Source organism: Carcharodon carcharias, chromosome 26 (genome assembly GCF_017639515.1).
Source record: "Carcharodon carcharias isolate sCarCar2 chromosome 26, sCarCar2.pri, whole genome shotgun sequence".
In the NCBI taxonomy this organism is placed as follows: Eukaryota; Metazoa; Chordata; class Chondrichthyes; order Lamniformes; family Lamnidae; genus Carcharodon; species Carcharodon carcharias.
The window spans coordinates 4243406-4387584 of NC_054492.1; the positions used below are offsets into that span (position 1 = coordinate 4243406).

General features: G+C 47.3%; 1 protein-coding gene across 5 annotated transcripts; it reads right to left on the bottom strand.

Moving 5' to 3' along the window:
* Nucleotides 1–14671: 14671 nt before the first annotated feature.
* Nucleotides 14672–90337, bottom strand: asb7 (ankyrin repeat and SOCS box containing 7). 5 transcript variants are annotated; one of them, XM_041175373.1, is made up of 6 exons: nucleotides 90023–90337; nucleotides 56739–56834; nucleotides 55968–56088; nucleotides 48013–48283; nucleotides 32638–33243; nucleotides 14672–17103 (listed from the first exon to the last, which is right to left on the bottom strand). In XM_041175373.1, the coding sequence occupies exons 4-6, from the start codon at nucleotides 48221–48223 to the stop codon at nucleotides 16964–16966; spliced, it is 957 nt and encodes a 318-aa protein (XP_041031307.1). In that variant the 5' UTR covers nucleotides 48224–48283; nucleotides 55968–56088; nucleotides 56739–56834; nucleotides 90023–90337; the 3' UTR covers nucleotides 14672–16963. The 5 variants fall into 5 exon arrangements, with proteins under 5 accessions (XP_041031307.1, XP_041031306.1, XP_041031304.1 ...); XM_041175372.1 differs by having other exon boundaries at nucleotides 55968–56144; XM_041175370.1 differs by lacking the exons at nucleotides 55968–56088; nucleotides 56739–56834 and having other exon boundaries at nucleotides 48013–48203.
* Between the last annotated feature and the right edge of the window lie 53842 nt (nucleotides 90338–144179).

Consider the following 144179-nt stretch of genomic DNA (forward strand, 5'->3'; position numbering starts at 1 on the left):
TAAAAACAGAAAGTGCTGGAAAAGCTCAACCCTCAAGACTGATTCGACCTCCATCTCATTGGCTTCAGTCATTCAGCCACTTCAATTATTTCTGGTTATGAAGGCACATTTCTGGAGTCTCCGTGAGTGACCACTTAAAGGTGTGGTCATTGATTACATTAACTATTCTATGTTCATCTTCCATTTTGATCCCATCATATCCTTTTATATTTAGCACCTACAACGTTCTAATTTCTGATTCATAGGTGCCTTTCTAACACAAAGTTAGGGGTCCTTTGGGACTGATGATCCACTAATGTTCAACAACTGTAAAGTGAGGTCACCCCCAAGCCTTTGTACCATTGGGCGGGACTTTCCCCTTGTCGGCTGGGCCTGGTGGGCGGGTCCAGGAACAGCCGCGAGGTGGACCGCCGCCCACGATGGGGCTGCAACTGCGATGTCATACTGGCTGGCCAATTAACAGCCAGCCAGCGTGAAACAAGCGCTAAGAGCCTCAGCACTGCCGGGATGGGGGTGGGAGGATCGTGAGCACTGAAGTCTGCTCATGTGCAGGGGAACGGACACTGAAAACTCCCTGAAGGCAGAGAGCTGCAGCAGGGAGCTGAAGAATTTTAAAACGAAAAATAAACATTTTACAAATGATATAAACATGTCCCCACATGTGACTCAGTCACATGAAGAGGGACATGTTAAAAATGATGGTAAAAAATATTATTGCTCTTTTTAGTAACTGCTGGAAACCTCATCCCACCTGGGAATGAGGTTTTGTGAAAAATGTAAAGTCCATCTGGCCTATTCGCCCGTCCGCCAACCGAATGGTTGAACAGGTATCGAAAAATACAAATTAATTACTTGTTTAAGGGCCTTAATAGGCCTCTTAATTGTCGGCAAGTGCACTAACACCTCTCATGCACGCCCGCCTAATGAACGATCTCTAGAGTGCGCGATGATGTCAGGGTGCTCGCCCGACATCACTGGGCGCTATTTCACTCCTGTTCGGGTCGGGCACAAAAGGTTCTGCACATTATTTTTGCTGCACTTAAAGATTTATTGGAGAAAATAAAACTAAGTACAAGGCTGTATGAAGAACTCCCATTCTCGACACAGAGGCAACAATTCCAAGCATTTTTTCTTCATACCAGATTTTTCAGACTTTTGAGCAATTGTGATACAACTGAGTGGCTTGCTAGGCTATTTCAGAGTCAACCACAGGTCTGGAGTCTCATGTAGGCCAGACAAGGTAAGGACAGCAGGTTTCCTTCCTTGAAGGGCATTAGTGAAACAAATGGGTTTTTATAACAATCTCTTGGTCATCATTAGATGTTTATTTAATTCAAATCTTACCATCTACAATGGTGGGATTTGAACCCATATCTCTGGATTACTAGCCCAGTGACAATACCACTACACCACCTGCCTGCCCCACATCCAGAAGGACAAGGGCATCAGACATATAGGAACATCATCGCCTGCAAGTTCTCCTCCAAGCCACTCACCATCCTGACTTGGAAATATATCACCGTTCCTTCAGTGTCGTTGGGTCAAAATCCTGGAACTCCCTCCCTAACAGCACCAGAAGTGTATTTACACCACATGGACTGCAGCGGTTCAGGAAGGCAGCTCATCACCACCTTCCCAAAGGCAATTAGGGATGGGCAATAAATGCTGGCCCAGCCAGCGAAGCCCAATTCTCTTGAATGAATAAAAAAAGATTCCTCACAGTCATTGTCAAGTTTGTGTGGCAACAACAAATCATGTTTATATAGCAACTTTAATGTATTAAATCATCCCAAGGTGTTTCACAAGAGCAGTATAAAACAAAATATGATGTTGAGCCACATAAGGAGATATAAGATTAAATAATCAGAGAACCAGAACTGGAATGGCTTAAAGGAGGAAAGTGAAGTAGTGAAGTGGAGAGGTATAGTAAGGGTATTCATAACTTGGGGCCTAGACAACGGAAAGCATGGTCACCAACAATGGACTGATTAAGATCAGGAATGCTCAAGAGGCCAGAATTAGAGAAGCGCAGATATCTTGAAGGGTTGTGGGGCTGGAGGACATCACAGAGTTAATGGTGGGAGGAGGGTTGGGGGCAGTAAGGGAATGAGGCCATGGAGGGATTTGTAAACATGGATTAGAATTTTAAAATCAAGACATTGCTGGACAGGGAGTCAATATAGGTCCAAGAGGTCAGTAAACATAGAGGTGAAAGGGGACCAGAACTGGGGTGGAGTAAGACATTGGCAGTAGAATTTTGCATGGTCTCAAGCTTATGAGGGTAGAATGTGGGACACCAGCCAGGAGGGTGTTGGAATAGTCATTTCTAGAGATAATAAATGTATGAATGAGGGTTTGAGCAGCAGATGAGCTGAGGCAGAGGCGAATTCAGGTGATGTTATGGAGGAACTACAAATATGGTTAATGGCAACTTGGATGGTTTCAGTAAATTAGCATGTGCTGGCTATTGATTACCCTGGCATACCTCCTTTCATAAAATCATAGAATAGAATCATAGGACTGGTACAGCACAGAGAGTGGCCATTCAGCCCATCATGTCCATACTGACTCTCCTAAGGAGCAATTCACGTACTGCCACTCGCCCGCCCTCTCCCCACACTCTTTTCACATTTTTTTTAGATAATTAGAAAATGTAGAAAAAATTACGGCACAGGAGGATACTCTGCACATCATGGCTGTGCCAGCCTAATCCCACTTTCCAGCATTTGGTCCATAGCCCTGCAGGTTACAGCCCCTCAGGTACATATCCAGACACCTTTTACATGAGTTGAAAGTTTCTGCCGCTACTATCCTTTCAGATAGTGAGTTCCAAACCTCTACAACCCTCCAGGTGAAAAACAATCCTCATCTTCCCTCTAATCCTTTTACTGATCACTTTAATTCTATGCCCCCGAGTCACTGGTTGTTCTGCTAAAGTAAACAGGCCCTCCCCAAGCACTCTATCCACGGCCCTTACAATTTTGTACATCTCAATCAAACCCTCAGCCTCCTCTGTTCCAAGGAGAACGGCCCCAGCCTATCCAACCTTTCCTCATAGCTGCAATTTTCCAGTCCTGGCAACATCCTCATCAATCTCCTCTGTACCCTCTCCAGTGCAATCACATCCTTACTGTAATGAGGTGACCAAAACTGCACACAGTACTCAAGTTGTGGCCTCACTAATGCTTTATACAGTTCTAGCATAAGCTCCCTGCTCTTATATTCTATACCTTAGCTAATAAAGGAAAGAATTAGCAATGCCTTTTTAATCACCTTATCAACCTATCCTGCTACCTTCAGGTATCTGTAGACATTCACTCCAAGGATCCTCATTCCTCTACACCTCTCAGTGTCCTCCCATTTATTGTGTATAGCTTTGCATTGTTTGACCTCCCCAAAAGCATCACTTCACATTTGTCTGGGTTGAATTCCATTTGCCACTTTTCTGCCCACCTGACCAGCCCATTGTTATTTTTCTGCAGCCTACAGCGACGCACTTCACTATCAACCATGTGGACAATTTTTGTGTCGCCTGCAAAGTTCTCGATTGTTTCCCCTACACTTATATCCAAATCATTAATATAAATCACAAAAAGCTGGGAATCTAGCATTGAGCCCTGGAGAACACCATTGAAAACAGCCTTCCAGTCACAGAAAACATCCATCAATAATGACCCTTTGTTTCCTGCCACTGAGCCAATTGTGTTTCCAGCTTACTACAATCGCCTAGATCCCAGGAGCTTTTATTTTTTTTGACTGCCATGTAGGAACTTGCTAAAATCCAAATAGATGGCATCAACTGCACACTCTTATCAATCCTCCTTGTTACATCTTCCCAAAATTCAATCAAGTTAGCCAGACATGATTTTCCCCTTAACAAATCCACGCTGACTGTCTTCAATTACTTCAACTCTTTTCTTCTCAGCCGATGCTGCCAGACCTGCTGAGTTTTTCCAGGTAATTCTGTTTTTGTTTTCAATTACTTCATGTCTTTCTAAGTGACAAGTTTATCCTGTTGCTCAGAGTGTTGATTCCAATAATTTTCCCACAGCTGAGGTTAGACTGATTGACGTAACGGAGTAACACAAAGTAAGGACACACTGTGATTGATGCCTCTGAGAATATATCAAGTGTTGGGACTGGATAGTTTGGATAGTAGCTTTATGCTTCTTGCCGGACCCTAACTGACTAGTGTTTTACTGCTTTCTCAGATTATGCCTTCCATATGTTGTTTGGTGTAGAGTTAATTGTTAGAGCTGGACTATTCAAACCCATACGTAGCAGAAAATAGAGAACATAATTTTGATTCACCTGAGACGGGAACTGCTTTTGGAAATCTCTGAACACTGGGATGTTGTGGGGAAACATGAGCTGGACTCATATCAAAGGACAAGGTGTGCATAATGTATTAGTTTAATTTGAACGGACTGATAGGACAAACATAGATCATACAGTGAAAGCTACTCAGTTTATTTTACAGATAATATATGGACAAACAAATTTGTTGGTTTACAGTATCGAGTACTCATCTTATTAATATACTATTACTTAAATAATTACTGGGGAGTAAAAGTACATGACTGATCATAGGAACTACTAGGTCTGTTTGAAGCGAGAGAGCCAAGGCAACATATGGTGAAAGAAAGACTGACTTGCATTTATTTAGTGCGTTTTAAAAAGTCAGGATGTCTCAAAGTGCTTTACAGCCAATGAAGTACATTGAAGTGTCGTCACTGTTGCAAATAAGCAAACATGGCATTCAATTTGCACACAATCAAGCTCCCACATAGCGCAATGTGGTAAGCCACAAGATAATCTGTTTTAGTGATGTTGGTTGAGGGATAAATATTGGCTAAGACACTGGGGATAATTTTAATTTTCCAAAATTCACTAGATTCGATGAAGGTTCCATTAGATGGAAAATAGCTAATGTAACTCTTATTCAAAAAGGGAGACAAAAAGCAGGAAAATAAAGGCCAGTTAGCTTAACATCTGTCATAGGGAAGATGTTAGAAGCTATTATTAAAGACATAACAGGGCACTTAGATAAATTCGAGGTAATCAGGCAGGATCAACATGGCTTTGTGAAATAGAAATCATGTTTATTGGAGTTAGAAACATAGAAAGTAGCAAGGGTAGGGCATTCAGCCTTTCGAGTCTGCTCCGCCATTCAATGTGATTTTGGCTGATCCTCAATCACAATGCCATATTCCCACACTCTCCTCATACTCCTTGATACCTTTAGAGTCCAGAAATCTATCTAGATGGTATGGTTGTGAAATTTGCTATTGACACAGAGATAGGTGGGAAAGTAAGTTGTGAAGAGGATGTAAGGAGTCTACAAAAGGATATAGATAGGTTAGGTGAGTGGGCAAAGATCTGGCAAATGGAGTATAATGTAGGAAAATGTGAGATCCATTTTGACAGGATGACTGAAAAAGTCATATTATCTAAATGGTGAGAGATTGCAGAGCTCTGCAATGCAGAGGGATCTGGGTGTCCTAGTGCATCAATCACAAAAGGTTAGTATGCAGGTACAGCAAATAATTAGCCAAGCTAATAGAATGTTATCATTTATTGTGAGGGGAATTGAATACAAAAGTGGGGAGGTTATGCTTCAGTTATACAGGACACTGGTGAGACCACATCTGCAATACTGTATTGGTCTCTTTATTTAAGGAAAGTTGTAAATGCATTAGCAGTTCAGAGAAGGTTTACTAGAATACTATCTGAAATAGACAGGCTCAGCTTGTATCCACTGGAGTTTAGAAGAGTAAGATGCAACTTGATTGAAACATAAAAGATCCTGAGGGGACTTGATTTGTGAATGCGAAAAGAATATTTCCTCTTGTGGGAGAATCTAGAGCTCAGGGTCACTGTTTCAAAATAGGGGGTCGCCCATTTAGGACAGAGATGAGGAAACTTCTTTCTCTCAAAGGGTCGTGAGTCTTTGGCATTCTCTTCCTCAAAAGGTGATTGAGGCAGAGTCCTTGAATATCTTTAAGGCAGAGGTAGATAGATTCTTGATAAGTGGAGGAGGGGTGGTGGTGGTGAAAGGTTATCAGGGATAGGCAGAAAAAGGAGATTAAAATCAGATCAGCCATGATCTTATTGAATGGTGGAGCAGACTTGAGGGGCTGAGTGGCCTACACCTGGTCCTAATTGGTATGTTTGTATGGATAACTCCCCTTGCATCTGCCGAAGAGGGCGCACAGTTCGTTGGTTTAACATCTAATCCGAAAGACAACATGTCTGAGTGTGGTACTTCCTTAGCACTGCACTGGAATGTCAGCCTAGATTTTGTGCTTGCAATCTGTAACACTTCTTTTGGCTTGAAATCACTTTTATGAAATTGTTTTCAGGAGATGCAGCAGAACATTCAGCCATGCAACCCAAGAGGGCACGTCCTGCCTAATACATTCAGTCATGTTCATAATTAAGTGATGTGGACTGGGGATTTTAAAGTGTTTCACTAGATCTCTCCTGTTTGATTTCACCATATCAATATCTAAAATATCCTGCTTGTATCATAGACTCTCAGCCAACATTTCAAATCAGTAAAGCTGCCATTCAGAGAAAGGAGGGTGAAGTATTACACACAGATGGTTGCAACTGCTTTTATCTCTAATGTGGGTCAATCAAGTTCTCTCTGCCTCAAATGAGCAGCTCCACCAGCTGTGAAATTCCTTCCTTCCTGCTTGTGAAACATTAAAGGGAATCACTTCACAAATTGATCGTTAGAACCCAGCTCCTGTTGATTAACAGAGCGGAAACACAAATATTAAAGAGAAAAGGTTTTGGGAAGTGAGATTTGCTTGGTAAAGTTGTCTGTGCACTATAAACAATGATGAAAGTGAATTCCACTGTATTCCTTCAGTTCTCAATGGAGAGATCAGTGATTGACCAAATGACCATCCACTAACCCCACACTGCCCCCACCCCCCCCAACTCCAGTACTTATTCTACATCAGTGTTGCCCAATAGAAATCACTAACTAGGAAGTGTGGCTACTACAACATTTCATCACAAAATCCATTTACACATAATCAGGATATTGAAAAATTGCAGAAAGAAAATTTATAAAGATATGGACAATTGAAAGAATGGAACAATCAGCACAGATGGAACAGGCTGTGCCTTTTTCTATTGGCAAACAGACGACCAGATGGATGGTTTGATAGGCTGAATATGGAGAAACTATTTCCACTTGTGGGTGAGTTCACAACAAGGGAGCATAAATATAAGACAGTCACAAACTCATCAAAAAAGAATATAAGGATGTAGGGCTTAGTGGGTGTAGGTAATTACAGTGGCCGGAGCATGAACACTGGCATAAACCAGTTGGGCTGAATGGTCTATTTCTGTGTTCTAGATTCTAATTTCTGATCATCCTAATTTATATGGATTAGTGTAGGATCAAAGGTGTTGCCCTATTTGTCAGGAACAATAGTTTATGACTAAGAGCTCCAACTCCATGCACCCTAACAAGCTTCCATTGCTAACTCCTTTTCCCCAAGAACAATTAAAGACTGAAACAATATTCCACAAACCTTAAATCGAAATGCCTTCTAAGGATTCATTTAAGGAAAATCTGTTGAATTTTTTATATGCAAGAGTACCAAATTTCAAACGATCACAACAATTTATACTAAAGAGACGGTTGCTGAGTGGTTGGCAAATTGACTCTGGTTGGCTGAGGCATTGTCATGGAGAAAGCAACAGGGAAGTATAGGTTCCCCAAGCTCCAGCTGCAAGGCTTGAACATATTCCTGTTTGCAGAGAACAGGTCACTGCATATTGTTATGTTGCTTCTAGCAAGCATAAATAAGCTTGACAGATTGTCTTAAATTGGTTGTTAGTGCAGTTTTTACTTCAAGCCTCGCACCTTTTGCGTATCCAGGAGTCTATAGCTCCCTACTGCTTTTTCCGTAGCAATGTCTCAGCCAAAGTCAACTTGCCAACTAATCAGCACACTGTTCTCCTGCGGTATAAATTGTGATTGTTTGAAAGTTGGCATTCTTGCATTTGTCCTGATGAATGCAGGAAGAAAAGCTTCAGCAAAATGTCAGCAACAAGATTCAAGTTCTGATCTGCCAAGTGACTGTATCCAAAATAGTTAGTAGTGGCAAACTCTTTAAATAAGGAGCGAGAAACCAAGTAACTATAGATCTATCAACTTAGCATCAGTTTTGAGGAAGTTATTGAAATCTATCATCAGGGGCAGGCTAACAGCTTTTGAACAGGTACCAGCTCATCAAAAAGAGTAAGTATGGGTTGTGAAGGATAGGTCATGTCTGACTAAAGTACTTGAAATTTTTGAGGGAGTCACTGGCATGGTTGATAGGAGCATCTCTACAAATTCTTGTTTGGACTTCCCAAAGGCATTTGATAAGGTTCCACACAGGAAATTGTTGGCAAAAAATGAAACTTCATGGAAATGGGAGCTACTGGAAAGGGTGGTGTAATCAAGTTTTATAGAAACATTTAAAAGGCAATTGTGCATGAACTTAGAGATAATGAATTTGCAGGGTTATGAGGAAAAATAGGGTATGGGACAAAATTGGGCAGTTCTTCCAAAGAGCTAGGACTGGTGGGCTGAGTGGCCTCCTTCACACTGTATGATTCTTACGATCTGATTAAATACTGAAACATGCTCAAAGGGTTTAATTGCCTACTCCTGTTTCTAACATTCCTAATAATTGCAGTTCCCAGTAAAGAATGTCATTCTTTTTTTGGACGGTTGCTTGTCCTTTTGACATTTGCCTGTTGGATAACAGATTGTGGCAGCTCACCACTACCCACCCCCATCTGACCCTCCCACCACCCTCCCAAAACGGTTGTCACACCAGTTGGGCAGAAGTGACCGAATAACCGAGGTGTTACAACCTTTTTAGTTCACTATTACTGGTAACCAGGTGATGAATCTGGGTACATTACATTGCTGTTGCTAAGCAGGAGATAAATTCTAATCAATTTAAATGAATGTAGTAAATGATAAATGAATGTAAAACAGTTTGCAATGAGTTGAATACTTCAAATTGATCAAAATAAATGTGAAGCAATGAGCTTCAACAGAACTAAACAGGAAGAACATCAGCTCAGCCTCATTTCCCTGGCTGCATTTCCAATTCTGTAATTGTAGTCAATACTCAATCTCCCATTCCCAGTCAACACTGATCTACCTCGCTTTGAATACCTTGCTAAAATCTCTACAATAACATGCCTGTGCACTAAGTGTCCTGTATGCTGGAACCCAAGGGTTATGATCAGTATTTCATAAATTTATTCATCAGTTCAACCAGTAATTAATAACCAGTAATTAAACCCTTCCCTAATTGCCCTGAGAAGGTGGTGAGCCACCTTCTAGAGTGGAACTGAATTTCAGAGGGCAGTTAAAAGCCAGCCATATTGCAGTGGTTCTAGCCTCCTTGACTCACACACAGTCCAGACTCAGTAAAGGTAACAGATTTCCTTCCCAGAAACTCATTACTGAATCAGTTGGGTTTTTATAACAATCAAGTAGTTTAATTGTCACCATTACTGACAGCAACTGTTTATTCTAGATTTATTAGATCGTCTGAGTTTAAATTCCTCAGCTGTGGTGGGATTTGAACTCTATCAAATGATAAATCTAAGCCTTGGGCCACTGCTCCAGTAACATAACTACAATGCTACCATACCCCAAATAAAAAATACAATCTTTGCCAATAGCACAAAACATGGCCATGACCATGATATCAAATGTTATTGTAAGTTTTCTTTGGAGGTGGTGGCCGCCTTCCATCTCATATGATAATTTGCACCATGGTGGTTAACCATTGAGTATTGCCTGGTAGGGCTCAGGAGACCCACTCTCCCATGGCAATCTCTTACACTTGCTGGAGAGGAAGACTGTAGGCTAAGAAGGTGCATGATTCGCTGGCCTCTGTATTCTCTGGGCCCTCTTTAACATGGGCTTTTTGTTTCTGCTCACCTTTTCCAATGTCCTTCCAAACAGTCAACCTCTGGATAAATTTCATTGATGGAGTATACAGCAAGGCAAGGAACTAGTGTCCATACTGAAAGGATAAACTAATGTAAGCCCACGTGCAGTGAAAGTTTTTGATTAGCCTGAAGACGCTAACCATATTCACTGTGCAAGAACCACATTAAAGTTGCTCCTCCTGCTGCTCATCTCCAGAGTTCTCATTCCCAGTGAGCATTCAGGAGGGGAAGTTGTGAGCAGGGGGCTCGATGACAAGATGGGTTAGGGAGTGGGGCAGGCCACAAGTTAGAGGGTCAGCAGCAAAACGGTGGGTTAAGGAGCAGGAAAGGCCATGAACCAGAGGGTCAATGAAAGCAAGTTTCCACAGCAACCAGGAGGGTCAGAGAGTGGGATGTGGGGCTACCAGGAGGTTCAGGAAGCAGGATTGGCAGTGAGTGGAAGACAAGTAGAAAGTTTCCATACTGTATTTCTTTTATATTTTTAATAATTTATTTTAAAAGTTATCGCATTTACCAATTTAGGAATTTAGCAAAGTATTTCAACTTACAAGGTATAATGTTTTTTTCTGATGAGAAAGATCCTACAGAACCTAATTACAGCTTTTACATTGGTTTTAATGGGAAAATGAGTTGTTTAAAGTTGTTTCACTCGAACACAACAAAACTTTAAGTGAGGACTCCCTGTACACTCTGCCACTGAGTGTTGTGGAAGCCTCAATTTATCAGGACCTCAGATCACTTTCATTTTCTCTGCACATCAATTTCTTTCCACTTAATCATTTCCTGGATTTTTTGTCACCATATGAAGCTTTTTGCATTTCTCTGCATTAAATTTCATCTGTCACCTGCCTGTTCAATTCCCAAGCACATTCATTCAAATTCTCCTATTGCTTATTCTATTCAGCTTTGCAGTTGGCCACCTTTGTTAGCTTAGCATCATCTGTAAAAGTAGCCAATGTGCTGGTAACTGCTCGCTCCAGATCATTTATGAAGATATTAAACAAAAGGAAGTCTCAAGATGGACCCTGGGGAGACCTCACTGGTAACATTCTCTCAGGCTGATAACCATCTCCTTCCCTCCACCCTCTGGGTTTAGTTGGTCAAACAATTATGCACCTGTGGTGAAATCTTTTCACCGATTCTTGCTTTCTTTATTTTCAATACCAGCCTTTCCAAAGGGTCTCTGCCTAAAGCCTAACGGAAATCCATGAACAACACATCTATTGACTGACCACATCAGAGAAAATATCCCAAGCAGGCACAAATTTTGTGCATCCAGTGCAAAATCCCTATAATCGTTAAACCTTTTTCTTCCAAGTATTTGGTGTACACTCTCGTCCAAGTCAGAAGATTGGAGGTTCAAGACCCACTCCAGGGGCTAGAGCACAAAGTCTAGGCTGACACTCCAGTGCAATACTGAGGGGAGTGCTGCATTTTAAGTGGTGCTGTCTTTCAGATGAGATGTTAAATCATCTGTCCTGGGTGTAAGAGATCCCATGGCATTATTTTCAAGAAAAGCAGGGGAGTTATCCCTCAAGCTTGTGGGAGCTTATGTGCACAAATTGGCTGCCATGTTTCTTATCTTACAAAATTCCACTAATTGGCTGTAAAGCACTCTGGGGACACCCTGTGGTAATGAAAGGCATTATTTAAATGTAGGTCTTCTTTTCCCTGGATAGTAATAGCTCAAAGCCCCATCAGCTACGTGCACAAAAATCTTTGAATTAAGCTTTCAATTGATTTCTGAGGTTTTTGGGGCGGGTTGATCAGTTAACAGGTTGTGCCTTGAATTTGAAGACATTTCCTTTTTGTTTTCTTACCAAAAATGAGGCCTTGAGATATGTGGACATCAGTTGCATAATGGCAGGACAGACAGTGAAGAGCCTGGGTAATGACAATGTGGTTATTAACAAATGAATACACTACACAGAATAATCACAATATTCCACAGCACATACTGCAAGCTTTAAATTTAGTGAAAACTGTTTCATACTTATTCAGACTTTAATAATGTTAAAGTTTCACAATTATATGATGTACTCCTTGAAATTCGTTACAGCAGTTAACATTTGGCCGTATGTTGTGCATTCACAAATACGATCGATGGATTTTACTGTTAGAATAATGCAACATTGTTTGGTGATTATGGAAAACTGCTATTTGGAACCAGCCAATAAGTAGTGCCTCGTTTCTGAGCTGTACTTTTTCCCTTTTGATTTTTTTTCGGTTAGTGATGCCAAAAGTAAAAATTTGAAAAAAAATCTTGGAAAAGCCCAGTAAACAAAAAACGGACTTTATCAGTCCCTGTTTCTCCATTGGATTGGTTGATAAGTTGTGACGAATGAGTTTGTGGATGGCCTATAAGAAGATTCACTTGGAGTGTAGGAAATCACTCAAGCAGAAATTAATAAAAGAAAGCACTTTCTCAAATGTACCTTGGGGATCAGGTCACCATGCTTTAGTGTGAAATGTAACCTATATAGACAACACAAGCATGTACAAAGTATCTGAACACAAACAATATAACATGAGTAACACTTAGGAAATATTTTATTGAATTGTGGCATTTAAATAACTCTAAAAATGTATTAATCTGTTTACATTTAGAACACAAAACATTTACAAAAATCAGTGGTCCATTTCATCAAACATTAAATAGTTCAGTTGATACATTACCAGTTTATAAAACTGTACAAAAAAATTCATCCAACGAATTCTTTAAGATCTTAGTTTCTCTTTGGTATTTCAAGTTAAGATGAAAAATGTACAAAAAAAAACACTTAAAAAAATCTATGACCCCTATGCATCATAGCTTACTAGATTTTTTTTAAAAAATGTATCTGTTTTATATACTTCGGTATTTACTAAAGGATTGGATCCCAACCCATCAAGTCTAGAAATGAGGCAAGATGTTTGGTCTTCAAAGCTGTTCAACTCCAACAGGTCTGCCATTTTGCACTCAAAAGGCCACTTACTAAATTTCCTTGTGGTTGACGCATTAAGAGCTAAGTAGTTCTCCAAAAGTTTAAATAAGTGCCTCAATACATCTTGGTTGTACAGTGGGCTTTACTACAACATGCTATTCAGGACAAGCTAAACGCCCTATGCAACAGGAAATGCATCATAGCTTCAATGGGCATTGTTATAAATTCTAGGGTCGGCTAGTGAATAGACTGCGATGGGCAGAAAACAGGAGGTTTTAGTGCCAAGGCAAAATACAGGTTAGCCACCAAGAACATTGACTTAAGTGCTCTGACTACTTGCATTCCTATCAAATACATTAGTGTTACCTGAAAGAAACGGTCAGAAACAATTTAAGCTTTAAATTATATTTTATTATTTCTTTAAAAAGACGAGTAAAACAAGATTATGACTGCTACAGTGCTGAGGCTCCAAGACTTGTTCTCTTATTTGTTCCTTTTGTTTGCTGTCAGTGTGGAGAGGGATACTCAAGTGTCAGACCAGGGATAGATGTGTAAGGCATTTTGTATTTGCAAGGCAGACACTAATGTCTTGTGTAACATTAACGTCAGGGATCCAATGTACAGACGTCTCAATTATGGTTTTATTTGTCATTGCTTTTTGCAAAGGCAACATGCAGAGGAATACTCAACTCTGAGTCAGTCACCAGGGACTGCTAACTGTGATAGTGCAGCATGTGACAGTTATCATCATGGGTATGAAAACAAGTGTTGAGGGCTGTAAATAAATTAAATTATTTATATCTGTAAATAATGTGACTGAATAGGATTTGTAAACATGCAGCACTACCTCTGGTCATATTTTCACCTGAGCAAGAAAGGAGAGAGCAGACCATAGGCGGTAAGACTGCAACACTACTACAAATTGAACAGGAATACTTTACCTAACCCCAAAACACACACACAACCCACACAAAACTGGCAAATAAAAAGTATAAAGTGTCTCTTACATCTTAGTGGCTAAAGCATATTCTTACCTTAGCTTACAACTTTTGAAACCTACACTGTTGAGTCATAGCAATCTTTTCAACAAGTTTGAAACAGTAAGAGGATCCCATTGCATACTGCATTTTATTTTGCTGGGGACAGAGAAAGAAAAAGGACAGAGGGGAAGTCGGAAGAAGTGCATCAATAACCTCGAGTCTTACACACTTTAAATAGCGGCCTGCTTCCTTATGTCTGATTTGAACATTAATGCACAGTTGAAAAACATTTCTTAAGCAGAACAGAACTGTGCACTCAAGTCTAGAGTAAACAGGATCATTCTCTCCATAGCAATAACTGTAATAGTTTATCTCCTTTAATATCCTGGTAGAACCAAATAGGAATTCTTATTATGTGTATTCTCACCAAGCTTGACCTTAACACAAAAGCCTAGGCTGGTCAGGAGATAAAAACAAAAAAACTGCGGATGCTGGAAATCCAAAACAAAAACAGAATTACCTGGAAAAACTCAGCAGGTCTGGCAGCATCGGCGGAGAAGAAAAGAGTTGACGTTTCGAGTCCTCATGACCCTTCGACAGAACTTGAGTTCGAGTCCAAGAAAGAGTTGAAATATAAGCTGGTTATATTTGTGTGATAAACCAGCTTATATTTCAACTCTTTCTTGGACTCGAGCTCAAGTTCTGTCGAAGGGTCATGAGGACTCGAAACGTCAACTCTTTTCTTCTCCGCCGATGCTGCCAGACCTGCTGAGTTTTTCCAGGTAATTCTGTTTTTGTTTTAGGCTGGTCAGGATTTCTGCTACATGTTTACCAACCCACATTTTCCTGAGCATTAAATTGAACAGAGGGAAAATTATGGCTGTGAATACACAAGCAGAAAGCCTGGGCCATCCAGCAGATCCTCATTTTTAACTGACTGCAATTTCTTAGCTTCAACCACTCCGTTCTAGCTGATCATTCCAGACCCCTGTCCTGAGTCCTGACCTACCGACCCAGTGTTCTTCAAGTATTGCCCCTGGTTTTGTTTCTCTGTCCTGGACTTTATATACCTCTATAAAATTACAGGATAAACTAGAAGTAAAGACTGCATTTAAAAAAAGAAATCATAACTTTTTAACCTTAGGGTTATTAATATTTGATTGCCTTTCTAAAGTTTGTAATTTAGTTAGGAAATGTAATTGTCAGCATATCTAGGCCCTGTTCAGAATATAGTGAGAAATACTAAACGTTCTGCTTAGAATTTGATTCAAGTGGAAAATCTGATAGTGTCTAACTTGGGCTGAATGCAACATTCATTAGAAGGTTGTATAGTTTTTAGGAAACTTCTACTTTTTCTGAAACACCTCACACAAAGACAAAGACCACTGGGCACAGAGAAGAATGACTCACTGGCACCTGCCCGCCTTCAGTGTTGTTACAACTTATTCTGGTTTTATGTTTGAAAAACAAAAGGAACAACGAACTGGCTGCATACATCACACCACAGCATAGTGGTCAGTTTACAATATAGGTCAAGTTAATGAGTCTCTGGTATAGACAGAATGGAAAATGTCAATTCCAGAGCAAAACAGGTTGAGGACAAGGTAACAGAGGTACACTAGTAAATAGCACAAATTGATGAGAGGGACCAAGGACAGAACAAGGCTGAGTGAAGAGAGATATTTATTATATGAAAATCTGATGATATACATGCTGGTTAGCTTTTCCTCCATCTTCCAATCAATATATCCAAATTCAAAGCATCTACTGTATCTTGGCATGTCGCCTGCATTGCCAAAGCACCACAGATATCATAACAGAGTATTACAGTGAAGGGCAATACAAGCAGTTTTGGGAGGAGTGGAAAAGAGAAGACAGAAGTACAGGAAATACTGCAATAAAAGCCCAAATCACAATGGCACCTTTAAATTTTGTTTCTCACTATAACACAATAGCCTGGACGTGGCAGACACCACACCACGACACTGAGCTCTTACCATGTTTCAGAACAGAGAAACAAAAAAATGGATAAATATATTAATAGGATTAGTAAAAGGGGAGGGGAGGGAAAGGAGAAAAGCACCACAGGAACGTTTGTTGGATGATATTACGGATCATCTCAGTCAAATAATCTCACATAAACTGTTCCTTAAATTTCCTGGCCGCCTTAGTTATTCTCACACCCTTCTGCAAACAGTATTATCTTTCACTTGACTAGATTGATCTGATACACAACTCATTCATTCCACTATCACTTCTCCACAGTCTGCTGGGCTGTTTGTTGTTTCCCTCTCCATCCCACACCTTTCCTGATATTAATATGTGGTCTGACTCTTGTTTTTCCCTTTTTGCTTCCCGTTCCCCTGCCTCAATACTTGCTTAAAACCTGTTACATCTTTTTCCAGTTTTGATAAGGGGTCATCGATCTGAAACAGTAACTGTTTATCTCTCCACCTCTGCTGCCTGACCTGCTGTGCATCTCCAGGATTTTATTTTTATTACTTATTTTTCAATTCTCATGAAGGGTATGAGGGCAAAATGCCAACTCTCCGTTTCTTTCACAGATGCTAAATGACCTGCTATGCGTTTTCAGCTTCTTAGCTTTTGCTTCAATTTCAAACATTTAAGTTGTATCTGTCTTGATACAAAGTAATTTTTTAGCTGCATCAAATACATTTATGGATATTTTCAAACAGAATTTCTTTGTAGCTTGTTCACTCTTGTACTGTAACTTCCATCATTCAAATGACACCTGTTCCATTTCAGTGAATTTTACAGTCACTAAGTTAAAGTAATTGAACGTTATGTTGGAACAGAAGTCAAGTTGAAGAGAAGAAGTAATAAAAGTTTTTGAACTTCGCCAACTCAAAGTTAGGTATATCAGCTTGGAACAAATTTTGGGAGTGAACATAGGTCTTCCTGGAGCAGGCCAGTTATGCCAAATTAGACATAGTTGTTAAACTCGGAGAGGTAATGATACCCGTAGTGACTAAATTTCAAATCGGGAATTGCATAGGATGTACTTGGGGCAAGGCAGCACCTACTTCAAACCCTCAAGACTTGAACTTTCAACATTCAAATGTCATCAAACTTGTGCTTCAAATAGTCTTTCATGACTTTTGCAAGGGGAAGTTCATCCAGTCCTTTCAAATTTTGAAGGCCGATACATTGTCGAATCCTAATTCGGCACAGATCCTGTAAATTTCTAGGCTGTCCTAGAAAGGGTAAAAGAAATGAAAGAAGCATTAGTGTCTCATGACTGCCTTAATAAATCCGATTAATACGAAAAACCACTTACATTGCCTTAGAAAAATAAATTATACCGTCAAAGAAAATCTAACACATATTAAAGACCAGTTGATCAAATGCAATAAGACCTGGATGACATTCAGGATTGGGCTGACAAGTGGCAAATAACATTCACACCACATAAGTGCCAGGCAATGACCATCTGCAACAAGAGAGAATTTAACCATCGTCCTTTGACATTCAATGGCATTACCATCACTGAATCCCCCACTATCAATACCTTGGGGGTTACCATTGACCAGAAACTGAACTGGACTTACCAAACAAATACTTTGGCTACAAGAGCAGGTCAGAGGCTAGGAATCCTGCGATGAGTAACTCACCTCCGGACTCCGTAAAGCCTGTCCACCATCCACAAGGCACAAGTCAGGAGTGTGATACAATACTCTCCACTTGCCTGGATGGGTGCAGCTCCAGCAACTCTCAAGAAGCTTGACACCAAGACAAAGCAGCCGGCTTGATTGGCACCCCATCCACAAACATTCACTCCTCCAGCACAGTGACAGCAGTGTGTACCATCCACAAGATACACTGCAGGAACTCATTAAGGCTCCTTAGACAGCACCTTCTAAACCCATGACCGCTACCATCTAGAAGGGCAAAGGCAGCACACACGTGGGAACATCACCACCTGCAAGCTCCCCTCCAAGTTACTCACCATCCTGACTTAGAAAAATATTGTCGTTCCTTCACTGTCACTGGGTCCAGGTGCTGGAACTCCCTCCCTAACAGCATTGTAGGTGCACCTACACCACATAGGTTGCAGCGGTTCAAGGCAGCAGCTCACCACCACTTTCTGATAGGAAATTAGGGATGGGCAATAAATGCTGGCCTAGCCAGCAACACCCACTTCCCTTGAATGAACTAAAAAAACTGCATTTTTCCAAATTAAACGAGATTATATTATAAAACAAAAACAGAACTACCTAGAAAAACTCAGCAGGTCTGGCAGCATCGGCGGAGAAGAAAAGAGTTGATGTTTCGAGTCCTCATGACCCTTCGACAGAACTAGGTGAATCCCAGGGAGGGTTGATATATAAGCTGGTTTAAGGTGGTGGTGGTGGGGGGTGGAGGGGGCGCTGTTGGGTGGGGGGAGAGAAGTGGAGGGGGGTGGTGTGGTTGTAGGCAAAAGCAGTGATAGAAGCAGATCATCAAAAGATGTCACAGACAGCAGGACAAAAGAACACATAGGTGTCGAAGTTGGTGATATTATCTAAACAAATGTGCTAATTAAGAATGGATGGTAGGGCACTCAAGGTATAGCTCTAGTGGGGGTGGGGGAGCATAAAAGATTTAAAAATATTTTAAAATAATGGAAATAGGTGGGAAAAAGAAAAATCTATATAATTTATTGGAAAAAACAAAAGGAAGGGAGAAGAAACAGAAAGGGCGGGTGGGGATGGAGGGGGGAGGTCAAGACCTAAGTTGTTGAATTCAATATTCAGTCCGGAAGGCTGTAAAGTGCCTAGTCGGAAGATGAGGTGTTGTTCCTCCAGTTTGCGTTGGGCTTCACTGGAACAATGAAGCAAGCCAAGGACAGACATGTGGGCAAGAGAGCAGGGTGGAGTGTTGAAATGGCAAGCGACAGGGAGGTTTGGGTCATTCTTGCGCACAGACCGCAGGTGTTCTGCAAAGCGGTCGCCCAGTTTACGTTTGGTCTCTCCAATGTAGAGGAGACCGCATTGGGAGCAACGAATGCAGTAGACTAAGTTGGGGGAAATGCAAGTGAAATGTTGCTTCACTTGAAAGGAGTGTTTGGGCCCTTGGACGGTGAGGAGAGAGGAAGTGAAGGGACAGGTGTTACATCTTTTGCGTGGGCATGGGGTAGTGCCATAGGTGGGGGTTGGGGAGTAGGGGGTGATGGAGGAGTGGACCAGGGTGTCCCGGAGGGAACGATCCCTACGGAATGCCGACAGTGGGGGTGAAGGGAAGATGTATTTGGTGGTGGCATCATGCTGGAGTTGGCAGAAATGGCGAGGGATGATCCTTTGAATGCGGAGGTTGGTGGGGTGATAACTGAGGACAAAGGGGACCCTATCATGTTTCTGGGAGTGAGGAGAAGGCGTGAGGGCGGATGCGCGGGAGATGGGCCGGACACGATTGAGGGCCCTGTCAACGACCGTGGGTGGAAAACCTCGGTTAAGGAAGAAGGAGGACATGTCAGAGGAACTGTTTTTGAAGGTAGCATCATCAGAACAGATGCGACGGAGGCGAAGGAACTGAGAGAATGGGATGGAGTCCTTCCTTGACCTCGCTGTCTCAATCTCTGGTGATAGACTGTCCACCAATATCCATTACAAGCCTACCGACTCCCACAGCTACCTTGACTACAGCTCCTCACACCCCGCTTCCTGTAAGGACTCCATCCCATTCTCTCAGTTCCTTCGCCTCCGTCGCATCTGTTCTGATGATGCTACCTTCAAAAACAGTTCCTCTGACATGTCCTCCTTCTTCCTTAACCAAGGTTTTCCACCCACGGTCGTTGACAGGGCCCTCAACCGTGTCCAGCCCATCTCCCGCGCATCCACCCTCACGCCTTCTCCTCCCTCCCAGAAACATGATAGGGTCCCCCTTGTCCTCACTTATCACCCCACCAGCCTCCGCATTCAAAGGATCATCCCCCGCCATTTCCGCCAATTCCAGCATGATGCCACCACCAAATACATCTTCCCTTCACCCCCACTGTCGGCATTCCGTAGGGATCGTTCCCTCCGGGACACCCTGGTCCACTCCTCCAACACCCCCTACTCCCCAACCCCCACCTATGGCACCACCCCATGCCCACGCAAAAGATGTAACACCTGTCCCTTCACTTCCTCTCTCCTCACCGTCCAAGGGCCCAAACACTCCTTTCAAGTGAAGCAACATTTCACTTGCATTTCCCCCAACTTAGTCTACTGCATTCGTTGCTCCCAATGCGGTCTCCTCTACATTGGAGAGACCAAACGTAAACTGGGCGACCGCTTTGCAGAACACCTGCGGTCTGTGTGCAAGAATGACCCAAACCTCCCTGTCGCTTGCCATTTCAACACTCCACCCTGCTCTCTTGCCCACATGTCTGTCCTTGGCTTGCTGCATTGGTCCAGTGAAGCCCAACGCAAACTGGAGGAACAGCACCTCATCTTCCGACTAGGCACTTTACAGCCTTCCGGACTGAATATTGAATTCAACAACTTTAGGTCTTGACCTCCCCCCTCCATCCCCACCCGCCCTTTCTGTTTCTTCCCCCTTCCTTTTGTTTTTTCCAATAAATTATATAGATTTTTCTTTTTCCCACCTATTTCCATTATTTTAAAATATTTTTAAATCTTTTATGCTCCCCCACCCCCACTAGAGCTATACCTTGAGTGCCCTACCATCCATTCTTAATTAGCACATTTGTTTAGATAATATCACCAACTTCGACAACTATGTGTTCTTTTGTCCTGCTGTCTGTGACATCTTTTGATGATCTGCTTCTATCACTGCTTTTGCCTACAATTACACCACCCCCTTCCACTTCTCTCCCCCCACCCAACACCCCCCCCAACCCCTCACCCCCCACCACCCCCACCTTAAACCAGCTTATATTTCAACCCTCCCTGGGATTCACCTAGTTCTGTCGAAGGGTCATGAGGACTCGAAACGTCAACTCTTCTCCGCCAATGCTGCCAGACCTGCTGAGTTTTTCCAGGTAATTCTGTTTTCGTTTTGTATTTCCAGCATCCGCAGTTTTTTGTTTTTTGTTTTTATCTCTTTTGAGACTATATTACATCTCGGTTTATGAGCAATTTAGGAACAAACCAAATATAAATTTCACTTTTAACTGCATCCTTGCAAACTTTAAAGGTTCCATTTTTCATTGCAAATTTACAGTTAGTTGAAGGTGTCATTGTTCCTTCACTTGTTTCAATCCCATGTTGGAACTGAGAGACACAATTTGACAGAAGGACAGGTGTATGTGTTTTGAAAGCAGCGATGGTCCTTTAATCTATTTTATTACATTGCTAAATTATTAAAAGCAGATGTATTCTATTCTCCGAAACAGTTTCCTCAGGGAAATATCAGAGCATGCGCAAGTGCTTGAATGTCAGCTCTGGCACCCATTACAGATGCGGTGACAATTCACTGGCGTAAAGGTCAACCCAGATTGGATTAAAAAGAAAAAGATTAATGCATTTTAAATTATTAGGCAATTTGAAATTGTTTGTATAAATTGCATTTCTGTGGCAAGCTACACATGCAGCTTTGTTTCAAAAGTTTTTTGACAACTCTAAGTTTTATAATGCTGTAATCCAAGAAATGAGAGAGCAACAGCTCACTTGCAGACATCAGATTCGACATGCCAACCAATCAGCACTCCCATATTGCTGTAGAATAAATTGAGATCGTTTGAAGTTTGGCATTCTTGCATTAGTCCTGATGGGGGCAAGACAGAAAGCTTTGGCAACATGTCCCTCCTATCAGCAATAAAGAAGTTTCTCCTCATCGCCCTAAATCTGCGTCCTCTGTTCTCATCCCTTCTGCTAATGGGAACTGTTTCTCCCTATCTACTCTGTCCAGATCCCTCATGATTTTCGACACTTTTATCAAATCTCCTCTCAACTTTCTTTCCTCAAAGGAGAACCGCCCCAGCTTCTCCAATGTATTCACATCACTGAAAGCTCTCATCCCTGGTACCATACTTGTAAATCTTTTCCGCAACTTCTCTACATCCTTCTTAAAGTGTGATGCCCAGAATTGGGTACAATGCTCTAGTTCAGGTCAAATCAGTTTAATGAAGGTTCATCATAACTTGCTTTTGTACTCTATGCTCCATTAACAAAGCCTATGATATGTATGCCTTTTTAAACTACTTCTTGAGCCTGTCCTGCCACTTTCAACAATATGTGCATATACATCCCCCAGGTGTCTCTGCTTGTGCCTCTTTATTTTATGTTGCCTCTCCTTGTTTTTCTTACTAAAATGTATCACTTCATATTTCTCTGCATTAAATTTTATTTGCCACGTGATTGCCAATTCCACCAATTTGTCATTGCATGGTGGCCTACGTGATGGCAAAAGCTTTGTTTTCTTTGGTGCAATGTCCCTTTAAGAACAAAGTGAACTGGGGAGTATGTTGGAAGAGGATTAATTGGTTTCCCGATTATTGCATCATTAGGTTCTAAGCAGTGCCTATGTGACCTGGACTTGCCATGCAGTTGACAGCAAAGAAGCAGGGGGTAAATAGAAAGCTAACTGCAGTAGGGGTTGGATTTCAACCGTTTTTTTTCTCGATAGCAGTTTAGATGACAGAATTCATGCAGGCAGAAAACAAACAAGGCTCCCTCAAAATGTAAGTGTTTTCTGTTTGGCAGACTTCAGACAGTTCCTGAAGTTGAAGCAGGTCTATGAGAACAGAGCAGAGTCTCTATTACTGTGCATTATACAGTTGGAAAGGACAGACACTGAAGACAGAAAGAACAAGAGATTGTGGAGTGGAGAAAATTGGAGAATACCCATTGCTGCTGTTGAAGTGGTGCCAGGGACCACCAGATCATTTAAAGCGGTAGGAAGAGGAAGTCCTTAGGGATTTTGTGCCATCAGGACTTCTGTGACCCAAGTGAGAGAGAGAATTTGTAGACATTTGCCTTGTCCTCGGTAAACGTGTCTGTGAACTTCAGATAAAATATGGCTGTGGGTGAATGTGACTCAACGGCTGAAACGATTGGATGGGAAGTGAAAAATTATACAAATTAGAAGCCAAGGTGGAAAGACTGAGTTAAATGCGATTCCACATTTGCGTAGGAAGTCGTTACAAGGCACACATCATAGTGCAAGTGTTTTGTTGTATTGACTATTTGAAGCAAAATTATTTTTTTATTTGAAATATCATTCGTCTGTTAATTAATGTTTGAGTTATGTTGATTTTAGTTGGTTTGTTACAGCAGAAGTTTTCAATAGTGAAATCCTGCCCAGCGATTTTTTTTCCATTGGCATTGTGGGGAGTCCTTTCTTTTTAAAAAAATCATCAGTTTCAGTGTTTGTAACGCTATATCTGTCCCCCTCACAGTTTACAATATTTCCAAGTCTAGCGTCATCTGCAAATTTTGAAATTCTGTCCTTTACACGCAGGTCTAAGTCATTAATATAGATCAAGGACAGCAGTGGTCCCCAAGACCAATTTATGAGGAATCCTTCCTCCAATCCGAAAAACACCCGAGAGAATCATAGTCACAATGGCGCAGGAAGCAGCCATATGGTCCGAGTCAATGCCGAAGAGCAATCCAGACCATTCCATTCCCCTGTTCTATCTCTGCAGCCCTGAAAGTTATTTCCCTCATGGTGCATATTCAATTTCCTTTGGAGGTTTTTGATTGCCTCCACTTCCACCACCCAAGTAGGTAGCGTGTTCCATTCGCAGCGTAAAAAAATTCCTCCTCACCTCATTTCTGTATCTCTTCCCAAAATCTTAAATGTATCCTCTAAGCCTTATACTGGAACCATTCCAGTAAACATCCTCTGCACCCTCTCAAGGACCTTCACGTAATTTTTGAAATGTGACCAGAACCAGACCCAATACTCCAGTTGTAGTCTAGCCAGAGCTTTATACAGATTCGGCATAATTCCCTGCATTTTTTACTTAGTAGCTCTATTTAAGACACCCAAGATCCCACATGCTTTGCTAATTACTCTCTCAATATCTTGTTACCTTCAAAAATCTAGGTACATGAACCCTCAGGTCCCTCTGACCCTCGGAACTCTTTACGGCAGAGGAACAGGAGTTCGCCATTCACCCTGTCAGGCCTGCCCTGCCATTCAATTAGATCATGGCTGATCATCTACCTCAATGCCACTTTCCCTACACCGTTTCCAAAACCCTTGATGCCATTAGTCTCCAGAAATCTTTCGATTTCTGTCTTGAACATGTTGAATGATTGAGCTTCCACAGCCCTCTGAGGTAGGGACTTTCAAAGATTCACCACCCTCTGTGAAGAAGTGAAGAAATTCCTCGTCATCTTAGCCTTAAGTAGCACACCCCTTATCCTGAGATTATGTTCCCTGGTTTTAGACTCACCAGCCAGAGGAAACATCTTATCTACATTTTAACTAGAACTGTGCCATTAAGTTTTATATTACCTCTCCCTATCCCTTCTGCCAAAATGCACTAACTCACATTTCTCTCTATTAAATTCTATCCACCACTTATCCGTCCATTCTGCTAGCCAATGCCCCCTTGCAGTCGATTCTGTTTTTCCACACCTCTAACTTTGGTATCAACTGCAAATTTTGAAATTTTACTTAATATTTCAATGCCCAAATCATTTACATATATCAAAAAAAAAGCCATGGTCCTAGCACTAACCCTTGGGGAACACCATGGTCTACCATCCTCCAGTCTGAGCAACAACCAATTATTACAACTCATTGTTTTCTGCTCTTAAGCCAATGCTTTTAACCAAATTGATACTATTCCATGAGACTCTATTTGGTTAACAGCCTTTTATTTGGTACTCTGTCAGTCTTTTATTTACAATCATTTTATTTATAATTAGGGAAGAGTAACTTTTGTTTTAAAGTAGACAAAATTTAAAATCCGAGCTACTTACTAAGAGAATAAAGCCTCACGATTCCACAGTTTTAAACAAGTAAGAATTTTCACTGTACAAGAGTCAACAAAGCAAACAATCACTATAGTCTATCCCATACTCTAACATCCAGAAGTAAAGAGGTAAACATGGATTAACAGGCAAACTCTGGCTGAACACACCACTTTAAATGGTAGAACTCAACCAAGGCAGCTCCCACGAATTCCTCAGCAGCCCATCCAAATGTCAGTGATCACAAAAATTCTTAAAACCCTGCCTTCCTCACAAGGGATTTCAGCTCTTCTCCTTTGATGATAGATTTCCCTCAACAGTAGCTCCAACTCAGCCCGGAAGCCCTCTTGGTTCTTCTGCCAGCAATGAGTGGTCAGGAAACTGGATTCCAACTCAGGCGGCCCCAACGAGTGCTCACTTTGCAGCCGCTCAATCACTTCATCCCAAGACTGTGCCCCAGGGCATTTCCCAGGCTGCACTACAGAGTCCATAGTCAGACAGTTCCAGCTGCCCTGCTGCGCTGCTGTCAAACTCCTTCTCCCAGGTTTCTCTAAGCCTCGATCTTCCTACCTGCATGGAGATATCAACTTCCATAGCTTACCCAAATCTTTTTCTCATGGGCTAGTTTTTGCGCTGCTCTCTTTAGTCACCTGGACAACTTTTCACGCCATCTCCCCAGGTCTCGTGGTTGGGTTCTTCATGCCATCTCCAAGCAGCCGTTAAATAGAACCCAGCTTGCATGCCTCATCCCTTTGCTGTACTCTGAGCTTGTCCCAGAGGCCTGGAAATACTGGGGGTTGTAGTTCTCAGACCCAAAAGCACATGGCGCAAACCCAAGAATACAGGTTCTCCCGCACTTTAAAATTCAGATAAACAACATCTACTCTATTCCAGTCATCCACTTTCTCTGTTACCGCATCAAAAAATATTAGGTTAGTCAATCACAATAGGCCTTTTACAAATCCATGCTGGCCTTCCTCAATTAACTGAAACCTCTCAAGTGCTGTTAGTTTTTTCTCAGATTGTTTCTAACACCCTTACCCACCACTCATGTTAAATTGCCCTGTAGTTAATAGGAATGCCCTTGCACCCTTTCTTTAACACAGGTGTCAATCTTGCCACTTTCCAATCCATTGGCACCCCTCCACCCCAAAATATCTAGGGAAGATTATGGCAAGCCCGTTTGTTATCTCCTCCCCCACATCCTTTAGCAATCTGGGATGCAAACCATCCAAAGCATAGCCAGAGTACATGATGCCCAATTTGCACTCCACCTCTGCTTCTACTGACGTGGTATTGTCGTCACTGGATTAGTAATCCAGAGAACCAGGGTAATCCTCTGGGGGGGCCTGGGTTCAAATCCCACCAGATGGTAAAATTTGAATTCAATAAAAATCTGGAATTTAAAGTCTAATGATGACCATGAAATCATTGGTGATTGTCGTAAAAACCCATCTGGTTCACTAATGAAGTAAATCTGCCGTCCTCACCTGATCTGACTCCAGGTTGGCAGTAATGTGGTTGGCTCTTAAATGCCCTCTGAAATGGCATAGCAAGCCACTCAGTGGTATCAAACCACTGAAAAGTCAATAAAAAGGAATGAAACTGGATGGACCACCCAGCATCGACCTAAGAACCGGACACAACGGCAAACCTAGCCCTGTCCTCCTTACTAACATCTGGGGGCTCGTGCCAAAATTGGGAGAGTTGTCTCACAGGCTAGTCAAGCAACAATCTGACATAGTCATACTCACAGCATCATACATTACAGATAATGTCCCAGACACCATCACTGGGTATGTCCTGTCCCAACGGCAGGACAGACCTAGCATAGGTGGCGGCACAGTGGTATACAGTTGGGAGGGAGTTGTCCTGGGAATCCTCAACATCATCTCTGGACCCCATGAAGTCTCATGGCATCAGGTCAAACATGGGCAAGAAAACTTCCTGCTAATTACCACATATTGCACTCAGCTGATGAATCAGTGCTCCTCCATGTTGAACACCATTTGGAGGAAGCACCGAGGGTGGCAAGGGCACACAATGTACCCTGGGTGTCCCTTCAATGTCCATCACCAAGAGTGGCTTGCTGGCACCAGACCAAGCTGACCAAGTCATAAAAGGACACTGAGGCAGGTAGTGAGGGAATAAGATGGAAAAGCATACTTAATCTCATCCTCACCAATCTGCCTGCTTCAGATGCATCTGTCCGTGACAGAATCAAGCAGGAGTGACCTTGTGCACAGTCCTTGTGGAGACGAAGTCCATACCCTCCATCGTGTTGTGTGGCACAACCACTGTGCTAAGTGGGATAGACCTCAAACAGATCTAGCAACTCAAGATTGGACATCCAAGAGGTGCTGTGGGCCATCAGCAAGACTGTATTCAACCACAATCTGTAACCTCATGGCCCGGTATGCCCTGCACTCTACTATTACAACCAAGCCAGCGGATCAACTCTGGTTCAATAAGGAGTGCAGAAGGCATGCAGGAGCAGTACCAGGCATACCTAAAAATGAAATATCAACCTGGTGAAGCTATAACACAGGACTACTTGCGTGCCAAACAACATAAGCAGCAAGTGATAGCCATGGCTAAGCAATTCCCCAACCAACGGATCAGATCTAAGTTCTGCAGTCCTGCCACATCCAGCTGTGAATGGTGGTGGACAATTAAACAGCTCATTGGAGGAGGAGGCTCCACAAATATCCCCATCCTCAAAGATGGAGAAGCCAAGCGCATCAGTGCAAAAGATAAGGCTGAAGCATTCAGAACAACTATTAGCCAGAAGTGCCGAGTGGATGATCCTTTTCCTTAGTAAATATTGATACAAAGTACTTACCAAGTACTTTAACCTTTCCCTGCAGTTCTAAGCATAGATCACAGTCTTAGTGCCTTATATGCCCCACCTCATTTCTTACTACCCACTTACTATTTACATGCTAGATGATGATTTGAATTCACTTTCATGTCAGCTGCCGTTCTATTCTCATATTCGCTTTAGAAGTCTTAATTTCCTGAAGTTTATTGTATTCAGCTTGGCTTCGGCTAGAAGCATTCATCTGACACGCATCATACATCCTCTTCCTGTTTCATCAGCTTCTTTATCTACCTTGTCATCCAAGGAGCTCTGACTTTGGTCCCCCTGCCTTCACATCTTGTTAAGATGAACCAAGCCTGTAACTAGAGCATTTCCTCCATTACCTATTATTCCAAAAAAGAGATTTCCTTTGTTGAGGCTTTTTGTCTTGCACTCATCAGGACAATTTGCAAGAATACCAAATGCAAAGGAACAACAATTTATCCTATATGAGAAGATTGTGATTGGCTAGCAAGTGGGCTTTGATTGGTAGAGGCATTGCCGTATAGAATGCACCAGTTAATGGTGGCCAACAGTTAACTGCCAAGCATAGTTTGTAATTTAAACCAAGCAGCTTGACTCTGGTCAAAGCAATGCCCCGAGGAATGAACCAGTGGCTGCCTGTCACTTACATTGTTTAGCTGTAACAGGTGCAATGTGTACACATCTTTGCCTGAAAAGAGCAGGGCCCTGTGAATTAATATATGTAGCTTCCAGTAGACGCAAATGCGCCACACTGTGAGCCAACTGACAATCTTAAATTAGTTGTCAGTGTAATTCTTAGCACACTGAGGATTATTTAGCAAATGTTGTCAAATCGCAGAATCACATCTAATGTTGGACACTGTTTTGAGTTTTGCAAGCAAGGGCTGGTTGGGTAGTCTTTACCTTGTCCCTTCCACCATTTGTAACAGGCATACTATTTGATACGATCAGCCAGTCTTTGGGACATACGGCCTATATACCTAGCATCACACTGGCACTGAAATTCTTTTAACACACTACTCATTTGTGTGCTAGACTGAGTGTCTTTTTGGCTTGACGACAGTGTCCTGTTAGTGGCAAATAGCACTCGTGTTGCTACTGCATAGTAGCAATGTGAAACAGCTAGCTTCACCTCTTGCTCAAATTTTGGGATCCTTTGCCCCTTCCAGGGTAATCTAAGGTAGACGAGGCATTTTTCAGAGCCGTAAGTGACGGCCTTAGGCCTGTTCGTGTGTTTGCGCAATATACACTCAGGGGACTCCTGCACTACCTGCCAGCTCCTTTGACCGTCTGGTGGTCACCTATTCCCTCTCTGCTTGCACACTTAAAGCTATGGGGTGACCACCTCTAGAAACATGTTAGCCATGAAACTCTGTCTCATGAATCACTGAATGACTCTAGCTGCCACAACTGCTCTCAAACCTCAAGCTTAAGGCTCTCTGGCTGACTGTTGAAGAGGAGCATGGGAGTTCTCACTACTGACCTGGCCTATATCTATCCTTCAATCAACATGACAAGAACAAATGATCTGGCCAATCACACGCAATTTTTGTTACTAACTCTGCAACAGCCACCAACAGCATTCTGTTCTCACAAAGTAGCAACTGTCAAACAACAATTTTGCCTGAAGATGACTTTCTCACTTCACATTCCAGGCACACTCTCCATTGATCATCTCCTCATCCTACTTTCATCTTACTCTTTTCTCCCTCTCAATGTACACTATATCTAGAAGCCCTAAACCGGCACAATGAGCCAAATGCCTCCACCTCAATGCTGTATAATTTCTTTGATATTCAAATTTTTTTTTTTAAACAGCCATTCATAAATACTCTCCCTTCCTTTCTGCAGAACAAAATAGCTTGAATGCTTGGGAGGGGAGAAAGACCAGGAAAGCAGACCCTCATACAGATGGAGTAATATGGCTATCAAGAGAAAAAGAGTTTGGGAGGTAGCAAAGCTGATGAGGATATTAAGCAGGGTGTACGCATATTTCTTTTAATAGAAATCACAGAAAACTTACAACACAGGTGGCCATTGAGTCCATCGTGGCCATACTGGTCAACGAAAAGCTACCCAACCGAATCCCATTTTCTTGCACAAGATCTGTAGCCCTGTAGATCATGGCTCTTCAAGTAGACATCCAAATATTTTTTAAATGTGGTGAGAGTTTCTGCCACCATCACTCTTTCATGTAGTGAGTTCCAAGTCTCAAACACCCTCTGGGTAAAAAATTTTTCCTCATTTCCCATTTATTCCTTCTGCCAATTATTTGAAACCTATGCCCCCTGGTTTCTAGCCAGGTTTTCAATTGCCTGCCCCAATACCTCATCATGTGGCTTGTGAGAGATGCTATCAGATAGTCCTTCTGCAAAGCATCTGGATGTTTTACTACTTTAAAGGGGCTATATGGTAAAAAAAAATTGTCCAGGTATGCCCTGTACACAAAAAATAGGACAAATACAACCTGGCCAATTATCACCCCATCGGTCTACTCTCGCTCATCAGTAAAGTTAAGGATGGGGTCATCAACAGTGCTGTCAAGTGGCAGTTGCTTAGCAATAACCTGCTCACTGACGCCCGGTTTGTGTTCCGCCAGGGCCACTCAGCTCCTGACCTCATTACAGCCTTGGTTCAGACAGGGACAAAAGAGCTGAACTCCAGAGGTGAGGTGAGAGTGTGACTGCCCTTGACATCAAGGCTGCATTTGACCGAGTGTGGCATCATGGAGCCCTCGCAAAACTGGGGTCAATGGGAATCGAAGGAAACTGTCTGCTGGTTGGAGTCATGACTAGCACAAAGGAAGATGGTTATGGTTGTTGGAGGTCAATCATCTCACCTCCAGGACATCACTGCAGCAGTCTCTCAGGATAGTGTCCTAGGCTCAATCGTCTTCAGCTGCTTCATCAATGACCCTTCCTGCCATCATAAGGTCAGAAGTGGGGATGTTCGCTGATGATTGCACAATGTTCAGCACTAATGGCATGATAATAGGAAGCTCTGAGGAACAAAGGGACCTTGCCGTGTGTCCACAGATTTCTGAAGGCAGAGGGGCATGTTAGTGGGGTGGTGAAAAAGGCATATCGGTCACTTCCCTTTATCAATCGAGGCATAGATTACAAAAGTAGGGAGGTCATGTTGGAGTTGTATAGAACCTTAGTGAGGTCACAGCTGGAGTACTGTGTGCAGTTCTGGTCGGCACATTATAGGAAGGATGTGATTGTGCTGGAGGGGGTGCAGGGCAGATTCACCAGGATATTGCCTGGGATGAAACATTTAAATTATTAAGAGAGGTTGGATAGACGTGGGTTGTTTTCGTTGGAGCAGAGAAGACTGAGGGGTGACCCGATTGAGGTGTAAAAGATTATTAGGGGCATGGACAGGATGGATAGGGAGCAGCTGCTCTCCTTAGTTGAAGGGTCAGTCACAAGGGGGCATAAATTCAAGGTGGGGGGGTTTGCGGGGGGGGGGGAGGTGTTGGTGAGGAAAAAAACTTTTTTACCCAGAGGGTGGTGACGGTCTGGAATGCACTGCCTGGGAGGGTGGTGGAGGCGGGTTGCCTCTCATCCTTTAAAAAGTATCTGGATGAGAACTTGGCACATCATAAAATTCAAGGCTATGGGCCAAGTGCTGGTAAATGAGATTAGGTAGGTAGGTCAGCTGTTTCTCACCTGTCGGTGCAGAGTTGATGGGCCGCGATTCTGTGATATTTGCGACTCCTCAGATACTGAAGCAGTCCATATCCAAATGCAGAAAGACTAGGACAATATCCAGGCTTGGGCTGACAAGCGGCAAGTAACATCTGCGCCACACAAGTGCCGGGCAATGGCAACCTCCAACGAGACAGAATCTAACCATCACCTCTTGACATTTAATGACATTACCATCGCTGAATCCCTCACTATTAACACTCTGGGGGTTACTCACACTAAGTGCTTGTGGTGGAAGAATGAATCAAAAGCTTTTCTTTTTCCTTCAAGCTGGTTTATTCTCAGTGGTACAGATTTCCTAGTAGCTTCCACCCAGAGTGTTCCCGCTGTATCTAGTTATGCTGTTTAGATGGGAGAAGCAATGCCCATCATCTGTTTTAACTAGCAATTGTCTTTAACAAAGTAATTGCCATGTAATGTGCTCACTGAAATATCGACACTGCGGTTTATCATTGGCCAGAAACTGAACTAGACTAGCCAGATAAATACCGTGGCTACAAGAGCAGGTCAGAGGATAGGAATCCTGTGGCGAGTAACTCACCTCCTGATTTCCTAAAGCCTGGTCCACCATCTGCAAGATACAAGTCAGGAGTGTAATAGAATACTCTCCACTTGCCTGGATGAGTGCAGCTCAAGAATCTTGACACTGTCCAGGACAAAGCAGCTCACTTGATCGGCACCACATCCACAAACAATTCACTCCCTCCACCACCAACACACAGTGGCAGCAGTGTGTACCATCCACAAGGCACACTGCAGAAACTCACCAATGTTCTTTAGGCAGAATCTTCCAAAACTATGACCACTTCCATCTAGAAGGACAAGGGTAGCAGATACATGGGAACACTGCCATCTGGAAGTTCCCCTCTAAGCCACTCAGCATCCCAACTTGGAAATATATGGCCATTCCTTCCCTGTCGCTGGATCAAAATCCTGGAACTCACTCCCTAGCAGCATTGTGGATGTCTCTACACCACAGGGGCTGCAGAGGTTCAAGAAGGCAGCTCACCACCACCTTCAAGGGCAGCAAGGGATGGGAAATAAATGTTGGCCTAGCCAGAGATGCCCACATTCTATAAATGAATTTTAAAAATGACTATGATCCTAAACTAGTGTAAGTTCTTTCTTCTTTGTTTTGCACTGTAACTTGTGAAATGGTTTTGTTTTTAAATTTAATGGAAAACTCTAAGCAGCATTTTTTTAAAAACTTGGTATTTCTTGCTAATTTATCCATGCAATCTACCTTAAATATAATAGAATAGGGCACTGGTGGTTTGTTTCCCGATTTAATTTTTCAAATCTAAAATGTAAAAAGGAATGACTTACTTGTAACTTCCTGTAAGAAATCCAAGCAGGGTCTGCTGGTTCCAGATAGACTTACAGAGACAGCCAGAGGGGTCTGTCCTTCATAGTTCCTTGTGTTACAGTCTGCACCATAGTTATGTAACATCCGTGCACAAAGCACATCGTCCTTTAGTGCAGACAAGTGTAATGGGGTTTGTCCATCCTCCAATCTGCCGAGGTTTGTGTCTGCACCTCTTTGAAGAAACATTCGACAATATGAGTGGTTGCTTTTGATCACTGCATATCGTAGCAGGAAGCCATTTTGAATGTCAATGTTGGCATTGTGATCCAAAAGAATTTTCACACAGCTGGACCGCTCTCTGATAATGGCCAGCTGAAGTGGTGTGGTGCCTTTATCGCTGAGCGGGTCGACCTCAGCTTTAAACTCCAACAGCAGTCTGACAAATGAGTCTCTGCCATAATGGGCAGCCACATGGAGAGGAGTCCATCCATCATTGCTTTTAGCATTAATTATATCAGGTCTGTGTTCTGATTCCAACATCAATCTTGCAATCCGTGCTCGGCCATGCATGGCTGCATAATGCAAAGCAGTAAAACCTCCAATTAAGTCTTTAACGGTGGGATCGGCTGGAAAAATCAAAAACAATTAAAAGGAGATAGTTTCAGGACATAACTATTTTTAAAAAAAAGACAAGAAACACCATCTCAATACTTAATTAATTGGATAGACAATGTTGTAAAACTATAATTTTTTAAACTTTAAGAAAGGCTTGAGGTTATGATGTCCAAGAGATAGGAAACAACTTTCAAGAATTTTTCAGTAATCTGACCTCTGGCAGTCATTTTGTTCTCTGCAGCCACCTTATTAAACAGCTGATCAATCCTTACTTGGGATTTTACTCATTCAATGCATTATTTTGAAATACCCTTCTTTTTGCTAGTTTCACATTCAAACTGCACTCGTTAGTAATATCGTACCTACGATGATAAAACAAGTTTTTCAAAAGACAATACTCCATTATTTAATCCATACAGACTGAGCTAACATACCCTATACAGTAACAACTTCATATGATAATAGACACAAGTGTGGAGCAATAGGTGATTCACATGTTCAGCTGTAGTTCAATAGTACCACTCTTGCCTCTGAATTAGAAGATCATGGGTTCAATCCTCAATCGGGAAACTGGGGTGCAACGTCTATAATGACATGTCAGTAACACAGCAAGGGAGTGCTGCACTGTTGGAAGCGCTGTCTTTTGGATGAGATGTTAAAAAGTGACCTGTCTGCCTCTTAGGAGTACTTAAAAGATCTCACAGTGCTAGCTGATGAGTAGGGAATGTCTAATAGACAACATTTTTCCTTCAACCAACATCTAAAACAGATGATCTGATTATTTATTTCATTGCTGTTTGTGGGTGCTTGACGTATTTGAATTGACTACAAGTTTTCTTACATCAACACTAACTACAAAAGTGCTTATAAAGTGCTTTGGGATGTTGAGGTCATGACAGGTGCTACATAACTGCATACCATTCATTCTTCTTAAATAACAACCTCAAGAGCAAAGCTACAGAATAACACTAAGGCACACAATCTAGGCTTATACTATTCATCGTGCAATAAGGAGCCTACGAAACACTAAGCTTGATTTTGCCAGGCGATGGTTGATTTCGTTATCCAGCATCGTATCATTGGAGAGGGTACTGAAGATAGCAAGCTTCTGTACTGAACAGAAGGGTGTGCTGTTGATAGTGACTGCGGGATCTTGGAGAATGTGGCCATTGGCAGGTTGATACAAGATCTTCTTCGGGCTTGTCATGTCAAACCAGCTAGTTTCTGACCATCTAGGAGTTCAATGGCCACCATCACCAACACTAGCTTTTTGTTCCAAATTTATTTAATTAACTGAATTTAAATTCCCAGTTGTGTAGCGGGATTATGAATTTAAATCTTTAATTCAAGCCTCTACATATTATTCCAACAACATTGCTATCCACGTACCAGAGCTTAGGGCCTTAACAGCTGAAGGCATAGCGCCCAATAGAGTAAGTCGGGGGTGCTCAAGAGGCCAGAATTAGAAAATAACTGATACCTCTGAGCACTGTGGGACTGGAAGAGATTAGAGAGATAGAGAAGTCAAAGCTACAGAGGGATTTGAAATAAAAACTAGAATTTTAAAACCGAGGTGTTGCTTCTCTAAGTGCAAATATAGGGCAGCAAGCAATGGGTGATATGAGTGACAGGACTTGATGGGAGTAAGGATACGGACAGTGTTTTGGATGCCCTCAAGTTTACAAAGGGTTGTGGGAAGCTGGCCAAGAGTATGTTGGAATAGTCAAGTCTGGAGCTACCAGAGACATGGTTACAACTGCAGAAGAAGCTGAGGCATGAATAGAGATGGGTGATCTGAGGGATGTGGAAATAGACAATTATACCGATAGCACAGATATGTGGTGAGAAGCACATTTCAGAGTCAAATGTGACACCAAGGTTGCTGACAGCCTGGTTCAGCCTCAGACAGCTGCTAGAGAGGTATAGAATCAGTAATAAAGTAACAGAACTTCTCATGGCAACAGAGGAAAATGGTTTCGGTCTTCCTAATATTCAGTTGCAGAAAATTTCTGCTCATCCAGTACCGGATGTTGGACAAACGATGTGATAAAATTTAGTGACCGTGGAACAGTAAAAAGAGCTGGTGGTAAGGTAAAGTTGAGTGTTGTCAATGAACTAATTGTGTTTTCAAATGATGTCAAAATAAGAGGCAGCCAGAGTCCTGAGTGCATGAGGGGCAAGAGATGCCATTGCAGATGAGACTCTGATAGCTAAGAATGAGAACAGGTGAGTGCAGTCCCAAGCACCTCGACCAAGGCAGAGAGACTTTGAAGAGAGAGTGGTGTGATCAGTGTGTCAAAAACTACAGGCAGGATGGGAAGGATGAGGAGGGGTAGTTTACTTTTGCTACAGTCACACTGTGATCTTGATCAGAAATGGGGACCTTGGCAAATTTCCTCACCCCCCTCCAACCTAATGTGCAATTACAATTGCCAAACAAGCTATTGGCTAATTCAGTGCAGACCAGGAATCAAACGGAGTACCTTCTAGTCTCAGGACAGAAATAAGTCCAAAGTCTTAAAACATCTTATTAAAAATTTGTAAGACAATGCCTAATTAATGTGGTTAATTGAAAATAGCATGGTTCCAGAGATAGAGTTCAGATACACATTGTGCTCGTTTTAAAATCAAGTTTTAACTGCAAATTTCCAACGTAGTATAAAAAATTGTATAATTATAATTACGCTAAAAATTTTAAATTGATATGGTGCTGGTATTGGATATCTGTACTTTAAGTGAATAATTCACTTGGACCGGATAAAATGTACCCAAGGATTCTGAGGGAAGTGAGAGTGGAAATTGCGGAGGCATTGGTTATAATTTTCCAGTCTTCTTCAGACCCAGGGGTGGTGGCAAAGGACTGGAAAATTGCAAACGTTACACCCTTGTTCAAAAAAAGGGTGTAATGGAAAGCCCAGCAACTACAGGCCAGACAGTCTAACTTTGGTTAACAATAATTCGGGACAAAATTAGTCACATGGACAAATTTGAGTGAAGGAAAGGATTTGTTAAGGGAAAATTGTGCTTGACTAACTTGCCAGTTTTTTTGAGGAGGTAACAGAGAAGGTTCATGAGGGTAATGTTGTGGTGTACACGGATTTCCAGAAGTTATAGTTCATGGAATAAAAGGGATGATAGCAACACGGATATGAAACTGAATAAGTGACAAGAAACAGAGTCATGGTTAATGGATGTTTTTCAGACTGGAAAAAGGTTTGCTGTGAAGTTTCCCAGGGGTTAGTGTTGGGACCCTTGCTCGTCCTGATAATTGGTAAAAGAAGCAAAGGTGGCATGAGGCAAAACTTGTGTTACGCAGTGAGTGGTTAAGGTCTGGAATGCACTGCCTGAGCGCATAAGAGGCAGGTTCAATAGAGGCATCCAAAAGAGAATTAGACTGTTATTTGAAAAGGAAGAACGTGCAGGGTTACGAGAAGGTGATGGTGGAATGGCACCGAGTGAGTTGCTCATTCTGTAACAATTTTTTGATTGTGAAAAGGGGGCACAATAGCCTAGCAGTTATGGTACTCCAATCCAAAGATCAAGAATCAAATTGCAAATTGTGAAATTGAGTTCGATGCATCTGATAATTTGTGGGCTGTTATCAGAAAACATCCATGAAACTTGGATTGTCATAAACACCCAACAATTCACTAACATCCTTCAGGGTTACTACCCTACCCAGTCTAGCCTACCTTTTACTCTAATACCACATTTATGGCTAATGCTTAATACTCTCAGGGCAACACTGCCACTCTTCCCACAGCTGATACACAAAACAACCTTGGCACCACTAGCGTTAAAACTGGTGGTCATGTTTTGGGGTGCATGCAATTCTTCAGCAATGTTGTCTGTGAAATCCAGGTCTGTCAATTTGTGGCACTGCCATGGGATGTCAAAGTCTGCACCCACCATCGCCTTCAACAATGATAACTAGATAGCAATCAGGCCCTCCCATCACCATCAGACAAGAGAATATCGACCACCTTCCCTACCAAGGAAGCAGCATTCCCAGGGAGGGTGATGTAGAGACTGACAAACACACATGAATCAGCAAAACAGCATCAGTCTTCCAGCAGCTCCACATGGTCTCAGCATCCAACACCATCAACACTGCCATGAAGCTGCGACTCTACATGTCCATAGTAGTACCACCTGAAATCTTTGCCGGTGAGAATTGGAAGAGAAGAGCAAAGGTGTCACATGAGTTGAATGTCTTTCACCAGTGCTGCCTACATAAGATCCTGGGCATCACATGGAGAGACAACATCATCAAGGAAGAAGTGCTACAGGGAACCGGTCAGAGGCACCTGCAGGACATGACAGAGACACAAATGAGGCTGGCACAACACATGTTTTGCCTTCTAGACACACGCCCAGCCAGAGGGGCAATAGAATGGACACCACCAAACGGATGAAGATGACAGGGCCAGCCCAAGTAGTTCTGACAAAGTACATTCCAGGAGAATCTCCAAGAACTGGGCACTGCCTGGGTTGCAGCAAAAGAGATTGTGATGGACTGGGGCTGGTGGTGGAGTCTTGCTGTCCATTGTCCCTTGTCCCACAGGGGACCAGAGGAACTAAGTCTAAGTACATAAGCTGGGACCTGACTTTTGTTTCTCTCATGAAAGTGTTGAACTCTCTACGTAATGCACTGAAGCATCAACCTAGGCCATGGGCTTTTATTCTAGAGCGAGGTTCAAATCCACAAACATTTGACGTGGAGGCTTCCAATTAACTAAAGCTGGTACTAGACAAGGTTTCTGTCTAGACAGATGCAGAATACAAGTTACAACAATTTTATTTTTAAACATAAATACGGTAAAAACAAGTTGGTTTAGTGCAGTCTATAGTGAGCTCACTCCTGCACTAAGGTCACGTGGACCATGTTTTTTGGAATATAATTGATTGGCTCCTATACTCAAAAGCTGGTGTGAGTCATTCACTTTTTTTTTTAAATTCACTCACGGGATGTGGGCTTCACTGGCTGGGCCAGCATTTATTGCCTATCCCTAGTTGCCCTTGAGAAAGTGACGGTGAGCTGCCTTCTTGAACCGCTGCAGTCCAAGTGGTGTAAATGCACCCACAGTGCTGTTAGGGAGGGAGTTCCAGGATTTTGATCCAGCAATAGTGAAGGAATATTGGATAAGGAATATGGCAATATATTTCCAAGTCAGGATGGTAAGTGATTTGGAGGGGAACTTCCAGGTGGTGGTGTTCCCATATGCTTGGTTTTGTGGGTTTGGAAGATACTGTTGAAGTTGAGCCTTGGTGAATCCCTGCAGTGCATCTTGTGGATGGTACACACTGCTGGTACTGTACGTCATTGGTGGAGGGACTGAATGTTTGTGGATGTGGTGCCAATCAAGCGAGCTGCTTTGTCATGAATGGCATCAAGCTTCTTGTGTGCTATGGGAGCTGCACTCAACCAGGCAAGCGGGAAGTATTCCATCATATTCCTGACTTGTGAATTGTAGATAGACCACAGGCTTTGGGGAGTTAGGAGGTAAGTTACTCATCGCAAGATTCCTAGCCTCTGATCTGCTCTTGGAGCCACAGTATTTATATGGCTAGTCCAGTTCAGTTTCTGGTCAATGGTAACCCCCAGGGTGTTGACAGTGGGGGATTCAGTGATGGTAATGCCATTGAACATCAAAGGGCAATGGTTGGATTCTCTCTTGTTTGAGGTGGTCATTGCCTGACATTTGTGTAGCGCAAATGTTACTTGCCACTTGTCAGCCCAAGCCTGGATATTGTTCAGGTCTGGCTGCATTTGGGCATGGACTGCTTCAGTATCTGAGGAGTTGCGAATGGTGAACATTATGCAAACGTCAGCGAACATCCCCACTTCTGACTTTATGATGGAAAGAAAGTCACTGATGAAGCAGCTGAAGATGGTTCAGCCGAGGACACTAGCCTGAGGAACTCCTGCAGTGATGTCCTGATGCTGAGATGATTGACCTCCAACAACCACAAACATCTTCCTTTGTGTTAGGTATGACTCCAAACAGTGGAGAGTTTCCCCCCGATTCCCACTGACTCCAGTTTTGCTAGGGTTCCTTGATGCCACACTCAGTCAAATGCTGCCTTGATGTGAAGGGCAGTCACTCTCACCTCTTAATCACTACGCTTCAAATTATTTGAAATTAAAGCTAATATGCACACAGCATCTAAGTTGCATGTGTTATTGGTCTCAACTTTTAAATGCAAGGAAAGATCTTGCACACTAGAAAAATACTGGGTATATTCTTAAAAAATATCAAACATAGCAACACATTATGCAGACTAAGTGTAGGATTACTTGATTCTCATAGGAACCTAGGAATGATTTCATTTCTTCAATGACTAACACTGCCACCTACTGAGTTGTAGAAACACAGACAAGAGAAAGTTCCAAGTAAAGAAGCAATGATTAGTGATCAATACCAGATGATGTGACAAATTGGTTGAAAACTGCAGGAAATAACAGTAAATTAAATATGACTTGCTCTTTTTTCATTTGCGAGGATCACAGAGCTGGGCCCGGTTACAGAGCACGACCGACAGGAGCAAGGTTTGCAGACTAAAGGAGCAAAGCCATTAACCATGTAGGAGCGTAATTACCATTATATGGGTTGACTGTCAATTAAATTTATCAGTGGTATGATTATCCACATTTGAGACAAATGTGTGCAAGAAACAAAGGAAGCACTGCATGTCCACATCTATTTTTTTTAAAAAATTAAATGAACAAGAGTCTTATAATGGAGATTTCTGTAATTGGAAGGGATAAAACAAAAGATAATACATTCTACCATATAGAGTGAAGACAGGGTGAACATTTTGAGCTGATGTGGGGCTCAGGGGAGGATATACAGTATAAGTGTCTGTTGTGAGGTTGAGTGGTGTAGAAACATCAGGATGGTGGTGGAGTACCCTATCCCTCAGACACTTGTACAAGTGTTGGGACTGGGGAGTAGATTACAAGCGTCTGTAGGGTTCAGTACAAGGATGGAGACTGTTGCAGTGCTGTTGCCTTCTACACCCAACCTACCACTGCACTATAATTCCCTTGCGGTTCTCTACTCCCACCACTTGACTTTGGGTATTGGGCTCCCCAACACAACTCCTGCTGTGCTGCTTTCTCAAACTTTGCTCCTGGCCTAGAAGGCAACCATGCTAAAGATCATAACTGTGTTCCAAATTTCAGACCAACAATAAACAATGTGGAAGTTCAGGTAAAATGAGCCTGAAACCGTGGCTATCATTAAATAGCAGAAAAAGCTGGACAGGCTAGTTAGAGTTAATCAAAACCAGGCAAAAGGATCTTCAGTTGAAGCTGAGCTGAGTAGGTAAAAGTAGATGACAATATTAGAATTTGAGCAGTTAATGTTCCAAAATTAGTTAATAAATTAATCCAATATTAACCAGGAATGGAATACAGCAACATATTACAAACAGGCAAACATGGTGCAAGGAACTTGACACACTGCATCATCAAGACAAACTCACATCTAGACTTGGTTCTTATAAGGGTGACAACGACACTTGAGAAATAATAGGAACATCTGGATCAGAGGTGATGTGGCAAACAGCAAGCACCAGCACAGGACGATGGGATTTCAGAAAATCAAATTTCATTGGGGTGAGGAATCCAATACTTATAGGGAGAAATGATCAGCAGAAAAAAAATTGGAAAAACATTTCAAACTATGGGATATTAAATATACAAGATCAATATATACAATATATATTGCCAAACAAGCAGTCTCCGAAACAGGTGAGCAAAGAAACTAAAAATTTTAAAAGAATCCAAGAAAACAATAAATCAGTTTTAAAAAGGCATCAGGTGCACAGAACGAACCAGGGAGAAATCTAAAAAAGACTGTTAAGCAGAATGAAATGGTAAAAAAATATTGGATAAGGAGAATTAAGAGCAAATTTTGCTGGTTAGTTACTGGCATAGTTGGGCAGGCAGAGAAAAAGATTGAATGGGGGTGGAGGGGGGGTACCAATCACCTGGCTAACCCCACCCAACTACACCTTTGGGACTTTCTACTTGTACTGGCATTAGGCATATATTCCCACCTAAAATACATTAAGTCCTCATTTTAAGCCAAATGTCATTTCATTTTAATGTTGTTTCTGCTTTAGGGCCTGTTCCTATTTGCATCGCCATTTTCAGTTTTATGTCATCTGCACTCTGGGCCAGCCACTGCTGCCACCACAGGTATAGGCTGTGGGGAGAGAGCAAGGCCCCGAAATCCTATCGCAAGCATGGGACATTGCCAGTTGCCAATCAGCTGGTGAAATGTAGCATGGCCTCCGGCTCCTTCCACATCCCCCCACACCCTGGGTTCAATCAGCAGCCAAGGAGAGGGTTCAGCCCTGCAGTCTGTCAGGAAGAGATCCAGGCTCCGGAATAAAAGGCAGAGTGGGAAAGGGTGGGTGTCGGGAAAGCAAGCTTGAAGGGTGGGGGGTGGTGGGGAAAGAGTAACAAGCAAGGGGAAAGGGGGTCGGGGAAAGAAGCAAGTAAGAAGGTGAGGGCGGAGGGAAGGAAGGAGAGACACAGACAAAGCGCGAGAGGGGGAGGGGAGAGGGGGAGAGACCCCGCCCGCAGCAGACGGAGGAGGCCATTATTCAAAAAGGGAGGGAGACAGAAAGGGGAAACTACAGGCCAGTTAGCTTAACATCTGTCATAGAGAAATTGTTAGAAGCTATTGTTAAAAACAAGTTATAGCAGGGCACTTGGATAAGCTCAAGGTCATCAGACAGAGTCGACATGGTTTTGTAAAAGGTTTAGCCAATGAACTGGAGTTCTTTGAGGAAGTAACCTGCTGTGGATAAAGGGGAACCGGTGCAAGCACTGCACTTAGACTTCCAGAAGGCATTTGATAAAGTGCCACATCAAAGATTATTGCAGAAAATAAAAGTTCATGGTATTGGGGGTAACATTTTGGCATGGATGGAAGATTGGCTGGCTAACAGGAAGCAGAGGATAGGCAAACATGAGTCTTTTTCAGGTTGGCAGTATGTAACATCAGTACTGGGACCTCAACTGTTTGCAATTTATATCAAGGACTTGGTTGAAGGGATTGAAGGGATGGTTGCCAAGTTTGCTGATGACACAAAGATAGGTAGGAAAGTAAGTTGTGAAGAGGGCTTGAGGCCACAAAAAGATATAGATGGGTTAAGTGAGTAGGCAAAGATCTGGCAAATGGACTATAGTGTGGGAGAATGTGAAATTGTCTATTATGGCAGGAAGAATAAAAGAGAAGCATATTATCTAAATGGTGAGAGATTGCAGAGCTCTGAAGTGCAGAGGGATCTGGGTGTCTGAGTGCATGAATTACAAAAGGCTAGTATTCAGGTACAAAAAGTAGTTAGGAAATCTATTAGAATGTTATCATTTATTGCGAGAAGAATTGAACATAAAAGTAGGGAGGTTATGCTTCAGTTATACAGGGCACCAGTGAGACCGCATTTGGAGTACTGTGTACAGTATTGGTCACCTTATTTAAGGAAGGATGTAAATGCATTGCAAGCAGAGGTTTACCAGACCAATACCTGGAATGGGTGAATTGTCTTACAAGGAAAGGTTGGACAGATTAAGCTTGTATCTGCTGCAGTTTAGAAGACTAAGAGGCGATTTAATTGAAACATATAAGATGAGGGATCCTGACAAGGTGGATGTGGGAGAATCTATGGGTCACTGTTTAAAAATAAGGGGTCGCACATTTAAAACAGAGATCTGGCGAATTTTTTTCACTGGGGGTCTAGAGTCTTTGGAACACTCTTCCTGAAAAGGTGGTGGAAGCAGAGTCTTCGAATATGTTTAAGGCAGAGGTGGATATATTCTTGGTAAGCAAGGGGCTGATAAGTTATCAAAGGAAGGCGGCATGCAGATTTCAGATTACTATCAGATCAGCAATGATCTTATTAAATGGTGGAGCAGGATCAAAATGGCCTACTGCTGCTCCTTGTTCATATGTTCATAGGGTGGGTGGGGGAGTGGGGAGGAGGGGGAGAGAGAGAGAGAGAGAGAGAGAGTGACAGATAGAGACAGACAGAGAATAGGAGCAAGAGACAGACAGGGAAAGGAAAGAGAGAGACAGACAGACAAGGAAAGGAGAGAGAGAGAGAGAGAGAGAAAGGGGGGGGAGAGAGAGAGAGAGGGAGGGAGAGAGAGAGAGAGAGAGAGGGAGGGAGAGAGAGAGAGAGGGAGGGAGAGAGGGAGAGAGGGAGGGAGAGAGGGAGGGAGAAGGAGTGACAGACAGGGAATAGGAGAGAGAGAGAAACAGAGAGACAGACAGGGAAAGGAGAGAGAAACAGAGACAGACAGACAGGGAAAGGAGAGGGAGAGACAGGAAAGGAGAGAGAGAGAGAGACAGGGAAAGGAGAGAGAGACACAGACAGACAGGGAAAGGAGAGAGACACACAGAGAGGGAAAAGAGAGAGAGACAGACAGGGAAAGGAGAGTGAGACAGACAGACAGGGAAAGGAGAGACAGACAGGGAAAGGAGAGACAGACAGACAGGGAAAGGAGAGAGAGACAGACAGACAGGGAAAGGAGAGAGAGACAGACAGACAGGGAAAGGAGAGAGAGACAGACAGACAGGGAAAGGAGAGAGAGACAGACAGACAGGGAAAGGAGAGAGAGACAGACAGACAGGGAAAGGAGAGAGAGGCAGACAGACAGGGAAAGGAGAGAGAGGCAGACAGACAGGGAAAGGAGAGAGAGGCAGACAGACAGGGAAAGGAGAGAGAGGCAGACAGACAGGGAAAGGAGAGAGAGGCAGACAGACAGGGAAAGGAGAGAGAGGCAGACAGACAGCAAGAGTGAAAAAGGAGAGCAAGACTGTAGGAAAAAAGAGAGACGGTAAGACTGTGGGGGCGGGGGGAGAGAGAGGGAGGGAGGTGTGCGTGGTGGGGGGCGAAAAAAGGAAAGCAAGCAAAAAGTTGAACTGAGTTTCAGTGGTGCTGTGGGTGAGCCACAGAAGTTGTGCTACTCAGGGCATGCTTGGCTGATTTAAGTTTTATGTAATTTGAATTTATACAGTATTTCTGTTATATTTGTTGATTTTATTTTACTTTGCAAATTATTTCAGCTAGTAATACACATTCTGCACATGTACGGTACAGTATTTCAACTTGTATATTGGCTTCTCTGGGTAAGAAATATCTGAAGGAACCTAACTCTGAACTTCAACATTGATCCCTGTGGAAACCCAGGATTCACAAAGTTTTTTCACCTCCAGCTACACTACATTGTGGCAAAGAACAGTACAAATTTCCCTCCCTATCTAATGCAGTTTTATAGTCGCACCATAAATGGCCCCAATACTGGAACTACCTATGTAAACAAAACTGACCTGGGTCAGGATGGAATTAAGCCCTATCCCATTGCTACCAACTGATATCTGAGGTAAGTGGTGGAATTATTGACTTAGTGGAGAATTTATAATTGCATAAAGTAGTTATTTCATAGAATGCTCCTAAGAGAAAAAATTATTGGTTCACTATCCAGTTAGTATAGCACAACAAATATCATAATCTTTAAAATCAGTGAGCAGGCAGTAATTGTTGAATGAAAAAATAATCTCCGGAAAATGACATTCAGTGTTGGAGGCCAATGGTAAAAACTTGACTGCTCTACTCAACTACTTTTATGGCGTCACAAATAATAGATTATGGAGGTTTTTAGCAGACAGTAAAATCCAGGGGATTCGCACACAAATTTGTGTTATGCTTTCGGCCGGAGCTTTGCATTGAAAAACGTTGGGAGTGAGCTCCAGAAAAGCTCCGTAATCTTTTTCTGCTTACTGTGCCGTCGTCAGACATGCACGATACAGTCCACCACGTAGTCAATGCAGCCAAACATGCTTCTAGTGTTTGCGTGCCGCAGTGCGAAATTCCAGAGCACCGTTACAGCCTTTGTGGCATCAGCCAGGTGGGCAAGTGGACCTCATCAGACTCTTCAGGGTCATCGGCCTCCTGGGTTAAAGAACGTACTGCATCTACAGTACATCATCTGGCAGTTCTGTTGTGCAGCATTCGGCACGTCCACCTCCATTTAAGTTTCCATGGTTGATTCTCCTGGAATTTCTATGCCGGACTCCCACAGATGCAAGAAAGTGCTTCCTCATTGGGTTGGTTAGCTTAACCCCACTCCTCCTCATTCTCAATGACTTGTGCAGTCATAACTTAATTGAGCCCAACATGGGGGAAGCAGTTGGTAATTGTGGCTTCCATCACCATCTTCCACAACTTCATCATGGGCAATTGGATTGTACTCTTGCTTATCAATTGCTTCAATAACTTAAAGAGATCAGCTTCTGCAGGTAGTTTTCAAGTTTCTAATCACCTCTTGTTAGGTGGCAAGAACATTTGTTGACCTTAAGCATAAAGCTATGTCAGGGTGTGGGGGACAGCTGTCTGAAAATATTCCTTTTCTTTCGCTGATACATTTTGTCCAATTTTCTGATCCACACCTCAAAAATGCTGGAAATCATCCAGGTAGTTTTATTAGCCTCTTACTGCGTGGGTAGTGTCTTGACATTTGCAAAGCAACATTGGCCTTCTTGGACTTTCCGATTACAAGAAGCTGCAGCTTTCCAGTACCACTCACGTTGGTGCAGACATGTTCCTTGCTTCACTTTCCAACATTACATGCTTCACCTTTAAACATCAAAGAGCAGTCCAGTAAAATAAATTAAACAATCCAGTTTCATCTGTATTAAAAACGTCTCATGGTGTACATTCACTCAAGACATGGGAGACACATTTTGGAGACAATCATCCGCCATTTCTGCTGTAACGTCCACACCCTCACCACTTACTTGCAGAAGATGATACCATGCTTTGTCTCGAATCAGTCCAGCCATCCATCGCTGAAGGCGAACTCCATGTGGCCCAACTCCTTTGCCTGGACGACTCCCCGTTCCTGCAGGATTGGGCTGGAGATGGGAACATTCTCCACTCAGACTGCCTTTAACCACGTTAGCAGAGCTTCAACTTCAGGATAGGCAGCCGTTCTCATCCTCTTCCTTGTTGGAGAGGATGCTTGCTTGCTGAACTGTTCCAAAATCTTTGCCTTGTGTTTCATAATGGTGGACAAATTAGATGGTGGAATTTCCCACTCCTTTACGATGTCTACTTTCCACCACATCAGTTTTCCACTTGCTTTATCAACTTCACTTTCCCTCCAAGTGACAACACTTGTAACTTTCTCACAGGTTTAGCCATATTCACAAGCTTTGCATACCTTTCACAGGGAGATCTCAATGTCAAATGATGGCTTGCCAGTGCTCCATGATTTTGCACTCTTGTGGGTGTAACTCCACTCTGATTGGTTGATGTTGTCATATGACAAGCTTAGACAGGTTTGGCTAATTCGGCGTTACCAGTGCGGAATTTTGGCTTATCATGGGCATTGATCTATGGGATTTGCTATTCTACCAGCAGGAGTGGTTGGCAACTTCAACATAACTGGAATTTCGTGTCATCCTACCATGACTCATCGTTATTTTACTGTAACTGATCAAGATTCAGAAGTCCCAATAGAAAAATTAGAAATGAAACACATATGGGAATCAAGGGTATAATATGATTCGGAGACAAGGTGCAAAGAAAACATAATGCTAATGAGAGATGTAGTGTCAAAGTGAGTAAAGTGTTGAATATTGAACCACACGGGTAAGTACTTGGCCTGTTGTAGTTTCTTATTTACGTAGGATATAGAGCCACTAAACAGGCCATTTGGTCTAACCAGTCAATGCTGGTATTTAAATATGAGCCTTCTCCCACTATTTACCCCTTTAAACTCTGCACCCATATTCTCTTCTCCATCAAGAATGCCTCAATTTCCCCCTAAGTGCGTCATGCTATCTGATTCAACCGTTCCACACGTCAGCCAGTGCAAACATCTCAACTCGAGTGAAGATTTTATTTTCTTTGATGACTTGATGAGTTAAGTGTCTATAATATATTGATGCCCTCTGTTCTGGGCTCACATACAAGTGGAAAATGTTTCTCCACATTCACCCCCTCAAATTTTGAAATCCTCTCTCAGACCATCTCGATCTTTTTTCCAGAGAAAAGGGTCCTCTCCTACTTAAAAACTTTCCTGATAGTTGCATCCAAGACATAGCCAATGTACATGCTGAGCATGTGGTTTCCCAGGCCTAAACAAACTAGGCCGAGCTCCTACCATGCCTGATGCATGCCTAAATGAAGAGTGGCCATTAATACTTTTAAGTCTGCTTTCCACTCCATTAATGGACTTCTATGGAGTCACTACATTCAATATCTGGAAGAAAACACACTTCTAAATTCCTCATTCCATTAGTTAATGGATGTATTATAATAGCTCCCTTGTAAAATGCTAATTTCCAAAATTATAACATCTTCAAATCATGAAGAATTTGAAAAATGGTCCGAATCATGCACAGTTAATTCATTCTGAATAAATCTGTACTTCGATTGTTACCATGATCTCATGGTAAAGAATCTGGATACAAAACCTCTGGACCATTCGGACATTATTTTATACCTCTTGAAATAGTTACAGGTCAATCTTAAATTATCAGTTAGTTACCAACTTTACAACCAACGCAATGTTCAATCCCTTTATTTCCATACCTCTCAACATGGACAGCATGGTCCTATCACCCTTAATCTACAAAGGATGACTGGACTGCACCCACAAATATAATTGGTCACAAAATCATGTTTTGCTTATCAAGAACACAAGCAATTGTAAATAAATTAAGAGACGTTAGATTTGAGGCATTGTCTTCACTTACCTCCATGCTCTAAAAATACTCGAACACATCTTTCTTTGCCTCTTGCTGCAGAGAAATGGAGCAGTGTCCATCCATTAGCATCGCGACCATTAGGAGAATAGCCTTGTTCCAGCATCTTACGCACTGTATGAACATCACCAGCTGCAACAGCATTTTGGATTTGCAGTTCTTGCTGCAGTTCCGGGTTTCTTCTACAGTGATGATGGAACATGCTAGTGAGTCACGTTGTCACAACAGATGCATGAGGTCAATGCTCTACACCTTCATCAAACTTTAACAAGAATTCACAAATTAGTTAGATGTAATGGCAATCTCCAAATCATTTTATTAAAAAAAACAGAATTCTCAATTGAGAAAACCTGGTGGTAAGTTCAGCAAATCTGTCAATAAATAGAATAGATTCTGTTAGAAGATCTGTTTGCTTATAAGCAGGCTTTATTTGTACTATGAATTCTCAACAACAGGCATTGTGAAACAAAAGGGCCTCCTCATACTATTCTCCTTTTTAAAAAAAATCTATTTGGCTATCACAAGTTTGAAATAGATATTAAATAGATATTCCCAATGTTCACTGCTGGAGATCAGTTAAAATTAAACTTAAAACACAGTTTGTATACATCCTCTCTCCCCTCAAAGATATCAAATTGAAGGCAGGCGGCCTTTTCCAAACTACCCTCTGTATTTATAGCTCTGGTAATTATTGGTCTAAGTGTTACACAATTTCATTCTGTTCATTTAGATTGAGTAATTTTAAATTATCACAAAGAACATGTGATTCATGAATTCAACAAGACAAACATCATCGGCATTAGACATCTTAAAATGCTCTTCTCTTCCCACCATTTATCTGTAAACTGCTCTAGTACTGCTGTGCCTCTGGAAGCACATGTAGGCCAGACCAGTTAAAGATGGCAGATTTCCTTCCCTCCACAACACCTTGGACTGATAAGTGGCAAGTAACATTCACACAAGTTCCAGGTATTAACCATCTCCCCTACATATTCAATTCGATTCAGCAATCGCCATTGCTGAATCCCACACGACATCCTTGGTGTTACCATTGACCAGAAATTAAACTGGACCAGCCATAGAAATACTGTGGCTACAAGAGCAGAGACTGCGAATTCTGCAGTGAATAACTCACCCGATTCCCCAAAGCCTGTCCACCGTCTACAAGGCACAAGTCAGGAATATGATGGGATACTCTTCATTTGCCTAGATGAGTGCAACTCCAACAACACTCAAACAGCTCAACGCCATCCAGCACAAAGCACCACACTTGATTGGCATCCCATCCACTCCACCATCAGCAGTTTGTACTATATACAAGCAACACTGCAGCAATTTGCCAAGTCTCCTTTGACTGCACCTTCCGAACCCAAGACCTCTGCCACTTGGAAGGACAAGGGCAGCAGACGCATGGGAACACCACCACTTGCAAAGTTATCCTCCGATCCACACACCATCCTGACTTGGAACTATATTGCCGCTCCTTCACTGTTGTTTGGTCAAAATCCTGGAACTCCCTTCCTAACAGCGTGGGTGTACATAGACCGGATGGACTGCAGTGGTTCAAGGCTACAGTTTACCACCACCTTTTCGAGGGCAATTAGAAATGAACAACTAATGTTGGCTTTATCTCTGACACCCACATACGATGAAAGAATTTAAAAAAGAACGTTGTGCTGTTGGCCAAGGAAAACGCAATTCAGACCCAACGGCACCAACATAATTTTGATCCAATCTCCAGTCATATTCCATTAAATAAAATTCATTTTCTGCTTGAACTAATTATTTCAGAATTCAAGAGACTATAAAGCAATAGATTAAATCAATTAAACTTTCCGGATTAATTACGTATGCTGCATTGTCAGGTAATATGATTACCACGTCAAAAAACCCAAGATTGTTTTAAATGTTTGGTCCAAAAGGTGAATAGAGTTTCAAGTCTTTCAATTCACTAGTGAACTGGACAGAACAACCGATTAAGCTAGTGCAAATCTTCAGTCTAGGTCTGCAGATTGGCAACTCAGGCAATATCGCAGCTGCTTAAGACAGGGTGCAGCACTGACATTCAAAGAATTTTAAAATGATAGACTGCCACCTGATAGGGTCCTGTTTCACTGGGCTGGATTTTTGGTCAAGAGGTCAAGTAATATCATTCACCAGACCTTTCAGAAAACTGTTCACAAAAATCTAGCCATCTTTATAGTGCAGTTTTCCACTTGTCCTGATACAGTTTGAATCTGGTGCAAAGGTAATATCTTGTTGTAGAGCAGCAATGATGTCAACAAGCAGGAAAGCAGCAAATCACATTGAAGCATTCACACAGCAAACCAGGAATTCTGGTTCAATGTGATTTACTGTTAAAAACACTTAAGATTCTTCACCATTAATTTAAAATTTCAAGTAGTGAAATAAATTATTGAATTAGCTTAAAAACTAAAATAAAGATAAACAAATTTGAAAAGATTAAAAAATATTTGCAGTATTTATAATGCACAAATTTGACATTCCACAAAAATAAATTAGCTTCTTAGGGCCAGTGAGGATGTTTAGCAGCAAATGTGAAGTTAGCACACCGTTAAAAAGCTAATTACACCTTATTCAACGAGGTGCAGCTTTTTCCAAGAGTTTTTATAGCAAGATCAGCAAACTAAGGGGGAAAGTTTTCATCAATTGTTTGTCCATTGATGCTATTTGGGGGGGGGAGGTTGTGTGTGTGCGTGTGTGTGCGCATGTGTTTTGGGAGGGGGGGTGCAGGGGAAAGAGGGTGCCTCAACAGTACACTCTCTGGAGAAGTGAAGAATCACTGACACCAACTTCCGGATCTCTATATCATTCTGTGCATATCCTGAGTCCAGAAGTTGCTGTTAATGATGGTGAATGCAGATCATTTCACATTATTATTACCGTAAAGTCTGAGCCTTTATTTAAGTGGCACATAACCTGCACAACGCAGGAGTAAAGCACAGGACAACTGGTAGAAAAAGGCACATCCTGCACACCTGTAAAAATGTTTGCTGTACACGCTGTCTCCTATTTGGGTATCCAATCAAATCCCAGGACCTATGTTATAATATCAGACAGCTGGGATTCTAATGAGCAAATGTCTAATCACCTACACCCCTGGAAACACATAACAGGCCAGGCAGCACCTGTGGAGAGAGCAACGTCAATGTAAACAATGTTTTGGGCTTGTCCCCATGCATCAGAAATGAGAGAAATGAAGTGAGGGAAAACAAAACAAATGCAGGAATAATGAATGGAGTAATGCTTCTACAGACACTGACAAACCAAAGCCCCACATCACCAGCAATGCAAGAGTCTGAATTACTTTATCAGACCAGAGGGTTGGTGAGAACTCAGGAGAAAGAGTATATATCTAAAGCTTATATTGAGAGTTTTTGGAACAGTTGAAGAGGATGAGATCAGAGTGGAAATGGAAGGTGTAGTCTGGGGTAAAACTTGTGAACAGAGCAAGATGTTTAGCAAAGTGGTCACTTAATCTGCATCTGACCTCCCAATGCACGGTAGACTGTACCATAAATATTGAACAAAATATATCAGATTGCTATCTCATGTAAGAGTATTTTGGGATGCTGAATAATGGTGAATGGACTTGAGAGGAGTACTCTTTCAGTCTTGGTAAGGGGACAGACCCTTCGCATTGATCATTCTCCCTCTTTTGGAGCAGATAACACTGTACTTTACCATCATCTTCTGTTCAAATCTTGAATCCATTTGAACTTCAAACCTGGGCGTACAGTTTCCACTTGTGATTTTTTTCAGCAAAACTTTTAAACGAATATAAAAGATCAAAATTTTAAGCGCCAGTGAATTTTGGCACAATTCAAGTTCGTGATCTTCTGTGCTAGTTTAAAAAAGTTTTTTAAAAATTGCGTTAAAAGCAGGCCCGTCAACAAACCAATCACACCTCCAAGATGAATTCAGCACAATTGAGGGTTTCTGCTAATTGAGCAGAATTACAAATCTTTAAGGAGGCTTGAAAAATCCAACTGGTTCTTTCCAACTCCATTGTGCATTTCCATTGTAATTTTTTTCTAATTTACTAAGAAACTGACTATGGTGTGGTAATAAATGGTAATGAAATTCACACATCCTTTGTTTCTTTCGTTTGAGATGACAATGCACATTTGTTTTCAATCCACCTTTTTGGGTTTTATTAACACCCCTGTCCAGCCTTTATTTTCCAGTTCTGAAGAATGGTATTTTTACCATCTATTCTTTCCATATACAGTGATGAGGAGAATTTTTTTTCTTTGAAGGTTGAGTGTCTTTGCAACTCTCTTCCTCAAAAGGTGGTGGAAGCAGAGTCTTTGAGTATTTTTGAGGCAGAAGTGGATAGATTCTTGGTTAACAAGGGGGTGAAAGGTTATCAGCAGTAGGCAGGAATGTGGGTTGAGGTTACATTCAGATCAGTCACGATCCTATTGAATGGCACCACAGGCTCGAAGGGCCGAGTGGCCTACGCATGTTCCTAATTCGCATGTTCATGAACAGCCTTTTCTGTTCTTTCAGATTTCTGGCATTTGCAGCATTTTGCCTTTTTATTTACACTGCTGTGGGCCCTTGTGGCATCTGGAGGAAGCATCATTTGAGAAATAAAGATTTAGCACAGTAATTTTGTTCTTCTTTATTGAGCATGTTTCATGTACTGGAAGAAAATACCAAAGTGGTACACTTTAGGAGGGAAGCTCTCTGAAGAGTAAACATACCAGCAGTCAAATCTAAAATGCTCAAGTCAGGACACTAAGTTGATAGTAGATTCAATCAGAGACTTCAAATACAGTGTAAAATACAACAGCCCATCCGTGTTTGCCGTCTGCAATCGCCAGCCACTGAAACATGCATGGAATATTCCAAGTGGCAGCCACAGGTCCTCAGCAAATTCTAACTGAGCAATGGATACAGTGAGATCAGCAAATCTTTACTTGCTGCATTTGGTTTTGCCCTCAGTAATGTACTACATTTACAGGTCAAGTTATCTTTATGGATAAAATGTGTTGTCATGTTTTAGCAACAAAATAGATGCGTCAACTGTGCCCACCAGCAATCATGAATGGCCTATCATATTTTGCACAGGACTTGCAGTCTTTGACAGAAACTGGCATTTTGAGATTTTGCCCCAATTAAGTTTTAGGGCAAGCAATAAATTGCATGGGACAGAGTTAGCAACTGTACTAGATCAACAAGAGCCCAGTTGGGTAGACTCACACAGCATAAATTGACATGACAATTTCATGTCTTGGCCCTTTATGCACTTGTAATGCCTACCTGCAATGCAAGACAACTTTGACACATGATTCCCCCTCAGGATCTACAGCGACATTATGTACAGGATCCCAAATTTAAAAGATATTAAAGCTATAAGGATCTGACCATAGGCAAAGCTACAAGGCAGCAACAAATGGTATTAATATAACCAAAGATCTACAGGTTTAACAAACTCACTAACAAATATAAACCAATTATTCTTCACCATATGGGAATGCTGCTTGAAAGAGTTACAATTACAAGGCTAGTGTCTTTAATGCTGGAGCTGAAAGCATTTGACATCTCAAAAGAAGTTAGCAGTATTTCACTGAACATCACTAGAAGTGAGCATGAAGCTGTTGGACTGTTATGAAAACCAAATGGTTTAACCGATGTTATTTAGTGAAGGAAACCTACCATCCTTAGCTTGTCTGGTCCATATGTGACCTCACTCCCACACCAAGGTGGTTCATGCTTAACTTTAAAAAAAAATTCATTCACACCATGTGAGCATTGTTGACAAGGCTGGAATTTATTGCCCATCCCTCACCAACCTCGAGAAGGTGGTCTTCTTGAACTGCTGTAGCCTGCGTGGTGAAGGTCTTCGCAGGCTGAGTTCAAGATTTTGACCCAATGAAGAAGTAGCATATAGTTCCAAGTTAGCCTGGTAACTTAAGAGGGACTTGAAGGTGGTGATAGTGTTCCCATGTGCCAGCTGCGCTTGTCCTTCACAGATTTGGGAGGTGCCACTGAAAAAGTCTTGACAAATTGCTGCAGCACACCCTGTAGTTCGTACACACTGCAGCCATGGTGTACTGGTGATGGAGGGAGTGAATGTTTAAGTTGGTGGATGGAGTTCTGATCAAGCAGGCTACCTTGTCCTGGATGTTGCTAAAATTCTTGTCCTGTTGGAGTTGCATTCATCCAAGCAACTGGAGAATGTTATGGAGATGAGGAGAAATTTCTTTACTCAGGGGGTTGTGAATCTTTGGAATTCTCTACCCCAGAGGGCTGTGGAAGCTCAGTCATTGAGTATGCTTAAGGTAGGGGTTGATAGATTTCTGATCAACAATAACGTAAAGGGCTATGGGGATAACGTGGGTAAAAGGCATTGAAGTGTTCGATCAGCCATGATTATATTGAAAGGCAGAGCAGGCTCGATGGCCTGAATGGCCTTCTCCTGTTCCTATGTCATGCCTTTATAGATGGTTGGAAGACCTCGAGAAGTCAGGAGGAGAGTCCCTTGCCGACGACATTTAGCTTCTGCCCCGCTCTTGTAGTCATAGAATATGGCTGGTAGATAGGGTTCATCAGTCTTAATTGGCAGTCCACCGAGAAGGTAACTCTGCTATGGGTTAACCAGCAAAGTATACGTCAGCTGACAGTGTGGAAGATCACAAATAGTGCCAATAGACTGGATGCTGATGTCAAGGGTAGGTGAGGCTCTTCAGCCTGCTCAACAGCTCATCTAGGAGAAGGACAACTCCAAAATCAAACCTACATCCTTTCAACTGCTACACTTATGGCGCTCATTGCACTAGTGTACTATGAGCTGTCTTGGACAAGGTAGTGGGAGAAGCTCTGCAAAAGCCCCACCTACTTAAATATACTCAACCTGCAGGTTGTTCAGCAAGTCATCAGCCAAAACATCAGACTTGCAAAGCCCTGTGGGGATGGGGAAGTGATGATGGGGACAGGTAAAGGATGCTAATGGCAGTCTTCAGTCATAGCCCTGCACATAGTGGCCTCAGGGTGACAGTCGCTCTCCACAGTTATGGTGACAGAGCAGACTTTTTCCAGGTCCAACACTGCTCTCCCCGGTCTGAGGAAGGGGAAGAGAAGGAACCCTAAACGCAGCCTGCTTTCGCTGCACCTGTCAGGTTACCGCTCCTAGCTGGTCATCCATTCCCTGCAGCCAAAACGTAAAGAACAAAACTACTAGTCATCATATGAAGCTTGATTCATGGAATGACAGAGCTGTTCTGGAAAACAATATGAGACCAGAATCCTGGACAGCCCTCGTAGCCAGAATACTGGCCAGGTACAACATCAACATAGCCACCCTAAGCAAAACAAGGCTCGCTGAGGAGTCTCAACTTGAGGTGGCTGATGCAGGCTACACATTCCACTGGGTGGCAAATCCAAAGCTGCCTTGACAGTGAGGCATGGGCTTTGCCATTCTATCTGAACTTACATGCAAGCCTGACTAACTTCTAAAGGAATCACTGATTGACTCATGGTCCTTTAAATTTTGCTCCAACAATGACACATACATGCCAATGGCCAACTACTTCTCTCGAAGTACAGCAAGTACATAAGTACATAATCTTCCAACAAGCAGACAAACCATTGTGGATGCCCCGATCCAAACACAGGCACATTCTGGACTATGTTATTGTATGACACGAGATCTCAAGGACATGCGCTCTTTCCACTCCCTGAGAGATGCAGAATGCTGGTCTGGCCGTTGGCTTGTCAGGAGTATTGCATCTTTGAAAATAAAATCTAAGGTGCTTCGACACAGAGTCAAGTCACAAAGGAAGCTTGATGTAATTGTTCTTAAAGACTTGGCCGAGGGACAAGGACTGGAACACAATCTAGCCACAGGAATTGCTGATATTCTGGAGCACAATACTGCCATTAAAGATTCTTGGGAAAAGTTAAAAGATATTACTTACAGCATGGCATCCAAGGTCCCAGGGTTCGTTAAACGGAAGTACCAAGACTGGTTCGACATCAATGGCAAAGACACAGGAGAGCTGTTAGACGAACTGCACCATGCTCAAAGATCTTACGTATCTGACAAGAAATCACCAACAAGGAACGCCAATGCGAAACTCATGATGCAGGCCAAACTAAGAGAGATGAAGAATTGATGGTGGAAAAACGAGTCTAATGAGCTTCAAACAGCTGCTGATAAAAATGACCCGAAAACTCCATATAAAGGTGCGTGAACAGTCTATGGACCCAAAAACCTATTGTGTGACACCCATCCTCTTAGCAGATGGCAATCAGCTCCTAACAAATAGACATGAGATTCTCTCTAGTTGGGTAGAACACTTCAGCATTTCTTCACCCAACAATCTATTGTGTGCAATGATAGTACTGAGTCACTTCCACAGCACCCCACTCTGGGAGAGCTTGCTCTCAATCCTTCTCAAGTGGAAGTCACAAAACAGCTTTCTATGGGCAATTCACCTGCAGCCAATGGCATCCCACCTGAAATGTTCAAGTATGCAGGGACTCACATGGTTAGGAGACTTACTAGTCTCTTCTGCCTAATCTGGAACCAGGGTACTGTGCTCCATGAACACAAGGATGCCTCTGTAACTTATCTCTGCAAACTGAAAGGAAGCAAGTCCATCCATGACAATCAACATGGAATATCATTTCTTTCAACAGCAGGAAAGATTCTTGCAAGGTTTATTCTTAATCAGATTGTCACTCACCTCATTGACCCTGTACCCAGAATCACAGTGTGACTTCCATGCAGGATAGGGAAGAGTAGACGTGATCTTTGCAGCACGTCAATTTCAAGAAAAGTCCTGCAAACAGAATAAGGACCTCTATATAGTATTCTTGTTCTGACCAAGGTTTTTGACAGTAAACTGAAAAGGACTGTGGAAGGTTCTGTACAAAAAAGGCTGTCCTGAAAAGATGATCAGTGTCATTAGCTCATTTCATGATGGCATGATGACCAGCGTGATGCAAAGCGGTGTGTCATCAGAAGCCTTTTTGCTCACCAAGGCTTGGAGATGGTGACATAATGGTTCCGTCCTTGGGCTAGTAATCCAGGGGCCCAGGCTAATGTTTTGGGGATGTGGATTCAAATGCCACCACAGCAGCTGGTGCTATTTAAATTCAATTCATATATTTTCAAAATCTGGAATTGAAAGCTAGTCTCAGTAATGGTGACCATGATGACCATCATCGATTGTGATAAAAAACACATCTGGTTCACTAATATCCTTTAGGGGAGGAAACCTGCCATCCTTACCTGGTCTGGCCTATATTGACCCTAAGCCCAAAGCAAATGGTTGACTCTTAACTGCCCTCTGAAATGGCCTAGCAAGCCACTCAGTTCAAGGGCAATTAGGAATGGCATCAAATGCTAGCCTCGTCAGCAACGCCCACATCCCATGAAAGGATAGCTTTTTTAAAAAAAAAATAGCAAAATACTACAATGCTGGAAATCAAACGTAAATGGAAAATGCCAGAAAAACTCAACAGCTCTAACAGCAACCGTGGAGAGGAAAACAGTAAACGTTTCGAGTCCGTATGACTTCTTCAGAGCTAAAGAGAAGTTTTTACTTCCCTTTAGCTCTGAAGAAATCATATGGACTCGAAGAGTTAACTCTTTTTATTTCCACAGATGCTGTTGGGCCTGCTGAGTTTTTCCAGCATTTTCTAAATCGTTTAAAAGTTATGCCTTGGCTCCAATTGTTTGCCATATAAAGGCTTGCATAAAGATTACTAAACAGCTACTGACAGAACTCTTGTTCGCAGATAACTGCGCTCTCATAACACATATTCCAGAGGACATTCAGCTGCTTGTTGATCGCTTTGCCCTAGCCTCAGAACACTTTGGCCTGACAGTAAGTCTGAAGACAACAGAGATTTTGCGTCAACCCCCCTCCACACCGGCCATGTACTCCAAGACCGCACAGTCATTATCAACACATCCTTCTGCTCGGTACAGGAGTTCGCGATCTTGGAAGTATTCTCACCAATGACACTACGCTGGATGATGAAATCAACGATCGCCTGGCAAAAGCAAATTCAACACTTGGCAGGCTGACTCTCAAACTTTGGAAAGAGCATGGAGTTTATCTCAGAATATGACCACGGCTCTTACATCATTTCTTTCTGGGTGTGAGACTTGGATAATCTACCAGCATCACAAAGCAACTAGAAGCATTCCATCTCCACTGTCAGATCTATTTGCGACATCAGATGACAGAACAAAATCCCCAACACTGAGGTTCATGCAAAGTGGTGCATATCTGGCATCGAGCGCATGCTCATCAGAGGTTAGCTTCACTGCACCAATCACGTGGTTCTGATGAAGGATTTCTGCAGACCAAAATCAGAACTCTATAGCCAGCTGAGTACAGACACCCAAACCACAGGACATTCCAAACTTGGATATAAAGAATCTGAAAGCCAACCTCAGGGCTTGCAAGCTGGATCCCAATAATTGGGAAAAAAAACAACCTTGGAAAGACCCAAACAGAGAAGCCTCCATCATGAAGCAATTTCAACATTTGAGGAGAACAGGGTCAAGTGCCTTCAGGATAAGCACGCACAGCACATGCCTCCATTCATCCCTCCAACAATGATTTCATATGCAGTATTTGCAATTAGTTATGCAAATCAAGACTTGTCCTAATGTCACACGAGATGACTTCAACCTAGACTGTAAACCAGTCTTTTCTTTCTGAACACTCATTCCTCAAAGGTATGGAAGAATCGATCATCACATGGCTGGTCTATTTAAGTTTCTGATCAATGGTCACCACCCAGGATGTTGTTGATGCTGGATTCAAGTGGCAATGTTGCTGAATCTCAAAGGGAGGTGATTAGACTCTCTCTTGCTGGAGATGGTCATAGCTGGTACATATGACATGATGTTTCTTGCCACTTATCGATGTCTAGGTCCTGCTGCATGCAGGCATGGATAGCTTCTGCATCTGAGGACTTGTGAATGGAACTTTATACTATGCCACCATCAGCAAACATCCCCCACTTCTGACTTTATGACGGAGGTTGCAAACAGTCATGCTGTGCCTCCCCGGCAGAGCTCGATGGGACAGTATAGGATGAGCAGCTCAAGATTGTTGGGCCTAGGACACCACCCTCAGGAACTCCTGCAGTGATGCCCTGGGACTGAGATGATTGGCTCCAACAACCAGAACCATCTTCCTCTGTGCAAGGTGACTCCAGCCAGTAGAGAGTTTTTCCTCTGATTCCCATTGACCTCAATTTTGCTTTGGCTTTTTGATGTCACACTCAATCAAACGCTGCCTGACATCAAGGGCTGTCACTCTCTTTCCACCTCTGGAATTTAGCTCTTTTTTTCCATGCTTGGATCAAGGCCGTAATGAGGTCTAATACCAAGTAGTCCTGACGAAACCCAAACTGAGCATCAGTGAACAGGTTATGGTTAAGTGTTGTTTGATAGCAGAATGGATTTCTCCTGCTTTTTGGGGATAGGACCTGCCTCGCAATCTTCCACTTGGTCAGGTGGTTTCACTGTTGCCACCCATACTGGAACAGGTCTAGAAGTGTAACTAGTTCTAGAGCGTAATGCTTCAGCACTGCAGCTGGCTTTTGTCAGGTCCCATAGATTTTGGTTTAACAAGAACACTCAGCCATTTCTTGATATCCCATGTGATGGTTGAGATTGGCTGTATACTGGCTTCTGTGATGGTGGGAACCTCAGCAGGAGACTGAGATTGGTCATCCACTCAGAACTTCCAGCTGAAGATGGTTGCAAATGCTTCAGTGTTTTCTTTTGCACTCAGGTGCTGGGTTCCACGAATATTGAAGATGGAAATGTGCAGGGAGCCTCCTGCTCCTGTTAGTAGTTTAATTATCCACTATTATTCGCGACTGAATGCAGCAAGGCTTCAGAGCTTTGATCTGGTCTGTTAGTTGTGGGATCTCTTACCTCTGTGTAGAGCATGCTGTATTGAGCTTCATTAGGTTGGCATCTCATTTTAGGTACACCGGGTGCAGCATTTGGCATGGTCTTCTATACACCTTATTGAACCAAAGTTGGTCTCCTGTCTTAATGGTGAAGAAAATTCCAGACCATGAGGTTACAGGTTGTGCACGAATACAATTCTGCTGCTGATGGCCCACAGCACCTCATGGAAACTCAGTTTTGAACCACTAGATCTGTTTTAAATTTATTCAATTTAGCATGGTGGCAGTGATACATAATACAATGAAAGGTGACCTCAGAGAGGAGGTGAGGCTTCCTATCCACAAGTACTGTGCTGTGATCACTCTTACCAATGCTGTCATGGGCAGTGTGATGGCCCTTGTGCTTGGAAAAGCCTGTATTTTCTTCTGTGCGATGTCAACAAAGTGGGCTGGGAATATTTTGAAAAAGCGTTAGATGGTTTCCTGATTCATCTTTTTAAAATTTATTCTTTCATGGGATGTGGGCATTGATAACGAGGCTTATATTTGTTTTCCATCTCTAATTGCCCTTGAACTAAGTGGCTTGCACTTCTTGATCCAGAATGAATCTGGAGTCACAAATAGGCCAGACCAGGTAAAGATGGCAGATTTCCTTCCCTAAAGGACATTAGTGAACCAGATGGATTATTTTAGCAACAATCAATTACAGTTGTCACCATTACTAAGATTAGCTTTATATTCCAAATTAATTGAATTCAAATCCCACCAGCTGCCATGGTGGGATTTGAAACCATGTCCCCAGAGTATTAGCTTGGGCCTCGGGATTACCAGTCCTGTGACATTACTACTATGCCGTCTCCCCCAAACATCATCAGGTTCTAAGAAATGTCCATGTGATCTGGAGTTGCCACAGGGATGAAACAAAGGAGCAAAGAGTAAATAGAAAGTTAATTGCAATGGGGTTGGGTCAGTCTGTTTTCTCTCTGGCAATTTAGAATACCGGGAATTTGTGCAAGGAGAAAAGAAGCAAGGCTCTCTCTGAATGGAAGGTTTCTCTTTGACAGTCTTCAAACAGATCCCGGTGTTGAAGCAGTTCTCTGAGAATAGACCATAGACTATGTTACTGTTTTATACAGATAGAAAGGACAGAACACTGAAGACAGGAAAAGCAACAGATTATGGACCGGACAATACTCATTTGTGCTGTTGAACTGATGCCAGAGCCCACCAGACAATTAAAGGGGTAAGAGAAGGGAGCCTCTGGGATTTCTGTTCTATCAGGGCTGCCATGAACCAAATGAAGAGGGGATTTGTAGACATGCATCTAGCCAGGGTAATCTTGTCTGGGGGCTTTGGGTGGAATATGGCTGCTTGTGAACGTGACTCAAGTGCCAAAACTATTGGATGGGAAGTGACAAATCCTAAACATTGAAAGTTGAGTTGGAAAGACATGTGATGCCACATTTGTGGGAAGTAATGTGAATGCTTGTAACTAAATAAGTGTATCTCTGTTGTATCGACAATTTAAAGTGAAAATTAATTCTGTTTGAAATATCCCTCATCTGCTAATGGTTGAATTAGGTTAGTTTCAGTTATTTGTTACTGTAAAATTTTAAAAAGTAAAATCTTGTCCAGCTCTCTCTCTCTCTGTTGGCTTTGTTTGGATTCCTTTGTCAGTGTCTTTGGGGATTGTAACAACAGATACATCTGCAACAGATAGATTGGCGAGGATGAGGTCAGGTGGGTTTTTCCCTCTTTTTGGTTCTTTCACCACCAGCTGCAAGCCAAGACTAGCAGATTATGCCCTTCAGAATTGAGCAAGCTAGATCAAAGGTGGTGCTATCAAGTTACTATTGGTGATGAACTTCAAAATTTCCCTCCCAGAGTACATTATGTGCCTTCGCTACCTTTAGTGCTTCTTCCAAGTGATGTTCAAAATGAAGCAGCACTGATTCATCAGCTGAAGGAGAGCAATAGTGGTTACCAGCAGGAGGTTTCTTTGCCCAAGCTTGATCTGATGCTGTGAGCCTTCATGGAATCCAGAGTCAATATTGAGGATTCCCAAGACCACTCTCTCCCGATTGCATACCACCGTGCCACCACCCCCTCTAGTGGGTCAGGTCAGACCCAGGGATGTTGATGGATGTTGGCTGAAAGGTACAATTGTGCAGATACGATGTCAGATTGCTCCTTGACTAGCCCTTAGGACAGTTCTCCCAATTTTGGCACAAGTAACGATGACAACTGTTGGGTCAATTAGCTGGGTTGTGCCTTTGTCTTGTCAGAATTAGGTGCTTTTGGTTTGTTTGGCTTTATTCTTATCATACACTATTGTAGTGCTTTAGTGCAACTGAATGGTTTGTATGGCCATTTCAGAGGGAAGTTAAGAATCAACCACATTGATGTGGGTCTGAAAAAGGACATTAAAAGTCAGGAGGTAGATTTCCTTTTTCAAAGGACATTAGTGAATCAGATGAGTTTTTATGAGAATCTGGTAGCTTCATTAACCATTTGTTACAGTAAAATTTTAAAAAGTAAAATCTTGTCCAGCAGCTCTCTCTCTGTTGGTTTGTGGGGATTCCTTTCTTTTGAAAGGCAGTCTCTAAGGGGATTGTAACAACAGATACATTTTACTGTAGCATTATTAATACTAGCTTTTTATTCCAGATTTTTAATTAACTGAATTTAAATTCCCCAGCTATCATGCTAGGATTTAAAGTCATGGCTCCAAGGCACTGAATTACAAGACCCATGACCTATAACCACTATATTACTGTACTCCAACTGCCCTCTGAAGTAGCTGGCAAGCCACACAGTTGCATTAAATCTCTAAAATGCAGCAGTTCAAGAAGGAAATCATAAGGTCAACTAGTGATGGAGAATACAAGCTGGCCTTGCCATTAACGCCCATATTCCAAAAATGAATATAAACAAGCAATACATCAGGATAGATTTGAATTTATAAAGTGCCTTTCACAACCACAGGACATCCCAAAGCACTTTACAGTCAATGAAATACTTTGGAATTGAAGAAGGTGCACCCTCCAATCCTGCATCTACCACATAGGCCAGTTGAAGAGGAGAAGTTACACTCTCCGATCACACAGCAACCACAGAGACTTAGGCTTCCTTTTACCGATTTTATTCAAGCATATGCAAGGGAGCTGCAATCATTGCTAAGAATGAAGATCCAGCTCCCAGAAACATTTCATTACTTTTGTACTTTTTATCATAATACACGAGTACATTTGAATACATCCAATCGGTAACCGACACACGGGTCCCATGCTAACTCTATCCTATTGAGTAAATAAACATGTGATTTTGCTAACCAATTATTCTAATGGATGTATACATAATTATATTATCCAATCAAAATTAAAACACATTTGCAAGTCCTTGGTTTACACAACTCAAGACTGTTTGTGTTTCATCATAGCCCCCTCTTTGTTTGTTGTTCATCTTCCCATATCTAAGCTAAAACCATCTGCCCCTTCCCTATGTGAGAGGGGAGTACACTTAATCTAATTTATGTCCTGCTTGTGTCTCCAGTCTGACTCTCAAGGCTGTGTAATGTTCATTTGGTAATCTTCAACTCTTAATATGTTTAGCAGCCATGTCTGCCTGGAGATTTTAAGGGTTTTTCAGTAAATTCTTACTGTGCTCTCTTTTAGCATTTTTAATTTCCCCCTAACAGGAATCGTGGTCAATTTGCAAGATCCCAGAAGCAGCAATATGACCATCAACAGATAATCTAGTTGTGATATTGACAGAGATAAACGTTGGCCAGTACACAGATGATAACTCCCCTGCTTTTCTTCAAAATACAGTTACAGTACCTCAAATCCAGCACCCATGGAACCCAGGCCATTGGATTGTGCTGAATACTACTGAATTTCAGGTTGGGCAGTTCAGGTCGTGGGCAGTTTGGGTCATGCTGGGTTGGGAAGGATCAAGGGTCGCTTGGAGCACAAGGACAGAGAGGCGTGCAAAGTGGCGAAACTGGTAACTAACTTGGAGCCACTCCACACCAATACAGCGCCTAGGCAAATTGTCCAGGTCAGTTAGGTTTTAAATTTTGCTCAATTAAAATTGATGTATAAAACATTATTAAAAATGCCCTGCTTTTGGACAGCACTGGTTTTCGGGTAAGCAGATTATAGTGCCATGGAATCTTTTCCATCCAGCTGAGAGGGCAGACAGGACCTCGTTTAACATCTCATCTGAAAGACAATACCTCTAGCAGTACTGCATTGCATAAGTACTGAACTCAATTATCAGCCTTGACATTTGTTTCAAGTCCTGAAGTGAGACATGAACCACAATCTTCTGGCTGAGAGGCAAGTGCACTACCAACTGAACCACGACAGCCACATGCAAACCTATGTGGAACCACAGCAGCTTAGAATTCTCCAAACAAAGGAAAATGTCTTTCATTATTTATTAACCAAGCAATTCCTAATTTTAAAGCCTCTATTATATCTCTCAAGACTTATCTGCTTCAGTGGATATCTCTCGTCTTTCCTGAATTTCCACAAATTTCTCCGTCATCATCTTGGTTTAAATGTCTGGGGCTATAATGTTGAAGGACTTGAGAGGAAAGGGAGGCTGGAATAGGGGTTCAAGGATGGTAGGGTCAAAGGTTGCTTTTTGAGGAGAGGGGTGATGACTGTAATTTTAAAGGAGAGAGGTATAAGACCTGAGGAGAGAGAACCATGAAAAATATCAGCTAACATAAGGGACAAGAGGAGAAGCTGGGTGGTCAGCAGTTTAGTGGGAATAGGGTTAAGGGAGCAGGATATGGGTCTCAGGGTTGAGCTCGAAGAGGGGAAATGGGAAAGAAAGATGCAATTTCAGGGCTAGGGTTGTGGGGTGGTGGTGTAAATGATATGATGGGAGTAACATGATCACGTGACATGACAAGGTCATATGTGAATATGGGTTGGGAAGTTTATTTGGAGGGAGAAATTTAGGGAAGGTATGAGGGCAGCAAACTCAGAGGAGAGAGCCTATGGTGAGTCAAGATGCAGGTTGAAAAGACCAAAGATGAGAAGTCATTCGTTGAAAGGCTGAGGGAGGAAAGCAGTGAAGATATCTTGGTGAGAAAATATTTAATCATATTTGGGCAGGGAGTAGAAAACAAGGCTTTTGAATGAGGAGGGAGAGGTGTGGAACAAGATGCAATGCTCAAATGAGAAGAAGGTGCCAGAGGAGTTGGAGGGGGAGGGTGGGTCAGGCCAAGGTGTGGCTCGGTGATAAGCGCCACACTGTCACAGCGACAGTTTTGATGGGGCAGCCAGGTAGGCAGGCTTCATTTAGGGGGAAGGTGTCATCACCCCTCAACCAAGTCTCTGTTAAGGTCATGTTGTGGATGTTTGCATCAACATCAAGTTCATGGCTGACATGGGCTTTGTTCTTGAGCGAAAATGCATTTTGGAGGGAGATGTGTTGAGGAGCAATGACAGCTGATTTATTGGCAGATTCCACAGAGACAGCAATGGGAGGGGTCAGTTGGACAAGAATGAGATTGGCAAGCTGGCCCCAAGCAAACCCACCGGGTGAGAAGTTTGGCGAGAGGGTAGGATGGGGCAATGGAGTTGATATTCATAATGAGCTAGTGGGGAGTGCCTCAATGAGCCCTTTGGGGAATGCCAAGAGAGGCAACGAACAAAGCTAAAAGAGGGCCAAGCCTGGCAAAACAGCAGGAATTTTGAGGAGTGCCTGAAGTTAAGGGGTAGGTTATTGGGAGGTCCACAGTCACAGTCCTGAATATCGTTCCTGATTTGTCAATTTTCTTTATTTGTTTCAGCTTGATGTTTTCTTGGGTTCTGTGTTCTGTGTCAATGGTCACACCTGTATGCAGGCCTCACATCCGTCCCACAAAGTGCATCTTAACTTCAAAGGAAAAGAAAATGGAGCATGATGAAAAATTAACTGCTGATTTGAAGGGAGCTAATTTTGCACAATTGACTCAGACCAATTTCACTCCTGTTAACTACAGACCAGTGAACTTAATCTTAGGTGAAAATAATGCAAAGAATCAGCAGGGATGATATTAATAACCACCTTGAAGGTTGAGGCTTAATAGCAGAAACTGAAATAGGCTTCAAAAAAGGTCACATTTGGCAAACCTGATCCAGCTACTTGAAGAGGCCAGTAGAATCACAAGTCGGAGATTTGGTCGATGTCATTGAGTTGAGCTATCAAAATTTTTGCTAAAGTGCTATGTTACTCTGGCTCTGTGCTGAAAAGTCATCAGAGGGTGTTAAGAGTATTATTACAAAATGGACTAAAAATTGACAGTCAAGGCTGGTAGACATAGGCAGGTTTTAGATCAAGCTGCTGCCCAAGGGGTATCAAACATTAATGGGCTGGCCACCATTCATCGGTGTAAGCTTTGTTCTTTATTTATCTGCAGCAGGGCGTAGAGAGCAGTTGCTAAATTTGTGGTAGAGTCGGGATCTTAAAAGAATGGAAGTGATTACAACTTGACAAGACAAATTGGGCCTAAGGCTAGCAAATGCTCTTCAATGTAGGAATGCATATGGCAGACGACAGGTTGATAATACTAGTGAAAATCAGGCTGAATATAGAAAGTTCAAAGGGGAGGAACAAAGAAACAGGTATGAGAAGAGACTGCCAGCAAACATAAAAGGGAATCCAAAAGTCTTCAAATAGAAGGGTGATAAAAGAGGAGTGGAGTCGATTTGGGACCAAAAATGGGATTTACGCATGGAGGCAGAGGGCATAGCTGAAGTATACACAGCATCACCATCCTTTCACGAAGTTTGTTCCAGACTCCAACCACCCTCTGGGTGAAAAAACTTTTCATCACTTTACACCTTTTGCCAATTACTTGGAATCTGTACCCTCTAGTTCTTGATGCTCTCTTGAGTGGGAACAGTGTCTCACCATTTACCCTGTCCATTCTCCTCAGGATGTTGAATACCTCTATCAAGACACCTCTCAGCCTTCTTTACTCCAAGGAAAATGGTCCCAACCTCTTCAACCTATCCTCAAAGCTACAGTTCTTCATCCGAGGAATCATGCTTGTGAACCTCCTCTGTACTCGCCAAGGACTTCACATCCTTTCCCAAGTATGCCACCCAGAACTCGACTCGGTACTCCAGGTGAAGCCTAACTAGTGTCTTATACAAGTTCAACATGACCTCCTTACTCTTGTACTCAATACCCCTATTAATAAAGCCTAAGACACTATACACTTTATTAACCGCTCTCTCAACATGCCCTGCAATCTTCAATGACCTATGTATGCATACACTGAGGTCCCTCTGTTCCTGCACCTCCTTTTGAAGCTCTCCCTTTAGTTTATACTGTCTGACCATAAGTACTTTGCATCTGTCTTTACCCAGGACACCATCACTGTGAAAGAGAAAATTAAGACACTGGATGGGCTAAAAATTGATAGAGAAAATATTAGAAAGGCTGGCTGTACTTAAAATTGTTACATCACCAGGAGCTGATCAGAAGTAGCCAAGAATACAGAGGGGAATAAGACTGGAAATTACGGAGATCCCAGCCATAATCTTTCGAACCTCCTTAGATACAGTAGTTATACCAAAGGACTGGAGAATTGTAAATGTTACACCTTTGTTCAAAAAGGGTATAAGGATAAGTCTAGCAAGTGCAGATCAGTTTAATCTCAGTGGTGGGAATGCTCTTACAAACAATAATGGAAGAAAATTAACACTCACTTGGGCAAGTGTGGATTAATTAAGGAAAGCCAGCTGAGATTCATTAAGGGCAAATCATGTTTATTGAACTTGATTGAGTTTTTGATGAGATAACAAGAAAGTAAATGAGGGTAATAGGGTAATGAAGTTTATGCGGTTTACATGGACTTCATTGAGGCATTTGATGGGGTGCCACATAGCGGGCTTGTTGCCAGCCCTTGGAATGGGGAGGGGTGGACGTAGCATGGTTACAGGTTGGCAGAGTGGCAGGAAGTGGAGAACAGCAGTAAACGATTGTTTCCCAAACTGGAGGAGTATATAGTAGGGCTCCCCAAGGGTCAGTATTAGGGCTGCTGCTTTTCTTGATATATGTGAATGGCCTAGACTCGATAGTGCAAGGTACAATTTCAAAATCTGAGGATGACAAGGCTTGGGAGTACAGTATGGTACTGCAAACTGAGAGGATGAGGATGATGAACTTCAATAAGACACACAGGCTGGTAAAATGTGCAGACAACTGGCAAATGCAATTTAATACGGAGGAGTGTGAAATGATACATATTGGTAGAAAGAACAAGGAGATGCAATATAAAATACAGGGCATAATTCTAAAGGGGCAGAGGGTGTTTGTGTGCAAATCAGTGAAGTTGGCAGGGCAGGTTGAGAAAGCAGTTATTTAGGCATACAGGATCCTGGACATTACAAAGAGAGGTATCTGACAAAGGCAGGGGAGCTATGGTGAACCTTTAAAAAATACTGGTTAAGCCTCAAGTGGTGAACTGTGTCCAAATTGAGGCACAGCGCTTTCGGGACAATGTCAAGGCATCGGAGAGAGCGCAGCAAAGGTTTACGAGAATGGTTCCAGGGATGATGGGCTTTAGTTACCAAACTGCAAATTGGAGAAGCTGGGCTGTTTTCCTGAGAAAGAAAATACTGAGAGAAGCGTTCAAAATAACTGTTTCCATTGGCAGAATAGTCACAAACTTGAAGACACAGATTTAAGGCAAAAGAACCAAAGGTAACATAAGGAAAACCTACTTACACAGCGAGTGGTTAGTATCCGGAATGCACTGCCTAACAGTGTGGCAAAGGCAGATTCAACCCTGATTTTTAAAAGAGAATTGGATAATAAGCGAAAGAACATTTTTGAGGGCTATGGGGAAAAGACGGGTGAGTGTGGCTCACCGAGTTACTCTTGGAGAGCCAGCATGGCCAGGACGGGCTAAATGGCTTTCTTCTGTGCTGTATCCATTCCATGATTCAATAATGGGTCACCTAAAGCTTCCCAGTCATCACCCCCTGAACCTCAACAGCACTAGGGGAGTGACACCTAGCTTGGAAAGACACTATTACAAGAAGTTGAACTGAACCAGTCAAATCAGCACTGCAGCTACAGAGCAGGGCAGAGACTGGGTACACTGAGGAGCAGCTCACTGCCTGACCCCTCAAAACCACTCCACCATCTACAAGGTTCAAGCTCAGGAGTGTGATGGAATACCCATCACCTATGTGGGTGCAAACACAAGAACAAGAACTCGCACTTATATAGCACCTTTAAAGTAGAATATCCAAAGACACTTCACAGGAACGTTAACAAAATTTGACAGTAAGCCACTTAAGATATAGGACAGATGACCAAAATCTTGGTCAAAAAAATGGGTTTTAAGGAGCACCTTAAGAGAGAGGTGGAGAGGCCAGGAGGTTTAGGGAGGGAATTCCAGAGCTTAGAGCTCAAACAGCTGAAGGCATGGCCAACAATGATGGGACAATAGAAACTGTGATGTGCAAGAGGGCATGGAGAGATTTGAAAACAAGGATGAAAATTATAAAGTCAACACACTGCCAAATTTGGAGCAAATATACCTTGGCTCAAGGGTGATGGGTGAACCTGACTTGGTTCAGACACGGACAGCAGAGCTTTGAGTTTAAGTTTACCGAGGGTCCAAGGTATGTGGCTGGCCAGGAGAGCTTTGGAATAGTCAAGCCTAGAGGTATTGATGAAGGATTCAGGAACAGGTGAGTTGGGGCAGAGATGAGCAATGCTATGGACGTGGAAGTAGGCAGATTAGGTGCTGGAGAGAACATGGGTTCAGAAGCTCAATGCAGGGTCAAATGGGAAAAGCTAATGTCAGAAGTGTTAACATTCAGGAAGCTCAAGGTCATCCAGGATGAAGCAGTTTGCTTAACTGGTGTTCCTGCCACTGGGTTCAATATCCACCCCCTCTGTTGCCAGTGCACTGTAGATGCAGTGTGTATAATCTCCAAGGTTTATCATAGCACCATTAAGATTACTTGACAGTGCTTCCTCAGCAAATTTTAGCACCAATTGCAGTGGGGCTCTTATCACCAACTCATGCCATGGTTTGTACCTCTATTCCTCGAGTACCTCCTCTTACCATTTAAAATTCTTGACTACCCACCCAAATATCATGCCAAATTTCTCACCGAGTTATCTTCACTGCTTTCCTTCCTCAGGTTCTGCCCTCAGTGACATCTCATACTCTGATTTCAAACTCCATCTCAGCTCATCATGATCTTCCTCCTCTAATTCATTTTCCTCCAATTAATCTTTCCTTTCCGATAACTCCCCTATTCATATTCAGTCACTCACTTGACATTGCTATTTCCCAAGGCCTCCCGACTCTTGCATCAGTCAAGACCTTCTCTGATCACTTCCTTATATAATTCTCAACCCACATGCCCCTCCTTTCCACCAGCCCTCCTCCCCCCACAACCCCCATCAAGCCAACGTAGGAAAAGGAGTAGGCCATTTAGATTGTAAGCCTGTTCTACCAATCAATGAAATCATGGCTCATTGCAATCGAACTCCATGTACCAGCCTTTGCCCATATCCCTTCATACTTTCAGTCAACAAAAATCTGTCAATCTCAGATTTAAAACTGACAATTGGTCTAGCATCAATTGCTGCTTGTGAAAGAGTTCCAAACTTCTACCACCCTTTGTGTCTACAAGTGTTTCCTAATTTCACTCCTGAAAGGTCTGCCTCTATTTTTTTTTTTAAAGAGGATGCCCTTGGTCCCAGACTCCCTGGCCAACAGAAATAGTTTTTCTCTACCTGCCCTATCTGTTCTCCTTAATATCTCAAAAACGTTATCATCCTGGAACCATGTGGGGCACTCAATCCTGCTTACAAAGGATGTTTTCCGTTCCCCTATTTAATTCACTATGCTTCTCCTCCACCTCTTGCTCCAAGGTGCCATTGTGAGCATTCTGGCTGTCCTTCCAACAGTCTTTATCTTATCCTCAGAGATAAGAAGTGCTTCATATCTGTTAGATACGATTAGATTCTGCAGCTTGTCATTCTCTGTTATGCCTGGGTTCTCTTTTCTCTGTACACCATTAGTCACACCAAGCCTTTTTGATCCTGATCCACTATGAGGTGTGACCAAGGTTGGGAATAAACTATCCAGGTACACTCCCACATTCCCTTCCCTCTCCCCCACCGCACCCCAGCCCAACTCAGTCAATAACTGAGCCAGAGAGATTCCAGATGGAGACATCCACCATAGATGTAGACAGTCTCGCTGTTCACAAACTCACACACACTGGTCAGCCGTATCTACTCTTTAATTTGTTGTAAATATTTTTTCCTTTTTCTACATCCTAACTTGCATGAAGCACTAAAACACTGAACTAAATTTTAAATACTGCATCAAGCTTACATGAACCATTACCCAAGTACAGCAGGCAAAATGCAGCACTTCATTTCCCCTCTGTTGAGAATGGGAATTCAGTGCAAATTCCTAACCTTTACACTGTTCATAATGCAGTCCATTTATGACCACTCTGTGAGATCAATCATATTCACTTCTGAAAAAAAATGCACACTTCCAAATCACTTAACATTGTACTTTCAAAATCCCAACTCCAGTGGATCTCCAGTCACCACACTTCTGCAGCTACCGGTTACTTAACCACAAATCATTTTCTTAAACCTCACTTCCTCTTCCTCCCCTACCTTCACCAAGTGCAAGGAGCTCAAGGACATCTTTGTCACTAAGACTGACACCTTCCATTCGCTTTTGACACTTCACCTCCATCCCCTACACCAGCCCAAACTTTCTTTAAGGTTCACCCCGACCTATCCCTAAACTTGCATTTTTCTTTACTTTATCTCATAACGCCAATCGTGCCCTTTCCGAAATGATTTTGGCCACGTGATCCAGCCCTCCTACTCCCCTGACCCCCACAAAACTCCCCACTTCCCTTTTGACCCTCTGTTAGCTGACAACATTAACAGTTCTCTCTTCCTCCATATCAAATTTGCTGGCACCATCCCTTTCCTCAAAAGATCAACAGCTGACCCATCTATCTCTGCAAGCTACCATCCTTTCTCCAGCTTTCCTTTCCTTGCCAAAGTCCTTGAATGTGTCATTGCTTCCCGAATCCATGCTGAACTTTCCTGGAACTCTATGTTTGGATCTCTCCAATCAGGGTTCCACCTCACAGTAAAGTGGCTCATTAAAGGTATAAATGACAACCTATATGATTGTGACCATGGCAAGCCTCCCTGAACTTGTCTGCACTCTTCAACATCATACTATGCTCCTAAGGTGCTTCCACTGCCAATCCTTTGTCATGCTTTAGGTGGAACTGCACTGATCTGTATCCATTCCACTCTATCTAGTCATAGCCAGAGAATGGCCTATCATTGAGCAGTGGGGGGGGGGCGTTCAAAAAGGAAATGGGGAGGGTACAGGCTCAACATGTTCCCTCTAGGGTGATACGAAGAAGTAACAAGCCCAGAGAACCATGGATGACCAGAGATATTCAGGTTACAATGAGAAGGAAAAGAGAGGCTTTTAGCAGGTACAAGGGAAGCAAATCAGTGGAGGCATTAGTGGAGTACAGAAAGTGCAGGGTGGAGCTTAAGAAAGCAATTAGGAGAGCAAAGACAGGATATGAGAAAGCTCTGGCTAGTAAAAGTAGGGAAAATCCCAAGATTTTCTATAAGTATATCAATGGGAAGAGGATAACCTAGGAAAGAGGAGAGCCCATAAGGGACCAAGGGGGCAATCTATGGATGGAACCAGAGGACATCGCTAGAGTGTTGAATGAATACTTCACATCCGTCTTCACCCAAGAGAATGGGGATGAAGGTATCGAACTCAGGGAGAGAGACTGCGAGATTCTTAAGCAAATTGATATAGGGAGTGACAAGGTATTGGAGGTGTTGGCAGGCTTAAAAGTGGACAAATCTCCAGGTCTGGATGATTTGTGTCCCAGACTGCTGAGGGAGGCAAGAGAGGAGATCGCAGGGGTCTGATCGAAATTTTTAATTCCTCTCTGGCCACAGGAGAGGTGCCAGAGGACTGGAGAACAGCTAATGTGCTTCCGCTATTTAAGAAGAGTTGTAGAGATAAGCCAGGGAACCACAAGCCAGTGAGTCTCATGTCAGTGGTAGGGAAAGTATTGGAGAAAATTCTGAAGTAGAGAATCTATCTCCACTTGGAGAGGCAAGGTTTGATCAGGGATAGTCAGCACGGCTTTGTCAGAGGGAGGTCATGCCTAACAAATGTGATTGAATTTTTTGAGGAGGTGACCAGTTGTGTAAGATGAGGGTAGTGCAGTTGATGTTGTTTATATGGATTTCAGCAAAGCCTTTGACAAGATCCCATATGGGAGACTTATAAAGGTGGCAAATGCACATGGGATACAGGGTAATTTGATAAGGTGGATTCAAAATTGGCTTAGTTGTAGGAGGCAGAGGGTGATGACAGAAGGATGCTTTAGTTACTGAAAGCCAGTGTCCAGTGGCATACCACAGGGGTCTGTGCTGGGTCCATTATTTGTCATTTATATATAAATGACATAGATGACTATGCAGGGGATAGGATTAGTAAGTTTGTGGATGACACAAAGATTGGCTGGGTGGTTACCAGTGAGGTCGCGTATCTTGGGCTACAGGAAGATATTGACGGGATGGTCAAATGGGTAGATAAGTGGCAGATGGAATTTAACCCTGAAACGTTTGAGGTGATACACTTTGGAAGGAGTAATTTGACAAGGAAGCATTTAATGAACAGCATGACACTAGGAAGTTCTGAGGAACAAAGGGACCTTGTCCATAGATCTCTGAAGGCAGAGGGGCATGTTAGTGGGGTGGTGAAAAAAAGCATATGGGACACTTGCCTTTATCAATCGAGGCATAGATTACAAAAGTTGGGGGCTCATGTTGGAGTTGTATAGAACCATGGTGAGGCCACAGCTGGAGTACTGTGTGCAGTTCTGGTCGCCACATTATAGGAAGGATGTGATTGCACTGGAGGGGGTGCAGAGGAGATTCACCAGGATATTGTCTGGGATGAAACATTTAAATTATGAAGGGAGGTTGGATGAACTTGGGTTGTTTTCATTGGAGCAGAGAAGACTGAGGGGTGACCTGATCGAGGTGTACAAGATTATGAGGGGCATGGACAGGGTGGATGGGGAGCAGCTGGTCCCCTTAGTTGAAGGGTCAGTTGCAAGGGGACATAAGTTTAAGGTGAGGGGCAGAAGGTTTAGGGCGGATGTGAGGAAAAACCTTTTTACCCAGAGGGTGGTGACGGTCTGGAATGCGCTGCCTGGGAGGGTGGTGGAGGCGGGTTGCCTCACATCCTTTAAAAAGTACCTGAATGAACGCTTGGCACGTCATAACATTCAAGGCTATGGGCCAAGTGCTGGTAAATGGGATTAGGTAGGTAGGTCAGGTGTTTCTCACGTGTCGGTGCAGACTTGATGGGCCGAAGGGCCTCTTCTGCATTGTGATGCTGTGATTGTTTCTCATCTCACTCAAAAACCGTTACCTCTGGAGTCCCCAAATGAACTATCCTATGCGCCCTATTTCTTATCTACCTGCTGCTCTAATTAACAGTATCCGAAAACAAAATGTCAGGTTCCATTTCCATTTACACCCAGCTCTACCTCACCACCGACTCTCTTGATCCTCTCCAATATCTCTAAAATGTCAGACTGCTTGTTCAATAGCCAATACTGGATGAGCAGAAATTTCCTCCAACTAAAATGCAGGGAAGACCAAAGACTTAGTCTTCAGTCCCTGCCACAAACTCTGTTCCACAGCCAACGACTCGATTCCACTACCCAGCTGTCTGATGCTTAAAGGGGCTGTTAGCAAACTTGATGTCATATTTGGCCCTAGACTTTCCAACCACATATCTGTGTCATCACTAATAACCCCTATTTCCACCTCGGTAACATCAGCTAACTTTGCCTCGGCCTCAGCTCATTTGCTGCTGAAACCCTTTACCATGACTTTGTTACCTTTAGACTTTACTATTCCAATGCACCTGGCTGGCCTCCAATCTTCCACCTTCCATAAACTTGAGTTCACCCAAAACTCTGCTTCCTATACCCTAACTCATACCAATTCCCATTTACTGATAGATTTTTGATAGGTAGGGGTAGTGAGGGATATGGGACAACGCTTGGTAAATGGAGCTAAAGTACGGATCAATTATGACCTAATGGAATGCAGAGCAGGCTCGATGGGCTGAATGGCCTCCTCATTCCTAACGCGTGTTATATCATGACAAAGATAAAGTACACAAAGCCATCATAACCCTCTATACCATTCTCCCTCATATGCTTGTCTACCTTCCCCATAAATCAATCTATGCTATCCACTTCAACCATTCCATCCACTTCAATCATTCCCTATGGTAAGTTTCACATTCTTCAATGAACAATGAACAATCTCTCCTCCCTACAGCCCTATCACAGATCTTCCCTTTTATTATTCTTCCTACCCTCCCTCTTTCATTTGCTCAAAGCCTATTACACTTCTCACCAGTCTGAAGGAAGTTCACAGACCTGAAACATTGATTCTCTCTCCACAGTTGCTGCATGACCTGTAACTATTTCCAAAATCTTCTGTTTTTATTTCACTGGACTGATTCCTTGCATGTGGGGATTGTCATGTAAGGAGAGCCTGAGTAGACAAGGCCTATATTCCCTAGGTCTTGAAGATTGAGAAGTGATCTCACTGAAACAGTTTTTTTTAGGAGACTTGAAAGAGTAAATGCTTAGATGCTGGAAGGATGTTCTCATCACTGAAGAATCCAGGACTAGGGGTGAGTCTCAGAATAAGGGGGTCACCCATTTAGGATTGAGATGAGGAGAAGTTTCTTCACTCCACAGGTTGTGAACCTTTGGGATTCTCTACCACAGAGAATTACAGATGCTGAGCATATACACATCAGAGATCGACATATTTTTGGATACTAAGGGAACCAAGGGATATGGAATTGTATGGCAAAGTGTAGCTGAGATTAAAAAACAGCCAGATTCTATTGAATGGTGGCAAAGGTTTGCAGGGCAGAATGACCTACTCCTGTTCCTATTGCTTATATTCTTATAAGTGATATTATAAATGATTACCTTGAGGCTTAACATTAATTAGGGATAGCCAACTTGGTTTTGTCACATTTAATAAATTTACTGGATTTCTTCGATCAGGGTTCCAGATCAAATGAGGTGGGTCTAGACAACAGCTGTTCTTTTTTTGGGCTTTAGAAAGGCATTTGTCCCACCTAATAGAAAATAGCATAAATTCAGGTCTATGAGATGGATGACATTGGTAGTGAACTAGATTAGAAACTGGCTGAATAAAAGAAAGCAGTGAGCTGTGGTATTCAATGAAGTATCTTGATGGTAGCAGGTTTTAATAATGTGCCACAGAGGCTTGTGTTTGAACCTAATGTTTTTTACAAATATTTGCAGGGTGGAGAAAAATCACAGTTATGGTGTCTAAATTTGACGATGTCAAAACAAAGCAGTGTCAAATGATTATCAATATGCACAAATGCAGCAGAATCCAGAGAGGATAGAGCTGTGGACAAGAATATCAAATCACAGAATGGAGACAGCATAAGAGGCCTTCAGCCTATGGTGTTGCCTGCTGGGTCTCCACCATCTTTTCCCCGTAACACTGCAAATTTTTTCTTCAGAAAATTATCAAATTCTCTTTTAACAGCCTCAATTGAATCTGCCTTCTCCACACACTCAGGCAGCACATTCTGAATTCTAACCACTCGTTGCATAAAAAAAGTTTTTTCTCATGTCGTTGTTGGATGTTTTGTCAAATACTTTGAATTGGTGTCTGGTTCTTGATCCTTCCATCAATGGGAACAGTTTCTCCCTGTCCAGACCAGTCAACATTTTGAACATCTCTACCAAATTTCCTCTAAGTCTTCCTTTCGCCAAGGAGAACAGCCCCAGCTTCTCCAATATATCCACAAAACTGGAGTTCTCATCCCCAAAACCATTCTCACAAATCTTTACTGAACCTTCTCTAATGCCTTCACATCCTTCCTAAAGTGTAGTTCCCAGCACCAGGCTAATACCCCAGTTGAGGAAGAGCTAGTCTATTATACAGAGCTATCACAACTTCCTTGCCTCAATTTATAAAGCCCAGGGTCCCATATGCTTTATTAGCCACTTTCTCAACCAGCCCTGCAACCTGCAATGATTTATGAACATACATCCCCAGGTCCCTCTTCTCCTGCACCCACTTTAGAATTGTACCTTTCTTTTATATTGCCTCCACTCATTCTTCAGAACAAAATGGGTCACTTCACACTTCTCTGCATTAAATTTCAAGTGCTAGTTGTCTGCCCATTCCATCAGCATATGTCACTCCACTATGTTCTCTTGAAGTCTATCACCATCTTCCTTCACAATACTTCCAAGTTTTGGGTCATCTGCAAATTTTGAAATTATGCCACGTACACGCAAGTCTAGGTCATTAATATATTTCAAGAAAAACAGGGGTATTAGTACAGAGCACAGGAAAACCCCAGTCCTTCCTCCAGTCCAAAAAACTGTTCACCAATACTTTCCATTTCCTGTTACTCCATCCAACTTTGTATCCATGATGCTACTGGCCCTTTTACTCCATGAGCTCCAACTTTGCTGACAAGCCTGTTATATGGCACTTTATCAAATGCCTTTTGGAAGTCCACCTAAGTTTCCTTTGAATTTTGTCTTTGTTTTTGCAGTTTCCCTTTAAGGGGCTACTTTTATTTTATCCCTGATTTTGTTAACTTAGTTTAATTGTTTGACTCAGAGTTACACCACAACAACCATATTATCCTCGTCAACCCTCTGTCATCTCAAAGAACCCAAGCAAGTTTATTTTCCCTTAACAAATCTGTGCTGGCTTTTCTTAATTAATCCACATTTGTCCAATTGACTTAATTTGTTGCGTATTATCAATTCTAACCAGTATAGTATGAAGTGTAAAATTACAAGATTCAGTCGAGGGAAGAGTAGCCTGGGTTGCGTGCTAAACGGAAACGCCACAAAAACAACATCTGGTGATTTAGATGGCTAGTTCACTGGAACAGTTGGTACAGTGTCCACAGGCAGTTAAAAAAGCAAGTAAAATGCTGGGAAGTATAACTAACAGTGCAACTTAAAAAGAGGCAATTCTAAAATTCACATCTGCAGTGCTGCCTGCAGTTTTCATGTTCAATTTCAACTGGATTTTAAATTATTCGAGGGAATACCAAGGAAGGCTTCTAGATTAATTCAAGAATTAAGATAAATCTGGAAGAGGTTGGCTACAATGGCACTGGCAGAAAAATATAACAGCAAAGGATCATAGCTTCAAATTAAGGACAAAGGAAAATGGGAAACGCAGGTAACATTGCATTTAGTGAAACAGACTGCCAACAGTGGGGGACTCAAAAAGGGACGGCAACTTCTTTCAGCAAAGAATTACAGATCTTGGAATTACAGATTATAACATCTCAGGTCATTCACCCCACTTAATCTCTTCTGTTTTCACATCAATTAGTCCAATCCCACTCTCCAGCTTCCCACAAATAGCTTTCTCTTTTTCAACTGAAGTTTTAATTGCCTTTTAAAAATAAAATTCAGCGATCGTTCATCAAACCTCCCTATTAAATTTAATGTAGAAAGGTGATCTTATGGGAGGCTAGATGTAAAGAGTACAGTTACCAATAGTCTAAGGCTGCTTCAAAATGACCACCATGTTCCACCTTCTGGTCTCAAATGCCTATCTATGCTCTATAGGATACAATATATTGTCCTTATAAAAAAATGCACACTTTTGAGCACCAGAAAATGCATGTTCAAAATGACAAGACATTGGTTATTCAATGCCAAGAAAGTACCAATTCTACTTGCATTTTCTGCTAAAACTGATGGCAAGCAGGAAGATCAGAAATTCTAATTCATGAACAGTTTGAAGTGGAAGGATCTCAAGTCAAGTTTCCTTACATCCCTGCAGAGAACTATCAAGCTGTAAAATATTCACATCTACTACTTCTTCTGGTGCAACTTTTCTTCCCAGCTGAATATATCAATTTGTGTTGCAGTAAAAGTTAATGAGCACCAGCAGCCCTCTGGTACCTTGTCCAACTGCTTGTGGCAAGATGCTCCATGCTGTGGGACCATGGTGACTATCGCAGCTGAGCTCATTGTAACTTCACCTGTTGTGCATAAGCAAGTACTTTCCAGCAGGAGTCACTATCTTGCAATTAGGAACATAAAATCTTACTGATTTTAGCCAAAGGACTCGAAGCCAATCCAAGTACTCCGGTCTTATCCTGGCTGAAAACAGATAAGTAAGCATAAACCAAGTTTTTTTGAACTCGATCATGGGATGTGGGTGCTGCTGGCTAGGACAGCATTTATTGTTCATCCCTAATTGCCCTTGTTCAGAAGGCATTTAAGAGTCAACCGCGTTGCTGTGGGTCTAGAGTCACGTGTAGGCCAGACCAGGTAAGGACAGATTTCCTTCCCTAAAGGAAATTAGTGAACCAGATGTTTTTTTTAAATGATAGTTGGTAATGGTTTCATGGTTATCATGAGGTGGGATATGAGTGGAAAAGCATTCCTCAATTTCACCCCTATCTCAGCTCATCTACAGCTGAAATTCTCATTCATGCTTTTGTTACCTCTAGACTTGACTACTCCAACTCACTCCTGGCTAGTCTCCAACATTCCACCCTCTGTAAATTGAGGTCATCCAAAATGCAGCTGCCTAATTTTTAACTTGCAGCAAGTCCCATTCCTCTATCACCTTGGGGGCAATGTCATGCTGGTGGAAATAGGCAGTCCTAGTGATAGCACAAACATGAAGTCTGAGGCTCATTTTGGGAACAAATGTGACACCAAGGTTGTGAACATACTGGTTTAATCTCAGGTTGTTGCAACGGAGAAACATGGAGCTGGTAACTCACCGATCATTTAAAGAAGAATGGATAGGCCAACAACTCCATGACAATCCATTATTTATTTTTAAGCTTTTTGCCATTATGCCACTTTACATTTTGCGATTTATTCCAAACTTAATTCAGACTGGCAAGCAAAAGACAACCTTCAGAAATAGATCTGCATTTCTCATGAACTGAAGTTTGTAGCCATGTGGATGAGGTGAATGGGATATTGTGCCACTGCGAATTACGACTTTGCCAAATGTGTAGCCTATCAGAAGCAAAATACTGTGGATGCTGGAAAACTGAAATAAAATCACAGAATGTTGGAACTACTCAGCAGATCTGGACCTGTTCTGATGAAAGGTAATCAACCCAAAATGTTAACTCTGTTTCTCTCTCCACAGATGCTGCCTGAACTGAGTATTCCCAGCATTCTCTGATTTGTGTAGCCTAACAGGTTCCAAGATTTGTTGAGCAACACACTGTCAGGCCTTAGCATTTAGTCTAAAACTATGCGTCAAAATGATTGACAAGTTAGATAACTACACAGAAGCAGGAAAACAAATTATTGATGGTACAAATACTTTAAAAAAAATGAATAAGAGTTTACATATATATCTCCAGAGAGAGCATAATGAAATTAGGAGCAATTTCTTCAAGCAGAAATAGAGATGTGATGCCATGCTACAGGTAGTAGGGGAAGAAACAAAAGGAAAACATGTCTAGCAGAGGATGCTACAGGGCCACAGGGAGACACCACGGAAACACGATTAGTTGTGAATGCTCTTGCAAAGAGCTGTTTCTTATCCTTCATGAGCAAATGCTTACCACTTCCTCAAAAATAATTTAACTTGAAGCCATTTCATTTTTCCAGAACACAAAGTTGTCAACTGAACCCCGTATGGTTAGCATTAACTTCTGTGTGCGCATGTGCATATATATATATATATATATATATATATACGGAAAAATCTATGTAGAATACAAGTCATCTAACATTTTCGAGTGAGAAGCAGCCAACCACAGTTCGCGATGGTAAGCAGGTGATACTGAGTACAGTTAAAATATAAGGCAGCTCACAGGAGATAAAAGGATGTAATACTGAATACTTTTATCCTATTGGGGCAGAGCTGTGGGATGACTTCAATCTGTAAAACCACCTACAAAGGAGTAAGCTTGGTACAGGCATGATAGGAGCTTGGTATGGTTTTGACATACTTATACACACTATTTTAAACACATGGATACATGTACATTTACATACACAAACTCTATAATATTGCCACACACAACACACTTGAATTACCACAGCGAGGATTCAGAAGAGATTTGTTAAGAGGTTTAGACAAGGTTAACAGGCAGAAAATATTTCCACTGGTCAGTGAAGCTGTAACAAGGGGACACAACATTAATCATGAAAAGGATGATAAAGGAAATTAGGAGCTACATAAGCATACCAAATATAAAAAAAGAAACAAAAAACACAAACGGGTTGGAGTACCCCCTACCAGAAACTGATAGCAGGATTCACAAAAATGGATGAAAGTGAATAAATGATTACATAAGAGATTAAAAGTTGGGAATGGGAATAACTGAATATCCCTTTGAGACAAGTGGCATAGGCATGATGGACTAGACATCATCATGTGCTATAAAATACTTGAAGTTTTATTGGCAATTGTGAAGCAAGTGAATCTTCTTCACTAAGTAACACTTCAGTGATTAAAACACTGATTCAAAACACATTTTCAAGGAAAGTGGAAACTTTGTAAACACTACTATCAAAATCCAAGCCAAGATTTGGAATGGCCATAATTTGATCAAAAGTTAATTGTTTTGAAGTTCTATTTAATTAAGGGGCTAAAAAGTTGCTATGTAAATTGGAGGAATATTTGCAGTTATCATGAGATTGGAACATTGGAAGGGAAGAAAACAGTAGTTGCATAAGGGAGCTTTATTGTACAGAAAGGGCTGATAAAAGATAGTGACATTGATGCGGATACATGCTTTCAAAAAAACTTTTGATAAAGTACCACTTAATAGACTTATTTGCAAGATTGAAGCCCCTAAGATCAAGGGGGCAGCTGCAGCATGGATGCAAAATTAGTTGAGAGTGAGAAAGCAGGGAGTAGTGGTGAACAGTTGTTTCAGGCTGGAAGAAGTGTGCAGAGGTATCCCCAAAGACTCGGTATTAGGACTATACCCTGGGCTTTGATATACAGGGCAAAGTCTGAAAGACTAAAGACACAAAACTTTGAAATGTAGTGAACACAGTGAAAATTTCAGGAGGACACAGGCTGGTGAAATGGGCAGACATTTTTTTTTTATTCATTCATGGGATGTGGGCTTCGCTGGCTGGGCCAGCATTTATTGCCCATCCCTAGTTGCCGTTGAGGTGGTGGTGGTGAGCTGCCTTCTTCAGCCTCTGCAGTCCACGTGGTGTAGATGCATCCACGGTGCTGTTAGGAAGGGGGTTCCAGGATTTTGACCCAGCGACAGTGAAGGAATGGCGATATATTTCCAAGTCAAGATGGTGAGTGACTTGGAGGGGAACTTCCAAGTGGTGGTGTTCCCATCTATCTGCTGCCCTTGTCCTTCTAGGTGGTAGCGGTTGTGCGTTTGGAAGATGCTGTCTAAGGAGGCTTGGCAGATGAAACTTATCGGTGACAGTACAAGTTGAGAAGGCTGCTAAAATCCCAGGCTTTAAAATAAAGGCAAAGTAAAAAGTGTGGAAGTTATGTTAAACCTTTATAAAACACTGGATGGACCCCAGCTGGAGTAATGTGCTCAATTCTGGGCATCACACCTTAGGACCGACGTCAAGGTCTTAGAGGGAAAGCAGAGGACATTTAGTAAAAGGGTACCAGGGAGGCCAACTTTAGTGAAGGGGAGAGACTAGTAAAGTTGTGATTGTAATCCTCAGAGCAAAAGTTAAAGGGAGATTTAGCAAATGCAATGAAAATCATGAAATGCTTTGATAGAATAAGCAGCAACTGTTTCAAGTGGCAGAAGGATGGATAGAGCTCAGCAATTTAAGGCAATTGGAAAAGGGACCATGGTGAGATGAGAAATACAATGCATACAGCTAGTTTAGGTGATTTGAATGGGCAGTGAAGGAAGCAGGTTCAACAGTAACTTTCAATAGGGAAGCAGATGGAAGGGAAAATTTTGCAGTGTTATGTGGAAAAGGCACAGGAATGGGACTAACTGGATAACTCCTTTCAAGGAGCCAGCATGGGCACAACAGGCCGAGTAGCCTCTTTATGTTATCTACCATCCTGAGTCTACTGTTGCCTGCTGCTAGCTCGTGTTATGTTTTGACATTTTCTTCCTTTCAGTTAGCAATAAAATTTATGTTCACAGGTAATTATGTAAAAATTACATGCAAATAAAATTAAAAATAATGAGGAGAAAAACACAATTCAAAAACACAGCTTTGATAACAGCCTGAGCACCGGAGATGGTGGCATAGTGGTAATGTCACTGGACTACTCAGTCAGAGGCCTAGGCTAATGCTCTGGCGATACAGGTTCAAATCCCATCACGGCAGCTGGTGGAATTTAAATCCAATTAATAAATCTAGAATTGAAAAACTAGGCTAAGTAATAGTAACCATGAAACCATTGCCTTTAGGGAAGGGAATCTGCCTGGTCTGGCCTACATGTGACTCCAGATCCACAGCAATATAGTTGACTCTGAACTGCCCTTTGAAATGGCTGAGCAAGCCACTCAGTTCAAGGGCAATAAGGGATCGGCAATAAATGCTGGTGCTGCCAGTGAAGCCCACATCCCATGAAAGAATAAAAAAAAAGTTTGTCCTCTTAAGCAGTAAGTTGCACAGAGCATTAGTGACACCCTATCTAGAATGCTGCATTCAGTTTTGGACATCAGATCTCAGGAAAGATATACTGATCTTGGAGTAAGTCTATCAGAATTATGCAGGGGCTTAGAGGTTTAAATTATGAGGACTAATTACATATGCTTCGCCTGTATTTCCTCAAATATAAAGATTAAATAGATGATCAAACTGAGGTGCTTAAAATCTTAAAAAGGTTCAATGGGGTAGATAAAGAAACACTATTTCCTCTGGTGGGGAATCAAGGGACAGACACAATCAAAATTAGAACTAGGCTATTTAGAAGAAAAATCAGAAAGCATCTTTTCAAAGGTTATTGGAAGTCTGGCATTCATTCCCCAAAGGGCCATGGGTGCCTGGGCAAATCTCAGAATTGTGACAGTGCAGGAGGCCATTCAACCCATCATGTCTGCACGACCGTCCAAACGAGCATTTCACCTAGTCCCATGAATGAAATTTTCAAGATAGATTGATAGATTGTTGTTAGTTAGGAGTAGTGGGGGATATGGAGTAACTACAGATCAGTTAAGATTTAGTGGAATGCAAAGCAGGCTCAGTGGGTTCAATGGCCTCTTCTTGTTCCTAAAGTGTTATATCATGACATAGATACAGTACACAAAGAAAGGAGGGCATTTCACCCACTGTATCTGTGCCAATGCAGGAATATGAAACCATAATTTTACACATGATGGATGGTCGTAGAAAATGGTAAGTGCTTCAATGAAATTGAGACTTTGTTCTAGAAAGGGTTAAGGACATTACTAGTAACTATAGGCTGATTAGTTTAACATCAGTAGTGCGGAAAGTTTTACAAACAATAATCAAGAATTAACAGACATGAAGAGATTTCTTTTAAAATTAAGGAGAACCAGCACAGACCTGTAAAAAGCAGATTGCGTTTGATTAATCAAATCGAGTTTTTTGATGACGTAACAGAGGAGGTTGATGAAAGAAATGCAAGGAATGTTTTCCAAACAGATTTTAAGAAAGCATTTGATAAAGTGCCACATAAAAGGTTGGTTAACAAATTTAAGGCTCAGGAGAGGAGGGTCAGTGTCCAACTGGATAAAACAGTTGACTTAAGGACAGAAAACAGTGAGTCATGGTAAATGGTTGTTTTTCGGATTGGAGGGTGGTAGATGGTACTGTTCCTCAAGGGGCCAGTGCAATGACCACTGTTTTCTTTGATTTACATAAACGACTTTGATATTGGAAGACGGAGTAAAATTCCATAATTTGCAAATGATACCAATGTTGGAGATATGGCAAACAGTGAGAATGACCAATCTTCCACAACAGGATATAGATCGGCTCGGAGGACGGACAGCCAAGTGGCAGAGGGAATTTAGTACAGAGAAGTGTGAGATGATGCATTTTGACAAAGGAGATAAACAGAGGCAATACAGGCTTAATGGTAAAAACAAAAAAAAAACTGCGGATGCTGGAAATCCAAAACAAAAACAGAATTACCTGGAAAAACTCAGCAGGTCTGGCAGCATCGGCGGAGAAGAAAAGAGTTGACGTTTCGAGTCCTCATGACCCTTCGACAGAACTTGAGTTCGAGTCCAGGAAAGAGCTGAAATATAAGCTGGTTTAAGGTGTGTGTGTGGGGGGCGGAGAGATAGAGAGACAGAGAGGTGGAGGGGGTTGGTGTGGTTGTAGCGACAAACAAGCAGTGATAGAAGCAGAATATCAAAAGATGTCAACAACAATAGTACAATAGAACACATAGGTGTTAAAGATAAAGTTGGTGATATTATCTAAACGAATGTGCTAATTAAGAATGGATGGTAGGGCACTCAAGGTATAGCTCTAGTGGGTTTTTTTTTTATTTTATATAATGGAAATAGGTGGGAAAAGGAAAATCTTTATAATTTATTGGGAAAAAAAAAAGAGAAGGGGGAAACAGAAAGGGGGTGGGGATGGGGGAGGGGACTCACGACCTAAAGTTGTTGAATTCAATATTCAGTCCGGAAGGCTGTAAAGTCCCTAGTCGGAAGATGAGGTGTTGTTCCTCCAGTTTGCGTTGGGCTTCACTGGAACAATGCAGCAAGCCAAGGACAGACATGTGGGCAAGAGAGCAGGGTGGAGTGTTAAAATGGCAAGCGACAGGGAGGTTTGGGTCATGGCCCCCATGGGCATGGGCCCCAGCTATGCCTGTCTCTTTATGGGGTATGTGGAACATTCCTTGTTGCAGTCCTACTCCGGCCCCCTTCCACAACTCTTTCTCCGGTACATCGATGATTATTTCGGTGCTGCTTCATGCTCTCGTCAGGACTTGGAAAAATTTATTAATTTTGCTTCCAATCTCCACCCCTCCATCATTTTCACGTGGTCCATCTCTGACACTTCCCTTCCCTTCCTTGACCTCTCTGTCTCAATCTCTGGTGATAGACTGTCCACCAATATCCATTACAAACCCACCGACACCCACAGCTATCTCGACTACAGCTCCTCACACCCCACTTCCTGTAAGGACTCCATCCCATTCTCTCAGTTCCTTCGCCTCCGTCGCATCTGTTCCGATGATGCTACATTCAAAAACAGTTCCTCTGACATGTCCTCCTTCTTCCTTAACCGAGGTTTTCCACCCACGGTCGTTGACAGGGCCCTCAACCGTGTCCGGCCCATCTCCCGCGCATCCGCCCTCACTCCTTCTCCTCCCTCCCAGAAACATGATAGGGTCCCCCTTGTCCTCACTTATCACCCCACCAGCCTCCGCATTCAAAGGATCATCCTCCGCCATTTCCGCCAACTCCAGCATGATGCCACTACCAAACACATCTTCCCTTCACCCCCCTTATCGGCATTCCGTAGGGATCGCTCCCTCCGGGACACCCTGGTCCACTCCTCCATCACCCCCTACTCCTCAACCCCCTCCTATGGCACAACCCCTTGCCCACGCAAAAGATGCAACACCTGCCCCTTCACTTCCTCTCTCCTCACCGTCCAAGGACCCAAACACTCCTTTCAAGTGAAGCAGCATTTCACTTGCATTTCCCCCAACTTAGTCTACTGCATTCGTTGCTCCCAATGTGGTCTCCTCTACATTGGAGAGACCAAACGTAAACTGGGCGACCGCTTTGCAGAACACCTGCGGTCTGTCCGCAAGAATGACCCAAACCTCCCTGTCGCTTGCCATTTTAACACTCCACCCTGCTCTCTTGCCCACATGTCTGTCCTTGGCTTGCTGCATTGTTCCAGTGAAGCCCAACGCAAACTGGAGGAACAACACCTCATCTTCCGACTAGGGACTTTACAGCCTTCCGGACTGAATATTGAATTCAACAACTTTAGGTCGTGAGTCCCCTCCCCCATCCCCACCCCCTTTCTGTTTCCCCCTTCTCTTTTTTTTCCCAATAAATTATAAAGATTTTCCTTTTCCCACCTATTTCCATTATATAAAATAAAAAAAAAAAACCCACTAGAGCTATACCTTGAGTGCCCTACCATCCATTCTTAATTAGCACATTCGTTTAGATAATATCACCAACTTTATCTTTAACACCTATGTGTTCTATTGTACTATTGTTGTTGACATCTTTTGATATTCTGCTTCTATCACTGCTTGTTTGTCGCTACAACCACACCAACCCCCTCCACCTCTCTGTCTCTCTATCTCTCCGCCCCCCACACACACACCTTAAACCAGCTTATATTTCAGCTCTTTCCTGGACTCGAACTCAAGTTCTGTCGAAGGGTCATGAGGACTCGAAACGTCAACTCTTTTCTTCTCCGCCGATGCTGCCAGACCTGCTGAGTTTTTCCAGGTAATTCTGTTTTTGTTCAGGCTTAATGGTACAGTTTTAAAGTGTGTGCAAGGGGGTGTGTGACCTGGGGGTTCATATGCATCGATCTTTGAAGGTGACAGCACACACTGAAATAGTTAGCAAAGCACATGGGATCATGGCCTTCATAAATTGATGTATTATGTACAAAAGCAGGGGGGGTTATGCTGAATCTGATAACACAATGGTTAGGCCACAACTATTGCATCCAGTTCTGGTCACCACACTTTAGAAAAGATGTGAGGATCCTTGAGAGGGTGCAGAGAAGATTTATCAGAATGGTTCCAGGGATGATGGTTTTTAGCAACAAGGTTAGGTTGGAGAAGCTGGGGTTGTTCTCCCTGCAGCAAAGGAGAGATTTGATAGAGGTGTACAAGATTATAACAGGTTGTGATAAGGTGGACAAAGAAAAGTTGTTCCCATTAACTGGTGGTACAGGGACTAGGGACACAGATTTAAGGTGTTGAGCAAGAATGCGGGGAAATGTGAGGAAGAACCCTTTTTGCACAGCGAGTGGTAACGACCTGGAACACACTGTCTATGAGGGTGATGTAAGCAGAGGCAATCATTGATTTTTAAAAGAAAATTGCGGATGAGGGCTAAGGGGATAGAGTGGGTGAATGGGACTGACTGGATTACTCTACAGAGTGCTGGCATTGACTCTATGGTCTGAGGGGCCTCCTTCTGCGCTGTAATGACAGACTCTAACATGACAACTTCAGGCAATTCAGAATTACAGTGGCTCATCTTACTTGACAATGTAATTTTGGTGTTGACAACGTAGGAGCATCCCTTGGATGGTAAACCAGGAAAAATCCAACATTTTCTCTGTGAAGTGCTCCCTAATTTACATAGTAACTGTCAGGTTCAAATGGGCAGTCAGAACTACCCCACAAAATCAAATCAAATGTACAGAAACTGAAGTTGTAAAACAAACGTAGTGGTAGAAACACACAGATCATCAGCATCTACAAAAAGAAGAAGACCAGGTTTACATGTCAGCTGTAACCCTTGCTCAGTTCTTTTCACAGACCTGCTGTGTATTTCCAGCATCTGAAGTTAGCTGCAGATTCCTGGTATTTTGCAGCAATTGCTTCAGGTCTATGAAGTTCTCACAATCACAGATTTCAAACAGTCTTAGGATAACCTTGATAAAAACTGGGGATTTTTTTCAGGCCTGTCTACCAAAGAAGTGGAGGAAAGGAAAGAGTGCCCAGGAGGATGAGGGGGTTAGGGGGTGGACAGTCCAGGAGAGTGTTGGCAGGGGCGGGGGGAGAGAGAGAGAGAAAGTGCCAGCCAGGCAGGGGGGTGGGTAGAAAAGTGAGCCCAGGGGGTGGGTGTGGGGGCATGGATGGGGGTGAGAGCACCCAAGGGGTTGGGGAAAAAAGAGAAAGCCCAGGGGCTGGGGTGGGGGAAATAGAGAGGACAGGGGGGTGGGGGGGGAGAAAGAGAGAGGACGGGGGGGTGGGGGGGTAAAGAGAGAAGACGGGGGGGGTGGGGGGGTAAAGAGAGAAGACGGGGGGGTGGGGGGGAAGAGGGAGGACAGGGGGGTGGGGGGGGGAAGAGAGAGGACTGGGGGTGGGGGGGGAAAGAGAGAGGACAGGGGGGTGGGGGAGAGAGAGGACAGGGGGGTGGGGGAGAGAGAGGACAACGGGGGGTGGGGTGGGGGAGAGAGAGGACAGGGGGCTGGGGTGGGGGAAAGAGAGGAGACAGGGGGTGGGGTGGGGGGGAAAGAGGGGACAAGGGGGTGGGGGGAAAGAGGGGACGGGGGGGAGAAAGAGGGGACAGGGGGGTGGGGGGAAAGAGGGGACGGGGGGTGGGGGGGAAAGAGGGGACGGGGGGTGGGGGGGAAAGAGGGGACAGGGGGTGGGGGGGAAAGAGGGGACAGGGGGTGGGGGGGAAAGAGGGGACAGGGGGTGGGGGGGAAAGAGGGACAGGGGGGTGGGGGGGAAAGAGGGGACAGGGGGGTGGGGGGAAAGAGGGGACAGGGGGGTGGGGGGGAAAGAGGGGACAGGGGGTGGGGGGGAAAGAGGGGACGGGGGGGGGAAGAGGGGACAGGGGGTGGGGGGGAGAGAGAGGACAGGGGGGGTGGGGGGGAGAGAGAGGACGGGGGGGTGGGGGGGAGAGAGAGGACGGGGGGGGGGGAGAGAGAGGACGGGGGGGTGGGGGGGAGAGAGAGGACGGGGGGGTGGGGGGGAGATAGAGGACGGGGGGGGTGGGGAGGAGAGAGAGGACAGGGGGGTGGGGGGGGAGAGGACGGGGGGTTGGGGGGAAGAGAGAGGACGGGGGGGGGGAGAGAGAGGACGGGGGGGTGGGGGGGAGAGAGAGGACAGGGGGGTGGGGGGGAGAGGACGGGGGGTTGGGGGGAAGAGAGACAGCTTGGGGGGGGGGGGAGGAGGAGGGACTAAAGGAGGAGCACGAACCGTGGATCAGGGTTGGGGGAAGGAGGCCCGGCCCCAACACTGTGCACTGACCCGAGTGCGGGCCACCAGCCTTCCCGGTGATGCGGCGGGAGATGCCCGGTACCCCCCCGGACAAACTTACATGACTGCGGCTCTCCCTCGGCCTCCCTTTTCCCCCTCATTGCTCCGTCTCCACATCCTGTCGGGGGCTCCCCGGCCCCGGATTAAAACCGCACGGTGCCGGCCGCTTGATGGGGGAGCCTCTCGGTGGGGCCACCTCCTTCACTTATCCAAGGCGCCCTACCTGCGGGAGATGTGCGAGTGGGGGCTGAGCAGGCCCCAGATGCCAGGTGCGGGCCGTACGCAATTTCCTGGGGAACTTGTTGCTCCGGAGCCATCTCAGGCCGAGGGAGCTCGGCAGCGCCTCGATCTCCGCTGCGCATGCACAGCGTCCGGCCGCGACGGGACGACCATGTACGCATGCGCATGCGCATCGACCGAAAGCGCCGTGCTATCCAGGAGCGCATGCGCCGCCTCCGGCAGCGTGGCGATAACTAGATGCGCATGCGCAATATACGGTGGTGCCGCGGAATCAAACTACGCATGCGTAGCGTCCGCCAGCGACGCGAAAAACAAGAGCGCAAGCGCAGGGCTCGACAACTCTTTCAGGCCTTTCAAATCTACGCATGCGGGGTTTTGAGCGGTTGGGAGGGAAGAGAGGAGTGAAAAATGTTCCAGAAAGTTCGTCGGTCAGTTTAATCTGCTGGGAAAATAAACGGAAGAACTGGGCATAACGTTTCTGGGAAGGAAAGAGCTGAGAAGCTGTAAACAATTTTCGTTCAGTGAACATCAATAATTGGAGAATAAAGGAGGGAGTGAAGAAACCCCGCCCTGTCTCTCCTTCGATACTGACATTACCCACCCTGTCTCCCCCTCAATCCTGACAGATTCCTCACCCTGTCTCCCCCTCAATCCTGACAGATTCCTCACCCTGTCTCCCCCTCTATTCTGACATTCCTAACCCTGTCTCCCCCTCTATTCTGACAGATTCCTCACCCTGTCTCCCCCTCAATCCTGACAGATTCCTCACCCTGTCTCCCCCTCAATCCTGACAGATACCTCACCCTGTTTCCCCACATATCCTGACATTCGTCACCATGTCTTACCCCTCTATGCGGACAGATTCCTCAACTTGTCTCCCCCTCAATCCGGAGAGATTCCTTAGCCTGTCTCTACCTCTGTCCTGACAGATACCTCACCCTGTCTCCCCCTCTATCCTGACAGATACCTCACCCTGTCTCCCCCTCTGTCCTGACAGATACCTCATCCTGTCTCCCCTCTATGCTGACAGAATCCCCACCCAGTCTCCCCCTCAATCCGGACAGATTCCCCACCCATTCTCCCCCTCTATCCCGACATTCCCCACCCTGTGTCCCCCATTATCCTGACAGATACCTCACCCTGTCTCCCCCTCTATCCTAACAGTTTCCTCACCCTGTCTCCCCCTCTGTCCTGACATTCCCCACCCTGTTTGCCCCTCAATCCTGACATTCCTCACCCTGTCTTCCCCCTCTCTACAGACGGATACCTCACCCTGTCTCCCCCTCAATCCGGACAGATTGCCCACCCTGTCTCCCCCTCTATCCTAACAGTTTCCTCACCCTGTCTCCCCCTCTGTCCTGACATTCCCCACCCTGTTTGCCCCTCAATCCTGACATTCCTCACCCTGTCTTCCCCCTCTCTACAGACGGATACCTCACCCTGTCTCCCCCTCAATCCGGACAGATTACCCACCCTGTGTCCCCCTCTATCCTGACAAAATCCCCAACCAGTCTCCCCCTCTGTCCTGACAGATTCCTCATCCTGTCACCCACTCTATCCTGACGGATTCCTCACCCAGTCTCCCCATCTATCCAGACGGATTCCTCACCCTGTCTCCTCCGCTATCCTGACAGATTCCTCACCCTGTCTCCCCCTCTATCCAAACGGATTCCTCACCCTGTCTCCTCCTCTATTCTGACAGATTTCTCACTCTGTCTCCCCCTCTATCCTGACAAATTCCTCACCCTGTCTCCCCCTCTATCCAGACGGATTCCTCCCCGTGTCTCCGCATCTATCCTGACAGAATACTCACCCTGTTTCCCCCTCAATCCTGACAGATTCCGCACCCAGTCTCCCCCTCTATCCAGACAGATTCCTCACCCTGTCTCCCCCTTTATCCTGACGGATTCCTCACTCTGTAGCAACCTCTATCCTGACAGATTCTTCACCCTGTCTCCTCTTCTATCCTGTCATTCCTCACCATGTCTCCCCTTCTATCGTGACAAATTCCTCACCCTGTCTCCCCCTCCTCCTGACAGATTCCTCACTCTGTTTCCCCCTCTATCCTAACAGATTCCTCACTGCGTCTCCCCCTGCATCCTGACATCCCTCACCCTGCCTCCCCCTCTATCCTGCCATTCCTCACCGTATCTTCCCCCTCTCTACAGATGGATTCCTCACCCTGTCTCGCCCTCAATCCGGACAGATTGCCCACCCTGTCTCCCCCTCTATCCTGACAGTTTCCTCATCCTGTCTCCCCCTCTATCCTGACAAATTGCCCAACCAGTCTCCCCTGCTGTCCTAACAGATTCCTCATCCTCTCTCCCACTCTATCCTGACGGATTCCTCACCCAGTCTCCCCGACTATACAGAAAGATTCCTCCCCGTGACGTCCCCTCTATCCTGACAAATTCCTCACCCTGTCTCCCCCTCTATCCTGACAAATTTCTCACCCTATCTCTCCCTCTATCCTGACAGATTCCTCACACTGTTTCCCCCTCTATGCTAACAGATTTCTCACTCTGTCTCCCCCTGTATCCTGACATCCCTCACCCTGTCTCCGCCTCTATCCTGAGAGATTCCTCACCCTGCCTCCCCCTCTATCCTGTCATTCCTAACCCTGTCTCCCCCTCTATGCAGACACATTCCTCTCCGCGTCTATCCTGACAGATTCCTCACCCTGCCTCCCCCTCAATCCTGACAGATACCTCACCCTACCTCCCCACATATCCTGACATTCGTCACCATGTCTTATCCCTCTATCCTGACAGATTCCCCACCCTGTCTCCCCCTCTATCCTTACAGATTCCCCACCCTGTCTCCCCCTCTATCCTGACAGATTCCTCACCCTGTCTCCCCCTCAATCCGGAGAGATTCCTCAGCCTGTCTCTCCCTCCGTCCTGACAGATACCTCACCCTGTCTCCCCCTCTGTCCTGACAGATACCTCACCCTGTCTCCCCTCTATGCTGACAGAATCCCCACCCAGTCTCCCCCTCAATCCGGACAGATTCCCCACCCATTCTCTCCCTCTATCCCGACATTCCCCACCCTGTGTCCCCCATTGTCCTGACAGATACCTCACCCTGTCTCCCCCTCTATCCGGACAGATTGCCCACCCTGTCTCCCCCTCTATCCTAACAGTTTCCTCACCCTGTCTCCCCCTCTGTCCTGACATTCCCCACCCTGTCTCCCCCTCTATCCTGACAGATTCCTCACCCTGTTTGCCCCTCAATCCTGACATTCCTCACCCTGTCTTCCCCCTCTCTACAGACGGATTCCCCACCCTGTGTCATCCTCTATCCTGACAGATTCTTCACCCTGTCTCCCCCTCTATCCTGACAGATACCTCACCCTGTCTCCCCCTCTATCCAGACAGATTCCTCCCCGTGTCTCCACGTCTATCCTGACAGATTCCTCACTCTGTTTCCCTCTCAATCCTGACATTCCTCAATCTGTCTCCCCCTCAATCCTGACAGATTCTTCACCCTGTCTCCCCCTCTATCCTGACAAATTCCCCACCCAGTCTCCCCCTCTATCCAGACTGATTCCTCACCCTGTCTCTCCCTCTGTCCTGACAGATTCCTCATCCTGTCTCCCCCTCTATCCTGACATTCCTCACCTTGTCTCCCCTAATATCCTGACATTCCTCACCTTGTCTCCCCCTCTATCCTGACATTCCTCACCTTGTCTCCCCCTCTATCCTGACAAATTCCTCACCCTGTCTCCTCTATCCTGACAGATTCCTCACTCTGTTTCCCCCCCAACACTAACAGATTCCTCACTCTGTCTCCCCTTGTATCCTGACATCCCTCACCCTGTCTCCGCCTCTATCCTCACAGATTCCTCACAATGCTTCCCCCTCTATCCAGACGGATTCCTCACCCTGTCTCCCCCTCTATCCAGACAGATTCCTCCCCGTGTCTCCGCGTCTATCCTGACAGATTCCTCACCCTGTTTCCCCCTCAATCTTGACATTCCTCAATCTGTCTCCCCCTCAATCCTGACAGATTCCTCACCCTGCCTCCCCCTCAATCCTGACAGATACCTCACCCTACCTCCCCACATATCCTGACATTCGTCACCATGTCTTATCCCTCTATCCTGACAGATTCCACACCCTGTCTCCCCCTCTATCCTTACAGATTCCCCTCCCTGTCTCCCCCTCTATCCTGACAGATTCCTCACCCTGTCTCCCCCTCAATCCGGAGAGATTCCTCAGCCTGTCTCTCCCTCTGTCCTGACAGATACCTCACCCTGTCTCCCCCTCTGTCCTGACAGATACCTCACCCTGTCTCCCCTCTATGCTGACAGAATCCCCACCCAGTCTCCCCCTCAATCCGGACAGATTCCCCACCCATTCTCCCCCTCTATCCCAACATTCCCCACCCTGTGTCCCCCATTATCCTGACAGATACCTCACCCTGTCTCCACCTCTAACCGGACAGATTGCCCAGCCTGTCTCCCCCTCTATCCTAACAGTTTCCTCACCCTGTCTCCCCCTCTGTCCTGACATTCCCCACCCTGTCTCCCCCTCTATCCTGACAGATTCCTCACCCTGTTTGCCCCTCAATCCTGACATTCCTCACCCTGTCTTCCCCCTCTCTACAGACGGATTCCTCACCCTGTCTCCCCCTCAATCCGGACAGATTGCCCACCCTGTCTCCCCCTCTATCCTGACAGTTTCCTCACCCTGTATCCCCCTCTGTCCTGACAAAATCCCCAACCAGTCTCCCCCTCTGTCCTGACAGATTCCTCATCCTGTCTCCCACTCTATCCTGACGGATTCCTCACCCAGTCTCCCCCTCTATAGAGAAAGATTCCACCCCCTGTCTCCCCCTCTATCCGGACATATTCCTCACCCTGACTCCCCCTCAATCCTGACAGATTCCTCACCCTGTCTCCCCCTCTATCCTGACAGATTCCCCACCCAGTCTCCCCCTCTACCCTGACATTCCTCATCCTGTCTCCCCCTCTATCCTGACATTCCTCACCTTGTCTCCCCCTTTATCCTGACATTCCTTATCCTGTCTCCCCCTCTATCCTGACATTCCTCACCTTGTCTCCTCCTCTATCCTGACAGATTCCTCACCCTGTCTCCTCCTCTATCCTGACAGATTCCTCACCCTGTCTCCCCCTCTATCCAGACGGATTCCTCACCCTGTCTCCTCCGCTATCCTGACAGATTCCTCACCCTGTCTCCCCCTCTATCCAGACGGATTCCTCACCCTGTCTCCTTCTCTATCCTGACAGATTTCTCACTCTGTCTCACCCTCTATCCTGATGAATTCCTCACCCTGTCTCCCCCTCTATCCAGACGGATTCCTCCCCGTGATTCTGCGTCTATCCTGACAGAATACACACCCTGTTTCCCCCTCAATCCTGACAGATTCCGCACCCAGTCTCCCCCTCTATCCAGACAGATTCCTCACCCTGTCTCCCTTTCTATCCTGACGGATTCTCACTCTGTAGCAACCTCTATCCTGACAGATTCCTCACCCTGTCTCCTCTTCTATCCTGTCATTCCTCACCATGTCTCCCCCTCTATCCTGACAAATTCCTCACCCTGTCTCCTCTATCCTGACAGATTCCTCACTCTGTTTCCCCCCCAACACTAACAGATTCCTCACTCTGTCTCCCCCTGTATCCTGACATCCCTCACCCTGTCTCCTCCTCTATCCTCACAGATTCCTCACAATGCTTCCCCCTCTATCCAGACGGATTCCTCACCCTGTCTCCCCCTCTATCCAGACAGATTCCTCCCCGTGTCTCCGCGTCTATCCTGACAGATTCCTCACCCTGTTTCCCCCTCAATCCTGACATTCCTCAATCTGTCTCCCCCTCAATCCTGACAGATTCCTCACCCTGTCTCCCCCTCTCTCCTGACAGATTCACCACCCAGTCTCCCCCTCTATCCTGACATTCCTCATCCTGTCTCCCCCTCTATCCTGACATTCCTCACCTTGTCTCCTCCTCTATCCTGACAGATTCCTCACCCTGTCTCCTCCTCTATCCTGACAGATTCCTCACCCTGTCTCCCCCTCTATCCAGACGGATTCCTCACCCTGTCTCCTCCGCTATCCTGACAGATTCCTCACCCTGTCTCCCCCTCTATCCAGACTGATTCCTCCCCGTGATTCTGCGTCTATCCTGACAGAATACTCACCCTGTTTCCCCCTCAATCCTGACAGATTCCGCACCCAGTCTCCCCCTCTATCCAGACAGATTCCTCACCCTGTCTCCCCCTCTATCCTGACGGATTCCTCACTCTGTAGCAACCTCTATCCTGACAGATTCCTCACCCTGTCTCCTCTTCTATCCTGTCATTCCTCACCATGTCTCCCCCTCTATCCTGACAAATTCCTCACCCTGTCTCCCCCTCCACCTGACAGATTCCTCACTCTGTTTCCCCCTCTATCCTAACAGATTTCTCACTGCGTCTCCCCCTGCATCCTGACATCCCTCACCCTGCCTCCCCCTCTATCCTGCCATTCCTCACCGTATCTTCCCCCTCTCTACAGATGGATTCCTCACCCTGTCTCGCCCTCAATCCGGACAGATTGCCCACCCTGTCTCCCCCTCTATCCTGACAGTTTCCTCATCCTGTCTCCCCCTCTATCCTGACAAATTCCCCAACCAGTCTTCCCCGCTGTCCTGACAGATTCCTCATCCTCTCTCCCACTCTATCCTGACGGATTCCTCACCCAGTCTCCCCAACTATACAGAAAGATTCCTACCCCTGTCTCCCCCTCTATCCTGACAAATTCCCCACCCTGTCTCCCCCTCTATCCTGACAAATTTCTCGCCCTATCTCTCCCTCTATCCTGACAGATTCCTCACTCTGTTTCCCACTCTATGCTAACAGATTTCTCACTCTGTCTCCCCCTGTATCCTGTCATCCCTCACCCTGTCTCCGCCTCTATCCTGAGAGATTCCTCACCCTGCCTCCCCCTCTATCCTGTCATTCCTAACCCTGTCTCCCCCTCTATGCAGACACATTCCTCCCCGTGTCTCCGCGTCTATCCTGACAGATTCCTCACCCTGCCTCCCCCTCAATCCTGACAGATTCCTCACCCTGCCTCCCCCTCAATCCTGACAGATATCTCACCCTACCTCCCCACATATCCTGACATTCGTCACCATGTCTTATCCCTCTATCCTGACAGGTTCCCCACCCTGTCTCCCCCTCTATCCTGACAGATTCCCCTCCCTGTCTCCCCCTCTATCCTGACAGATTCCTCACCCTGTCTCCCCCTCAATCCGGAGAGATTCCTCAGCCTGTCTCTCCCTCCATCCTGACAGATACCTCACCCTGTCTCCCCCTCTGTCCTGACAGATACCTCACCCTGTCTCCCCTCTATGCTGACAGAATCCCCACCCAGTCTCCCCCTCAATCCGGACAGATTCCCCACCCATTCTCCCCCTCTGTCCCGACATTCCCCGCCCTGTGTCCCCCATTATCCTGACAGATACCTCACCCTGTCTCCCCCTCTATCGGGACAGATTGCCCACCCTGTCTCCCCCTCTATCCTAACAGTTTCCTCACCCTGTCTCCCCCTCTGTCCTGACATTCCCCACCCTGTCTCCCCCTCTATCCTGACAGATTCCTCACCCTGTTTGCCCCTCAATCCTGACATTCCTCACCCTGTCTTCCCCCTCTCTACAGACGGATTCCCCACCCTGTGTCATCCTCTATCCTGACAGATTCTTCACCCTGTCTCCCCCTCTATCCTGACAGATACCTCACCCTGTCTCCCCCTCTATCCAGACAGATTCCTCCCCGTGTCTCCACGTCTATCCTGACAGATTCCTCACTCTGTTTCCCTCTCAATCCTGACATTCCTCAATCTGTCTCCCCCTCAATGCTGACAGATTCTTCACCCTGTCTCCCCCTCTATCCTGACAGATTCCCCACCCAGTCTCCCCCTCTATCCAGACTGATTCCTCACCCTGTCTCTCCCTCTGTCCTGACAGATTCCTCATCCTGTCTCCCCCTCTATCCTGACATTCCTCACCTTGTCTCCCCTAATATCCTGACATTCCTCACCTTATCTCCCCCTCTATCCTGACATTCCTCACCTTGTCTCCCCCTCTATCCTGACAAATTCCTCACCCTGTCTCCTCTATCCTGACAGATTCCTCACTCTGTTTCCCCCCCAACACTAACAGATTCCTCACTCTGTCTCCCCCTGTATCCTGACATCCCTCACCCTGTCTCCGCCTCTATCCTCACAGATTCCTCACAATGCTTCCCCCTCTATCCAGACGGATTCCTCACCCTGTCTCCCCCTCTATCCAGACAGATTCCTCCCCGTGTCTCCGCGTCTATCCTGACAGATTCCTCACCCTGTTTCCCCCTCAATCCTGACATTCCTCAATCTGTCTCCCCCTCAATCCTGACAGATTCCTCACCCTGTCTCCCCCTCTATCCTGACAAATTCACCACCCAGTCTCCCCCTCTATCCTGACATTCCTCATCCTGTCTCCCCCTCTATCCTGACATTCCTCACCTTGTCTCCTCCTCTATCCTGACAGATTCCTCACCCTGTCTCCTCCTCTATCCTGACAGATTCCTCACCCTGTCTCCCCCTCTATCCAGACGGATTCCTCACCCTGTCTCCTCCGCTATCCTGACAGATTCGTCACCCTGTCTCCCCCTCTATCCAGACGGATTCCTCACCCTGTCTCCTCCTCTACCCTGACAGATTTCTCACTCTGTCTCCCCCTCTATCCTGACGAATTCCTCACCCTGTCTCCCGCTCTATCCAGACGGATTCCTCCCCGTGTTTCTGCGACTATCCTGACAGAATACTCACCCTGTTTCCCCCTCAATCCTGACAGATTCCGCACCCAGTCTCCCCCTCTATCCAGACAGATTCCTCACCCTGTCTCCCCCTCTATCCTGACGGATTCCTCACTCTGTAGCAACCTCTATCCTGACAGATTCCTCACCCTGTCTCCTCTTCTATCCTGTCATTCCTCACCATGTCTCCCCCTCTATCCTGACAAATTCCTCACTCTATCTCCCCCTCCTCCTGACAGATTCCTCACTCTGTTTCCCCCTCTATCCTAACAGATTCCTCACTGCGTCTCCCCCTGCATCCTGACATCCCTCACCCTGCCTCCCCCTCTATCCTGCTATTCCTCACCGTAACTTCCCCCTCTCTACAGATGGATTCCTCACCCTGTCTCGCCCTCAATCCGGACAGATTGCCCGCCCTGTCTCCCCCTCTATCCTGGCAGTTTCCTCATCCTGTATCCCCCTCTATCCTGACAAATTCCCCAACCAGTCTTCCCCGCTGTCCTGACAGATTCCTCATCCTCTCTCCCACTCTATCCTGATGGATTCCTCACCCAGTCTCCCCAACTATACAGAAAGATTCCTACCCCTGTCTCCCCCTCTATCCTGACAAATTCCTCACCCTGTCTCCCCCTCTATCCTGACAAATTTCTCGCCCTATCTCTCCCTCTATCCTGACAGATTCCTCACTCTGTTTCCCCCTCTGTGCTAACAGATTTCTCACTCTGTATCCCCCGTATCCTGACATCCCTCACCCTGTCTCCGTCTCTATCCTGAGAGATTCCTCACCCTGCCTCCCCCTCTATCCTGTCATTCCTAACCCTGTCTCCCCCTCTATGCAGACACATTCCTCCCCGTGTCTCCGCGTCTATCCTGACAGATTCCTCACCCTGCCTCCCCCTCAATCCTGACAGATTCCTCACCCTGCCTCCCCCTCAATCCTGACAGATACCTCACCCTACCTCCCCACATATCCTGACATTCGTCACCATGTCTTATCCCTCTATCCTGACAGATTCCACACCCTGTCTCCCCCTCTATCCTGACAGATTCCTCACCCTGTCTCCCCCTCAATCCGGAGAGATTCCTCAGCCTGTCTCTCCCTCTGTCCTGACAGATTCCTCATCCTGTCTCCCACTCTATCCTGACGGATTCCTCACCCAGTCTCCCCCTCTATAGAGAAAGATTCCTCCCCCTGTCTCGCCCTCTATCCGGACATATTCCTCACCCTGACTCCCCCTCAATCCTGACAGATTCCTCACCCTGTCTCCCCCTCTATCCTGACAGATTCCCCACCCAGTCTCCCCCTCTACCCTGACATTCCTCATCCTGTCTCCCCCTCTATCCTGACAGATTCCTCACCCTGTCTCCCCCTCAATCCGGAGAGATTCCTCAGCCTGTCTCTCCCTCTGTCCTGACAGATACCTCACCCTGTCTCCCCCTCTGTCCTGACAGATACCTCACCCTGTCTCCCCTCTATGCTGACAGAATCCCCACCCAGTCTCCCCCTCAATCCGGACAGATACCCCACCCATTCTCCCCCTCTATCCCGACATTCCCCACCCTGTGTCCCCCATTATCCTGACAGATACCTCACCCTGTCTCCACCTCTATCCGGACAGATTGCCCACCCTGTCTCCCCCTCTATCCTAACAGTTTCCTCACCCTGTCTCCCCCTCTGTCCTGACATTCCCCACCCTGTCTCCCCCTCTATCCTGACTGATTCCTCACCCTGTTTGCCCCTCAATCCTGACATTCCTCACCCTGTCTTCCCCCTCTCTACAGACGGATTCCTCACCCTGTCTCCCCCTCAATCCGGACAGATTCCCCACCCTGTCTCCCCCTCTATCCTGACAGTTTCCTCACCCTGTATCCCCCTCTATCCTGACAAAATCCCCAACCAGTCTCCCCCTCTGTCCTGACAGATTCCTCATCCTGTCTCCCACTCTATCCTGACGGATTCCTCACCCAGTCTCACCCTCTATAGAGAAAGATTCCTCCCCCTTTCTCCCCCTCTATCCGGACATATTCCTCACCCTGACTCCCCCTCAATCCTGACAGATTCCTCACCCTGTCTCCCCCTCTATTCTGACAGATTCCCCACCCAATCTCCCCCTCTACCCTGACATTCCTCATCCTGTCTCCCCCTCTATCCTGACATTCCTCACCTTGTCTCCCCCTCTATCCTGACATTCCTTATCCTGTCTCCCCCTCTATCCTGACATTCCTCACCTTGTCTCCTCCTCTATCCTGACAGATTCCTCACCCTGTCTCCTCCTCTATCCTGACAGATTCCTCACCCTGTCTCCCCCTCTATCCAGACGGATTCCTCACCCTGTCTCCTCCACTATCCTGACAGATTCCTCACCCTGTCTCCCGCTCTATCCAGACGGATTCCTCACCCTGTCTCCTTCTCTATCCTGACAGATTTCTCACTCTGTCTCCCCCTCTATCCTGATGAATTCCTCACCCTGTCTCCCCCTCTATCCAGAGGGATTCATCCCCGTGTTTCTGCGTCTATCCTGACAGAATACTCACCCTGTTTCCCCCTCTATCCTGACAGATTCCTCACCCTGTCTCCCCCTCTATCCTGACGGATTCTCACTCTGTAGCAAGCTCTATCCTGACAAATTCCTCACCCTGTCTCCCCCTCCTCCTGACAGATTGCTCACTCTGTTTCACCCTCTATCCTAACAGATTCCTCACTGCGTCTCCCCCTGCATCCTGACATCCCTCACCCTGCCTCCCCCTCTATCCTGCCATTCCTCACCGTATCTTCCCCCTCTCTACAGATGGATTCCTCACCCTGTCTCGCCCTCAATCCGGACAGATTGCCCACCCTGTCTCCCCCTCTATCCTGACTGTTTCCTCATCCTGTCTCCCCCTCTATCCTGACAAATTCCCCAACCAGTCTTCCCCGCTGTCCTGACAGATTCCTCATCCTCTCTCCCACATTATCCTGACGGATTCCTCACCCAGTCTCCCCAACTATACAGAAAGATTCCTACCCCTGTCTGCCCCTCTATCCTGACAAATTCCCCACCCTGTCTCCCCCTCTATCCTGACAAATTTCTCGCTCCATCTCTCCCTCTATCCTGACAGATTCCTCACTCTGTTTCCCCCTCTATGCTAACAGATTTCTCACTCTGTCTCCCCCTGTATCCTGTCATCCCTCACCCTGTCACCGCCTCTATCCTGAGAGATTCCTTACCCTGCCTCCCCCTGTATCCTGTCATTCCTAACCCTGTCTCCCCCTCTATGCAGACACATTCCTCCCCGTGTCTCCGCGTCTATCCTGACAGATTCCTCACCCTGCCTCCCCCTCAATCCTGACAGATTCCTCACCCTGCCTCCCCCTCAATCCTGACAGATACCTCACCCTACCTCCCCACATATCCTGACATTCGTCACCATGTCTTATCCCTCTATCCTGACAGATTCCCCACCCTGACTCCCCCTCTATCCTGACAGATTCCCCACCCTGTCTCCCCCTCTATCCTGACAGATTCCTCACCCTGTCTCCCCCTCAATCCGGAGAGATTCCTCAGCCTGTCTCTCCCTCTGTCCTGACAGATACCTCACCCTGTCTCCCCCTCTGTCCTGACAGATACCTCACCCTGTCTCCCCTCTATGCTGACAGAATCCCCACCCAGTCTCCCCCTCAATCCGGACAGATTCCCCACCCATTCTCCCCCTCTATCCCGACATTCCCCACCCTGTGTCCCCCATTATCCTGACAGATACCTCACCCTGTCTCCCCCTCTATCCGGACAGATTGCCCACCCTGTCACCCCTCTATCCTAACAGTTTCCTCACCCTGTCTCCCCCTCTGTCCTGACATTCCCCACCCTGTCTCCCCCTCTATCCTGACAGATTCCTCACCCTGTTTGCCCCTCAATCCTGACATTCCTCACCCTGTCTTCCCCCTCTCTACAGACAGATTCCTCACCCTGTCTCCCCCTCAATCCGTACAGATTGCCCACCCTGTCTCCCCCTCTATCCTGACAGTTTCCTCACCCAGTCTCCCCCTCTATAGAGAAAGATTCCTCCCCCTGTCTCCGCCTCTATCCGGACATATTCCTCACCCTGACTCCCCCTCTATCCTGACAGATTCCTCACCCTGTCTCCCCCTCTATCCAGACGGATTCCTCACCTTCTCTCTTCCTCTATCCTGACAGATTCCTCACCCTGTCTCCTCCTCTATCCTGACTGATTCCTCACCCTGTCTCCCCATCTATCCAGACGGATTCCTCACCCTGTCTCCTCCGCTATCCTGACCGATTCCTCACCCTGTCTTCCCCTCTATCCAGACGGATTCCTCACCTTGTCTCCTCCTCTATCCTGACAGATTCCTCACCCTGTCTCCTCCTCTATCCTGACAGATTCCTCACCCTGTGTCCCCATCTATCCAGACGGATTCCTCACACTGTCTCCTCCGCTATCCTGACAGATTCCTCACCCTGTCTCCCCCTCTATCCAGACGGATTCCTCACCCTGTCTCCTTCTCTATCCTGACAGATTTCTCACTCTGTCTCCCCCTCTATCCTGACAAATTCCTCACTCTGTCTCCCCCTCTATCCAGACGGATTCCTCCCCGTGTCTCCGCGTCTATCCTGACAGAATACTCACCCTGTTTCCCCCTCAATCCTGACAGATTCCGCACCCAGTCTCCCACTCTATCCAGACAGATTCCGCACCCAGTCTCCCACTCTATCCAGACAGATTCCGCACCCAGTCTCCCCCTCTATCCAGACAGATTCCTCACCCTGTCTCCCCCTTTATCCTGACGGATTCCTCACTCTGTAGCAACCTCTATCCTGACAGATTCCTCACCCTGTCTCCTCTTCTATCCTGTCATTCCTCACCATGTCTCCCCTTCTATCCTGACAAATTCTTCACCCTGTCTCCCCCTCCTACTGACAGATTCCTCACTCTGTTTCCCCCTCTATCCTAACAAATTCCTCACTGCGTCTCCCCCTCTATCCTGCCATTCCTCACCGTATCTTCCCCCTCTCTACAGATGGATTCCTCACCCTGTCTCGCCCTCCATCCGGACAGATTGCCCACCCTGTCTCCCCATCTATCCTGACAGTTTCCTCATCCTGTCTCCCCCTCTATCCTGACAATTTCCCCAACCAGTCTCCCCTGCTGTCCTGACAGATTCCTCATCCTCTCTCCCACTCTATCCTGACGGATTCCTCACCCAGTCTCCCCAACTATACAGAAAGATTCCTCCCCCTGTCTCCCCCTCTATCCTGACAAATTCCTCACCCTGTCTCCCCCTCTCTCCTGACAAATTTCTCACCCTATCTCTCCCTCTATCCTGACAGATTCCTCACTCTGTTTCCCCCTCTATGCTAACAGATTTCTCACTCTGTCTCCCCCTGTATCCTGACATCCCTCACCCTGTCTCCGCCTCTATCCTGAGAGATTCCTCACCCTGCCTCCCCCTCTATCCTGTCATTCCTAACCCTGTCTCCCTCTCTATGCAGACACATTCCTCCCCGTGTCTCCGCGTCTATCCTGACAGATTCCTCACCCTGTTTCCCCCTCAATCCTGACATTCCTCACCCTGTCTTCCCCCTCTCTACAGACGGATTCCTCACCCTGTCTCCCCCTCTATCCTGACAGATTCCTCGCTCTGTCTCCCCCTCTATCCTGACAAATTCCTAAACCAGTCAACCCTCTGTCCTGACAGATTCCTCACCCTGTCTCCCCCTCTATCCTGACAGATTCCTCGCTCTGTCTCCCCTTCTATCCTGACAGATTCCTCACCGTCTCCCCCTTTATCCTGACAAATTCCTCACCCTGACTCCCCCTCTATGAAGACAGATACGCCACCCAGTCTGCCCCTCTATCCTGACAGATTCCTCACCCTGTCTCCCCCTCTATCCTGACCGATCCCTCACCTTGTCTTCCCCTCTATCCTGACATTCCCGATCCTGTCTCCCCCTCTATCCTGACAGTTTCCTCACCCTGTCTCCCCATCTATCCCGACGAATTCCTCACCCTGTCTCCCCCTCTATCCAGACGGATTCCTCCCCGTGTTTCTGCGTCTATCCTGTCAGAATTCTCACCCTGTTTCCCCCTCAATCCTGACAGATTCCGCACCCAGTCTCCCACTCTATCCAGACAGATTCCGCACCCAGACTCCCACTCTATCCAGACAGATTCCTCACCCTGTCTCCCCCTCTATCCTGACGGATTCCTCACTCTGTAGCAACCTCTATCCTGACAGATTCCTCACCCTGTCTCCTCTTCTATCCTGTCATTCCTCACCATGTCTCCCCCTCTATCCTGACAAATTCCTCACCCTGTCTCCCCCTCCTCCTGACAGATTCCTCACTCTGTTTCCCCCTCTATCCTAACAGATTCCTCACTGCGTCTCCCCCTGCATCCTGACATCCCTCACCCTGCCTCCCCCTCTATCCTGCCATTCCTCACCGTATCTTCCCCCTCTCTACAGATGGATTCCTCACCCTGTCTCGCCCTCAATCCGGACAGATTGCCCACCCTGTCTACCCCTCTATCCTGACAGTTTCCTCATCCTGTCTCCCCCTCTATCCTGACAAATTCCCCAACCAGTCTTCCCCGCTGTCCTGACAGATTCCTCATCCTCTCTCCCACACTATCCTGACGGATTCCTCACCCAGTCTCCCCAACTATACAGAAAGATTCCTACCCCTGTCTCCCCCTCTATCCTGACAAATTCCTCACCCTGTCTCCCCTCTATCCTGACAAATTTCTCGCCCTATCTCTCCCTCTATCCTGACAGATTCCTCACCCTGCCTCCCCTCTATGCTGACAGAATCCCCACCCAGTCTCCCCCTCAATCCAGACAGATTCCCCACCCATTCTCCCCCTCTATCCCAACATTCCCCACCCTGTGTCCCCCATTATCCTGACAGATACCTCACCCTGTCTCCCCCTCTATCCGGACAGATTGCCCACCCTGTCTCCCCCTCTATCCTAACAGTTTCCTCACCCTGTCTCCCCCTCTGTCCTGACATTCCCCACCCTGTCTCCCCCTCTATCCTGACAGATTCCTCACCCTGTCTCCCCCACATATTCTGACATTCCTCACCTTGTATCCCCCTCTATCCTGACATTCCCCACCCTGTCTCATCCTCTATCATGACAGTTTCCTCACCCTGTCTCCCCCTCTATCCTGACAGATACCTCACCCTGTCTCCCCCTCTATCCAGACAGATTCCTCCCCGTGTCTCCGCGTCTATCCTGACAGATTCCTCACCCTGTTTCCCCCTCAATCCTGACATTCCTCAATCTGTTTCCCCCTCAATCCTGACAGATTCTTCACCCTGTCTCCCCCTCTATCCTGACAGATTCCCCACCCAGTCTCCCCCTCTATCCAGACTGATTCCTCACCCTGTCTCCCCCTCTATCCGGACAGATTCCTCACCCTGTCTCCCCCTCTATCCTGACAGATTCCCCACCCAGTCTCCCCCCTCTATCCAGACTGATTCCTCACCATGTCTCCCCCTCTATCCTGACAGATTCCTCACCCTGTTTCCCCCTCAATCCTGACATTCCTCACCCTGTCTTCCCCCTCTCTACAGACGGATTCCTCACCCTGTCTCCCCCCTCTATCCTGACAGATTCCTCGCCCTGTCTCCCCCTTTATCCTGACAAATTCCTCACCCTGTCTCCCCCTCTATGAAGACAGATACGCCACCCAGTCTGCCCCTCTATCCTGACAGATTCCCCACCCAGTCTCCCCCTCTATCCAGACTGATTCCTCACCATGTCTCCCCCTCTATCCTGACAGATTCCTCATCCTGTCTCCCCCTCTATCCTGACAAAATCCTCACCTTGTCTCCCCCTCTATCCTGACATTCCTCACCTTGTCTCCCCCTCTATCCTGACATTCCTCACCTTGTCTCCCCCTCTATCCTGACAAAATCCTCACCCTGTCGCCCCCTCTATCCTGACATTCCTCACCTTGTCTCCCCCTCTATCCTGACAAATTCCTCACCCTGTCTCCTCCTCTATCCTGACAGATTCCTCACTCTGTTTCCCCCTCTACGCTAACAGATTCCTCACCCTGCCTCCCCCTCTATCCTCCCATTCCTCACCGTATCTTCCCCCTCTCTACAGATGGATTCCTCACCCCGTCTCGCCCTCAATCCGGACAGATTGCCCACCCTGTCTCCCCCTCTATCCTGACAAATTCCCCAACCAGTCTTCCCCGCTGTCCTGACAGATTCCTCATCCTCTCTCCCACTCTATCCTGACGGATTCCTCACCCAGTCACCCCAACTATACAGAAAGATTCCGACCCCTGTCTCCCCCTCTATCCTGACAAATTCCTCACCCTGTCTCCCCTCTATCCTGACAAATTTCTCGCCCTATCTCTCCCTCTATCCTGACAGATTCCTCACCCTGCCTCCCCTATATGCTGACAGAATCCCCACCCAGTCTCCCCCTCAATCCAGACAGATTCCCCACCCATTCTCCCCCTCTATCCCGACATTCCCCTCCCTGTGTCCCCCATTATCCTGACAGATACCTCACCCTGTCTCCCCCTCTATCCGGACAGATTGCCCACCCTGTCTCCCCCTCTATCCTAACAGTTTCCTCACCCTGTCTCCCCCTCTGTCCTGACATTCCCCACCCTGTCTCCCCCTCTATCCTGACAGATTCCTCACCCTGTCTCCCCCACATATTCTGACATTCCTCACCTTGTATCCCCCTCTATCCTGACATTCCCCAACCTGTCTCATCCTCTATCATGACAGTTTCCTCACCCTGTCTCCCCCCTCTATCCAGGCAGATTCCTCCCCGTGTCTCCGCGTCTATCCTGACAGATTCCTCACCCTGTTTCCCCCTAAATCCTGACATTCCTCAATCTGTTTCCCCCTCAATCCTGACAGATTCTTCACCCTGTCTCCCCCTCTATCCTGACAGATTCCCCACCCAGTCTCCCCCTCTATCCAGACTGATTCCTCACCCTGTCTCCCCCTCTATCCGGACAGATTCCTCACCCTGTCTCCCCCTCTATCCTGACAGATTCCCCACCCAGTCTCCCCCTCTATCCAGACTGATTCCTCACCATGTCTCCCCCTCTATCCTGACAGATTCCTCACCCTGTTTCCCCCTCAATCCTGACATTCCTCACCCTGTCTTCCCCCTCTCTACAGACGGATTCCTCACCCTGTCTCCCCCTCTATCCTGACAGATTCCTCGCTCTGTCTCCCCCTCTATCCTGACAAATTCCTAAACCAGTCAATCCTCTGTCCTGACAGATTCCTCACCCTGTCTCCCCCTCTATCTTGACAGATTCCTCGCTCTGTCTCCCCTTCTATCCTGACAGATTCCTCACCCTGTCTCCCCCTTTATCCTGACAAATTCCTCACCCTGTCTCCCCCTCTATGAAGACAGATACGCCACCCAGTCTGCCCCTCTATCCTGACAGATTCCCCACCCAGTCTCCCCCTCTATCCAGACTGATTCCTCGCCATGTCCCCCCCGTTCTATCCTGACAGATTCCTCATCCTGTCTCCCCCTCTATCCTGACAAAATCCTCACCTTGTCTCCCACTCTATCCTGACGGATTCCTCACCCAGTCTCCCCAACTATGCAGAAAGATTCCTACCCCTGTCTCCCCCTCTATCCTGACAAATTCCTCACCCTGTCTCCCCTCTATCCTGACAAATTTCTCGCCCTATCTCTCCCTCTATCCTGACAGATTCCTCACCCTGCCTCCCCTCTATGCTGACAGAATCCCCACCCAGTCTCCCCCTCAATCCAGACAGATTCCCCACCCATTCTCCCCCTCTATCCCGACATTCCCCTCCCTGTGTCCCCCATTATCCTGACAGATACCTCACCCTGTCTCCCCCTCTATCCGGACAGATTGCCCACCCTGTCTCCCCCTCTATCCTAACAGTTTCCTCACCCTGTCTCCCCCTCCATCCTGACAGATTCCTCACCCTGTCTCCCCCACATATTCTGACATTCCTCACCTTGTATCCCCCTCTATCCTGACATTCCCCACCCTGTCTCATCCTCTATCATGACAGTTTCCTCACCCTGTCTCCCCCTTTATCCTGACAGATACCTCACCCTGTCTCCCCCTCTATCCAGACAGATTCCTCCCCGTGTCTCCGCGTCTATCCTGACAGATTCCTCACCCTGTTTCCCCCTCAATCCTGACATTCCTCAATCTGTTTCCCCCTCAATCCTGACAGATTCTTCACCCTGTCTCCCCCGCTATCCTGACAGATTCCCCACCCAGTCTCCCCCTCTATCCAGACTGATTCCTCACCCTGTCTCCCCCTCTATCCTGACAGATTCCTCACCCTGTCTCCCCCTCTATCCTGACAGATTCCCCACCCAGTCTCCCCCTCTATCCAGACTGATTCCTCACCATGTCTCCCCCTCTATCCTGACAGATTCCTCACCCTGTTTCCCCCTCAATCCTGACATTCCTCACCCTGTCTTCCCCCTCTCTACAGACGGATTCCTCACCCTGTCGCCCCCTCTATCCTGACAGATTCCTCGCTCTGTCTCCCCCTCTATCCTGACAAATTCCTAAACCAGTCAACCCTCTGTCCTGACAGATTCCTCACCATGTCTCCCCCTCTATCCTGACAGATTCCTCGCTCTGTCTCCCCTTCTATCCTGACAGATTCCTCACCCTGTCTCCCCCTTTATCCTGACAAATTCCTCACCCTGTCTCCCCCTCTATGAAGACAGATACGCCACCCAGTCTGCCCCTCTATCCTGACAGATTCCCCACCCAGTCTCCCCCTCTATCCAGACTGATTCCTCACCATGTCTCCCCCTCTATCCTGACAGATTCCTCATCCTGTCTCCCCCTCTATCCTGACAAAATCCTCACCTTGTCTCCCCTCTATCCTGACATTCCTCACCTTGTCTCCCCCTCTATCCTGACATTCTTCACCTTGTCTCCCCCTCTATCCTGACAAAATCCTCACCCTGTCGCCCCCTCTATCCTGACATTCCTCACCTTGTCTCCCCCTCTATTCTGCCAAATTCCTCACCCTGTCTCCTCCTCTATCCGGACAGATTCCTCACTCTGTTTCCCCCTCTACGCTAACAGATTCCTCACTCTGTCTCCCCCTGTATCCTGACATCCCTCACCCTGTCTCCGCCTCTATCCTCACAGATTCGTCACAATGCTTCCCCCTCTATCCGGACATTCCTCACCCTGTCTCCCCCTCTATCCAGACGGATTCCTCACCCTGTCTCCGCCTCTATCCTGAGAGATTCCTCTCCCTGCCTCCCCCTCTATCCTGTCATTCCTAATCCTGTCTCCCCCTCTATGCAGACACATTCCTCCCCGTGTCTCCGCGTCTATCCTGACAGATTCCTCACCCTGCCTCCCCCTCAATCCTGACAGATTCCTCACCCTGCCTCCCCCCCAATCCTGACAGATACCTCACCCTACCTCCCCACATATCCTGACATTCGTCACCATGTCTTATCCCTTTATCCTGACAGATTCCCCACACTGTCTCTCCCTCTATCCTGACAGATTCCCCACCCTGTCTCCCCCTCTATCCTGACAGATTCCTCACCCTGTCTCCCCCTCAATCCGGAGAGATTCCTCAGCCTGTCTCTCCCTCTGTCCTGACAGATACCTCACCCTGTCTCCCCCTTTGTCCTGACAGATACCTCACCCTGTCTCCCCTCTATGCTGACAGAATCCCCACCCAGTCTCCCCCTCAATCCAGACAGATTCCCCACCCATTCTCCCCCTCTATCCCGACATTCCCCACCCTGTGTCCCCCATTATCCTGACAGATGCCTCCCCCTGTCTCCCCCTCTATCCGGACAGATTCCCCACCCTGTCTCCCCCTCTATCCTAACAGTTTCCTCACCCTGTCTCCCCCTCTGTCCTGACATTCCCCACCCTGTCTCCCCCTCTATCCTGACAGATTCCTCACCCTGTCTCCCCCACATATTCTGACATTCCTCACCTTGTATCCCCCTCTATCCTGACATTCCCCACCCTGTCTCATCCTCTATCATGACAGTTTCCTCACCCTGTCTCCCCCTCTATCCAGACAGATTCCTCCCCGTGTCTCCGCGTCTATCCTGACAGATTCCTCACCCTGTTTCCCCCTCAATCCTGACATTCCTCAATCTGTTTCCCCCTCAATCCTGACAGATTCTTCACCGTGTCTCCCCCTCTATCCTGACAGATTCCCCACCCAGTCTCCCCCTCTATCCAGACTGATTCCTCACCATGTCTCCCCCTCTATCCTGACAGATTCCTCACCCTGTTTCCCCCTCAATCCTGACATTCCTCACCCTGTCTTCCCCCTCTCTACAGACGGATTCCTCACCCTGTCTCCCCCTCTATCCTGACAGATTCCTCGCTCTGTCTCCCCCTCTATCCTGACAAATTCCTAAACCAGTCAACCCTCTGTCCTGACAGATTCCTCACCCTGTCTCCCCCTCTATCCTGACAGATTCCTCGCTCTGTCTCCCCTTCTATCCTGACAGATTCCTCACCGTCTCCCCCTTTATCCTGACAAATTCCTCACCCTGTCTCCCTCTCTATGAAGACAGATACGCCACCCAGTCTGCCCCTCTATCCTGACAGATTCCTCACCCTGTCTCCCCCTCTATCCTGACCGATCCCTCACCTTGTCTTCCCCTCTATCCTGACATTCCCGATCCTGTCTCCCCCTCTATCCTGACAGTTTCCTCACCCTGTCTCCCCATCTATCCCGACGAATTCCTCACCCTGTCTCCCCCTCTATCCAGACGGATTCCTCCCCGTGTTTCTGCGTCTATCCTGTCAGAATTCTCACCCTGTTTCCCCCTCAATCCTGACAGATTCCGCACCCAGTCTCCCACTCTATCCAGACAGATTCCGCACCCAGACTCCCACTCTATCCAGACAGATTCCTCACCCTGTCTCCCCCTCTATCCTGACGGATTCCTCACTCTGTAGCAACCTCTATCCTGACAGATTCCTCACCCTGTCTCCTCTTCTATCCTGTCATTCCTCACCATGTCTCCCCCTCTATCCTGACAAATTCCTCACCCTGTCTCCCCCTCCTCCTGACAGATTCCTCACTCTGTTTCCCCCTCTATCCTAACAGATTCCTCACTGCGTCTCCCCCTGCATCCTGACATCCCTCACCCTGCCTCCCCCTCTATCCTGCCATTCCTCACCGTATCTTCCCCCTCTCTACAGATGGATTCCTCACCCTGTCTCGCCCTCAATCCGGACAGATTGCCCACCCTGTCTCCCCCTCTATCCTGACAGTTTCCTCATCCTGTCTCCCCCTCTATCCTGACAAATTCCCCAACCAGTCTTCCCCGCTGTCCTGACAGATTCCTCATCCTCTCTCCCACACTATCCTGACGGATTCCTCACCCAGTCTCCCCAACTATACAGAAAGATTCCTACCCCTGTCTCCCCCTCTATCCTGACAAATTCCTCACCCTGTCTCCCCTCTATCCTGACAGATTCCTCACCCTGCCTCCCCTCTATGCTGACAGAATCCCCACCCAGTCTCCCCCTCAATCCAGACAGATTCCCCACCCATTCTCCCCCTCTATCCCGACATTCCCCACCCTGTGTCCCCCATTATCCTGACAGATACCTCACCCTGTCTCCCCCTCTATCCGGACAGATTGCCCACCCTGTCTCCCCCTCTATCCTAACAGTTTCCTCACCCTGTCTCCCCCTCTGTCCTGACATTCCCCACCCTGTCTCCCCCTCTATCCTGACAGATTCCTCACCCTGTCTCCCCCACATATTCTGACATTCCTCACCTTGTATCCCCCTCTATCCTGACATTCCCCACCCTGTCTCATCCTCTATCATGACAGTTTCCTCACCCTGTCTCCCCCTCTATCCTGACAGATACCTCACCCTGTCTCCCCCTCTATCCAGACAGATTCCTCCCCGTGTCTCCGCGTCTATCCTGACAGATTCCTCACCCTGTTTCCCCCTCAATCCTGACATTCCTCAATCTGTTTCCCCCTCAATCCTGACAGATTCTTCACCCTGTCTCCCCCTCTATCCTGACAGATTCCTCACCCAGTCTCCCCCTCTATCCAGACTGATTCCTCACCCTGTCTCCCCCTCTATCCCGACATTCCCCACCCTGTGTCCCCCATTATCCTGACAGATACCTCACCCTGTCTCCCCCTCTATCCGGACAGATTGCCCACCCTGTCTCCCCCTCTATCCTGACAGATTCCTCACCCTGTCTCCCCCACATATTCTGACATTCCTCACCCTGTCTCCCCCTCTATCCTGACAGATACCTCACCCTGTCTCCCCCTCTATCCAGACAGATTCCTCCCCGTGTCTCCGCGTCTATCCTGACAGATTCCTCACCCTGTTTCCCCCTCAATCCTGACATTCCTCAATCTGTTTCCCCCTCAATCCTGACAGATTCTTCACCCTGTCTCCCCCTCTATCCTGACAGATTCCTCACCCAGTCTCCCCCTCTATCCAGACTGATTCCTCACCCTGTCTCCCCCTCTATCCGGACAGATTCCTCACCCTGTCTCCCCCTCTATCCTGACAGATTCCCCACCCAGTCTCCCCCTCTATCCAGACTGATTCCTCACCATGTCTCCCCCTCTATCCTGACAGATTCCTCACCCTGTTTCCCCCTCAATCCTGACATTCCTCACCCTGTCTTCCCCCTCTCTACAGACGGATTCCTCACCCTGTCTCCCCCTCTATCCTGACAGATTCCTCGCCCTGTCTCCCCCTTTATCCTGACAAATTCCTCACCCTGTCTCCCCCTCTATGAAGACAGATACGCCACCCAGTCTGCCCCTCTATCCTGACAGATTCCCCACCCAGTCTCCCCCTCTATCCAGACTGATTCCTCACCATGTCTCCCCCTCTATCCTGACAGATTCCTCATCCTGTCTCCCCCTCTATCCTGACAAAATCCTCACCTTGTCTCCCCCTCTATCCTGACATTCCTCACCTTGTCTCCCCCTCTATCCTGACATTCCTCACCTTGTCTCCCCCTCTATCCTGACAAAATCCTCACCCTGTCGCCCCCTCTATCCTGACATTCCTCACCTTGTCTCCCCCTCTATCCTGACAAATTCCTCACCCTGTCTCCTCCTCTATCCTGACAGATTCCTCACTCTGTTTCCCCCTCTACGCTAACAGATTCCTCACCCTGCCTCCCCCTCTATCCTCCCATTCCTCACCGTATCTTCCCCCTCTCTACAGATGGATTCCTCACCCCGTCTCGCCCTCAATCTGGACAGATTGCCCACCCTGTCTCCCCCTCTATCCTGACAGTTTCCTCATCCTGTCTCCCCCTCTATCCTGACAAATTCCCCAACCAGTCTTCCCCGCTGTCCTGACAGATTCCTCATCCTCTCTCCCACTCTATCCTGACGGATTCCTCACCCAGTCACCCCAACTATACAGAAAGATTCCGACCCCTGTCTCCCCCTCTATCCTGACAAATTCCTCACCCTGTCTCCCCTCTATCCTGACAAATTTCTCGCCCTATCTCTCCCTCTATCCTGACAGATTCCTCACCCTGCCTCCCCTATATGCTGACAGAATCCCCACCCAGTCTCCCCCTCAATCCAGACAGATTCCCCACCCATTCTCCCCCTCTATCCCGACATTCCCCTCCCTGTGTCCCCCATTATCCTGACAGATACCTCACCCTGTCTCCCCCTCTATCCGGACAGATTGCCCACCGTCTCCCCCTCTATCCTAACAGTTTCCTCACCCTGTCTCCCCCTCTGTCCTGACATTCCCCACCCTGTCTCCCCCTCTATCCTGACAGATTCCTCACCCTGTCTCCCCCACATATTCTGACATTCCTCACCTTGTATCCCCCTCTATCCTGACATTCCCCAACCTGTCTCATCCTCTATCATGACAGTTTCCTCACCCTGTCTCCCCCTCTATCCAGGCAGATTCCTCCCCGTGTCTCCGCGTCTATCCTGACAGATTCCTCACCCTGTTTCCCCCTAAATCCTGACATTCCTCAATCTGTTTCCCCCTCAATCCTGACAGATTCTTCACCCTGTCTCCCCCTCTATCCTGACAGATTCCCCACCCAGTCTCCCCCTCTATCCAGACTGATTCCTCACCCTGTCTCCCCCTCTATCCGGACAGATTCCTCACCCTGTCTCCCCCTCTATCCTGACAGATTCCCCACCCAGTCTCCCCCTCTATCCAGACTGATTCCTCACCATGTCTCCCCCTCTATCCTGACAGATTCCTCACCCTGTTTCCCCCTCAATCCTGACATTCCTCACCCTGTCTTCCCCCTCTCTACAGACGGATTCCTCACCCTGTCTCCCCCTCTATCCTGACAGATTCCTCGCTCTGTCTCCCCCTCTATCCTGTCAAATTCCTAAACCAGTCAATCCTCTGTCCTGACAGATTCCTCACCCTGTCTCCCCCTCTATCCTGACAGATTCCTCGCTCTGTCTCCCCTTCTATCCTGACAGATTCCTCACCCTGTCTCCCCCTTTATCCTGACAAATTCCTCACCCTGTCTCCCCCTCTATGAAGACAGATACGCCACCCAGTCTGCCCCTCTATCCTGACAGATTCCCCACCCAGTCTCCCCCTCTATCCAGACTGATTCCTCGCCATGTCCCCCCCGTTCTATCCTGACAGATTCCTCATCCTGTCTCCCCCTCTATCCTGACAAAATCCTCACCTTGTCTCCCACTCTATCCTGACGGATTCCTCACCCAGTCTCCCCAACTATGCAGAAAGATTCCTACCCCTGTCTCCCCCTCTATCCTGACAAATTCCTCACCCTGTCTCCCCTCTATCCTGACAAATTTCTCGCCCTATCTCTCCCTCTATCCTGACAGATTCCTCACCCTGCCTCCCCTCTATGCTGACAGAATTCCCACCCAGTCTCCCCCTCAATCCAGACAGATTCCCCACCCATTCTCCCCCTCTATCCCGACATTCCCCTCCCTGTGTCCCTCATTATCCTGACAGATACCTCACCCTGTCTCCCCCTCTATCCGGACAGATTGCCCACCCTGTCTCCCCCTCTATCCTAACAGTTTCCTCACCCTGTCTCCCCCTCTGTCCTGACATTCCCCACCCTGTCTCCCCCTCCATCCTGACAGATTCCTCACCCTGTCTCCCCCACATATTCTGACATTCCTCACCTTGTATCCCCCTCTATCCTGACATTCCCCACCCTGTCTCATCCTCTATCATGACAGTTTCCTCACCCTGTCTCCCCCTCTATCCTGACAGATACCTCACCCTGTCTCCCCCTCTATCCAGACAGATTCCTCACCCGTGTCTCCGCGTCTATCCTGACAGATTCCTCACCCTGTTTCCCCCTCAATCCTGACATTCCTCAATCTGTTTCCCCCTCAATCCTGACAGATTCTTCACCCTGTCTCCCCCTCTATCCTGACAGATTCCCCACCCAGTCTCCCCCTCTATCCAGACTGATTCCTCACCCTGTCTCCCCCTCTATCCTGACAGATTCCTCACCCTGTCTCCCCCTCTATCCTGACAGATTCCCCACCCAGTCTCCCCCTCTATCCAGACTGATTCCTCACCCTGTCTCCCCCTCTATCCTGACAGATTCCTCACCCTGTTTCCCCCTCAATCCTGACATTCCTCACCCTGTCTTCCCCCTCTCTACAGACGGATTCCTCACCCTGTCGCCCCCTCTATCCTGACAGATTCCTCGCTCTGTCTCCCCCTCTATCCTGACAAATTCCTAAACCAGTCAACCCTCTGTCCTGACAGATTCCTCACCATGTCTCCCCCTCTATCCTGACAGATTCCTCGCTCTGTCTCCCCTTCTATCCTGACAGATTCCTCACCCTGTCTCCCCCTTTATCCTGACAAATTCCTCACCCTGTCTCCCCCTCTATGAAGACAGATACGCCACCCAGTCTGCCCCTCTATCCTGACAGATTCCCCACCCAGTCTCCCCCTCTATCCAGACTGATTCCTCACCATGTCTCCCCCTCTATCCTGACAGATTCCTCATCCTGTCTCCCCCTCTATCCTGACAAAATCCTCACCTTGTCTCCCCTCTATCCTGACATTCCTCACCTTGTCTCCCCCTCTATCCTGCCAAATTCCTCACCCTGTCTCCTCCTCTATCCGGACAGATTCCTCACTCTGTTTCCCCCTCTACGCTAACAGATTCCTCACTCTGTCTCCCCCTGTATCCTGACATCCCTCACCCTGTCTCCGCCTCTATCCTCACAGATTCGTCACAATGCTTCCCCCTCTATCCGGACATTCCTCACCCTGTCTCCCCCTCTATCCAGACGGATTCCTCACCCTGTCTCCGCCTCTATCCTGAGAGATTCCTCTCCCTGCCTCCCCCTCTATCCTGTCATTCCTAATCCTGTCTCCCCCTCTATGCAGACACATTCCTCCCCGTGTCTCCGCGTCTATCCTGACAGATTCCTCACCCTGCCTCCCCCTCAATCCTGACAGATTCCTCACCCTGCCTCCCCCCCAATCCTGACAGATACCTCACCCTACCTCCCCACATATCCTGACATTCGTCACCATGTCTTATCCCTTTATCCTGACAGATTCCCCACACTGTCTCTCCCTCTATCCTGACAGATTCCCCACCCTGTCTCCCCCTCTATCCTGACAGATTCCTCACCCTGTCTCCCCCTCAATCCGGAGAGATTCCTAAGCCTGTCTCCCCCTTTGTCCTGACAGATACCTCACCCTGTCTCCCCCTTTGTCCTGACAGATACCTCACCCTGTCTCCCCTCTATGCTGACAGAATCCCCACCCAGTCTCCCCCTCAATCCAGACAGATTCCCCACCCATTCTCCCACTCTATCCCGACATTCCCCAACCTGTGTCCCCCATTATCCTGACAGATGCCTCCCCCTGTCTCCCCCTCTATCCGGACAGATTCCCCACCCTGTCTCCCCCTCTATCCTAACAGTTTCCTCACCCTGTCTCCCCCTCTGTCCTGACATTCCCCACCCTGTCTCCCCCTCTATCCTGACAGATTCCTCACCCTGTCTCCCCCACATATTCTGACATTCCTCACCTTGTATCCCCCTCTATCCTGACATTCCCCACCCTGTCTCATCCTCTATCATGACAGTTTCCTCACCCTGTCTCCCCCTCTATCCAGACAGATTCCTCCCCGTGTCTCCGCGTCTATCCTGACAGATTCCTCACCCTGTTTCCCCCTCAATCCTGACATTCCTCAATCTGTTTCCCCCTCAATCCTGACAGATTCTTCACCGTGTCTCCCCCTCTATCCTGACAGATTCCCCACCCAGTCTCCCCCTCTATCCAGACTGATTCCTCACCATGTCTCCCCCTCTATCCTGACAGATTCCTCACCCTGTTTCCCCCTCAATCCTGACATTCCTCACCCTGTCTTCCCCCTCTCTACAGACGGATTCCTCACCCTGTCTCCCCCTCTATCCTGACAGATTCCTCGCTCTGTCTCCCGCTCTATCCTGACAAATTCCTAAACCAGTCAACCCTCTGTCCTGACAGATTCCTCACCCTGTCTCCCCCTCTATCCTGACAGATTCCTCGCTCTGTCTCCCCTTCTATCCTGACAGATTCCTCACCCTGTCTCCCCCTTTATCCTGACAAATTCCTCACCCTGTCTCCCCCTCTATGAAGACAGATACGCCACCCAGTCTGCCCCTCTATCCTGACAGATTCCTCACCCAGTCTCCCCCTCTATCCAGACTGATTCCTCACCATGTCTCCCCCTCTATCCTGACAGATTCCTCATCCTGTCTCCCCCTCTATCCTGACAAAATCCTCACCTTGTCTCCCCCTCTATCCTGACATTCCTCACCTTGTCTCCCCCTCTATCCTGACATTCCTCACCTTGTCTCCCCCTCTATCCTGACAAAATCCTCACCCTGTCGCCCCCTCTATCCTGACATTCCTCACCTTGTCTCCCCCTCTATCCTGACAAATTCCTCACCCTGTCTCCTCCTCTATCCTGACAGATTCCTCACTCTGTTTCCCCCTCTACGCTAACAGATTCCTCACCCTGCCTCCCCCTCTATCCTCCCATTCCTCACCGTATCTTCCCCCTCTCTTCAGATGGATTCCTCACCCTGTCTCGCCCTCAATCCGGACAGATTGCCCACCCTGTCTCCCCCTCTATCCTGACAGTTTCCTCATCCTGTCTCCCCCTCTATCCTGACAAATTCCCCAACCAGTCTTCCCCGCTGTCCTGACAGATTCCTCATCCTCTCTCCCACTCTATCCTGACGGATTCCTCACCCAGTCTCCCCAACTATACAGAAAGATTCCTACCCCTGTCTCCCCCTCTATCCTGACAAATTCCTCACCCTGTCTCCCCTCTATCCTGACAAATTTCTCGCCCTATCTCTCCCTCTATCCTGACAGGTTCCTCACCCTGCCTCCCCTCTATGCTGACAGAATCCCCACCCAGTCTCCCCCTCAATCCAGACAGATTCCCCACCCATTCTCCCCCTCTATCCTGACATTCCCCTCCCTGTGTCCCCCATTATCCTGACAGATACCTCACCCTGTCTCCCCCTCTATCCGGACAGATTGCCCACCCTGTCTCCCCCTCTATCCTAACAGTTTCCTCACCCTGTCTCCCCCTCTGTCCTGACATTCCCCACCCTGTCTCCCCCTCTATCCTGACAGATTCCTCACCCTGTCTCCCCCACATATTCTGACATTCCTCAGCTTGTATCCCCCTCTATCCTGACATTCCCCACCCTGTCTCATCCTCTATCATGACAGTTTCCTCACCCTGTCTCCCCCTCCATCCTGACAGATTCCTCGCCCTGTCTCCCCCTCTATCCTGACAGATTCCTCGCCCTGTCTCCCCCTCTATCCAGACGGATTCCTCAACCTGTCTCCTCCTCTATCCAGACGGATTCCTCAACCTGTCTCCTCCTCTATCCAGACGGATTCCTCACCCTGTCTCCCCCTCTATCCTGACAAATTCCTCACCCTGTCTCCCCCTCTATCCAGACAGATTCTTCCCCGTGTCTCCGTGTATATCCTGACAGATTCCTCACCCTATTTCCCCCTCAATCCTAACATTCCTTAATCTGTCTCCCCCTCCACCCTAACAGATTCCTCACCCTGTCTCCCCCTCTATCCTGACAGATTCCCCACCCAATCTCCCCCTCTATCCTGACATTCCTCACCTTGTCTCCTCCTCTATCCTGACAGATTCCTCACCCTGTCTCCTCCTCTATCCTGACAGATTCCTCACCCTGTCTCCCCCTCTATCCAGACGGATTCCTCACCCTGTCTCCTCCTCTATCCTGACAGATTTCTCACTCTGTCTCCCCCTCTATCCAGACGAATTCCTCCCCGTGTTTCTGCGTCTATCCTGACAGATTCCTCACCCTGTTTCCCCCTCAATCCAGACAGATTCCGCACCCAGTCTCCCCCTCTATCCAGACAGATTCCTCACCCTGTCTCCCCCTCTATCCTGACGGATTCCTCACTCTGTAGCAACCTCTATCCTGACAGATTCCTCACCCTGTCTCCTCTTCTATCCTGTCATTCCTCACCATGTCTCCCCCTCTATCCTGACAAATTCCTCACCCTGTCTCCCCCTCCTCCTGACAGATTCCTCACTCTGTTTCCCCCTCTATCCTAACAGATTCCTCACTGCGTCTCCCCCTGCATCCTGACATCCCTCACCCTGCCTCCCCCTCTATCCTGCCATTCCTCACCGTATCTTCCCCCTCTCTACAGATGGATTCCTCACCCTGTCTCGCCCTCAATCCGGACAGATTGCCCACCCTGTCTCCCCCTCTATCCTGACAGTTTCCTCATCCTGTCTCCCCCTCTATCCTGACAAATTCCCCAACCAGTCTTCCCCGCTGTCCTGACAGATTCCTCATCCTCTCTCCCACTCTATCCTGACGGATTCCTCATCCAGTCTTCCCAACTATACAGAAAGATTCCTACCCCTGTCTCCCCCTCTATCCTGACAAATTCCTCACACTGTCTCCCCCTTTATCCTGACAAATTCCTCACCCTGTCTCCCCCTCTATGAAGACAGATACGCCACCCAGTCTGCCCCTCTATCCTGACAGATTCCCCACCCAGTCTCCCCCTCTATCCAGACTGATTCCTCACCATGTCTCCCCCTCTATCCTGACAGATTCCTCATCCTGTCTCCCCCTCTATCCTGACAAAATCCTCACCTTGTCTCCCCCTCTATCCTGACATTCCTCACCTTGTCTCCCCCTCTATCCTGACATTCCTCACCTTGTCTCCCCCTCTATCCTGACAAAATCCTCACCCTGTCGCCCCCTCTATCCTGACATTCCTCACCTTGTCTCCCCCTCTATCCTGACAAATTCCTCACCCTGTCTCCTCCTCTATCCTGACAGATTCCTCACTCTGTTTCCCCCTCTACGCTAACAGATTCCTCACCCTGCCTCCCCCTCTATCCTCCCATTCCTCACCGTATCTTCCCCCTCTCTACAGATGGATTCCTCACCCCGTCTCGCCCTCAATCTGGACAGATTGCCCACCCTGTCTCCCCCTCTATCCTGACAGTTTCCTCATCCTGTCTCCCCCTCTATCCTGACAAATTCCCCAACCAGTCTTCCCCGCTGTCCTGACAGATTCCTCATCCTCTCTCCCACTCTATCCTGACGGATTCCTCACCCAGTCACCCCAACTATACAGAAAGATTCCGACCCCTGTCTCCCCCTCTATCCTGACAAATTCCTCACCCTGTCTCCCCTCTATCCTGACAAATTTCTCGCCCTATCTCTCCCTCTATCCTGACAGATTCCTCACCCTGCCTCCCCTATATGCTGACAGAATCCCCACCCAGTCTCCCCCTCAATCCAGACAGATTCCCCACCCATTCTCCCCCTCTATCCCGACATTCCCCTCCCTGTGTCCCCCATTATCCTGACAGATACCTCACCCTGTCTCCCCCTCTATCCGGACAGATTGCCCACCGTCTCCCCCTCTATCCTAACAGTTTCCTCACCCTGTCTCCCCCTCTGTCCTGACATTCCCCACCCTGTCTCCCCCTCTATCCTGACAGATTCCTCACCCTGTCTCCCCCACATATTCTGACATTCCTCACCTTGTATCCCCCTCTATCCTGACATTCCCCAACCTGTCTCATCCTCTATCATGACAGTTTCCTCACCCTGTCTCCCCCTCTATCCAGGCAGATTCCTCCCCGTGTCTCCGCGTCTATCCTGACAGATTCCTCACCCTGTTTCCCCCTAAATCCTGACATTCCTCAATCTGTTTCCCCCTCAATCCTGACAGATTCTTCACCCTGTCTCCCCCTCTATCCTGACAGATTCCCCACCCAGTCTCCCCCTCTATCCAGACTGATTCCTCACCCTGTCTCCCCCTCTATCCGGACAGATTCCTCACCCTGTCTCCCCCTCTATCCTGACAGATTCCCCACCCAGTCTCCCCCTCTATCCAGACTGATTCCTCACCATGTCTCCCCCTCTATCCTGACAGATTCCTCACCCTGTTTCCCCCTCAATCCTGACATTCCTCACCCTGTCTTCCCCTCTCTACAGACGGATTCCTCACCCTGTCTCCCCCTCTATCCTGACAGATTCCTCGCTCTGTCTCCCCCTCTATCCTGTCAAATTCCTAAACCAGTCAATCCTCTGTCCTGACAGATTCCTCACCCTGTCTCCCCCTCTATCCTGACAGATTCCTCGCTCTGTCTCCCCTTCTATCCTGACAGATTCCTCACCCTGTCTCCCCCTTTATCCTGACAAATTCCTCACCCTGTCTCCCCCTCTATGAAGACAGATACGCCACCCAGTCTGCCCCTCTATCCTGACAGATTCCCCACCCAGTCTCCCCCTCTATCCAGACTGATTCCTCGCCATGTCCCCCCCGTTCTATCCTGACAGATTCCTCATCCTGTCTCCCCCTCTATCCTGACAAAATCCTCACCTTGTCTCCCACTCTATCCTGACGGATTCCTCACCCAGTCTCCCCAACTATGCAGAAAGATTCCTACCCCTGTCTCCCCCTCTATCCTGACAAATTCCTCACCCTGTCTCCCCTCTATCCTGACAAATTTCTCGCCCTATCTCTCCCTCTATCCTGACAGATTCCTCACCCTGCCTCCCCTCTATGCTGACAGAATTCCCACCCAGTCTCCCCCTCAATCCAGACAGATTCCCCACCCATTCTCCCCCTCTATCCCGACATTCCCCTCCCTGTGTCCCTCATTATCCTGACAGATACCTCACCCTGTCTCCCCCTCTATCCGGACAGATTGCCCACCCTGTCTCCCCCTCTATCCTAACAGTTTCCTCACCCTGTCTCCCCCTCTGTCCTGACATTCCCCACCCTGTCTCCCCCTCCATCCTGACAGATTCCTCACCCTGTCTCCCCCACATATTCTGACATTCCTCACCTTGTATCCCCCTCTATCCTGACATTCCCCACCCTGTCTCATCCTCTATCATGACAGTTTCCTCACCCTGTCTCCCCCTCTATCCTGACAGATACCTCACCCTGTCTCCCCCTCTATCCAGACAGATTCCTCCCCGTGTCTCCGCGTCTATCCTGACAGATTCCTCACCCTGTTTCCCCCTCAATCCTGACATTCCTCAATCTGTTTCCCCCTCAATCCTGACAGATTCTTCACCCTGTCTCCCCCTCTATCCTGACAGATTCCCCACCCAGTCTCCCCCTCTATCCAGACTGATTCCTCACCCTGTCTCCCCCTCTATCCTGACAGATTCCTCACCCTGTCTCCCCCTCTATCCTGACAGATTCCCCACCCAGTCTCCCCCTCTATCCAGACTGATTCCTCACCATGTCTCCCCCTCTATCCTGACAGATTCCTCACCCTGTTTCCCCCTCAATCCTGACATTCCTCACCCTGTCTTCCCCCTCTCTACAGACGGATTCCTCACCCTGTCGCCCCCTCTATCCTGACAGATTCCTCGCTCTGTCTCCCCCTCTATCCTGACAAATTCCTAAACCAGTCAACCCTCTGTCCTGACAGATTCCTCACCATGTCTCCCCCTCTATCCTGACAGATTCCTCGCTCTGTCTCCCCTTCTATCCTGACAGATTCCTCACCCTGTCTCCCCCTTTATCCTGACAAATTCCTCACCCTGTCTCCCCCTCTATGAAGACAGATACGCCACCCAGTCTGCCCCTCTATCCTGACAGATTCCCCACCCAGTCTCCCCCTCTATCCAGACTGATTCCTCACCATGTCTCCCCCTCTATCCTGACAGATTCCTCATCCTGTCTCCCCCTCTATCCTGACAAAATCCTCACCTTGTCTCCCCTCTATCCTGACATTCCTCACCTTGTCTCCCCCCTCTATCCTGCCAAATTCCTCACCCTGTCTCCTCCTCTATCCGGACAGATTCCTCACTCTGTTTCCCCCTCTACGCTAACAGATTCCTCACTCTGTCTCCCCCTGTATCCTGACATCCCTCACCCTGTCTCCGCCTCTATCCTCACAGATTCGTCACAATGCTTCCCCCCTCTATCCGGACATTCCTCACCCTGTCTCCCCCTCTATCCAGACGGATTCCTCACCCTGTCTCCGCCTCTATCCTGAGAGATTCCTCTCCCTGCCTCCCCCTCTATCCTGTCATTCCTAATCCTGTCTCCCCCTCTATGCAGACACATTCCTCCCCGTGTCTCCGCGTCTATCCTGACAGATTCCTCACCCTGCCTCCCCCTCAATCCTGACAGATTCCTCACCCTGCCTCCCCCCCAATCCTGACAGATACCTCACCCTACCTCCCCACATATCCTGACATTCGTCACCATGTCTTATCCCTTTATCCTGACAGATTCCCCACACTGTCTCTCCCTCTATCCTGACAGATTCCCCACCCTGTCTCCCCCTCTATCCTGACAGATTCCTCACCCTGTCTCCCCCTCAATCCGGAGAGATTCCTAAGCCTGTCTCCCCCTTTGTCCTGACAGATACCTCACCCTGTCTCCCCCTTTGTCCTGACAGATACCTCACCCTGTCTCCCCTCTATGCTGACAGAATCCCCACCCAGTCTCCCCCTCAATCCAGACAGATTCCCCACCCATTCTCCCACTCTATCCCGACATTCCCCACCCTGTGTCCCCCATTATCCTGACAGATGCCTCCCCCTGTCTCCCCCTCTATCCGGACAGATTCCCCACCCTGTCTCCCCCTCTATCCTAACAGTTTCCTCACCCTGTCTCCCCCTCTGTCCTGACATTCCCCACCCTGTCTCCCCCTCTATCCTGACAGATTCCTCACCCTGTCTCCCCCACATATTCTGACATTCCTCACCTTGTATCCCCCTCTATCCTGACATTCCCCACCCTGTCTCATCCTCTATCATGACAGTTTCCTCACCCTGTCTCCCCCTCTATCCAGACAGATTCCTCCCCGTGTCTCCGCGTCTATCCTGACAGATTCCTCACCCTGTTTCCCCCTCAATCCTGACATTCCTCAATCTGTTTCCCCCCTCAATCCTGACAGATTCTTCACCGTGTCTCCCCCTCTATCCTGACAGATTCCCCACCCAGTCTCCCCCTCTATCCAGACTGATTCCTCACCATGTCTCCCCCTCTATCCTGACAGATTCCTCACCCTGTTTCCCCCTCAATCCTGACATTCCTCACCCTGTCTTCCCCCTCTCTACAGACGGATTCCTCACCCTGTCTCCCCCTCTATCCTGACAGATTCCTCGCTCTGTCTCCCGCTCTATCCTGACAAATTCCTAAACCAGTCAACCCTCTGTCCTGACAGATTCCTCACCCTGTCTCCCCCTCTATCCTGACAGATTCCTCGCTCTGTCTCCCCTTCTATCCTGACAGATTCCTCACCCTGTCTCCCCCTTTATCCTGACAAATTCCTCACCCTGTCTCCCCCTCTATGAAGACAGATACGCCACCCAGTCTGCCCCTCTATCCTGACAGATTCCTCACCCAGTCTCCCCCTCTATCCAGACTGATTCCTCACCATGTCTCCCCCTCTATCCTGACAGATTCCTCATCCTGTCTCCCCCTCTATCCTGACAAAATCCTCACCTTGTCTCCCCCTCTATCCTGACATTCCTCACCTTGTCTCCCCCTCTATCCTGACATTCCTCACCTTGTCTCCCCCTCTATCCTGACAAAATCCTCACCCTGTCGCCCCCTCTATCCTGACATTCCTCACCTTGTCTCCCCCTCTATCCTGACAAATTCCTCACCCTGTCTCCTCCTCTATCCTGACAGATTCCTCACTCTGTTTCCCCCTCTACGCTAACAGATTCCTCACCCTGCCTCCCCCTCTATCCTCCCATTCCTCACCGTATCTTCCCCCTCTCTTCAGATGGATTCCTCACCCTGTCTCGCCCTCAATCCGGACAGATTGCCCACCCTGTCTCCCCCTCTATCCTGACAGTTTCCTCATCCTGTCTCCCCCTCTATCCTGACAAATTCCCCAACCAGTCTTCCCCGCTGTCCTGACAGATTCCTCATCCTCTCTCCCACTCTATCCTGACGGATTCCTCACCCAGTCTCCCCAACTATACAGAAAGATTCCTACCCCTGTCTCCCCCTCTATCCTGACAAATTCCTCACCCTGTCTCCCCTCTATCCTGACAAATTTCTCGCCCTATCTCTCCCTCTATCCTGACAGGTTCCTCACCCTGCCTCCCCTCTATGCTGACAGAATCCCCACCCAGTCTCCCCCTCAATCCAGACAGATTCCCCACCCATTCTCCCCCTCTATCCTGACATTCCCCTCCCTGTGTCCCCCATTATCCTGACAGATACCTCACCCTGTCTCCCCCTCTATCCGGACAGATTGCCCACCCTGTCTCCCCCTCTATCCTAACAGTTTCCTCACCCTGTCTCCCCCTCTGTCCTGACATTCCCCACCCTGTCTCCCCCTCTATCCTGACAGATTCCTCACCCTGTCTCCCCCACATATTCTGACATTCCTCAGCTTGTATCCCCCTCTATCCTGACATTCCCCACCCTGTCTCATCCTCTATCATGACAGTTTCCTCACCCTGTCTCCCCCTCCATCCTGACAGATTCCTCGCCCTGTCTCCCCCCTCTATCCTGACAGATTCCTCGCCCTGTCTCCCCCTCTATCCAGACGGATTCCTCAACCTGTCTCCTCCTCTATCCAGACGGATTCCTCAACCTGTCTCCTCCTCTATCCAGACGGATTCCTCACCCTGTCTCCCCCTCTATCCTGACAAATTCCTCACCCTGTCTCCCCCTCTATCCAGACAGATTCTTCCCCGTGTCTCCGTGTATATCCTGACAGATTCCTCACCCTATTTCCCCCTCAATCCTAACATTCCTTAATCTGTCTCCCCCTCCACCCTAACAGATTCCTCACCCTGTCTCCCCCTCTATCCTGACAGATTCCCCACCCAATCTCCCCCTCTATCCTGACATTCCTCACCTTGTCTCCTCCTCTATCCTGACAGATTCCTCACCCTGTCTCCTCCTCTATCCTGACAGATTCCTCACCCTGTCTCCCCCTCTATCCAGACGGATTCCTCACCCTGTCTCCTCCTCTATCCTGACAGATTTCTCACTCTGTCTCCCCCTCTATCCAGACGAATTCCTCCCCGTGTTTCTGCGTCTATCCTGACAGATTCCTCACCCTGTTTCCCCCTCAATCCAGACAGATTCCGCACCCAGTCTCCCCCTCTATCCAGACAGATTCCTCACCCTGTCTCCCCCTCTATCCTGACGGATTCCTCACTCTGTAGCAACCTCTATCCTGACAGATTCCTCACCCTGTCTCCTCTTCTATCCTGTCATTCCTCACCATGTCTCCCCCTCTATCCTGACAAATTCCTCACCCTGTCTCCCCCTCCTCCTGACAGATTCCTCACTCTGTTTCCCCCTCTATCCTAACAGATTCCTCACTGCGTCTCCCCCTGCATCCTGACATCCCTCACCCTGCCTCCCCCTCTATCCTGCCATTCCTCACCGTATCTTCCCCCTCTCTACAGATGGATTCCTCACCCTGTCTCGCCCTCAATCCGGACAGATTGCCCACCCTGTCTCCCCCTCTATCCTGACAGTTTCCTCATCCTGTCTCCCCCTCTATCCTGACAAATTCCCCAACCAGTCTTCCCCGCTGTCCTGACAGATTCCTCATCCTCTCTCCCACTCTATCCTGACGGATTCCTCATCCAGTCTTCCCAACTATACAGAAAGATTCCTACCCCTGTCTCCCCCTCTATCCTGACAAATTCCTCACACTGTCTCCCCCTCTATCCTGACAAATTTCTCACCTTATCTCTCCCTCTATCCTGACAGATTCCTCACTCTTTTTCCCCCTCTATGCTAACAAATTTCTCACTCTGTCTCCCCCTGTATCCTGACATCCCTCACCCTGTCTCCGCCTCTATCCTGAGAGATTCCTCCCCATGCCTCCCCCTCTATCCTGTCATTCCTAACCCTGTCTCCCCCTCTACGCAGACACATTCCTCCCCGTGTCTCCGCGTCTATCCTGACAGATTCCTCACCCTGCCTCCCCCTCAATCCTGACAGATTCCTCACCCTGCCTCCCCCTCAATCCTGACAGATACCTCACCCTACCTCCCCACATATCCTGACATTCATCACCATGTCTTATCCCTCTATCCTGACAGATTCCCCACCCTGTCTCCCCCTCTATCCTGACAGATTCCCCACCCTGTCTCCCCCTCAATCCGGAGAGATTCCTCAGCCTGTCTCTCCCACTGTCCTGACAGATACCTCACCCTGTCTCCCCCTCTGTCCTGACAGATACCTCACCCTGTCTCCCCTCTATGCTGACAGAATCCCCACCCAGCCTCCCCCTCAATCCGGACAGATTCCCCACCTATTCTCCCCCTCTATCCCGACATTCCCCACCCTGTGTCCCCCATTATCCTGACAGATACCCCCCCCTGCCTCCCCCTCTATCCGGACAGATTGCCCACCCTGTCTCCCCCTCTATCCTAACAGTTTCCTCACCCTGTCTCCCCCTCTGTCCTGACATTCCCCACTCTATCTCCCCCTCTATCCTGACAGATTCCTCACCCTGTTTGCTCCTCAATCCTGACATTCCTCACCCTGTGTTCCCCCTCTCTACAGACGGATTCCTCACCCTGTCTCCCCCTCAATCCGGACAGATTGCCCACCCTGTCTCCCCCTCTATCCTGACAGTTTCCTCACCCTGTCTCCCCCTCTATCCTGACAAAATCCCCAACCAGTTTCCCCCTCTGTCCTGACAGCTTCCTCATCCTGTCTCCCCCTCTATAGAGAAAGATTCTTCCCCCTGTCTCCGCCTCTATCCGGACATATACCTCTCCCTGACTCCCCCTCAATCCTGACAGATTCCTCACCCTGTCTCCCCCTCTATCCTGACAGATTTCCCACCCAGTCTCCCCCTCTATCCTGACATTCCTCATCCTGTCTCCCCCTCTATCCTGACATTCCTCACCTTGTCTCCTCCTCTATCCTGACAGATTCCTCACCCTGTCTCCTCCTCTATCCTGACAGATTCCTCACCCTGTCTCCCCCTCTATCCATACGGATTCCTCACCCTGTCTCCTCCGCTATCCTGACAGATTCCTCACCCTGTCTCCCCCTCTATCCTGACAGATTTCCCACCCAGTCTCCCCCTCTATCCTGACATTCCTCATCCTGTCTCCCCCTCTATCCTGACATTCCTCACCTTGTCTCCTCCTCTATCCTGACAGATTCCTCACCCTGTCTCCTCCTCTATCCTGACAGATTCCTCACCCTGTCTCCCCCTCTATCCATACGGATTCCTCACCCTGTCTCCTCCGCTATCCTGACAGATTCCTCACCCTGTCTCCCCCTCTATCCAGACGGATTCCTCACCCTGTCTCCTCCTCTCTCCTGACAGATTTCTCACTCTGTCTCCCCCTCTATCCTGACGAATTCCTCACCCTGTCTCCCCCTCTATCCAGACGGATTCCTCCCCGTGTTTCTGCGTCTATCCTGACAGAATACTCACCCTGTTTCCCCCTCAATCCAGACAGATTCCGCACCCAGTCTCCCCCTCTATCCAGACAGATTCCTCACCCTGTCTCCCCCTCTATCCTGACGGATTCCTCACTCTGTAGCAACCTCTATCCTGACAGATTCCTCACTCTGTTTCCCCCTCTATCCTAACAGATTCCTCACTGCGTCTCCCCCTGCATCCTGACATCCCTCACCCTGCCTCCCCCTCTATCCTGCCATTCCTCACCGTATCTTCCCCCTCTCTACAGATGGATTCCTCACCCTGTCTCGCCCTCAATCCGGACAGATTGCCCACCCTGTCTCCCCCTCTATCCTGACAGTTTCCTCATCCTGTCTCCCCCTCTATCCTGACAAATTCCCCAACCAGTCTTCCCCCGCTGTCCTGACAGATTCCTCATCCTCTCTCCCACTCTATCCTGACGGATTCTTCATCCAGTCTTCCCAACTATACAGAAAGATTCCTACCCCTGTCTCCCCCTCTATCCTGACAAATTCCTCACACTGTCTCCCCCTCTATCCTGACAAATTTCTCACCTTATCTCTCCCTCTATCCTGACAGATTCCTCACTCTGTTTCCCCCACTATCCTGACAGATTTCCCACCCAGTCTCCCCCTCTATCCTGACATTCCTCATCCTGTCTCCCCCTCTATCCTGACATTCCTCACCCTGCCTCCCCCTCAATCCTGACAGATTCCTCACCCTGCCTCCCCCTCAATCCTGACAGATACCTCACCCTACCTCCCCACATATCCTGACATTCGTCACCATGTCTTATCCCTCTATCCTGACAGATTCCCCACCCTGTCTCCCCCTCTATCCTGACAGATTCCCCACCCTGTCTCCCCCTCAATCCGGAGAGATTCCTCAGCCTGTCTCTCCCTCTGTCCTGACAGATACCTCACCCTGTCTCCCCCTCTGTCCTGACAGATACCTCACCCTGTCTCCCCTCTATGCTGACAGAATCCCCACCCAGCCTCCCCCTCAATCCGGACAGATTCCCCACCTATTCTCCCCCTCTATCCCGACATTCCCCACCCTGTGTCCCCCATTATCCTGACAGATACCCCCCCCCTGCCTCCACCTCTATCCGGACAGATTGCCCACCCTGTCTCCCCCTCTATCCTAACAGTTTCCTCACCCTGTCTCCCCCTCTGTCCTGACATTCCCCACCCTATCTCCCCCTCTATCCTGACAGATTCCTCACCCTGTTTGCCCCTCAATCCTGACATTCCTCACCCTGTGTTCCCCCTCTCCACAGACGGATTCCTCACCCTGTCTCCCCCTCAATCCGGACAGATTGCCCACCCTGTCTCCCCCTCTTCCTGACAGTTTCCTCACCCTGTCTCCCCCTCTATCCTGACAAAATCCCCAACCAGTTTCCCCCTCTGTCCTGACAGATTCCTCATCCTGTCTCCCCCTCTATAGAGAAAAAATCCTCCCCCTGTCTCCGCCTCTATCCGGACATATTCCTCACCCTGACTCCCCCTCAATCCTGGCAGATTCCTCACCCTGTCTCCCCCTCTATCCTGACAGATTTCCCACCCAGTCTCCCCCTCTATCCTGACATTCCTCATCCTGTCTCCCCCTCTATCCTGACATTCCTCACCTTGTCTCCTCCTCTATCCTGACAGATTCCTCACCCTGTCTCCTCCTCTATCCTGACAGATTCCTCACCCTGTCTCCCCCTCTATCCATACGGATTCCTCACCCTGTCTCCTCCGCTATCCTGACAGATTCCTCACCCTGTCTCCCCCTCTATCCAGACGGATTCCTCACCCTGTCTCCTCCTCTCTCCTGACAGATTTCTCACTCTGTCTCCCCCTCTATCCTGACGAATTCCTCACCCTGTCTCCCCCTCTCTCCAGACGGATTCCTCCCCGTGTTTCTGCGTCTATCCTGACAGAATACTCACCCTGTTTCCCCCTCAATCCTGACAGATTCCGCACCCAGTCTCCCCCTCTATCCAGACAGATTCCTCACCCTGTCTCCCCTTCTATCCTGACGGATTCCTCACTCTGTAGCAACCTCTATCCTGACAGATTCCTCACCCTGTCTCCTCTTCTATCCTGTCATTCCTCACCATGTCTCCCCCTCTATCCTGACAAATTCCTCACCCTGTCTCCCCATCCTCCTGACAGATTCCTCACTCTGTTTCCCCCTCTATCCTAACAGATTCCTCACTGCGTCTCCCCCTGCATCCTGACATCCCTCACCCTGCCTCCCCCTCTATCCTGCCATTCCTCACCGTATCTTCCCCCTCTCTACAGATGGATTCCTAACCCTGTCTCGCCCTCAATCCGGACAGATTGCCCACCCTGTCTCCCCCTCTATCCTGACAGTTTCCTCATCCTGTCTCCCCCTCTATCCTGACAAATTCCCCAACCAGTCTTCCCCGCTGTCCTGACAGATTCCTCATCCTCTCTCCCACTCTATCCTGACGGATTCCTCACCCAATCTCCCCAACTATACTGAAAGATTTCTACCCCTGTCTCCCCCTCTATCCTGACAAATTCCTCACCCTGTCTCCCCCTCTGTCCTGACAAATTTCTCGCCCTATCTCTCCCTCTATCCTGACAGATTCCTCACTCTGTTTCCCCCTCTATGCTAACAGATTTCTCACTCTGTCTCCCCCTGTATCCTGACATCCCTCACCCTGTCTCCGCCTCTATCCTGAGAGATTCCTCACCCTGACTCCCCCTCTATCCTGTCATTCCTAACCCTGTCTCCCCCTCTATGCAGACACATTCCTCCCCGTGTCTCCGCGTCTATCCTGACAGATTCCTCACCCTGCCTCCCCCTCAATCCTGACAGATTCCTCACCCTGCCTCCCCCCCAATCCTGACAGATACCTCACCCTGTCTCCCCCTCTATCCTGACAGATTCCCCACCCTGTCTCCCCCTCTATCCTGACAGATTCCTCACCCTGTCTCCCCCTCAATCCGGAGAGATTCCTCAGCCTGTCTCTCCCTCTGTCCTGACAGATACCTCACCCTGTCTCCCCTCTATGCTGACAGAATCCCCACCCAGTCTCCCCCTCAATCCAGACAGATTCCCCACCCATTCGCCCCCTCTAGCCCGACATTCCCCACCCTGTGTCCCCCATTATCCTGACAGATACCTCACCCTGTCTCCCCCTCTATCCTGACAGATACCTCCCCCTGTCTCCCCCTCTATCCGGACAGATTGCCCACCCTGTCTCCCCCTCTATCCTAACAGTTTCCTCACCCTGTCTCCCCCTCTGTCCTGACATTCCCCACCCTGTCTCCCCCTCTATCCTGACAGATTCCTCACCCTGTCTCCCCCACATATTCTGACATTCCTCACCTTGTATCCCCCTCTATCCTGACATTCCCCACCCCGTCTCATCCTCTATCCTGACAGTTTCCTCACCCTGTCTCCCCCTCTATCCTGACAGAAACCTCACCCTGTTCCCCCTCTATCCAGACAGATTCCTCCCCTTGTCTCCGCGGCTATCCTGACAGATTCCTCACCCTGTTTCCCCCTCAATCCTGAAATTCCTCAATCTGTCTCCCCCTCTATCCAGACTGATTCCTCATCCTGTCTCCCCCTCTATCCAGACAGATTCCCCACCCATTCTCTCCCTCTAGCCCGACATTCCCCACCCTGTGTCCCCCATTATCCTGACAGATACCTCACCCTGTCTCCCCCTCTATCCTGACAGATACCTCACCCTGTCTCCCCCTCTATCCGGACAGATTGCCCACCCTGTCTCCCCCTCTATCCTAACAGTTTCCTCACCTTGTATCCCCCTCTATCCTGACATTCCCCACCCCGTCTCATCCTCTATCCTGACAGTTTCCTCACCCTGTCTCCCCCTCTATCCTGACAGATACCTCACCCTGTTCCCCCTCTATCCAGACAGATTCCTCCCCTTGTCTCTGCGGCTATCCTGACAGATTCCTCACCCTGTTTCCCCCGCAATCCTCAAATTCCTCAATCTGTCTCCCCCTCTATCCAGACTGATTCCTCACCCTGTCTCCCCCTCTATCCTGACAGATTCCTCATCCTGTCTCCCCCTCTATCCTGACAAATTTCTCGCCCTATCTCTCCCTCTATCCTGACAGATTCCTCACTCTGTTTCCCCCTCTATGCTAAAAGATTTCTCACTCTGTCTCCCCCTGTATCCTGACATCCCTCACCCTGTCTCCGCCTCTATCCTGAGAGATTCCTCACCCTGCCTCCCCCTCTATCCTGTCATTCCTAACCCTGTCTCCCTCTCTATGCAGACACATTCCTCCCCGTGTCTCCGCGTCTATCCTGACAGATTCCTCACCCTGCCTCCCCCTCAATCCTGACAGATTCCTCACCCTGCCTCCCCCTCAATCCTAACAGATACCTCACCCTACCTCCCCACATATCCTGACATTCGTCACCATGTCTTATCCCTCTATCCTGACAGATTCCCCACCCTGTCTCCCCCTCTATCCTGACAGATTCCTCACCCTGCCTCCCCCTCAATCCTGACAGATTCCTCACCCTGCCTCCCCCTCAATCCTGACAGATTCCTCACCCTGCCTCCCCCTCAATCCTGACAGATACCTCACCCTACCTCCCCACATATCCTGACATTCGTCACCATGTCTTATCCCTCTATCCTGCCAGATTCCCCACCCTGTCTCCCCCTCTATCCTGACAGATTCCCCACTCTGTCTCCCCCTCAATCCGGAGAGATTCCTCAGCCTGTCTCTCCCTCTGTCCTGACAGATACCTCACCCTGTCTCCCCCTCTGTCCTGACAGATACCTCACCCTGTCTCCCCTCTATGCTGACAGAATCCCCACCCAGCCTCCCCCTCAATCCGGACAGATTCCCCACCTATTCTCCCCCTCTATCCCGACATTCCCCACCCTGTGTCCCCCATTATCCTGACAGATACCCCCCCCTGCCTCCCCCTCTATCCGGACAGATTGCCCACCCTGTCTCCCCCTCTATCCTAACAGTTTCCTCACCCTGTCTCCCCCTCTGTCCTGACATTCCCCACTCTATCTCCCCCTCTATCCTGACAGATTCCTCACCCTGTTTGCCCCTCAATCCTGACATTCCTCACCCTGTGTTCCCCCTCTCTACAGACGGATTCCTCACCCTGTCTCCCCCTCAATCCGGACAGATTGCCCACCCTGTCTCCCCCTCTATCCTGACAGTTTCCTCACCCTGTCTCCCCCTCTATCCTGACAAAATCCCCAACCAGTTTCCCCCTCTGTCCTGACAGATTCCTCATCCTGTCTCCCCCTCTATAGAGAAAGATTCTTCCCCCTGTCTCCGCCTCTATCCGGACATATTCCTCACCCTGACTCCCCCTCAATCCTGACAGATTCCTCACCCTGTCTCCCCCTCTATCCTGACAGATTTCCCACCCAGTCTCCCCCTCTATCCTGACATTCCTCATCCTGTCTCCCCCTCTATCCTGACATTCCTCACCTTGTCTCCTCCTCTATCCTGACAGATTCCTCACCCTGTCTCCTCCTCTATCCTGACAGATTCCTCACCCTGTCTCCCCCTCTATCCATACGGATTCCTCACCCTGTCTCCTCCGCTATCCTGACAGATTCCTCACCCTGTCTCCCCCTCTATCCAGACGGATTCCTCACCCTGTCTCCTCCTCTCTCCTGACAGATTTCTCACTCTGTCTCCCCCTCTATCCTGACGAATTCCTCACCCTGTCTCCCCCTCTATCCAGACGGATTCCTCCCCGTGTTTCTGCGTCTATCCTGACAGAATACTCACCCTGTTTCCCCCTCAATCCAGACAGATTCCGCACCCAGTCTCCCCCTCTATCCAGACAGGTTCCTCACCCTGTCTCCCCCTCTATCCTGACGGATTCCTCACTCTGTAGCAACCTCTATCCTGACAGATTCCTCACCCTGTCTCCTCTTCTATCCTGTCATTCCTCACCATGTCTCCCCCTCTATCCTGACAAATTCCTCACCCTGTCTCCCCCTCCTCCTGACAGATTCCTCACTCTGTTTCCCCCTCTATCCTAACAGATTCCTCACTGCGTCTCCCCCTGCATCCTGACATCCCTCACCCTGCCTCCCCCTCTATCCTGCCATTCCTCACCGTATCTTCCCCCTCTCTACAGATGGTTTCCTCACCCTGTCTCGCCCTCAATCCGGACAGATTGCCCACCCTGTCTCCCCCTCTATCCTGACAGTTTCCTCATCCTGTCTCCCCCTCTATCCTGACAAATTCCCCAACCAGTCTTCCCCGCTGTCCTGACAGATTCCTCATCCTCTCTCCCACTCTATCCTGACGGATTCCTCACCCAGTCTTCCCAACTATACAGAAAGATTCCTACCCCTGTCTCCCCCTCTATCCTGACAAATTCCTCACCCTGTCTCCCCCTCTATCCTGACAAATTTGTCACCTTATCTCTCCCTCTATCCTGACAGATTCCTCACTCTGTTTCCCCCGCTATGCTAACAAATTTCTCACTCTGTCTCCCCCTGTATCCTGACATCCCTCACCCTGTCTCCGCCTCTATCCTGAGAGATTCCTCACCATGCCTCCCCCTCTATCCTGTCATTCCTGACCCTGTCTCCCCCTCTATGCAGACACATTCCTCCCCGTGTCTCCGCGTCTATCCTGACAGATTCCTCACCCTGCCTCCCCCTCAATCCTGACAGATTCCTCACCCTGCCTCCCCCTCAATCCTGACAGATACCTCACCCTACCTCCCCACATATCCTGACATTCGTCACCATGTCTTATCCCTCTATCCTGACAGATTCCCCACCCTGTCTCCCCCTCTATCCTGACAGATTCCCCACCCAGTTTCCCCCTCAATCCGGAGAGATTCCTCAGCCTGTCTCTCCCTCTGTCCTGACAGATACCTCACCCTGTCTCCCCCTCTGTCCTGACAGATACCTCATCCTGTCTCCCCTCTATGCTGACAGAATCCCCACCCAGCCTCCCCCTCAATCCGGACAGATTCCCCACCTATTCTCCCCCTCTATCCCGACATTCCCCACCCTGTGTCCCCCATTATCCTGACAGATACCCCCCCCTGCCTCCCCCTCTATCCGGACAGATTGCCCACCCTGTCTCCCCCTCTATCCTAACAGTTTCCTCACCCTGTCTCCCCCTCTGTCCTGACATTCCCCACCCTATCTCCCCCTCTATCCTGACAGATTCCTCACCCTGTTTGCCCCTCAATCCTGACATTCCTCACCCTGTGTTCCCCCTCTCCACAGACGGATTCCTCACCCTGTCTCCCCCTCAATCCGGACAGATTGCCCACCCTGTCTCCCCCTCTATCCTGACAGTTTCCTCACCCTGTCTCCCCCTCTATCCTGACAAAATCCCCAACCAGTTTCCCCCTCTGTCCTGACAGATTCCTCATCCTGTCTCCCCCTCTATAGAGAAAGATTCCTCCCCCTGTCTCCGCCTCTATCCGGACATATTCCTCACCCTGACTCCCCCTCAATCCTGGCAGATTCCTCACCCTGTCTCCCCCTCTATCCTGACAGATTTCCCACCCAGTCTCCCCCTCTATCCTGACATTCCTCATCCTGTCTCCCCCTCTATCCTGACATTCCTCACCTTGTCTCCTCCTCTATCCTGACAGATTCCTCACCCTGTCTCCTCCTCTATCCTGACAGATTCCTCACCCTGTCTCCCCCTCTATCCATACGGATTCCTCACCCTGTCTCCTCCGCTATCCTGACAGATTCCTCACCCTGTCTCCCCCTCTATCCAGACGGATTCCTCACCCTGTCTCCTCCTCTCTCCTGACAGATTTCTCACTCTGTCTCCCCCTCTATCCTGACGAATTCCTCACCCTTTCTCCCCCTCTATCCAGACGGATTCCTCCCCGTGTTTCTGCGTCTATCCTGACAGAATACTCACCCTGTTTCCCCCTCAATCCTGACAGATTCCGCACCCAGTCTCCCCCTCTATCCAGACAGATTCCTCACCCTGTCTCCCCTTCTATCCTGACGGATTCCTCACTCTGTAGCAACCTCTATCCTGACAGATTCCTCACCCTGTCTCCTCTTCTATCCTGTCATTCCTCACCATGTCTCCCCCTCTATCCTGACAAATTCCTCACCCTGTCTCCCCATCCTCCTGACAGATTCCTCACTCTGTTTCCCCCTCTATCCTAACAGATTCCTCAATGCGTCTCCCCCTGCATCCTGACATCCCTCACCCTGCCTCCCCCTCTATCCTGCCATTCCTCACCGTATCTTCCCCCTCTCTACAGATGGATTCCTAACCCTGTCTCGCCCTCAATCCGGACAGATTGCCCACCCTGTCTCCCCCTCTATCCTGACAGTTTCCTCATCCTGTCTCCCCCTCTATCCTGACAAATTCCCCAACCAGTCTTCCCCCGCTGTCCTGACAGATTCCTCATCCTCTCTCCCACTCTATCCTGACGGATTCCTCACCCAATCTCCCCAACTATACTGAAAGATTTCTACCCCTGTCTCCCCCTCTATCCTGACAAATTCCTCACCCTGTCTCCCCCTCTGTCCTGACAAATTTCTCGCCCTATCTCTCCCTCTATCCTGACAGATTCCTCACTCTGTTTCCCCCTCTATGCTAACAGATTTCTCACTCTGTCTCCCCCTGTATCCTGACATCCCTCACCCTGTCTCCGCCTCTATCCTGAGAGATTCCTCACCCTGACTCCCCCTCTATCCTGTCATTCCTAACCCTGTCTCCCCCTCTATGCAGACACATTCCTCCCCGTGTCTCCGCGTCTATCCTGACAGATTCCTCACCCTGCCTCCCCCTCAATCCTGACAGATTCCTCACCCTGCCTCCCCCCCAATCCTGACAGATACCTCACCCTGTCTCCCCCTCTATCCTGACAGATTCCCCACCCTGTCTCCCCCTCTATCCTGACAGATTCCTCACCCTGTCTCCCCCTCAATCCGGAGAGATTCCTCAGCCTGTCTCTCCCTCTGTCCTGACAGATACCTCACCCTGTCTCCCCTCTATGCTGACAGAATCCCCACCCAGTCTCCCCCTCAATCCAGACAGATTCCCCACCCATTCGCCCCCTCTAGCCCGACATTCCCCACCCTGTGTCCCCCATTATCCTGACAGATACCTCACTCTGTCTCCCCCTCTATCCTGACAGATACCTCACCCTGTCTCCCCCTCTATCCGGACAGATTGCCCACCCTGTCTCCCCCTCTGTCCTAACAGTTTCCTCACCCTGTCTCCCCCTCTGTCCTGACATTCCCCACCCTGTCTCCCCCTCTATCCTGACAGATTCCTCACCCTGTCTCCCCCACATATTCTGACATTCCTCACCTTGTATCCCCCTCTATCCTGACATTCCCCACCCCGTCTCATCCTCTATCCTGACAGTTTCCTCACCCTGTCTCCCCCTCTATCCTGACAGAAACCTCACCCTGTTCCCCCTCTATCCAGACAGATTCCTCCCCTTGTCTCCGCGGCTATCCTGACAGATTCCTCACCCTGTTTCCCCCTCAATCCTGAAATTCCTCAATCTGTCTCCCCCTCTATCCAGACTGATTCCTCATCCTGTCTCCCCCTCTATCCAGACAGATTCCCCACCCATTCTCTCCCTCTAGCCCGACATTCCCCACCCTGTGTCCCCCATTATCCTGACAGATACCTCACCCTGTCTCCCCCTCTATCCTGACAGATACCTCACCCTGTCTCCCCCTCTATCCGGACAGATTGCCCACCCTGTCTCCCCCTCTATCCTAACAGTTTCCTCACCCTGTCTCCCCCTCTGTCCTGACATTCCCCACCCTGTCTCCCCCTCTATCCTGACAGATTCCTCACCCTGTCTCCCCCACATATTCTGACATTCCTCACCTTGTATCCCCCTCTATCCTGACATTCCCCACCCCGTCTCATCCTCTATCCTGACAGTTTCCTCACCCTGTCTCCCCCTCTATCCTGACAGATACCTCACCCTGTTCCCCCTCTATCCAGACAGATTCCTCCCCTTGTCTCTGCGGCTATCCTGACAGATTCCTCACCCTGTTTCCCCCGCAATCCTCAAATTCCTCAATCTGTCTCCCCCTCTATCCAGACTGATTCCTCACCCTGTCTCCCCCTCTATCCTGACAGATTCCTCATCCTGTCTCCCCCTCTATCCTGACAAATTTCTCGCCCTATCTCTCCCTCTATCCTGACAGATTCCTCACTCTGTTTCCCCCTCTATGCTAAAAGATTTCTCACTCTGTCTCCCCCTGTATCCTGACATCCCTCACCCTGTCTCCGCCTCTATCCTGAGAGATTCCTCACCCTGCCTCCCCCTCTATCCTGTCATTCCTAACCCTGTCTCCCTCTCTATGCAGACACATTCCTCCCCGTGTCTCCGCGTCTATCCTGACAGATTCCTCACCCTGCCTCCCCCTCAATCCTGACAGATTCCTCACCCTGCCTCCCCCTCAATCCTGACAGATACCTCACCCTACCTCCCCACATATCCTGACATTCGTCACCATGTCTTGTCCCTCTATCCTGACAGATTCCCCACCCTGTCTCCCCCTCTATCCTGACAGATTCCTCACCCTGCCTCCCCCTCAATCCTGACAGATTCCTCACCCTGCCTCCCCCTCAATCCTGACAGATTCCTCACCCTGCCTCCCCCTCAATCCTGACAGATACCTCACCCTACCTCCCCACATATCCTGACATTCGTCACCATGTCTTATCCCTCTATCCTGACAGATTCCCCACCCTGTCTCCCCCTCTATCCTGACAGATTCCCCACCCTGTCTCCCCCTCAATCCGGAGAGATTCCTCAGCCTGTCTCTCCCTCTGTCCTGACAGATACCTCACCCTGTCTCCCCCTCTGTCCTGACAGATACCTCACCCTGTCTCCCCTCTATGCTGACAGAATCCCCACCCAGCCTCCCCCTCAATCCGGACAGATTCCCCACCTATTCTCCCCCTCTATCCCGACATTCCCCACCCTGTGTCCCCCATTATCCTGACAGATACCCCCCCCTGCCTCCCCCTCTATCCGGACAGATTGCCCACCCTGTCTCCCCCTCTATCCTAACAGTTTCCTCACCCTGTCTCCCCCTCTGTCCTGACATTCCCCACTCTATCTCCCCCTCTATCCTGACAGATTCCTCACCCTGTTTGCCCCTCAATCCTGACATTCCTCACCCTGTGTTCCCCCTCTCTACAGACGGATTCCTCACCCTGTCTCCCCCTCAATCCGGACAGATTGCCCACCCTGTCTCCCCCTCTATCCTGACAGTTTCCTCACCCTGTCTCCCCCTCTATCCTGACAAAATCCCCAACCAGTTTCCCCCTCTGTCCTGACAGATTCCTCATCCTGTCTCCCCCTCTATAGAGAAAGATTCTTCCCCCTGACTCCCCCTCAATCCTGACAGATTCCTCACCCTGTCTCCCCCTCTATCCTGACAGATTTCCCACCCAGTCTCCCCCTCTATCCTGACATTCCTCATCCTGTCTCCCCCTATATCCTGACATTCCTCACCTTGTCTCCTCCTCTATCCTGACAGATTCCTCACCCTGTCTCCTCCTCAATCCTGACATTCCTCACCCTGTGTTCCCCCTCTCTACAGACGGATTCCTCACCCTGTCTCCCCCTCAATCCGGACAGATTGCCCACCCTGTCTCCCCCTCTATCCTGACAGTTTCCTCACCCTGTCTCCCCCTCTATCCTGACAGAATACTCACCCTGTTTCCCCCTCAATCCAGACAGATTCCGCACCCAGTCTCCCCCTCTATCCAGACAGATTCCTCACCCTGTCTCCCCTTCTATCCTGACGGATTCCTCACTCTGTAGCAACCTCTATCCTGACAGATTCCTCACCCTGTCTCCTCTTCTATCCTGTCATTCCTCACCATGTCTCCCCCTCTATCCTGACAAATTCCTCACCCTGTCTCCCCCTCCTCCTGACAGATTCCTCACTCTGTTTCCCCCTCTATCCTAACAGATTCCTCACTGCGTCTCCCCCTGCATCCTGACATCCCTCACCCTGCCTCCCCCTCTATCCTGCCATTCCTCACCGTATCTTCCCCCTCTCTACAGATGGATTCCTCACCCTGTCTCGCCCTCAATCCGGACAGATTGCCCACCCTGTCTCCCCCTCTATCCTGACAGTTTCCTCATCCTGTCTCCCCCTCTATCCTGACAAATTCCCCAACCAGTCTTCCCCGCTGTCCTGACAGATTCCTCATCCTCTCTCCCACTCTATCCTGACGGATTCCTCACCCAGTCTTCCCAACTATACAGAAAGATTCCTACCCCTGTCTCCCTCTCTATCCTGACAAATTCCTCACCCTGTCTCCCCCTCTATCCTGACAAATTTCTCACCTTATCTCTCCCTCTATCCTGACAGATTCCTCACTCTGTTTCCCCCGCTATGCTAACAAATTTCTCACTCTGTCTCCCCCTGTATCCTGACATCCCTCACCCTGTCTCCGCCTCTATCCTGAGAGATTCCTCACCATGCCTCCCCCTCTATCCTGTCATTCCTGACCCTGTCTCCCCCTCTATGCAGACACATTCCTCCCCGTGTCTCCGCGTCTATCCTGACAGATTCCTCACCCTGCCTCCCCCTCAATCCTGACAGATTCCTCACCCTGCCTCCCCCTCAATCCTGACAGATACCTCACCCTACCTCCCCACATATCCTGACATTCGTCACCATGTCTTATCCCTCTATCCTGACAGATTCCCCACCCTGTCTCCCCCTCTATCCTGACAGATTCCCCACCCTGTCTCCCCCTCAATCCGGAGAGATTCCTCAGCCTGTCTCTCCCTCTGTCCTGACAGATACCTCACCCTGTCTCCCCCTCTGTCCTGACAGATACTTCACCCTGTCTCCCCTCTATGCTGACAGAATCCCCACCCAGCCTCCCCCTCAATCCGGACAGATTCCCCACCTATTCTCCCCCTCTATCCCGACATTCCCCACCCTGTGTCCCCCATCATCCTGACAGAAACCCCCCCCTGCCTCCCCCTCTATCCGGACAGATTGCCCACCCTGTCTCCCCCTCTATCCTAACAGTTTCCTCACCCTGTCTCCCCCTCTGTCCTGACATTCCCCACCCTATCTCCCCCTCTATCCTGACAGATTCCTCACCCTGTTTGCCCCTCAATCCTGACATTCCTCACCCTGTGTTCCCCCTCTCCACAGACGGATTCCTCACCCTGTCTCCCCCTCAATCCGGACAGATTGCCCACCCTGTCTCCCCCTCTATCCTGACAGTTTCCTCACCCTGTCTCCCCCTCTATCCTGACAAAATCCCCAACCAGTTTCCCCCTCTGTCCTGACAGATTCCTCATCCTGTCTCCCCCTCTATAGAGAAAGATTCCTCCCCCTGTCTCCGCCTCTATCCGGACATATTCCTCACCCTGACTCCCCCTCAATCCTGGCAGATTCCTCACCCTGTCTCCCCCTCTATCCTGACAGATTTCCCACCCAGTCTCCCCCTCTATCCTGACATTCCTCATCCTGTCTCCCCCTCTATCCTGACATTCCTCACCTTGTCTCCTCCTCTATCCTGACAGATTCCTCACCCTGTCTCCTCCTCTATCCTGACAGATTCCTCACCCTGTCTCCCCCTCTATCCATACGGATTCCTCACCCTGTCTCCTCCGCTATCCTGACAGATTCCTCACCCTGTCTCCCCCTCTATCCAGACGGATTCCTCACCCTGTCTCCTCCTCTCTCCTGACAGATTTCTCACTCTGTCTCCCCCTCTATCCTGACGAATTCCTCACCCTTTCTCCCCCTCTATCCAGACGGATTCCTCCCCGTGTTTCTGCGTCTATCCTGACAGAATACTCACCCTGTTTCCCCCTCAATCCTGACAGATTCCGCACCCAGTCTCCCCCTCTATCCAGACAGATTCCTCACCCTGTCTCCCCTTCTATCCTGACGGATTCCTCACTCTGTAGCAACCTCTATCCTGACAGATTCCTCACCCTGTCTCCTCTTCTATCCTGTCATTCCTCACCATGTCTCCCCCTCTATCCTGACAAATTCCTCACCCTGTCTCCCCATCCTCCTGACAGATTCCTCACTCTGTTTCCCCCTCTATCCTAACAGATTCCTCACTGCGTCTCCCCCTGCATCCTGACATCCCTCACCCTGCCTCCCCCTCTATCCTGCCATTCCTCACCGTATCTTCCCCCTCTCTACAGATGGATTCCTAACCCTGTCTCACCCTCAATCCGGACAGATTGCCCACCCTGTCTCCCCCTCTATCCTGACAGTTTCCTCATCCTGTCTCCCCCTCTATCCTGACAA

Coding starts and splice junctions, on each gene's coding strand:
- asb7 (XM_041175370.1), bottom strand. CDS start 90,078: ATGTGGAGACGGAGCAATGAGGGGGAAAAGGGAGGCCGAGGGAGAGCC. Junction 48,204..90,022: donor CGAGGGAGAGCCGCAGTCAT/GTAAGTTTGTCC, acceptor TCATCACTGTAG/AAGAAACCCGGAACTGCAGC. Junction 17,104..32,637: donor TTTCTTACAGGAAGTTACAA/GTAAGTCATTCC, acceptor TACCCTTTCTAG/GACAGCCTAGAAATTTACAG.